This window comes from Theropithecus gelada, chromosome 3 (genome assembly GCF_003255815.1).
Source record: "Theropithecus gelada isolate Dixy chromosome 3, Tgel_1.0, whole genome shotgun sequence".
Taxonomy (NCBI): Eukaryota; Metazoa; Chordata; class Mammalia; order Primates; family Cercopithecidae; genus Theropithecus; species Theropithecus gelada.
Genome location: NC_037670.1, coordinates 56,534,908 through 56,664,635, shown reverse-complemented (window position 1 = coordinate 56,664,635; position 129,728 = coordinate 56,534,908). Strand labels below are relative to the sequence as shown.

General features: G+C 42.0%; 1 protein-coding gene, 1 non-coding gene and 2 pseudogenes across 3 annotated transcripts; 2 read left to right on the top strand and 2 right to left on the bottom strand.

The window, feature by feature from the left end:
• Positions 1 to 40,280: 40,280 nt before the first annotated feature.
• Positions 40,281 to 41,172, bottom strand: LOC112620153 (annotated as a pseudogene). Its single transcript, XR_003118480.1, has one exon. The product of XR_003118480.1 is annotated as a cell division control protein 42 homolog pseudogene (transcript).
• An 8,705-nt stretch (positions 41,173 to 49,877) lies between these two features.
• Positions 49,878 to 122,447, top strand: SEPT14 (septin 14). The gene is made up of 10 exons (XM_025378361.1): positions 49,878 to 49,979; positions 50,673 to 50,741; positions 65,753 to 65,873; positions 67,343 to 67,538; positions 68,935 to 69,121; positions 76,867 to 77,028; positions 94,299 to 94,395; positions 105,949 to 106,117; positions 107,822 to 107,954; positions 119,889 to 122,447. The coding sequence occupies exons 2-10, from the start codon at positions 50,688 to 50,690 to the stop codon at positions 120,066 to 120,068; spliced, it is 1,299 nt and encodes a 432-aa protein (XP_025234146.1). The 5' UTR covers positions 49,878 to 49,979; positions 50,673 to 50,687; the 3' UTR covers positions 120,069 to 122,447.
• Positions 94,674 to 102,398, top strand: LOC112620541 (annotated as a pseudogene).
• Positions 122,448 to 126,518: 4,071 nt separating the features above from the next.
• LOC112621868 lies at positions 126,519 to 126,625 on the bottom strand. The gene has a single exon (XR_003118804.1). It is a non-coding gene; the product is annotated as a U6 spliceosomal RNA (small nuclear RNA).
• Between the last annotated feature and the right edge of the window lie 3,103 nt (positions 126,626 to 129,728).

Sequence of the window (129,728 nt, the reverse complement as noted above, 5' to 3'; positions counted from 1 at the left end):
GATTTAATTGATCTAGGGTGGGTCTGAGCAACAGCATTTTAAATTGTAAAGTCTCCAAGTGACTCTAAGTGTATATGAGAACTAGTAGGATGAGGCGATGGAGAGGTCATGGGTGAGGGCCCATTCTTACTCTTTACCCCCACAAGGAATGAATTCACCCCAAAGCGAACACTCCAGAGATCTGCCTCTCCTCTCCCCTAAGGTGATCCTTCCAATATACAAAGGAGACGTCACTCTTCTCATTTTTCCGCATGTTTACCTTCCTTTTTGAGTCTCCGGATTCAGTCTTCCACTGGGATTACACCTCTCTGCAGTTCTTATGTTGTAAAGTTGCCAAAGCTCTGCTATCTGCTACATGACAGTCAGGAGACGCACCAGGACCAGTAGCTTCAGCAGCTGGGGCTGCTCTTGAAAGTTGATTTCCAGTACCTTATGGGGAACAGCCACTCCCTGGTACTAAAGGTGCCCCATCTCTGATGAGAGCCTCAGGAGCCAATGGATAGCCACAAGAATGATTTCTGCTTCCAGGGGTGGCCACTCTCAGAATCTTGCCTTGTTTATGCCGAGTTGAGATGTAGGGGCTCTTGAAGGTTGTTATTACCGTTTTTTCCCCTCCCTAAAGGCATCACTTCCTCATGTACAGACTTCACTATGGTATTCAAATCTGCATCCTGGCAGGGATCTTATAAGATAGAATTTTGGGTTGAAGACCTGTAATGAGATGCACCAGGGTCAGCAGAAGAAATCCAGCAGTCTCAGCCACCTAGGGGCTTACAGAGTCTGTAAAGAGACATACAAACTATTCTTCACACAGACAGAGCACAGTTAGGTGTGGCATTCTTCAATCAAAAAGCACTTTTAGAATTTCTCAGATTCACACATTACAAAAGGCAGAGATGTGTACATGTGTCAATGACAACAAATTCAGCCTCAGTCCTTTTTCCTAACCTTTTCCAGAACAGAGAACACACGCTTCCTGCCTTAAGAAACAGTGATTGTTTTCTTTAGAAAGATGGAAAATCACGTGTTTCAACAACAGAGTAAGATTGTATTATTATTTGCTAATAATCATGAAGGAATCATTCTTTTTCTGTTCACAAAGGTTGACCTGAGAAATCTATTTTAAAATGTTGAGTGATGGAAATAAAGAAAGAGGCCATTCTGAGGAGCAATTGTTTAAAACAGAAAACTGCAGTTCCAGTGAAATGGTCCTGTGAGATGAGGCAGTCATTCATGGCCCAAGCATGGCAGGAATCTAACATTTCAAAACCCCTTCATTAAGAGGCAGACCTTTCAGGAGTGATTTAAAAGCACTTTAAGAAATAGGTTCTTCATTCCCCAAGCATAAGCTTGGAAGAAGCCCCACAGTCAGGAGAAGCAGACGGGTTTTCCCCCAAGATGGGCGACTAGAGATGGCAGAGCCAGTTGTCTGTAGAAAGAACAAAAGTTACAGGTGAGAATGACTGTGGCTGAAGGGGAAGGCCGAGGGAAGAGTGCTGGAACCTGTCAGAGAACCCACGGGTAGAATCTGGGGCACAGTGGAGCCAGGCACGGCAGTTCATGCCTCTAATCCCAGTACTTTGGGAGGCCGAGGCAGGCAGATCACGTGAGGCCAGAAGTTTGAGACCAGCTAGGGCAACATGATGAGGCCCTGTCTCTACAAAAAAAAACAAAAATTAGCTGGGTGTGGTGGCTTGCACCTGTAGTCCCAGCTACTTGGGAGGCTGAGGTGGGAGGATCGCTTGAGCCTGGGAGGCAGAGGTTGCAGTGAGCCAAGATCATGCCACTGTACGGAACCCTGGGCGACAGAGTAAGACCCTGTCTTAAAAAACAAAAACAAAACTAAAACACCCTCAACAAACCAGGCATCAAAGGAACATACCTCAAAATAATAAAAGCCATATATGACAAACCCACAGCCAACATCATATTGAATGGGGAAAAGTTGAAAGCATTCCCCAAAGAACTGGAACAAGACAAGGATGCAAATTCTCACCACTCCTATTCAACATAGTAATGGAAGTCCTGGCCACAGCTATCAGGCAAGAGAAAGAAAGAAAGGACATTCACACTGGAAAAGAGTACGTTAAATTATCTCTGTTTGCTGATGACATGATCTTATACCTAGAAAACCCTAAAGATTTGATAAATGACTTCAGTAGAAGTTTCAAGATACAAATTAGTGTACAGTGGCTCATGCCGATAATCCCAGCATTTTGGGAGGCTGAGGTGGGAGGATAGCTTGAGCCTGGGAGTTCAAGACCAGCTTGGGCAACATGATGACACCCTGTCTCTGTTTAAAAAAATACATACACATATATACACACATACATATATATATTCGAAAAATAAGAAAAAAATTAATGTAAAAAAATCAGTAATATTTCAATATACTTATAACGTTCAAGCTGAGAACCAAACCAAGAAGGCAATCCCATTTACAATAGCCACACAAAATTACCTAGGAATACATTTAACCAAAGTTGTGAAAGATCTCTATAAGGAGAATTACCAAACACTGATGAAAGAAATGGTAGATGACACAAATGAAAAAACATTCTATGCTCATGGATTTGAAGAATCAATATCATTAAAATGGCCACACTGTTCAAAGCAATCTACAGATTCAACACAATTCCTATGAAATTACCAATGTCATTTTTCACAGAATTAGAAAAAACAATCCTAAAATTCATAGGGAACCAAAAAAGAACCTGAATAATCAAAGCAATCCTAAGCAAAAAGAACAAAGCTAGAGGCATCACATTATGTGACTTCAAATTATACTACAAGGCTACAGTAAACAAAGTAGCACGGTACTGGTACAAAAATAGACACACAGATCAACAGAAAAGAATAGATAATCCATAAGTAAAGCCACGTACCTACAATCAACTGGTCTTTGACAAAGTTAACAAAAATATACATGGGGAAAGGACATCCTATTCAATAAATGGTGAGGGAAAACTTGGATATCCACATGTAGAAGAATGATACTGGACCCTTATCTTTTTTTTTTTTTTTTTTTTTAAGACGGGGTCTTGCTCTGTTGACCAGGCTGGAGTGCAGTGGCGTGATCTCGGCTCACTGCAACCTCCGACTCCCTGGTTCAAACGATTTCTCCTGCCTCAGCCTCCCAAGTAACTGGGATTACAGGCACATGCCACCATGCCCAGCTAGTTTTTTTGTATTTTTTAGTGGAGACAGGGTTTCACCATGTTGGCCAGGATAGTCTCGATCTCCTGACCTCATGATCTACCCGCCTCAGCCTCCCAAAATGCTGGGATTACAGGCATGAGCCATCGCGCCAGCCAGGACCCCTATCTTTTACCGTCTACAAAAATTAACTCAAGATGTACTACATTAAGACCTAAGCATAAGACCTGAAACTATAAGAAACCTGGAAGAAAACCTAGGAAAAACTCTTCTGGACATTGGCCCAGGCAAAGAATTTATGACTAAGACCTCAAAAGCAAACGCAACAAAAGCAAAGATAAATAACTGGGACTTAAATTAAGAAGCTTCTGCATTGCAAAATAAATTTTCAACACAATAAACAACAGGAGAAAACATTTGCAAACCATGCATCTGACAAAGGACTAATATCCAGAATCTACAAGAAACTCAACAAGAAAAAAAAAAAAAACGCATCAAAAAGTGGGACATACAAGCAGCCAACAAACATATGAAACAATGCTTAACATCACTCATCAAGAGCGAAATGCAAATTCAAACCACAAGGAGATACCATCTCAAACCAGTCAGAATGGCTATGATTAAAAAGCCAAAAAACAACAGATGTTGGCCGGGCATGGTGGCTCATGCCTGTAATCCTAGCACTTTGGGAGGCCAAGGCAGGTGGATCATGAGGTCAGGAGTTCGAGACCAGCCTGACCAACATGGTGAAACCCCGTCTCTACAAAAAATACAAAAATTAGCCAGGCACGGCGGCGCATGCCTGTAATCCCAGCTATTCAGGAAGCTGAGACAGGAGAATTGCTTGAACCTGGGAGATGGAGGTTGCAGTGAGCTGAGACTGCAACACTGTACTCCAGCCTTGGCGACATAGCGAGACTCCGTTTCAAAAAAAAAAAAAAAAGGATGTTGGTGAGGATGGAGAGAAGTGGGAACATGTACACGCTGCTGGTGGGAATGTAAATTAGTATAACCTCAATGAAAAACAGCACAGAGATTTCTCAAAGAACTAAAAATAGAATTACCATTCAACCCAGCAATCCCTCTATTGGGTACCTATCCAAATATAAATAAATTATTATATTAAAAAAGACACTTGTATGTTTATGACAGCACCATTCACAACAGCAAAGTCATGGAATCAACCTCAGTGTCCATCAATGGATGATTCAATGAAGAAAATGTAATATACATACAACATGGAATACTACGCAGTCATAAAAAAGAGTGAAATCATGCCTTTTGCAGCAACATGGATGGAGCTGGAGGCCGTTATCCTAGGTGAAATAACGCAGAAACACAAAATCAAAGACTGCACATTCTCACTTGTAAGTAGGAACTAAACAACGGGTGCATGTGGACATACAGAGGGGAACAGCAGACACTGGGGACTCCAAAAGGAGGGAGGATGGGACAGGGGTTAGCATTGAAAGATTACCTACCAGGTGCAATGTTCACTACTGGAATGATGCGTACATCAGAAACCCAGACCTCATTGCTACGCAACATGTCTATGTAACAAACCTGCACGTGGAATACCATACAGCCACAAAAAATAATGAAATCATATCTTCTGCAGAAACATGAATGAACTGACTTCAGGATGAAGCCCTTTAATGAACACAGGACAAAGAAAGTATCTGCAGTTTCCAGGGCCTAATATTTAAATACATGAAAGGCAGGCACAACTGGAAGGCAGTACACCTAGATATTTAAAAATCAAAAATCTCACTTCTATATTTAATCCCCAGTCCCCAAAAAGAAGGAAACACCACAATACCAGGCTATGCAATGCATCCACAGTGCTCCTTGCTACAAAAGCTTTCAAAAAGGCCAATGAAGTTTTACACTTTTCTCAGCAAAAACGCCAACATAGGAAGCAAACAGGGAAAGAACACATTTAAAAAGGGCTGGCTAAAAAAATTCCCAGAAACAGGATCTAAAAGAGAAAAAAAGTGGAGAAGACTTCCTTGCTCCAGAAAACGTGATAACCTAAATATAGGCTTTTAATTAAGCTGATTTCTGACCACAGAGCTCTAATATAAAAAGTCTTTCCAAATCTCTTACCAGATTTCAGCTGGGACAAACCTAAAATAGGTCTCCTCTTCAGGTTGTCTGGTTCTAAAACCAGCTTTTCCCCCCTAATTGTGCATGCAAATGAATTACTTTACATTTCAAAGGATCCCGTGTTGGCTACTGCTGCTTATGACCACCCCGTGTTAGGTGGGTCCACTTTCCTAGATATTTACAAGAGGACGCCCCATAAGTGTCATACACAAACCCAGCTGGTGATGGTCACAAATGTAAAACCAAGCCCCAATCCCCAAAAATAAAACACAGCTGCAATCTTAAAAGCATGCTCTATAAAATGAGACCATAGGTGCCACACTGCCAATCCCTTACCCTAACCTCCTGTCCCGAGGCAGAGGCAGAAAAACTTTGACCCGAACTTTCTGCTGTGACAGAAGCAGAAAAAAAAAAAAAAGCAGTTCTCTGCAGATATCTTGACCTGAATCTCCTGTCCAAAGACAGAGACCGAAGCCCTCACTCTTAAGGAAAAGGGAAGATTTGAAAAACAGCCCAAATAATGTCTACAACTTCACCCAAATAGTTGGAGGTCTGAATTCAGGAGAACTTACCAAAAATACCTGGTGGGACTGCTGAGGACGGGGAGTTCATGCTGGTGCCAAGCGCCATTTTCAAAGAGAAACACCAGTGGTGGGTGAGAGTCACTCTCAATCCTGCCTCCTTACACCAGGTATGTTGACCTAAAAGGAAGAGGTTGAGGCAAAGTTAATCTAAGTGGAAAGCTTATTTGGGCCAAGCTTGAGGATTTCAACTTGGGAGCACAGATTCAAGTTGCCATGAAAATACACTCTGATTAACAGCAGTTATAAGTGGATGATTTTTTTTTTTTTTTGAGACGGAGTCTCGCTCTGTCGCCCAGGCTGGAATGCAGTGGTGCAATCTCGGCTCACTGCAACCTCTGCCTCCCAGGTTCAAGTGATTTTTCTGCCTCAGCCTCCTGAATATCAGGGACTACAGGTATGCACCACCACGCCTGGCTAATTTTTGTATTTTTAGTAGAGACGGGGTTTCATCATGTTGGCCAGGATGGTCTCGAACTCCTGACCTGGTGATCCGCCTGTCCCAGACTCCCAAAGTGCTGGGATTACAGGCATGAGCCACAGCGCCTGGCCCTAAGTGGATTTTTAAAGGAAAATAACGAGCAGTTCCTGAGTTGTTTACCAAAAATCTATATCAAAATCACATAAGGTATTGTTTGGCTATACATTGTTTTTGTATCATAAATTCCAGGAATGTGAAGATAATGGGTGAGTCTGGAACAAAATGACTCTAAACAAGTGCGCCCTGCATGGGTGCAGTGGGGCGATGTTCTGCACCCAGGGTGCAGAACAGCTCAGACTGATCCATTTTTCTTTTCAGTACAAACTGAAGAGGGCTCCAGAGATTACCTAATTGTAGTTTTCCCAAAGTGTGCTAAATTAGTATTTTATATCTGTTACATTGGTTCCAGAACCCCCATGGATACCAAAATCCATGCCTAAGGAATACCAGTGAAGCTCACTGCCTGTGCAGTGGTTCTGTCTGAGCTGTGCGTTAGACACACTTGTAGTGATTTTAAAATACACAGATGTAAATACACAAACGTCCAGGTTCCACCCAAGAGCTCTTAAGTCAGAATCTGCAGAGGTGAAATCTGCCATCTACATATTTTTTAAATGCCCCACAAGTGATTTTGATCCAAGCCAGAGTTCAGAACAACTACTGGAGCCTTTCATTTCCTTGACTTCCTCAACCTCAATGTTTTTCACCATCTTTCTACTTCAGTCACCCACTTTGGAGGTCACGCCCCTTCTGAAATCTTTCTTACCTTAGAAAGCACTAGACAGTGGGATCTAGACTGGATAGGGAAGGAAGTGAAGACAAGAGTGGCTTAAAAGGAAAGAAATTAGGCTCAGCGCAGTGCCTCACACCTGTAATCCAGCACTTTGGGAGGATGAGATGGGTGGATCATTGAGGTCAGGAGTTCAAGATCAGCCTGATCAACATGGTGAAACCCCGTCCCTACTAAAAGTATAAAAATTAGCCAGGTATGGTGGTGCATGCCTGTAATCCCAGCTACTCAGGAGCCTGAGGCACAAGAAATGCTTGAGCTGAGTGGGTGGAGATTGCAGTGAGCAGAGATCAAGCCACTGCACTCCAGCCTGGGTGACAGAGTGAGACCCTGTCTCAAAATAATAATAATTTAATGTCTCCGACATTAAAAACTCTCACTGGCCACACACCCCTTTTGCAACTACCATCCTCTCTTTTTTTCAAGGTCACAACTCTTCAAAAAATTGTCAATACTTTCTCTACTTCCTCATCGCCCATTTCTTAGTTCTCTATAATCTGGCTTTTGTTCTGCCCTTAGTACTCTGCTGAAACTGCTCTGGTTATGACCACCAAAAACCTTTATGTTGTTCATGCAATGGACCTCATTACTTCTTTCTTTCTCTCTCTCTCTCTTTCTCCCCTCCCTCCCTCCCTCCCTCCCTCTCTCTCTCTTTCTCTCTTTCTCTCTTTGAGTCTGGTTCTGTCGTCCTGCCTAGGGTGCAGTGGTGTGATCTTACCTCGCTGCAACCTCTGCCTCAACCTCTGCCTCCTGGACCCAAGCCATCCTCCCACTTCAGCCTCCCAAGTAGCTGGGACTATAGGTATACGCTACCACATCTGGCTAATTTTAGTACAGGTGAGGTTTCATCATGTTGCCCAGGCTGGTCTCAAACTCCTTAGCTCAAGTGATCCACCCACCTCGGCCTGGTGCTGGGATTACAGGTGTGAGCCACCAGGCCTGGCCTGACCTCATTACTGCTTCCAAGACAGTATCTGATACTGGTGACTGGTGACTCTTGCTTTACTTTTACCGTCTCTCTCGGGGAGCTGTGATCTAATCTCTTTTCCTTTGCCTGCCTTTTCCGTGTTGCTGCTTCTTAGGTTTTCCCAAGATCTACTCTTGTTTCTCCGTAGTTGACTTACAGGGATTTTTTTTTTTTTTTTTTTTTTTGAGACGGAGTCTCGCTCTGTCGCCCAGGCTGGAGTGCAGTGGTCGGATCTCAGCTCACTGCAAGCTCCGCCTCCCGGGTTCACGCCATTCTCCGGCCTCAGCCTCCTGAGTAGCTGGGACTACAGGCGCCCGCCACATCGCCCGGCTAGTTTTTTGTATTTTTTTTTTAGTAGAGACAGGGTTTCACCGTGTTAGCCAGGATGGTCTCGATCTCCTGACCTCGTGATCCGCCCGTCTCGGCCTCCCAAAGTGCTGGGATTACAGGCTTGAGCCACCGCGCCCGGCCTACAGGGATCTTAAAAAGACAAAAACCTGATCGTATCAGTGCCACACTTAAAATTATTCAGGGCATCCTGCCACTCTTAGGTTGGAGTAGAAAGCCAGAAAGAATCCTATGACTGACTGCTTCCTGCTCTCTGCGGTCACTCTCCTGTTTGCTCGAGGCTTCATTCACACTGACCCACTTGTAGGTGCTGAAACATGCCATGCGCCCGCCCTCCACCCCCATGACAACATCTAGTCCTTTTTCAGGTCTCAGGGAAGATTTTGACATCATAGACCAGGTGAGGTTGCTCATTTACATCTTCCTTTTCTAGGTAGCATTTTTTTTCCTCTCTCTTTTTTTTTAGACACAGTCCGGCTCTGTTGCCCAGGCTGGTGTGCAGGGGCGCAATCTCAGCTCACTGCAACCTCTGCCTCTAGGTTCAAATGATTCTCCTGCCTCAGCCTCCCAAGTAGCTGGGATTACAGGTGTGTGCCACACCTGGCTAATTTTTGTATTTTTAGCAGAGACGGGGTTTCACCATATTGGTCAGTCTGGTCTTGAACTCCTGATCTCAAGTGATTCTCCCACCTTGGCCTCCCAAAGTGCTAGGATTACAGGTGTGAGCCACCGCACCTGGCCATGGGTAGCATTTTTTTTTTTTTATCACTGTAATTATTTGTCTGATAACCCATCTTTATACCTCACCATTGTGTTATGTTAATCTCCATGATGGTAGGAACCTGGTCTATCTGGTTAACTATTCTATTAATATTTTCAGTGTCCAGTGCCTGGCACATAAAAGGCACTTAATAAATATTTGCTACATTTGTAAATGAAAGGATTCTGGTGTTTGCTTTTCTTTTTTTAATTTTTTAAAAACTTTAAATTTTAAACCCATTTTAGACTTACAGGAAAGTTGCAAAATAGTGGAGTTCCTGTATACCACTCACTCTGCTTGTCCTAATGTTAACAGTTTACAAAACCACAGTATAATGTGCAAAACCAGGAAATTAACACTGGAACTTTATTTTTTTTTGAGACAGAGTTTTGCTCTTGTTGTCCAAGCTAGAATGCAACAGCACAGTCTTGGCTCACTGTAATCTCCATCTCCCTGGTTCAAGAGATTCTCCTGCCTCAGCCTTCCAAGTAGCTGGGATTACAGGCACCCACCACCACACCCGGCTACTGGTACAACATTATTAACTGAAATTATTCACATTTCACTAATGTTCTTTCTCCACTAATGTTCTTTCTCTGATTTAGAATACACACTGCATTCAGTTTTATTTTTCCTTAGTTTCCTCCAATCTGTAATAGTTTCTTAGGCTGTCTTTCATGAGCTTCACACTTTTTAAAAAGATTGAAAAGCATTGTATGATGTTACATATATTTAACAGATAGGGCAAAAATGGAGAGATATAGGTTATATGCCTGAGCATCAAGCCTGAGAGACCACCTCCCTGTTCAGGCCCAGGCTCTGGAGTTCATTCCCATCAATGCCATTTTGATTGTGTAGTAAGATGAAAATTTGTCTATAGTTGGGGTGACAAGAGAAATTCACACTATGTATCAAATAGCAAGGTGATGAAGTAAATTATAACAGCATGACAATGCAGGAGCAAGTAACCAATAGATTAACATTACTTTGTCTATTAAATGCTTCAGTGCCCTTGTATACTTACCAATGATTTAAATGGTTTAATAAACACCTAGTTTTATTACACTTTGTACTAGAATAATCTCAAATATACAATATAATGTATTTTAGCAAAAGAGTAAAATTCTATCAATTTTCTATTCCTTTTTATATATTGACATTCTTATTTTATTCTTATTTTTTTGAGATGGAGTCTCACTCTGTCACCCAGGCTGGAATGCAGTGGTGCAACCTCAGCTCACTGCAACCTCTGCCTCCCAGGTTCGAGTGATTTTCCTGCCTCAGCCTCCTGAGCAGCTAGGATTACAGGCACGCGTCACCAAGCCTGGCTAATTTTTGTATTTTTAGTAGAGACGAGGTTTTGCCATGTTGACCAGGCTGGTCTCGAACTCCTGACCTCAGGTGATCTGCCTGCCTTGGCCTCCCAAAGTGCTGGGATTATAGGCGTGAGCCACTGTGCTCAGTCATATTGACATTCGTAATTGTCATGTCAGTTGATGCAGCAAACTACATGTCATATGTTAGTAAGTGATACAAAGGTTTGCTCTGTAGAGTTAATAAGCTGCACCATGGCTGCAGTGAAATCATAATATGTGATCTGTTTAATGAAGGTTAAATCCCTTGTGTTCACTTAACTCAGGAGCAGCCAAATGTAAGAGGTAAATTGGGCAAGGGGTGGAGGGTTGGTGGGTGCAGAGCTTCCATGCCCTCTCTGGGCATGGCAACCTCCAGACCTGTATGTGTTCATCAATCTGGAAGTTCTCCAGACTCCTTTTTTTAGTGTTTCTATGGAGGTTGCATTATATAGTCAAGATTGATTAAAATTGGTGACTTGGTGACTTTAAAATCAATGGTGACATTGGTGACTTTAAAATTTTTTAAAATTTCTAATTGACAAATAGTAATTGTATATATTTATAGAGTACAATGTGCTGCATTAATACATATTTACATTGTTGATGTGGTTTGGCTGTGTCCCCACCCAAATCTCATCTTGAATTCCCACATGTTGGGGGAAGGACCCAGTGGGAGGTAACTGAATCATGGGGGCAGGTCTTTTCCATACTGTTCTCATGATAGTGAATAAGTCTCATGAGATCTTATGGCTTTACAAGCTAGAGTTTCTCTGCATAAGCACGCTCTCTCTCTCTCTCTCTCTGCCTGCTGCCATCCATGTAAGATGTGACTTGCTCCTCCTTGCCTTCCACCATGATTGTGAATCCTGCCCAGTCACCTGGAACTGTAAATCCATTAAACCTCTTTCTTTTGTAAATTGCCCAGTCTTGGGTATGTCTTTATCAGCAGCGTGAAAACAGACTAATACACATTGTGGAATAGCCAATTATCATATCTGTCACCTCACATACTTTTCAATTATTTGTGGTGAAAACATTTAAAATCTACTCTTTTAGTAATTTTGAAATATACAACGCATTATCAGCCAGATGCAGTGGCTCAGGCCTGTAATCCCAGCACTTTGGGAGGCCGAGGTGGGCAGATCACTTGAGATCAGGAGTTTGAGACCAGCCTAGGCAACATGTTGAAACCCCATCTCGAAGAGAAAAGAAAAGAAAAGAAAGAAAAGAAAAGAAAACAAAAGAAAAAAGAAAACAATGCATTGTTATTTTATTATTTTAGTCATCATTCTGTGGAATAGATCACTAAAGCTTATCCTTCTGTCTCACTGAAACTTTGTACCCTTTGGTCAACATCTCTCTAGCCCCCTACCACACAGCCCCAGATTCTAGTAACAAGCATTCCACTCTATACAAGTTCAACATTCTTAGAGTCCATGTTTTAAGTAAGATCATGCAGTTTCTGTTTTTCTGTGCTTGGCTTATTTCACTTAATACAATGTCCCCTAGGTTCATCTATGTTGTCACGAATAATATAATTTCCCTCTTTTTGAAGGCTGAATAATATTCCATTGTGTATATATACCACATTTTTTTTTTTTTTGAGACAGAGTCTCGCTCTGTTGCCCAGGCTGGAGTGCAGTGGTTCGATCTCGGCTCACTGCAACCTCCACCTCCTGGGTTCAAGCAATTCTCCTGCCTCAGCCTCCTGAGTAGCAGGGATTACTGACACGTGCTGCCATGCCCAGTTAATTTTTGTATTTTTAGTAGGGATGGGGTTTCACCATGTTGGTCAGGCTGATCTCAAACTCCTGACCTTGTGATCCACCCACCTCAGCCTCCCAAAGTGCTTGGATTATAGGGGTAAGTCACAGCGCCTGGTGACCACATTTTTTTTTTTTTTCGGGAGGGAGTCTCGCTCTGTTGCCCAGGCTGGAGTGCAGTGGCCGGATCTCAGCTCACTGCAAGCTCCACCTCCCAGGTTCACGCCATTCTCCTGCCTCAGCCTCCCAAGTAGCTGGGACTACAGGTGCCCGTCATCTCGCCCGGCTAGTTTTTTGTATTTTTTAGTAGACAAGGGGTTTCACCAGGTTAGCCAGGATGGTCATGATCTCCTGACCTCGTGATCCGCCTGTCTCGGCCTCCCAAAGTGCTGGGATTACAGGCTTGAGCCACCGCGCCCGGCTGGTGACCACATTTTTAAAATCCATTCATCCAGTGGACATCTAGGTTGCTTCCATATCTTGACTACAGTGAATAATGTTGCAATAAACACAGGAGTACAGATATTTCTTTGGCATACCCATTTCAATTCCTTTGAATATATACTTAGGTCCTGGTGTGGTAGCTCACACCTGTAATCTCAGCACTTTGGGAGGCTGAGGTGGGTGGATCATCTGAGATCAGGAGTTCAAGACCAGCCTGGCCAACATGGTGAAGCCCTGTCCCTAATATAAATACAAAAATTGGCTGGGTGTGGTGCGGCGCATGTCTGCAATTCCAGCTGCTTGAGAGGCTGAGGCACAAGAATCACTTGAACCTGGGAGGCACAGGTTGCAGTGAGCTGAAATCGTGCCACTGCACTCCAGGCTGGCTGATGGAATGATACTCTGTCTCAAAAAAAAGAATACCCAGAAGTGGAACTGCTGGATCATATGGTAGTTTGATTATTTTTATTTTTATTTGAGATGGAGTCTCGCTCTGTCGCCCAGGCTGGAGTGCAGTGGCGCCATCCCGGCTCACTGCAACCTCCACCTCCTGGTTCAAGCAATTCTCCATCTCAGCCTCCGATTTTTTGTTTTTTGAGGAACTCCTGTAGTTTGCTGTGATGGCTGTATTAATTTATATTCCCACAAACAGTGCATAAGTGTTCCCTTTTCTCCACACTCTCATCAATACTTGTTATCTTTTGTCTTTTTGATAATAAGCCATTCTAAAAGGGGCGAGGGCTCTCTGATTGTGGTTTTAATCTGCATTTCCATCATGATCAGTGATAAGCATTTTTTCATATCTCAGATGGCCATTTGTATGTTGTCGTTTTTTAGAAATAAATGGGAAAATTTGAATTTAATTTTCTGTGAATGAGAATATCTATTCAGGACATTTGTCCGTCTTAAAATTGGGTTACTTGTTTTCTCGTTGTTGAGTTCCTTATATATTTTGGATATTAGTCCCTGATATAGTTTGGATTTGTGTCCCCCAACCAAATCTCATGTTGAATTGGAAGGCGACTGGATCACAGGGTAGATTTCCCTCTTGCTGTTCTCGTGATGAGTGAATTCTCACGAGATCTGATGGTTTAAAAGCATGTGGCACTTTGCACTCTCTCCTCCTGCTACATGAAGAAGGTCCTTGCTTCCCCTTGGCCTTCTGCCATGCTTGTAAGTTTCCTGAGGCCTCCCAGTCATGCTTACTGTACAGCCTGTGGAATCGTGAGTCAATTAAACCTCTTTTCTTCATAAATTACTCAGTCTCAGGTAGTTCTTTATTAGCAGTGTGAGAACAGACTAATACAGTCCCATATCAGATGTATCATTTGCAAACATTTTCTCCCAATCTTTGGTTTTTCTCTTCATTTATTGATTGTTTCCTTTGCTGTGTAAAGCTTTTTAGGTTGACGCAACCCTATTTGTTTACTTTTGCATTTGTGGTCATACCTGCAAGAAATCTTTGTCTAGATAAATGTCATGAAGCATTTTCCTCTCTGGTAGTTTTATAGCTTCAGGTCTTCTGTTTAAGTCCTTAATCCATTTTGAGTTGATTGTCCATTGGTGATTAACTCTATTTTTCAACCCCCCTCTTCTCCTCAGAGGTGGGGTGGGGTTTGGGGTTGGGACTTAAAGTTCAACCCTCTAATTACAAGGTAGGTTCCTTTAGCCACTAGCCTCCATCCTGAAGCTACGTAGGAACTTGGAGTCACCAGTCATCTCATTGGTTATGAATAGCAAAAGATGCTTCTATCATCCCTATCACTCAGAAAATGATGAGGGTTTTAGGAGCTCTGTGGTAGGAACTGGACATGAAGATCTACTCTGTACGATGTCAATATGTCTACAATGTTTACAATGTCAATATGTTCACAATGTCAGTATGTCTCATTAATGGTAATATGGCTCATTAATGGCAATATGTCTCATTAACGGTAATATTTACCATTATCACTTGGTCAAGGTGGTATCTACTAGGTTTCTCTATGGTAAAAGTTACTATCTTTCCTTTTGTTGCTAATAAACATCCTGGGGGAAGATACTTTAAGGCTACCTACAGGACGGACGGCTCATGCCTGTAATCCTAACACTTTGGGAGGTGGAAGTGGGAGGATGGCTTGAGCCTAGGAGTTTGAGACCAGCCTAGGCAACATAGTGAGACCTTCACCATGAAAAAAAAAAAAGAAAAAAATAGCTGGGTTTGGTGGTGAGTGTCTGTAGTCCCAGCTATTTGGGAGGCTGAGGTGAGAGGGTTGCTTGAGCCTGGAAGGTGGAGGCTACAATGAGCTGTGATCATGCCACTGCACTCCAGCAAGCCATGATCACGCCACTGCATTCCACCCTCGGTGAAAGAGTGAGACCCTGTCTCAAAAAAAAAAAAAAAAGAAAAAAGATTATGTACATATCTTGCTTCTCAAACCCATTAATTACATCATCAGTGTATCTCATCTCATCTGCAACAATTATTAATGTGGTGTTTACCTAATGGTGTTCTTCTATTTCCCTCTTACTAATTTAGTATTGGAATTTTTCCATAAGGAAGAGCTGCTGCTTATCCCCTATTCATTCGTTTATTAGATTCTTTGTTTGTATCTATAGAGACTCATGAATATTTATTATATTCTATGAATTAAAAGTCAAATACTTTTATTATTTATTTTATTGCACAAATTGTTCCAGCTTTGGCCATTACGAGACTCCTGTGTTATTTCAACCAGGCTTTCTCCTTTCTTAAGCACTTTCTCATTTCCTGGCAATGTAAGATGTTTCAGGCTCTTGCACTTTTCCTGCCCAGCCCTGGAATCAACCGTTTCTCCAAAGTGCCCTGGTTCCTTTTACTGGAGACGAGGACTTAGAAACAAAGATTTGGGTGCTAGGTGTGCTTATTGCTACTGGGGTATCATTGCTTCTAGGCCCTCTTAGCAGACATAGCTAGGAAATATATAATATATATATATGCACACACGCACATACTAACCATGTATATACACACATCGATTATGTGCATGTTTATGTATGTGTGTGTGTATATATATATACACACACATATATATATATTAAATACCATGAGTTCATACTGATATCCGATTCCAATCTAATACCACAAGGTATTATCCCTTTTTCCTTACTGGTAACTTCCTTCTTCAACAGTAAAAAATTGGTGGCTCTCATTATCTACTTATTTGTTCAATTGTGATATACATATAACATAGTTTTATAATAGAGTTGCTAACTCATACCCTTGTGAGAAACACAATTACTGACTTGATTACAGCATTTATGTGGAATTCTTTTCATCTTTAGCCTTACAGTACCCAGTTAAGATACTGTTTCCTAAAGTTATTTAAGGCTAGTTCTTTTCTTCCTCACCTCTTTCAGTGTGGTTACATCCTTCCTTTGTGATGTAGTTAGGTCCAATTTATTAGTGTTTAATAGTCTCCTCTATTTTTTATTGTATTTATTCTCAGGTGGTTTCTCTCATTGCGTTGGCTTCACTGCTCATCCTTTCTGAGCTACAGAAAAACATACAAATGTAACCACCCTCCTGGACAACCCCAGGTAGATGTCCCTCATATTTCTCAAGCCTAACATATCCAAAACTCATTCTCTCTCAAGTCTCTTGCCATTAATTTGCCATGCAGTAAGGCAGGTCAGAATGGTGACTCCACACCAAACCAATTGGGTTTGATTCCCAGCTCCATGACTTTAGCTGTATGAGTCTGGTTGGGTAAATTACTCAACCTCTCCAGCCTTCCATTTCCTCATCTATAAAACTAGGAATAATAGTATCTACCCGTGGGTTTGTTGTGAGGATTAAGGAAAAGTGAAAATGTGTAAATATTTAGAATATAACAGCACAGGCCAGGTGCAATGGCTCATGCCTGTAATCCCAGCACTTTGGCAGACCAAAGCAGGGGGATCACCTGAGGTCGGGAGTTCGAGACCAGCCTCACCAACATGGAGAAACCCCGTCTCTACTAAAAATACGAAATTAGCCAGGCATGGTGGCGCATGCCTGTAATCCCAGCTACTCAGAAGGCTGAGGCAGGAGAATCGCTTGAACCCAGTAGGTGGAGGTTACAGTGAGCCGAGGCCATGCCATTGCACTCCAGCCCGGGCAATAAGAGCGAAACTGTCTCAAAGAAAAAAAAAAAGAATATAACACCACATAATAAGCAGTAGATAGAGAGATATATCTTAATTCTAACTCTTCTATCATATTCCCCATCTCAGTGAATAGCAACACCAAGCCTGAAACCTGAATGGCATCCTGAGCTCCCTCGTTCTTCCTTAGGCTCTCTATCTAATCAATGTCACATTCTGATATACATATTCCCTTCAGTATCTCGTGAATGTTTCTGGTCTTAATCTTCATGTCTAGTACGTTGGTTCAGCCACCATCATCTCTCACTTTGATTACTGCCATTCCCATCTAACTTGTCTCCTTGACTTTAGTCTAACCTTTTCTTCATACTGCAGCCAGAGTGATCTTTCCTACACCCCTCTCTATCATGGAAATACCCTCATTTTACTTTTTGGCAAATATTAAAACACAAATTTTAGTAAATATAAAAAAAAATGAAAATCACCTATAATATCACCTAGAGATAACCAGTTACCTTATTTTTGGGATTTATCCTTTCAGGCTTTTTCCATGTATACACATACAAGGATACACATGCATATATTATTAAATGTATAATTTTCTTTTTAGAAATCTACATTTTAATTGACAATATTGTGGATCTCACTTCATGACAGAAAACAAAAGTCAAAACATTCATTTTCTTAACAGATTCATAATATATTCCTTTGCATGGAATAACCAACATTTATTTCATTATTAATAGACCTTTAGGTTGTTTTCTTGCTTCCTTGCCTGCTTTTATAGACAATAGCAAACACTGTTAGACATACAGTTTTTGAATGATTTTGCCTGATTAGTTCCTTAGGAAAAGTGTTATTGCAGGGTCAAAGAAAAGGCAAAGCACTGTCCAGGAAGCTTATATCAATTTATATACTCATCACTGATATATGAGACCATTAACCATGTCAGGCTTTGTTCTTTTGAAATTCATAAACATATTTACACTGAGACAGAAATTTTTATATTTTTAGCTTTATTTTTAAAATATATTACCCTTTCATGTCATCTGTCCATTTTTCCACTATTGTCTTTTTCTTACTGATTTACAAGAGGTCTTTAGACAGAAGATAGCATGAAGTTAGGGGATTAACTCAGCAGAACTGGATGGTCCAAACCCTGAACACTTCAAGGAAAGGTACCCTGGCCTGCCTCCTTGTGAGACAACCTCTAAAGCCCTGGAATATCCTACCAGTTAAGGGTGTCTTTGTTTGCCTGAGGCCATGGGACATGTCCAGATGTTAATGCTAACAAAGGGACCCTGTTATGTTGAGAACTGCAGGCCGTGTGGTAGCTCCTCCTCTGAAAGGGCTGGAGAATGAAGATCAGCCACAAGGGTGGTCAGCCAAGCCTATATGACTAGCATTGGGGCTCAGAAAATGATACTGCAAATTAAAGGCCTCAAAAGCACAAATTTCTCTCTGGCCTTCTCCTGCCCTCCTTTCTCTCACGCCTCATTCTCCCCCAAGACTAGGCTTAGAAACTAGAATACCCCTTCCCCAAGGCAGGTCATAGAAACAACAACCCTTGGCCAAGCGTGGTGGCTCATGCCTGTAATCCCAGCAATTTGGGAGGCCAAGGTGGGCAGATCATTTGAGGTCAGGAGTTTGAGACCAGCCTGGCCAACATGGTGAAACCCTGTCTCTACTAAAAATACAAAAATTAGCCAGGTGTGGTGGCAGGTGCCTGTAATCCAGCTACTCGGGAGGCTGAGGCACGAAAATGGCTTGAACATGGGAGGCGGAGGTTGCAGTGAGCCAAGATCATGACACTGCACTCCAGCCTTGGCAACTAGCAAAACTCAGTCTCAAAACAAACAAACAAAAAAACAAAACAAAACAACAACAAAAAAACAGGAACGCTTTTTCTCCAAAGCCAGTCATAAAACCTAAAAATATTACCCTAATTCCCTGCCTTCTGTATCATAACTGGCTATAAATAAATTATCTGACCTACCTTGTTTCATTGTAGGTCATAAGACCCTCATTCCATAGTGGTCCTACCGCACACTGGGTAGGAAGGAATACTTCCCAAAGAGAACAAGGAGAATCTGAACAGCCAGGCCTGGCTGCATTTCCCCATTCAACCTATAGCATGAGATCATACCCTTTTTGTCCAATCATATTTCTACATGGATGTCCACACCTAAACATAAACTGTATGTTTATGTTTCCCCGTACCTTTGGGTCTTCAGTCTGAAGGCTCTCATGTCACATAAAACTATGATCAAAGAGTCCGGGCACAGTGGCTCACACCTGTAATCCCAGCACTTTGGGAGGCCGAGGCGGGCAGATCACGAGGTCAGGAAATCAAGACCATCCTGGCTAACACAGTGAAATCCCGCCTCTACTAAAACTACAAAAAATTAGCCAGGCGTGGTGGCAGGCACCTGTAGCCTAAGCTACTAGGAAGGCTGAGGCAGGAGAATGGCATGAACCCAGGAGGCGGAGCTTGTAGTGAGCCGAGATCGTGGCACTGCACTCCAGCCTGGGTGACAGAGCAAGACTGCATCTCAAAAAACAAACAAACAAACAAACAAAAAAACTCTACAATCAAATAAACTTGTATGACTTGTCTCCTATTACTCTTTTTTTTTTTTTTTTTTTAAACAGTGTCACTCTTGTTGCCCGGAATGGCGTGCAATGGCGTGATCTTGGCTCACTGCAACCTCACCTTCCAGGTTCAAGTAATTCTACTGCCTCAGCCTCTGAGTAGCTGGGATTATAGGCTCCCGCCACCACACCCGGATAATTTTGTATCTTCAGGAGAGATGGGGTTTCTCTATGTTGATCAGGCTGGTCTCAGACTCCCAACCTCAGGTGATCCGCTCACCTCAGCCTCCCAAAGTGCTGGGATTACAGGCGTGAGCCACCGCGCCCAGCCTATTCTGCTTTTGTGTGTGTGTGTGTGTGTGTGTGTGGGTGTGTGTATGTCAGTGCTTTTCAGCAAACCTTCGGAGGGCAAAGGGGAAGTTATAAAACTATTATCAAATAAACTTGTTATGCTTTTCTCTTGTTAACCTGTGTTTTGTTATAGGGTTTTCTGTCATGACCCTTATGATAGGGAGAAAAGGGATCACCCCTACACCAGCCCCCAATTAAAACCCTGAACACCAAGCTAGAGTGAGCTTCCCTGGTTCTGTATGGCATGAACACAAATCTCTCACACATCGTTCCTGGGAGATTTTTTCTTTTTTTTCCTTTTTTTTTTTTTTGAGACACAGTTTTGCTCTCGTTGCCCAGGCTGGAGTGCAATGGTGTGAACTCAGCTCACCGCAACCCATGCCTCCTGGGTTCAAGCGATTCTCCTGCCTCGGCCTCCCGAGTAGCTGGGATTACAGGCATGCACCACCACGCTCGGCTAATTTTGCATTTTCAGTAGAGAAAGGGTTTCTCCATGTTGGTCAGGTTGGTCTCGAACTCCCGACCTCAGGCGATCCACCTGCCTCGGCTTCCCAAAGTGCCAGGATTACAGGCATGAGTCACTGCGCCCGGCCTGTTCCTGGGAGATTTAAAGGTTATCAGTTAAATTCCAGAGAGAGAGAGGACTATGGGAAGCCTGCACTTGGTCTCTCCTGGACCTTGGAGCTTGCTCTATGTGCTTTTTTCTGTTGCTGTTTTCTTTTTTGAGATGGAGTCTCACTCTGTTGCCCAGGCTGGAGTGCAGTAGCAGAATCTCAGCTCACTGCAAGCTCCACTTCCCAGGTTCAAGCGATTCTTGTGCCTCAGCCTCCCAAGTAGCTGGGATTACAGGCACCTGCCACCACGGCCAGCTAATTTTTGTATTTGTAGTAGAGATGGGGTTTCACAATGTTGACCACGCTAGTCTTGATCTCCTGACCTCAGCTGATCCACCCACTTCGGCCTCCCAAAGTGCTGGGATTATAGGCGTAAGCCACCACGCTCAGCATGTTGCTGACTTTTAATCTGCATCCTTTCACTCTAACACTCTACCATAAATGCAACACAGTATTTGCTGAATTCTAGGAGTTCTAGCAAATCACTGAACCAGAGGGTGGTACTGGGGACTCAAGAACACAGACAGTAACCAACGACTCCCTTGTCAAACACACATACACATATAGTCTCCATTCCACCATTTGTCTTTTATTTTTGCTGCTTTCTAAAAGGAGTTAATTTGTAAAAGGTCTGCATTGTAAAATTTGTTTTTCTTCTCTGTAGAGGTTCTAAGTGTGCGTGAGGGTTTTCTTCTTTTATTCCTTATATAAGTTAAACACATTATTTTTTAAACTCAAGTTCCACACATTTTTTATATAAACTCACAAGGGAAAAAACTTGGGAATATATGGAGTAAAATGTGAGGGCCCTTCAACACCTCTTTTTGTTTTGTTTTGTTTTTGAGACAGAGTATCGCTCTTGCTGCCCAGGCTGGAGTGCAATGGTGCGATCTCTGCTCACTGCAACCTCCACCTCCCAGGTTCAAGCGATTGTCCTGCCTCAGCCTCCCAAGTAGCTGGGATTACAGGCATAAGCCACCACATCCAGCCTCTCCTTAATATTTGATTCTCCTGTGTATCTGTGATACCAGGACAATTCTTCTTAGATCTTTATACAGAATTCCCTTAAGGGATACTTTTGTTTCTTGTAATAATGATTTGAGGCAGTTTTAATCTTACAGAAGATTAGAATTTTCAACTCATTTTGATATTGTAACTGTTATGGACTAAATTATATTCCATATAATTAATTCCATATAACATATTCCCCCAAATTAATATGTTGAAGTCCTAACCCCCAATGTGACTTTATTTGGAAATAGGGCCTTAAAGGTTGTATTTTTTTTTTGGAGACAGAGTCTCGCTCTCTTGCCCAGACTGGAGTGCAATGGCGTGATCTCAGCTAACTGCAACCTCCACCTCACGAGTTCAAGCAATTCTCCTGCCTCAGCTTCCCAAGTTGCTGGGATTACAGGCACCCAGCACCACACCTGGCTAATTTTTTTTTTTTTTGAGACGGAGTCTCGCTCTGTCGCCCAGGCTGGAGTGCAGTGGCGCGATCTTGGCTCACTGCAAGCTCCGCCTCCTGGGTTCACGCCATTCTCCTGCCTCAGCCTCCCGAGTAGTTGGGACTACAGGCACCCACCACCATGCCCGGCTGATTTTTTTTTTTTTTTTTGTAGAGACGGGGTTTCACCATGTTAGCCAGGATGGTCTCCATTTCCTGACCTTATGATCCGCCTGCCTCGGCCTCCCAAAGTGCTGCACACCCGGCTAATTTTTGTATTTTTAGTAGAGATGGGGTTTCACCATGTTGGCCAGGTTGGTCTCAAACTCCTGACCTCAGGTGATCCACCTGCCTTGGCCTCCCAAAGTGCTGGGATTACAGGCGTGAGCCACTGCGCTGGGCCTGTAATTAAAGTTAAATAAGGTCATAAAGGTGGGGTCTTAATCCAATAGCAATAGTGTCCTCATAAGAAGACGAAGAGACACCAAGAGTGCATGCATACCGTGCAAAGGCCAGCAGAAGAGGACATAGAGAAAAGCCAGCTCCTTCTGCAAGCCAAGAAGAGAGGTTCACTGGAAACCAACAGGGCACGCACTTTGATTCTGAACTTACCACCTTTAGAACTGTGAGATACGACATTTCTGTGTTGGCACTCAGTCTGCAGTATTGTATAGCAGACTGAGCAGGCTACGACAGTCACCAAAGATGCATACACTAAGGTAAAAATTAAAAGCATGCTCTTCACAGTTGACATTTCCAATCAGATGAAAATGACACCAACATATTACAAGAACTGTAACTCATATAGATTTATATAGTCCTCTTTTCTAAGGAAATTCACATACAAATCTGCACTCAAATTAAACTGCTTTTTTGGGGTGAAAAAAAGTGCAAGGGTGTAAGGCAAAGCCAGATGCAATATCAAGATCATAAAGGGCTTTGAGGGCATCACTGAGGAACTAGAACATTTTCCTGATGGCAGCAGGGAGCCGTGCGCAAGTTTTCAGCAACAGAGTGACTTTCAACCAACATTCATCAGTGAATAGCTATCTATTTAGAACCTACTAATTGCTACAACCTACTAAGTGCTACAACCTGCCTTTTAAAAATTTATTATTATTATTTTACTTTTCTGTATCTTTCAAATGCCTCACAATTTAAGTTAAAAGAAATAGATCAGGCCGGGCACGGTGGCTCAAGCCTGTAATCCCAGCACTTTGGAGGCTGAGGTGGGCGGGTCACCTGAGGTCAGGAGTTTGAGACCAGCCTGACCAATATGATAAAATTCCGTCTCTACTAAAAATACAAAAATTAGCTAGGTGTGGTGGCATGTGCCTGTAATCCCAGCTAATCGGGAAGCTGAGACAGGAGAATCATTTGAACCCAGGAGGCAGAGGTTGCGGTGAGCGGAGATCACACCATTGCACTCCAGCCTGGGCAACAGGAGCAAAACTGTCTAAAAAAAAAAATCATTACATGAAAGGACATTATTAAGCGGGATTTGCTTAAAACATTTATTTTTTGAGACAAGGTCTGGTTCTATCGCCCAGGCTGGAGTGCAGTGGCTGGCTCACTGCAACCTTCATCTCCTGGGCCAAAGATATCTTCCCACCTCAGCCTCCTGAGTAACTGGGGACTACAGGCACACACCACCAAGTCCGGTTAATGTTTCTAGTTCCTTTTGTAGCAACAGGGTCTTGACATATTTCCCAGGCTGGTCTCGAACTCATGAGCTCAAGTGATCCTCATGCCTCTGCCTCCCAAAGTGCTGCAATTACAGGCGTGAGTCACCACAAACGGCCTAAACATTTTAAATGAAAAAATGTATGTATGTATGTATATATGGATATATATTCACTGCAGAAACTGTCAGGGCAGTGAAAGAATCTAGAAACATCTGACCGAACGCCGTGGCTCACGCCTGGAATCCCAGCACTTTGAAAGGCCAAGCTGGGAGGATCACTTGCGCTCAGGAGTTCGAGACCAGCCTGGGAAACATGGTGAGACCTGGTCGCTAACTACAACAACAAAGAGTCGCGTGTGGTGGTGCACACCTGTGGTCCCAGCTACTGGGGAGGCCGAGGCAGGTGGAGCTTTTGAGTCCAGGCATTTGAGGCTGCAGTGTGCCATGATCGTGTCACTGCACTGCAGCCTGGGTGATAAAGTGAGATCCTGTCTCAAAACAAAAACATAGGCCGGGCGCGGTGGCTCAAGCCTGTAATCCCAGCACTTTGGGAGGCCGAGACGGGTGGATCATGAGGTCAGGAGATCGAGACCATCCTGGCTAACACGGTGAAACCCCGTCTCTACTAAAAAATACAGAAAAAACTAGCCGGGTGAGGTGGCGGGCGCCTGTAGTCCCAGCTACTCGGGAGGCTGAGGCAGGAGAATGGCGTGGACCCGGGAGGCGGAGCTTGCAGTGAGCTGAGATCCGGCCACTGCACTCCAGCCTGGGAGACAGAGCGAGACTCCGTCTCAAAAAAAAAACAAAAAAAAAAAACCAAAAACATAAACAGAAACACATCTGAGTATACACACGCCTGCAAAATGTAATAAAAGTGTCACGCAATTCCGTGGAAAAGTGACTCAACGGATAACGGCAAGGCAATGAGAGAAAAAGGTAAATCCCTAACTAACCCCTTACCACAAATATCATACTCAATGAAATACAGATAAAAAGGAGAAAAAGAAAATATTTTTTCAATTCTTTAAACGTATTAAAAGAAAATAAAGGCGAACGTTTGCATAATCCTGAGATGAGGAAAAACTTTCCCCCAAAATGACACCTATGGACGCTTGCCCAAAAATAAATTGCAAATTTTTTTTCAGCCTCAGAGTCATTCGCAGATAGTAGAGGACAATGTGTTTGTAATATTGGAATGGGTAAGACCGTCCTATAAAAGACCAAAAATCCGAAAGGGACACGGGGCGGGTGACAGAAACGGGGACAGCGGGGACAGCGGCCGCCCCTCCCCCGGCCGCCGCCTCCCACCTCCCGCCTCCGCCTCCTCCCGGCGCGCACTCACCTCCGCAGACAAAGGGCGCTCCGGCAGGCTCCGCCCTCTGACGCCGCCGCCGCCGCCGCCAGGATGGACCCGGGCGGGAGAAGGTGCCGAGGGCCCCACCGCCTGAGCCAATGACGCCCGGTGACTGGGCTCCTGGGGCCGGTCCAGCAGCCGGCGCGCCAGGACAGCTCTGACGACAGCCTCCCTGCAATGGCGGCGCAAGGCACTGGCCTCAGATCCCCAATACGCATGCGCCGGCGGCGCCCGGAGCCTCCTTCCCTCATCACCGCCCTCATCGCCCGGGGTCCTGACTCCCACTAGCTTCCCCGGGTCTGCTTTTCATCCGGGCTGTGCGGACCCTGCGCCCTCGAGCCTTGCCAGGACTTTCCGGTCCGAGAGGGTCGAGGGGGACGGGCCGAGGACCCGTCCCTTGGTCCCTGCCAATCAGAAGCGTTGGACTGTGCGTCTCCATGGTGACGACACAAGCCTTGCTCTCAATCGTGGAACCACTCCTCCTTCCCATCAATTTCATATTGATAAAACTCAAAATATAATGATGATATTGGCCGGGCGCGGTGGTTCACGCGTGTAATCCCAGCACTTTAGGAGGCTGAGTTTGGTGGATAACTTGAGGTTCGAGACCAGCCTGGCCAACATGGTGAAATCCCCGTCTCTAATACACATACAAATATTAGCTGGGCGTGGTGACGGGCGCCTGTAATCCCAGCTATTCGGGAGGCTGAGGCAGAAGAATCGCTTGAACCTGGGAGGGGGAGGTTGCAGTGAGCGGAGGTTACATCATTGCACTCCAGCCTGGGCAACAGAATAAGACTCCATCTCAAAAAAAAAAAAGATAATGATCTCATTATATCATTATATAGTAATGCTACTGATGCAAAGAATGGAATTTTTCTTTTTTTAGGCGTAACATTTTGCTTAATTGGAATTCAGAGTTAGTGAGTTTTGTTTTGTTTTGTTTTGTTTTGTTTTTCAGACAGGGCCCTGTTCTGTCGCCCGGGCTGGAGGGCAGTAGTGCCATCATGGCTCACTGCAGCTTGAACTCCTGGGCTCAAGCATCCTCCCGCCTCAGCCTCCCCGGTAGCGAGGACTACAGCAACCCTGAGCCACTGTGCCCCGCTAGTTTTTAAAACATTTTTGTAGAGATGGGGATCTCACTATGTTGTCCAGGCTGGTCTAGAACTCCTGGGCTCAAGGGATTCTTACTCCTCAGGCCCCCCAAGGTGCTGGGATTACAGTCGTGAGCACTGTGCTAGGCCCCAGAGTTAGTGTTCATCAGCATCAAAATTGTGTACATCTGTTTATACCAGTTATAATGAGATTTTACATATTTCATCTTTGAAAATGTTTTTAAGATAGATACATACTGCCAAATACTGATCATCCACGAACATATCATTTAACTTGAGTATATTCATTGCTTGGAAGACATTTATAGAGTTCTGTTATATTCTTCTCTTGAAATTTGCACTTTAGCATGTCATTATATGGCAGATTAATCACTTCCAATTGAAGGTTAGGTGGGAACTCCTCAACTGCACAGTTACAGGGATATCGAAATATAGAAATGTGCTTTGCATTTGCATAGAGGTCCAAAAATGCTACCAGAAGTATAGATTGAGCATGGAAAATACAGCCACTGCTAATTTTGAGTAGGGATGGTGATCTTGCTTCCTGTTTTAACTTTAGACAGCACTGAAAGTATATAAAGCAGCTTGATATTAATTGTGATTCACTGTGGTCATTGAAATGACTTTATGATAGTATAAGTTATAGGTTACTTTAGCCTTGTAATTTTAGTTTGAATTCATTAAGTAATATTATCAAGTCTGCAGCAAAAGCTAATTTCTGAAGCCGTTTGGTGTTTTACAAGTGGTTGGGGGTGGTTCTTTTCATTTAGAAAAAAATTTAATCTCAGCCCTGAGCTAAAAACAAACATCTTGATAAATCTTTACCACTGTCAAGGCATCAAACTGCTGTGTTGTACGAAAGTCAGGATATTTAGCTTCTATTTCTGACAATAATTCATGAAACTGACAATGGCTAAGTTAACGAGAGCAAATGAAGCTCTCTGTTGGCATTACTGGTTCAATAGCCTATGGCAGACCCAAATATTTTCCACAAAGTACCTGCTTAGCAAATTCCACTTGAGTTGTGCTGTGGTTTGAATGTGTTCCCCCCAAAGTTCACGTGTTGGAAATTTAATTCCCAATGCTGCAGTGTTGGGAGGTAGGGCCTTTAACAGGTGATTGGGTCCTGGGTTAAGCACTCATTAATGGATTAATGGTGTTATGGAGGGAGTTAGTTTTCTTAGGAGTGAAGTAGTTCTTATGAGAGCAGGTTGTTGTAAAAGTGAGCTTAGCTTATTCTTGCAGTCTCTTCTGCATGCATGCTCACTTTCCCTTCACATTTTTGCCAAGTTATGATACAGTATAAAAGCCCTCACCAGAAGCTGTCACCATGCTCTTGGACTTCCCAGTTTCCACAACCATGAGCCAAAATGAACTTCTTTACTGTATAAATTACTTGGTCTGTTTTCTGCAAACTGACTAAGATAAGGTTATATAAAGTTGATGTAAAAGCAATTGTAGTTTTTGGCATTAAAAGTAATGGCAAAAACCACAATTACTTTTGTACCAACCTAATAATACATTAGGGTTTTCTTAACTTCTTTAAAAATATTCTTGCCTGACCAGGTGTGGTGGCCCACACCTGTAATCCTAGCACTTTGGGAGGCTAAGGTGGGCAAATTGCTTGAGCTCAGGAGTTCAAGACCAGCCTGGCCAACATGGCAAAACCCCATCTCTACAAAAAAATACAAAAATTAGCCAGGCATGGTGGTGTGAGCCTGTAGTCCCAGCTACCTGGGGGACTGAGGCAGGACTCTAGTCTGGGTGACAAAGTGAGACTTTGCCTCAAAAAATAAATAATTAAAAAATAAAAATATTCCTCCCTGAAGTTGTTCTATTATACACGAACTATTTATAAAAGCAAATTCTTCAGTTACTTTGAAATTTGAACTGACTCCTAAATAAACGAACAAAAATTGAACAGTATTGGTGGCATATGTTGACTCATTAAGAGCCAAACAAATGTACTTTAGTTGGATCCTTGTTTTCAGTTTTAATCTTTGTAGGAAATTCAGATGTAAGAAATCCAGTCTGCCAGTCGGGCGCGGTGACTCAAACCTGTAATCCCAGCACTTTGGGAGGCCGAGATGGGTGGATCACAAGGTCAGGAGATCGAGACCATCCTGGCTAACACGGTGAAACCCCGTCTCTACTAAAAAATAGAAAAAACTAGCTGGGCGATGTGGTGGGCGCCTGTAGTCCCAGCTACTCGGGAGGCTGAGGCAGGAGAATGGCATGAACCCGGGAGGCGGAGCTTGCAGTGAGCTGAGATCCGGCCACTGCACTCCAGCCTGGGCGACAGAGCGAGACTCCATCTCAAAAAAAAAAAAAAAAAAAAAAAAGGAAATCCAGTCTGCCCTGTGTACTTGTGAGTTCTGCATCTGTGGATTCAACCAACCACAGAGCAAAAATATTTGGGAGGAAAATGGATGGTTGTATCTATACTGAACATTTACAGACTTTTTTTTTCTTTTGATTATTCCCTAAACAATGCAGTATACCAACTGGATACACGCTATATATTATATAGCTTTTACATTGTGTTAGGTATTATAATCTAGAGAAGATTTAAGGTGTATAAGAGGATGTGCATAGGTTATATGCAAATATGATGCCATTTTATATCAGGATTTTGGTATCCAAGGATGTCCTGGAAACAATCCTCCGTGGATACAGAAGGACGACTGTATTCCACTTCAAGTTTTCTAATTTTTCTGATTGTTGCTCCCTCACACAATTATCGTGATACTCTCTGGCCTGCATTCAGCTTGTGGGTGGGATCTAAAGTGAGTGGATGGTTTGGCAGATTCCTTGCAGGTTACAATTAACACTCTAGTAGTTCCGTAAGTCAAAACTTCAGGTATGGTGTCATTCAGTTGAGTCTTTTGTTTCGAGTCTTGCAAGGACCAAATTAAATGTCAGCAGGGCAGTGTTCCATGCTGGAGGCCCTGGGCATGAAACTACTTCCAGTCTTATTCGGATTGTTGACAGAATTGAGTTCCTTACCATAGTAGGACTAAAGTCTTTCCTTGCTGCCTGCCACCAATAACTGATCTTTGCTCCTTGTATTAGTTTGTTCTCATACTACTATAAACAACTACCTTAGGCTGGGCGTGGTGGCTCATCCCTGTAATCCTAGAACTTTGGGAGGCCGAGGCAGATGGATCACTTGAGGTCAAGAGTTCGAGACCAGCCTGACCAACATGGTGAAACACCATCTCTATTAAAAAGAAAAAAAAAAAGAACTACACGAGACTAGGCAATTTATGAAGAAAAGAGGCTCATGGTTCTTAATTGCACAGGCCATAGAGGAAGCAAGGCTGGGAGGCCTCAGGAAACTTACAATCATGGTAGAAGGTGAAGGGGAAGCAAGCACATCTTACATGGCAGGAGCATGTAAGATGCTTATTTTTTTATTTTTTATTTTATTTTTTTTGCTAAGCATGGTTGGGGGACAGGTGAGGCCCCCACAGCTTTTGCTGGGACACACTTTTAAACAAGCGGTCTCAGGAGAACTCTATCACAAGATGGTACTAGATACATGGTGCTAAATCATTAGAAACCACTTCTATGAGCCAATCACCTCCCACCAAACCCATCTCCAACACTTGTGGTTACAATTCCACATGAGATTTTTGCAGGGACACAGATCCAAACCATATTTCTCTAGAGGCCGCCCACATTCCTGGGACTGTTTTCCATGTGAGCCCCTCCCTCTCCAGCCATAGCCGGTCAAGTCCTTCCTGTGCTCTTAATCTCTCTTACTTCTGCCGCATCTCACTGAGCTAGCCTTGGTCTTTTTTTAAAAGCACCAGGGTGACTCCTGATTTTAAAAAATAACGAGGTGTAGACTCAGCCTTTTTTTACCTTGGTAAATTGAGTTTTTATTTTATTTTATTTTATTTTTTATTTCCATAGGATTTTGGGGAACAGGTGGTGTTTGGTTACATGAGTAAGTTCTTTAGTGAGATTTTGGTGCACCCATCACCTGAGCAGTATACACTGTACCCAATTTGTAGTCTTTTATCCCTCAACCCCTTCTACCCTTTCCCTTGAGTCCGAAAGTCCACTGTATTGTTCTTATGCCTTTGCATCCTCATAGCTTAGCTCCCATTTATGAGTGAGAATATACAATGTTTGGTTTTTCCATTCCTGAGTTACTTCACTTAGAGTAATAGTCTCCAATTCCACCCAGGTTGCTGTGAACGCCATTATTTCTTTCCTTTGTATGGCTGAATAGTATTCCATGGTATATACATACCACAATTCCTTTTTTTTTTTTTTTTGAAAAGGAGTCTTGCTCTGTCACACAGGCTGGAGTGCAGTGGTGCAATCTCTGCTGTCTGCAACCTCTGCCTTCTGGGTTCAAGACATTCTCCTGCCTCAGCCTCTCAAGTAGCTGGGAGTACAGGCACACACCACCACACCCAGCTAATTTTTGTATTTTTAGTAGAGATGGGTTTTTGCCATGTTGGCCAGGCTGGTTTCGAATTCCTGACCTCAGATGATCTGCCCGCCTCAGCCTCCCAAAGTACTGGGATTACAGGTATGAGCCACCATGCCCAGCCACCACAATTTCTTTATCCACTCATTGATTGATGGATATTTGGACTGTTTCCATAGTTTTGCAATTGCGAATCGTGCTGCTATAAACATTATACAAAAAAGATACTTGCACACACATGTTTATAGCAGCACAATTTGCAATTGCAAAACTATGGAAACAGCCCAAATATTTCCTCTGGGTAGATATCCAGTAGTGGGATTGCTGGATCAAATGGTAGTTCTGCTTTTAGTTCTTTAAGCAATCTGGGCACTGTTTTCCATAGCAGGTGTACTAGTTTACATTCCCACCAGCAGTGTAGAAGTGTTCCCTGCCCACTGCATCCATGCCAACATCTATTTTCTTTTTTTTTTATTATGACCATTGTTGCAGGAGTTAGGTGGTATCACATTGTGGTTTTGATTTGCATTTCCCTGATCATTAGTGATATTGAGCATTTTTTCACACGTTTATTGGCCATTTGCGTATCTTCTTTTGCGAACAGACTATTCATGTCGTTAGCTCATTTTTGATGGGATTGTTTGTGTTATTCTTGCTAATTTGTTTGAGTTCCTTGTAGATTCTGGATATTAGCCTTTTGATTCAGACATCTCATGCCAGGGTAGGAGCCAAAATAAATGGAGCACCTATGAAGATTATAAATGTGCCCACAGGATGGCGGTAGGGAGCGGTAAAATTGAGTTAAAACTCGCTTTGCAATCTGAACCTAGAGTCTCTTTCCTTCCTTTAAAGTTCGAGGCATGGGCTGTGCCTTGTTATTGATGTCCTCTGCAGAACTGGAAATAGTATAATCAGTCTTGGTGAGTGATTGTGAAAGTAATGAATTTTTTTCATTTTTGAGACGGAGTCTTGCTCTGTGGCCCAGGCTAGAGTGCAGTAGTGCGATTTCGGCTCACTGCAACTTCCGCCTCCCAGGTTCAAGCGATTCTCCTGTCTAAGCCTCTGGAGTAACTGGGATTACAGGCGCCTGCCACTGCGCCTGGCTGATTTTTGTATTTTTAGTAGAGACGGGGTTTCACCATCTCGGTCTCCAACTCCTGACCTCGTGATCCACCCACCTGGGCATCCCAAAGTGCTGGGATTACAGGCGTGAGCCACCGCGCCCGGCCAGAAATGATTTTTTTTAAAGTGCACTTACAAAGGTCCAGGATATAGTGTCCCAAATATTTTAAAAACAAAAACCCCAAACAAGAATGAATAACTCATTAGTAAATAGTTACAATTTGGCATCATTAACTGGCATACAGAAGCTGCGATGGTGAGAATCTTAAAAGATTGAGTTGCTGCCAGGCGTGGTGGCTCATACCCCTAATCCCAGCACTTTGGGAGGCCGAGGTGGGCGGATCACCTGAGGTCAGGAGTTCGAGACCAGCCTGGTCAACATGGTGAAACCCCGTCTCTATTAAAAATACAAAAATTAGCTGGGCGTGGTGGCGGGTGCTTGTAGTCCCAGCTACTCTGGAGGTTGAGGCAGGAGAATCGCTTGAACCCAGGAGGCGGAGGTTGCAGTGAGCCGAGACTGCGCTGCTGCAGTAACATATTGAGTTAGTTAAGACAGGAGCACAGGAAATCACAGTGTGGAAGAACAGAAGGACATTAAATAAAGTGGCAGCTAGAACATTTTGAGGAACACATTTCAAGAGAGTTCCTTTTTGAAAAGGACCAGCCAGGGACTCAGCTGTCCTTGGTGAAAGAAAGGGTCTCCTAAATGTGATCTTTGCAAAAAATGATTTTAGAAACATTTGAGAATTTCTAAGATTTCTATTCTTTTCACGTTCACACTCAGCAGTCAAGAATGTCCAGAAGTTTCCCGTCTCCATCTGTGATGATATTCCAAAAGGTCTTCCATGAAGGGTTAGAACCTCCAAAGGATGGTTAAACAAAGTAACCCTCTGAGGCTCACTTCAAACTGGAGAAGTCAAAGTATTAATAGAATCACCTGGAAGACCCTTATAATTAAACTGTGTCCCTGGGCCCAACCATGAAACTATTTTCAAAACAGTCATTTTGGCTAGGAATGGTGATTCATGCTCATAATGACAGCACTTTGGGAGGCCGAGGAGGGTGAATCGCTTGAGCCCAGGAGTTTGAGACGAGCCTGGGAAACATAGCAAGATCCCATCTCTACAAAAAATTTTAAAAATTAGCCAGGCTTGGTGGGGCATGCCTGTAGTCTCAGCTACTTGAACTTGGGAGGTTGAGGCTGCAGTGCACTGCGCTTGCACTCAGCCTGGGAGATAGAGTGAGACCCTGTCAGGAAAAAGAGAGAGAACAAGAAAAAAGGGAGGGAAGGGGAAGGAAGGAAGAAAGGAAGGCAGGAAGGAAAGCAGACAAATCCAATTTCTTAAAAAGAAACATTTAATAGGGACTTATGAACAGAAGCCATGTCTGTGTTTTGGGCAGTGGTGAGACAAGATGGTGGATCCCAGCATCATCACCCTCTTTGTATGGTATACAAAGACCCAGGGCTTTGTATACCATAGGGAAAGGGTGATTCAGAAGGGTTGGGCTGGACAATTAAAGTGTGATAGCATCAGGGTTGTTTGACCCAACAGCAGGACTTACAGCAAGCACCTGCTCTTACACAAGGAATAACAGATAAACTGGAAATCTTAGAGGTCTTTCTGGAACAGGGGATAATCAGAAACCAATATGGCGGATTGGTTTCCAAGATGGAGTTGCTTTACCCCACACTTTTCAAAATAAATTCCACCTGCTGCTTCTCACTTTTTTATGCAGCTATCAGAAAATTTTAAATTACGTGCGTGGTTCACCTTATGTTTCTACTGGACAGAGCTAGTCTAGAGTATGTCAAGTGCCTGTTTATATCTGTCCTTGCGCCCCTTTTCTGAATCAATTTTCTTCAGGCCACCTGCAAAATTGACATGATACACCTGGGCATGGTGGCTCATGCCTGTACTCCTAGCACTTTGGGAGGCCAAGGTGGGCAGATCACCTGAGGTCAGGAGTTCAAGACCAGCCTGGCCAACATGGTGACACCTCATCTCTACTAAAAATACAAAAATTACCTTGGTGTGGTGGCAGGTGCCTGTAATCCCAGCTACTCGGGAGGCTGAGGCACAAGAGTTGCTTGAACCTGGGAGGCAGATATTACAGTGAGCCGAGACTGCGCTACTGCACTCTAGCCTGGGCAACGAGAGAAAACTTCAGCTTCAAAAAAGTCACACACACACACACACACACACACACACACACACAGACATGATACTTTTTAATGAAAGACAAAGTGAATTATATTTCAACTTCCATGGGATTTTGCTCACTCAAGTAACTTGAAGTTCATTGTTCTTATTCCTTGCCAAAGAATCCACCAGGATAAACGACATGGAGGGGGAGATTCATTGTGGGACATGTTGGAAGGAGATTCTTGGCTCCCCCCGTACCTCATCTTAGGACTCATGTGGTGTGTGACCGGAAACTGCTCAGTCTCCCAGAAAAAAAATGACTGTTTTTTGTTTTTTATTTTTTTTTGAGACAGGATCTCTCTCTGTTGCCCAGGCTGAAGTGCAGTGGTGTCATCATAGCTCACTACCGCCTTGACTTCCTTGGCTCAAACAATCTTCCCTCTTCAGCCTCCTGAGTAGCTAGAGGCATGCACCATGCCTGGTTAATTTTTAAATTTTTTGTAGAGATGGAGTCTTGCTATGTTGCCCAGGCTGGTCTCAAACTCCTAGCCTTAAGTGATCCTCCTGCCTTGGGCTCTTAAAGTGCTGGGATTACAGGTATAAGCCACCATGCCCGGTGACTTTTGATGAGCTGCTGCTCATTGCTAAGGAGGAGGGTGGAGAAGGAGGGCAGAGAAGGAGGGCATCACTACCTATTGTGAGGAAAAGTTTTAGTTTTGGCAACCATGAATATCTTACTCAGCAAGACAGGCTGCCATCTGGAAATTTAGCTCCTAGACTGACTTTGTGAGTGCAGTCCAATCCAGTTGTCTGAGCTTAGTGGGACATGGCTTAGGCCAGAATTTGGGGTTTGGAGGTGAGACGGGCTAAAGTGGCCTGAGGAGCCATGCCCAGGACAGAACCTGGGTTGGAGGACATAGGATGCGAAGACAACCTTTGTGGGTTTGGAAGGCCAAGGCTGAGGAAGTACCCAGAGCCCACTCTGTACGTGTGTGTGTGAGTGTGTTGGGGCATCCGCTGTCAGCAGGGTGGGTGTGTTTGTGTGTGTCACTAGTGGTCTGTGTGTGACAAACATGTGCTCTCCGTGTGTGTGTGTGTCTGTCTGTATTTGGGGGATGGTGAGTGTGATTGTGTAGTGTATTGAGGCAACCCATGCCCACAGTGATGTGTGATTTGTCTGTTTGCATGTGCACGTGGGGTGGTGTGAGTAGCTGTATGGTAAGTGTCCTCTGTGGTGAGTGTGTGCATGCGCACATGCATATGTTTGTGTGTGTGGCAGGGTGGATGTGTGACTGATGGTGTGCATGGTCTGTGTGGAGAGGAGCATGTGAACTAAGCATGTGAGTATGTGTGTGTGGGGTGTATGGTTGTGTGGTGCATTGGGGGAATGTGCATCATCAGTGGTGTGCTGTTTGCATTTATGTGTCAATGTGTATGTGGTGTGTAAAGGGTGACCATTCTCTCGTGGGCCCCTGCCTTTCCACATCGTGCAGCATACACACACCCAGGTGCAGCTCTGTGAGCCTTGAGGGTGGTGCATCAGCATAAATCAAGTTTCATTGCAGCAGGAAGAAGAAAGACTGGGCCAGGTGTGGTGGCTCACACCTGTAATCCCAGCACTTTCGAAGGGCGAGGTGGGTGTATCACCTGAGATCAGGAGTTGAGACCAGCCTGGCCAATGTGGCGAAACCCCAACTCTACTAAAAATACAAAAGTAGGGCCTGGCAGCACGTGCCTGTAATCCCAGCTACTTGGGAGGCTGAGGCGGGAGAATCACTTGAACCTGGGAGGCGGAGAGTGCAGTGAGCCGAGATCGCGTCATTGCACTCCAGCCCAGGTGTCAGAGTAAGACCCTGTCTCCAAAAAAAGAAAAAAAAAAAAAGAAAGAAGACTAAATATGAATTAACAGGAGTTAGGAAAGTTTTCCTGGAAAGAAGGACCTCCAATCTATGCCTGTGCTCTATTTGGCTGGGATTTCAACAAGCAAAGGTGAGTGTTCTGTTTGGGAGATAGAGGGAGAGGTAAACTTATCATATAGGAGCTTGCAAATGACCAAAGAGCATAGCAGGTGATTCTGGGAGGGTGAGTGACAGGGAGCAGGGGCATCACAAGACAGCTAAGGTGTCAGGCCCAGAGCACCATATCCAAGAGCCAGGGTTTGCTTCTGTGCACAGGGAAGAGTCAGTGAGCATTCTTGGGCTTGGTAGTGATAGGTTCTGGCCTGGCCACTGCCAAATAGGTATTGAAGCTGGGGTCAGTGGCTCACACCTGTAATCCCAACCCTTTGGGAGGCTGAGGTGAGCGGATCACCTGAGGTCATGAGTTCAAGACCAGCCTGGTCAACATATAGTGAAACCCTTATCTCTACAAAAATACAAAAAATAGCCAGGCGTGGTGATGTGCACCTGTAGTCCCAGTTACTCAAGAGGCTGAGGCAGGAGAATTGCTTGAACCTGGGAGGGGGAGGTTGCAGTGAGCCGAGATCGAGCCACTGCACTCCAGCCTGGGCAACAGAGTGAGACTGTCTGAAAAACATAAAAGGTTGGACGCTAATCCCAGCACTTTTGGAGGCCGAGGCGAGTGGATCACGAGGTCAGGAGTTCGAGACCAGCCTGGCCAACATGGAGAAACCCTGTCTCTACTAAAACATACACAAAAATTAGTGTGGCAGCATGCGCCTGTAATCCAAGCTACTTGGGAGGCTGAGGCAGGAGAATCACTTGAACCCAGGAGGCAGAGGTTGCAGTGAGCTGAAACTGCACCACTGCACTTCAGCCTGGGCGACAGAGTGAGACTTAGTCTCTCAAAAACAAACCAAAAAGAAACAAAAATAAACATTTGGGGGAAAGGGTGACATTCTTCAAAATAGACCATATGTTGGGTCATAAAACACATAATACATTTTTAAAATATTGAATTATACAAAGTATCTTTTATGATCACAATGGAGTGATGCCAGATATCAATAAGCATAAGAAAACTGAAAAATTTGCAAACATATGCAATTAAAACATTAAAACAATTAAAAACAAAACACTATTTTTTTGGTAGCAGAGAACAGGGTCTTGCTCTGTCACCCAGGCTGGAGCGCAGTGGCACGATCATGGCTAACTGAAGCTTCAACCTCCTGTGCTCAAGCTATTCTCCCATCTCAGCCTCCTGAGTAGCTGGGTCTACAGGCATATATCACCACACTGAGCTAATTTTTTATTTTTTGTAGAGATGCAGTCTCACTGTGTTGCCCAGACTGGTCAAACTCCTGGGCTCAAGCAATCCTCCCACCTCAGCCTCTCAAAGTGCTGGGATTACAGGTGTGAGCCACCATGCCCAGCCTGTTATGATGTTTTTATTTGGCTTTAATATTTGGATAATACTGGCCTCACAGAATGAGTTAGGAATTGTTTTTTCCTCTTTCCCTTTTGGAAGAGCGTGAGAAGGATTGCTGTTAATTCTTTTTGAAATGTTTGGTAGAATTCACCAGTGAAGCCATTTTTTCGTGGACTTAACTTTGTTGGAAGGTTTTTAATGCCCTGTTTTACTACTGCTATTCAATATTCTACTAGAAGTTTCAACAAGAACAATTAGACAATTAAAAAAATGAAAAGTATCAAAATTGGAGAGGAAGTAGTCAAACTAGATTTATTTGCAGATGAGAATACATATCCCAAATATATAGCAAATCCAAAAGAATCCATGAAAAGGCTACTAGAGCTAATAAATGAATTCAGCAAAGTTGCAGGATGCAAGATTAACATATGCACAAAACCCATTATGTTTCCATACAATTGAAATAAATAAACAAAAAAGTTAAGAAAGTAATTCCATTTGCAATAGCATCTAAAAAGTAAAATACAGGCCGGGAGCAGTGGCTTACCCCTGTAATCCCAGCACTTTGCGAGGCCAAAGCAGGCAGATCACCTGAGGTCAGGAGTTCAAGACCAGCCTGGCCAATATAGTGAAACCCCATCTCCACTAAAAATACAAAAATTAGCCGGGGATGGTGGCGCGCGCTTGTGGTCCCAGCTACTTGAGAGGGTCAGGCAGGAGAATCGCCTGAACCTGGAGGGCAGAGGTTGCAGTGAGCTAAGATCGTGCCACTTCACTCCAGCCTGGGAGACAGAGTGAGACTCCATCTCAAAAAATAAAAATAAAAAATAAAATAAAATAAAATACATAGGATAAATTTGAGGTGAATGGCTTATACACTAAAAAGAACACAATGTGGCTAAAATAAATTAAAGAAGGGCTAAACAGAAAGACATCATGTCATGGGTAGGAAGACTCAGTATTGTTAACATGTCAAGATTACTCAAAGTGATCTGTAGATTCAACCTAATTCCAGTCAATATCCCAACAGCCTTTTATGCAGAAATAAGTAAGACAATGCTTACATCCATATGGAATAATTATAAAGGGCTCCAAATAGCTAAAAGCTTGTAAAGAATTACAAAGTCAGAGGAATCACACTTCCCAATTCCAAAGCTTGCTTTTTTTTTTCTTTTTTAAAGGGTTTTTGTTTAATACATCTGAAAACAATGTATATACAAAGAATTGAGACATGAGAAAGCATTAGTTCAACAATAATGAATCTGTAAGAATTAGGATTGGGAAGGTAGAAAAGATTACTTCAATGTTTTTAAAAATTAGAAACTGCAACCAAAATAAACTAATAAAATCCCTATTAACACTTATGGAGAGTCTTCATAAGACTCTTTCCGTCTGGGCGTGGTGGCTCACGCCTGTAATCCCAGCACTTTGGGAGGCCGATGTGGGTGGATCACCTGAGGTTAGGAGTTTGAGACCATCCTGACCAACATGGAGAAACCCCGTCTCTACTAAAAATATAAAATTAACCGGGCGTGGTGGCGCATGCCTGTAATCCCAGCTACTCGGGAGGATAAGGCAGGAGAATTGCTTGAACCCAGGAGGCAGAGGTTGCGGTGAGCTGAGAGCCATTGCACTCCAGCCTGGGCAACAAGAGCGAAACTCCATCTCAAAAAAAAGAAAAAAAAAAAAAGGCCGGGCTTGGTGGCTCACGCCTGTAATCCCAGCATTTTGGGAGGCCAAGGTGGGCAGATCACGAGGTCAGGAGATCGAGACCATCCTGGTTAACACAGTGAAACCGCTTCTCTACTAAAAATACAAAAAATTAGCCGGGTGTGGTGGCAGGCACCTGTAGTCCCAGCTACTCGGAAGGCTGAGACAGGCGAATAGCGTGAACCCAGGAGGTGGAGCTTGCAGTGAACCGAGATCTTGGCCACTGCACTCCAGCCTGTGTGATAGTGTGAGACTCCATGTCAAAAAAAAAAAAAAAAAAGTCTCCATGATTTTTATTAAACTAGAGAGCCTTATCTGGCTGCTTTAGGGTTCCTCATATGCAAAACAGAAATAAGTGGATTCCCCTGACTGGTCCCCATGTTGTTAAATGTTCTCCACATCCCCACCCTACCTCCAGCTTCTTAATGAAGCAGGCCTCCATCCTCCTAACTTGAGAGGATGTGAATCATTCCACAGATGTCTGTCTTATAGCACCACCCACCCCTCCTATTTCCTCTACATACCAGTTCTTCAGCTGCATTCAACTCATACTACTGAGTTGCAAATCTATGCCAAGCATATAAGACAATGACTGACAGGGAAAAAAATTTTTCATTACAAACTCAATTAATTTGATTCATTTGGTGTATTTCAAAGGTGCAGTACTTTTCTTCATTTACCAGTGAAAGAGGTTAGAAATTAACTTCCCCCAAAAATCAGCAAATGGCAAACAAATGTCCTTGAAAGTCACAGTCACCTACAGTGCATCCTAGAAAAGAGAAGGGGCAAGACAGGCTCCACCCACTTTCATGAGTTTCATCAAATACTGAATCTACTCGAGGGTAGAGAGAAAAGGCAACTTTCAAAAAGGAGCATGTTACTAAATGAGGCATTTCCTATACTCCTTCCTAAGAGCACCGGATGAGGAGCATGGTTTCTCAACTAGATCTAGGAAGTGGAATGTGGACTCATTCTGTCCTCCTCCCTTTAAGAGCTATCCACTGGTTAATGAATTAAAAAAACAGTACTGAAAAACAAACCCCACACACACTGCCCCCAAAGAAGAGGAGAAAAAAAACAACACTAAGATGTCCCAGATTACTCTCCAGAGTGGAACCAGGGAGCAGCTTCAACAACTGCAGTTAGTTTATTACAAAGTCATCCACAAGCATGCCTTGCTTTTTTTGTGTGTGTGTGAAATAGAGTCTTGCCCTGTCACCCAGGCTGGAGTGCAATGGTGCAACCTCAGCTCACTGCAACCTCCCCCTCCCGGGTTCAAGTGAGTCTCCTACCTCAGCCTCCCCATTAGCTGGGACTAGAGGCACGTGCCACCATGCCCAGCTAATTTTTTATATTTTTACTAGAGACAGGGTTTCACCGTGTTAGCCAGGATGGTCTCAACCTCCTGACCTCATGATCTGCCCACTTCAGCCTCCCAAAGTGCTGGGATTACAGGCGTAAGCCACTGCCCTTGGCCCATGCCTTGCTTTTAAACAACAACAGAAAAATTTTTTGAAACAAAACAAAAACTAGTACTAATCACTTTTCTGACAATACACAATAACTCAAAATTAACTAGTCCTGGGAGGGGGAAGGGCCATGCCTACGGGCCTTGTCTCACATGAGTGCATGTGGGTAGGTGCAGGGCATTTGTCATTATTCCAAAAATGAATTTTAATTTTTAGTCTTTAGTTTGATTTAAACACTGCTTTTAGTATGATGCCGACACTAGTTGTGCAGAAAGGGCTCTGGAGAGATGTTCATAGCAGCACACACCTGCGGCTCTTTTTCAATTCTGGAGGCTCCATGGCAGCCAATATTGCTTCGTCAAATACATTCTTTAGGCCTTTCTGTGTGAGTGCGGAACACTGCACATACCTTACAGCCTTCAGGTCATGGACCAGCTTTTCAGCAGTCTCTGGAGTGACAGGCTTCTGTTTGTTCTTGGAAAGTTTCTCAATAATAGAGGGGTCATCTCTGAGATTAGTTTGGGTCCCAGCAAGCAAGAAAGGAGGTTTTGGACAGTGGTGAGTTATCTCAGGAACCCACTTTTCTTTCACATTTTCAAATGAAGGTGGAGAGACCACTGAAAAACAGACTAGAAATACATCTGTCTGTGGATAACTCAGTAGTAGTAATCTGTCATAATGCTCTTGCTCTGCAGTATCAAAAAGCCCAAGAGTATATGGTTCTCCACCAATCATAACTGACTGCATAATTGTCAAAAACAGTTGGTACATATTCTGATGGAAATTTATTTGTTGTGTAGGATATCAGGAGACATGTTTTACTAACAGCACCATCGCCCACAACAACACACTTAATTGTCTGCATTGCTGAAATAGTTTTGTATCCACTTTAAATATTTCAAATCTGATGTTGACCTCAGCTTCTCCACCGGGGCATCGGCAGCACTCCCCAGTTTCAAAGCTTTCTACAAAGCTACAGTAATCAAAACTGTGTGGCAGTGGCATATCGAAGGACAATATCAAGAATATCAACAAAGTGAAAAGACAACTTACAGAATGGGTGAAAATATTTTCAAATTGTATATGTGATAAAGGTATGATATCCAAAATACATAAATAACTCCTACAACTCAACAGCAAAAAGGAGAAATAACTAAAATGGATGAAGGACTTGAATAGACATTTTTCCAAAGAAAATATACAAATGGGAAATAAGATGCAAAGTTACCACTTTATACTTACTAGGATGGCTACTGAAAAACCAAAAACAGAATGTAAGTTTTGGCAAGGTGGTGAAACTGGAACACATACATTGCTGGTGGGGGTTGTGGCTGCTCTGAAAAACAGTGTGGCCATTCCTCAAAAGGCAAACCGGCCAGGTGCAGTGGTTCAAACCTGTCATCCCAGCATTTTGGGAGGCTGAGGTGGGAGGACTGCTTGAGACCAGGAGTTTGAGACCAGCCTGGGCAATGTAGTGAGACCCTCATCTCTATAGAAAATACAAAAATTAGCCAGGCATGGTGGTGTGCACCTGTAGTCCCAGCTACTTGGGAGGCTAAGTTGGGAGGATTGCTTGAGCCTGGGAGGTTGAGGCTGCAGTGTGAGCCATGCTCATGCCATTGCACTGTAGCCTGGGTGACAGAGCGAGACCCTGTCTCAAAAAAGGAAGAAAAGGGAAGAAAAGAAACAGACTTAGGCTGGGCGCAGTGGCTCACACCTGTAATCCAGCACTTTGGGAGGCCGAGGTGGGCAGTTCACCTGAGGTCAGGAGTTCAAGACCAGCCTGGCCAACATGGTGAAACCCCATCTCTACTAAAAATACAGAATTAGCCGGGCATAGTGGCACATGCCTGTAATCCCAGCTACCTGAGAGGTTAAGGCAGGAGAATTGCTTGAACCCAGGAGGTGGAGGTTGCAGTGAGCCGAGATCATGCCACTGCACTCCAGTCTGGGCAAAAAGCGTGAAACTCCATCTCAAAAAAAGAAAAAGAAACAGATTACAAAAAGCCCTGTTGGGTTTCTGAGAAGTAATGTGTCAGGCAACTTATGCTTTATCTTTGTGTAACATTATTTTTAAAATCAACATATAATGTACACAGGAAAATGCAGGGATTTTAATGAGCTTTTACCAACATTTAAATCCAGAAAGTTTCTTCAGGCCCCTTTCAAGTCAGCCTTCTCATCTTAACGGCAAACACTGTTCAAATTCCTCTTGCCCTGGAATAGCTTTGCCTTTTCTGAAGTTTCACGTGAATGAAATAAAATAGTACAGATAATTTTGTGTCTGGCTTTTTCTACTCAGTATCTTGACTTTGAGATTCATCCACTCTGTTTCATATATAAACAAACTCCTCCATTGCTATCTAGTCTTCTTTGAATAAATACACCGCAGATTGTTTATCGCCCTCTTGTTGGACATGTTGTTTATAGTTTTAGGTTATTTTGATAAAGGTGCTATTAACATTCTTATGTAAGTGTTTTTGTAGACATATGCTTTCGTTTACGTTAAATAGATAGCTAGGAATGTAATTTCTGGGTTATATAGTAACTGCATGTTAACTAAAAGTACTAAACAGAGGCCACGTGCGGTGGCTCATGCCTGTAATTTCAGCATTATGGGAGGCCAAGGTGGGAGGATTCCTTAGCTCCGGAGTTTGAAACCAGCCTGGCCAACATGATGAGATCCCCCTGTCACTACTAAAAATATAAAAATTAGCTGGGCATGGTGGCCTGTGCCTATAATCCCAGTAAGACTTGTCTCAAACCCCTCAATGCTCCCCCAAAAAACCCAAAACTACTGAACAGTGTTTTGTTTGTTTTTTTTGAGACAGAGTCTCACTCTGTCACCCAGGCTGAAGTGCAGTGGTAGAATCTCGGCTCACTGCAATCTCCACCTACTTGGTTTAAGTGATTTTCCTGCCTGAGCCTCTTGAGTAGCTGGGATTACAGGCTTCTGCCACCATGCCTGGCTAATTTTGTAATTTTTTTTTTTTTTCAGTAGAAACAGAGTTTCACCATGTTGGACAGGCTGGTCTTGAACTCCTGACCTCAAGTGATCCACCCGCCTTGGCCTCCCAAAGTGCTGGGATTAGAGGCGTGGGCCACTGTGTCCGACCTCCAAGGACACCATTTTCAGAGCAAGCACCTGCCGGACTGCATCCTGCCCTGGGGCCCAAAAGCTCCAGCATCTCCACATTCCTGGAACCCCACTGACATCCCCCTCATGTCCTCCTGGACGGCTGCAGTGATGTAACACCAGCTGGACTCATTGGTGTGGCCAGGTCCCCAGCACTGTAGCCCACACAGTATCCTATACTTCAGACTGTTTTTGAGTTTTAAAAAAGTCTTTATATATTCTAGATTCAAATTCAGCGTTAAATGTGTGGTGTGAAAATATTTTCCCCCAGTCTGCAGCCTTTTTATCGCTTACACAGAATTTTCACAGTGCATTTTTAATTTTTTAATTTTAATTTTTAAATTTTGATGATATTTAATTTACCAGTTTTTTCTTTTATGTTTTGTCTTTGTTATCAAGTCTAAGAATTTTTCACCAGCACCAGGTCCTGAAACTTTTCTCCTTTTTTCAAAACTTTTATAGGGGCCAGGTGCAGTGGCTCACACCTGGAATCCTAGCACTCAGGGCGATCACCTGAGGTCAGGAGCTCAAGACCAGCCTGGCCAACATGGTGAAACCCCGTCTCTACTAAAAATACAAAACTTGGCTGGGCACGGTGGCTCACACCTGTAATCTCAGCACTTTAGGAGGCCAAGGCGGGTGGATCACCTGAAGTCAAGAGTTCAAGACCATCCTGGCCAACATGGTGAAACCCCATCTCTACTAAGAAAACACAACAATTAGTTGGGCGTGGTGGTGCATGTCTGGAGTCCCAGCTACTTAGGAGGCCGAGGCAGGATAATCATTTGAACCTGGGAGGCAGAGGTTGCAATGAGCCAAGATTGCACCACTGCACTCCAGCCTGGGTGACAGAGTGAGACTCCATCCAAAAAAAAATAAAATAAAATAAACAAAGTAATAAAAAATAAAAATACAAAAATTAGCTGGGTGTGGTGGCTCATGCCTGTAGTTCCAGCTATCTGGGAGGCTGAGGTGGGACAATCACTTGAATCTGGGAGGTAGAGATCATGCTACTGCACTCCAGCCTGGGTGACAGAGTGAGACCCTGTCTCAAAACAAACAAACAAACAAACAAGAAAACCACAGTGATATAGGACTTCACACCTGTAAACCAAAAAAAGAATTCTAAGTCTCCTCAACCATCTGAACAGACCCCTCCTCTTAGCCAAGGACATTCCAAGGTTAACCTGAGAAACTAGTTCAGGTCAGACATGCCTCATTACACCCTCTTCCCTTTTGGAATTTAGGAAAAACTGACCAGCATTAACATCAACACAGACTTTAAGTCTGATAAGAAACATTTACAATCTGTTCTCTCTGAAGCCTGCTACTTTCGAGGCTTCATCTGCACAGTAAAACCTTGGTCTCCAGAACCCTTTATTGTAACCTAGACATTCCTTTCTATTAATAACGACTCTTTCAACCAAATGCCAATCAGAACATTTAAAAATCTACTTAAGACCTTGAACCTCCCCTCCCCCCACCACTTCAAGTTGTCTCACCCTTCCAGATCAAACCAATGCAAATCTTTTTTTTTTCTTTTTTTTTTTTGAGACGGAGTCTTGCTCTGTCGCTCAGGCTGGAGTGCAGTGGCACCATCTCAGCTCACTGCAAGCTCCATCTCCCAGGTTCACGCCATTCTCCTGCCTCAACCTCCTGAGTAGCTGGGACCACAGGCACCCGCCACCACGCCCAGCTAATTTTTGTTTTTGTATTTTTAGTAGAGACAGGGTTTCACGGTGTTAGCCAGGATTGTCTCGTTCTCCTGACCTCGTGATCCACCCGCCTCGGCTTCCCAAAGTGCTGAGATTACAGGCATGAGCCACCACGCTTAGCCAAACCAATGTAAATCTTAAACATATTGATTGATGTATATTATGTCTCCCTAGTGTATAAAAGCAAACTGTACCCCTGACCACTTTGGGCACATGTCATCAGGACCTCCTGATGCTGTGTCACAGGAGTGTCCTTAACTTTGGCAAAATAAACTTTCTTTTTTTTTGGAGATGGAGCCTTGCTCTGTCACCCAGACTGGAGTGTAGTGGGCGTGATCTTGGCTCACAGCAACCTCCACCTCCTGGGTTCCAGCAATTCTTCTGCCTCAGCCTTCTGAGTAGCTGGGATTACAAGCACCTGCCACCATGCTCGGCTAATTTTTGTATTTTTAGTAGAGATGGGGTTTCACCATGTTAGCTAGGCTGGTCTCGAATCCTGACCTCAGGCAATCCCGGCCTAAACTTTCTAAATTGATTGAGACCTGTCTCAGATATTTTTGGTTCACATACCCATTAGGATGACTGCTATCCAAAACCACAGTAACATGTGCTGGTAAAGGCATGGAGAAGTTGGCACCTTGTGCATGACCGGTGGGAATGTAGTAACATGGTGTGACTGCTGTGTTTGTGTTTTCTTTAAAAATTAAACATAGGTGCTGGGCGCGGTGGCTCACGCCTGTAATCCGAGCACTTTGGGAGGCTGACGCAGGTGGATAACCTGAGATCAGGAGTTTGAGAACAGCCTGACCAACATGGCAAAACCCTATCTCTACTAAAAATACAAAATGTAGCCAGGCATGGTGGTGTGCGCCTGTAATCCCAGCTACTCTGGAGGCTGAGGCAGGAGAATCGCTTGAACCCGGGAGGCAGAGGTTGCAGTGAGCTGAGATCACGCCATTGCGCTCCAGCCTGGGTGACAGAGTGAGGCTTAGTCTCAAACAACAACAACAACAACATTAAACATAGAATTACCATACTCTTCAACAATTCCACCTCAGGGTGTATGCCCTAAAGAATAGAAAGCAGGGTCCAGAAAATATATTTGCAAAATTTATATTCATAGAAGCATTATTCACAATAGCCAACAGGTGGAAGCAACCCAAATGTCCACTGATAAATGAATGGATAAGCAATATATGGTATGTACGTACAATGGAACATCATTTAGCCCTAAAAAGGAAGGAAATTCTGACACGTTACAACAGAAGTGAACCTTGAAGACATTATGCTAAGTGAAATAATTCAGTCACAAAGGGACAAATGTTACAGAATCCCATTTGTATGAACTACCTAAAGTAGTCAAGTTCATAGACACAGAAAGTACAATTGTGAGTCCCAGAAATAGGGGAGAAAGTGTGGTTATTGTTTTATGGATATAAAGATTTAGTTTGGGAAGATTTGGATTTTTTGAGATCTATTGCACAGGTTGGTGAATATACTTAATAATTGTGCACTGTTGGCCGGGCGTGGTGGTTCACACCTGTAATCCCAGCACTTTGGGAGGCCGAGGTGGGCAGATCACCTGAGGTCAGGAGTTCAAGACCAGCCTGGTTAACATGGTAAAACCTTGTTTCTACTAAAAATACAAAAATTAGCCAGGTGTGGTGGCACACGCCTGTAATTCCAGCTACTTGGGAGGCTGAGACAGGAGAATCTCTTGAACCCAGGAGGCGGAGGTTGCAGTGAGCCAAGATTGTGCCACTACACTCCAGTCTGGGCAACAGAGCGAGACTGTCTAAAAAAAAAAAAAAAAAAAAAAAAAAAAAAAAAAAAAAAAAAAAAAAATCAAATGTTTGCATTGTTAATATCGCCACCAATGTTTTTAGAAAAGTTTTTAAATGTTGGGAAGCTGTCAAGATCATGATGGTTGATAGAATTTCTCCAAAAGCTCTAATTTTAGCTGTAAAGCTCATTATTACAAAATTTACAAAAATGTAAATTTTATCATTTAGAAAGTACATTTTCAGTTAGTTTTCTAATCTTTTCTTTTCATTCATTATTTTTTGTTTGTTTGTTTCTTTAGACAGGATCTCACTCTGTTGCCCTGGCTGGAGTGCAATGGCATAATCATAGCTCACTGCAGCCTCAAACTCTGGCGCTCCAGCAATCTTTCTGTCTCAGCCTCCCGAGTAGCTGGGACTACAGGCACGCACCACCATGCCTGACTAATTTTTAAATTTTTCTTCTGTAGAGACCGGGTCTCGCTATGCTGACCACGCTAGTTTCAGACTCCTGGGCTCAAGCAGTTCTCCTGCTTCAGACTCCCAAAGTGCTGGGATTGCACGATCCACCTCGCCTGGCTTAGTTATTTTACTTAATGTTACAAACCATGCTTCATTCATTTTCAAGAATCTGTCTTAGAAATCCCCAAGCTTAAATCATCAGTGTTTGTCAATTGCACTTGAAATTAATAATATTCCATGAAAAAAGGAGTTCCTATTTCTCAAAACTCAGTCACAGAACTTGTTTTCCTCAAGACAACCATCATACTTCTAAACATTATAAATGCTTTATGGGTATTCATTGGTTTTTGTTGTTGTGAATATGTGAGGTGAATAGTGCAATAACTAATAATACAATTTGGAGCCTTTTTTTTGATGAAGGTAGCAGGTTTTTTTGTTTTGTTTTGAGACGGTGTTTCGCTCTTGTTGCCCAGGCTGGAGTGCAGTGGCGTGATCTCTGCTCACTGCAACATCTGCCCCCTGGGCTCAAGCAATTCTCCTGCCTCAGCCTCCCAAATAGCTGAGATTACAGGTGCCCACCACCACACCCAGCCATTTTTTGTATTTTTAGTAGAGACGGGGTTTCACCATGTTGGCCAGGCTGGTCTTGAACTCCTGACCTCAGGTGATACACCCACCTTGGCCTCCCAAAGTGTTGGGATTACAGGTGTAAGCCACTGTGCCCAGCCGAAGGTAGCAGTAGTTTTAACCACCATTGCTTTTGAACCATCAGTGTAAATATCAACACAGTGGAAAGGCAAATTAAACCCTAGTATGGGCTAAGTGCAGTGGCCATACTACTCACACCTGTAATCCTAGCACTTTGGGAGGCCAGGCAGAAGAATTACTTGAGTTCAGGAGTATGAGATCAGCCTGGGCAACATGGCAAAACCCCATCTCTACAAAAAAAAATGCAAAAATTAGCAGGGTGTGATGGCAGATGCCTGTAATCCCAGCTATTTGGGAGGCTGAGGTGGGGAGGATCGCTTGAGCTTGGGAGGTTGAGGCTGCAGTGAGTTGTGACTGTGCCACTGGATTCCAGCCTTGGTGACAGAGTGAGGCTCTATCCAAAACAAAAACAAAAAACCCTCGTATTATTAGAAAAAAATTGAACCCATGTGTCCCCCCAAAGAGTCTCAGGAATCCTCAGTGCCCAGTGATCATACTTTGAGAACTTCTGCTCCAGACTTATGTGAAAGAAACAAACCCCTATTTGTTTAAGACACTTAATTAGGCTTTTAAATACAAGATAAGTTGCGTCTCTAGTTCTCAAATAGTTTTTGGCAGATTTGCCAAAAATTCAGTCATTATACAGAGATACGCTGTATAATGTAGTAGTAATTTACTTCAAATTAATTGAATTTGTAGTAATTTACTTCAAATTACCACAGTATTTCAAAAACAATATTTATTGTTGATTTAAATAAACATTATTTATTTATTTATTTATTTTTTGAGTCAGAGTCTTGTTCTATCACCCAGGCTGGAATGCAGTGGCGGGATCTTGATTCACTGCAACCTCTACCTTCTGGGTTCAAGCAATTCTTGTGCCTCAGCCTCCTGAGTAGCTGGGATTACAGGCCTGCACCACTATGCCCGGCTAAGTTTTGTATTTTTAGTAGAGACAGGATTTTGACATGTTGGCCAGTCTGGTCTCAAACTCTTGGCCTCAAGTGATCCTCCTGCCTTGGCCTCCCAAAGTGCTGGGATTATAGGTGTTAGCCACTGTGTCTGGCCAAACATTGTTGACTTAAATCAACAATGTTTGTTGCTGATTTCCATTAAAACCTAGAAATTACTGGCCAGGCATGGTGGCTCATGCCTGTAATCCTAGCACTTTGGGAGGCTGAGGTGGGTGGATCACGAGGTCAGGAGATCAAGACTATACTGGCTAGCACGGTGAAACCTCGTCTCTATGAAAAATACAAAAAATTAGCCAGGTGTGGTGGTAGGCACCTGTAGTCACAGCTACTAGGGAGGCTGAGGCAGGAGAATGGTGTGAATCCGGGAGGCAGAGCTTGCAGTGAGCCGAGATTGCACCACTGCACTCCAGCCTGTCGACAGAGTCAGACTCCATCTCAAAAAAAAAAAAAAAAAAAAGGCTGGAAATTACTACAATGTCCACCATTAAGTTTCTGATAAATAAATACAAAAAACCTTCATACATACTGGACTAAACTATACCACAAAACAGAACTCTATCCATATCAGAAAACATTGTTTAATTTTAGGGAAAATGATACACATTTGTATACTAAAGTGCAATAATCCTCAGGATAGAGCCAGTGAAGAGATTATGGCACAGAACCATTCTTTGATTCTGTTTGCTTCTCAAATATTTCAAATACTTGCTTTACAAATATATACTATTTCCTTTTGAAACATGCCTCACATTCTTAGTATCTTTGTGCTGTGTTCGAAAGTAGGGTAGTATGGCCTTCTCAGGCAGTTCTGCTTGGAGATGAGCACAGCACGCTCTCTTGTACTTCTCCTCCCTGTTCCCAACTGTTACAAATACAGTGAATGTTTATTTGGTCCACAACTGGGGACAGTAGAAAGGACACCAGCTTGGAATCAGTTCGAACCTGTGTCTGCTGCACAGCTGAATCCCGGGGAAAGTAAGTTACTTAATCTTTCTGAGTCTGAATTTTTTCACCTGGCATATGGCAATGAAAATACATGTATCTCAGATCTACTATGAGGACTAACAGAGGTAAATAAAGCACATAAACCCTTAGCACAATGCTGGGTGCATAATAGATGCTTCATAAATGAGAATTATCAGTATTTTAGTTCAGTGTCTAAAGGACTTGTTTAGAGTTTTTAAGGTCTGCTTTCACAATTCTCCTTCAATGGGTAAATTCAAATGCTCAAGCCTCCTCTGCTATGCTACTCTGGAAAGTTAAGTGCTTATGAATGTCTTGCTTTTTTTTAACTATTTTTTAAAGCAAAATTTTCTACTTTCCTTTCTTATGACCATAGAGTCATTTAAAGAAGAAGAGTGCTCTTATCCTCTTGATTTCCAAAGGGAATTTAACTTTAAGGTGCTTTTTATGTGCTTATGGTCAAATGTATTACTCTACATTATAAGTTGAATATTACATACTATTCATTATATACAAGCCCATCTAGCAAGACAGTCACAGTTTAAAACAGATTAATAGTGTGAACTAAAAACTAAAGCTTGTGAAAATACCTATATTATGCCCCCTAATTGATCTAAATTATGTCATAAGATTAAATTTTTAAGTAATTAAAAATTAAGTAAGTAATTTTTGTAAGTAATTAAATTTTTTTTTTTTAATTTCCAGCTCTTTTAGTGTAGCATGGCAGAAAGAACAATGCATATGCCCACACAAATATCTGCTGATGGAGATACAGTTAAGTATATCTTTCAAATATAACTCTGCATTTTGTACTTCAGTAAGATTATATAGCTTAAAAATATTGACTTGGTAAACTGATGTAGGCATAGATGATAAAGTCTTGTTTGTTATGTTTGGGCATGAATTAGCTTTTATACTAATTGGAGTTAAATATCAATGGTGATTTAGATAATTAATACATGTTTTTTGAGTCTGACGACCTTATTAGCAGTGCAAAAGACTATTTCTATTTAACACCAAAGAAATTCAAAGTAAAACTTCTGAATCTCCCAATAAGTGAGAAGAACAGTGCTGTTTTGATGGATATATTTGCAGAATGTATGTACTGACAATAAATAATTTTTAAATGAAGTTATTTTAGCAAATGGTTGGATGACTGCTTGCTGATTGCTTTACTGAGTGTGAGGTTAGAGCAAGTTTTTTTTTTCTTAGATGGAGTCTGGCTCTGTTGCTTAGGCTGGAGTGCAGTGGCGCAATCTCAGCTCACTGCAACCTCTGCCTTCTGGATTTAAGCGATTCTCCCGCTTCAGCCTCCCAAGTAGCTGGGATTACAGGCACCCACCTTCATGCCCGGCTAACTTTTGTATTTTTTTAGTAGAGACAGGGTTTCACTATGTTGGCCAGCCTGGTCTCGAACTCCTGACCTCAGGTGATCTACCCACCTCAGTCTCCCAAAGTATTGGGATTACAGGTTACAGGCCACTGCACCCGGCCTGTCATTGCTTTTCATAAATAATCATCCTCTGAGAGGAGTTTCTCAGAGACTGAACCATTGGCCTATGCTCATTCCATTTTACCTTTGGGCTGTGTTGTATATCAAATCATGGTTAATACTCCTTTGTTCACATGACACTAAAACATAAAATTTTAGAATTAGAAGAGATCCCAAAAGCCAATTAGTCAAACATTAATCTGATATAGAAAAACTAGCAACAAATCCTTTAGCAAGTATCTGTTTGGGCAGCTATAACAAAATACATTAGACTTGGTAATTTATAAACAATAGAAATGCATTGCTCACAGTTCTTAGAGGATGGGAAGTCCAAGATCAAAGGACCAGCAGGTTTGGTGTTAGGTGAGGGCTTACTCTCTGCTTCAAAAATGGCTTCTAGCTGTGTCCTCACATGGCAGGAGAAGCAAACACTGTCGCTCAAACTTCTGTTATAAATGCAGTAGTCCTATTCATGTGGGTGGAGCCGTATGACCTAATCACCTCTCCAAGGCTCCGTTTTTTTAAACATTTAAATGATATGTAATATTAATACATATTGATGGGGTATAGGCAATATTTTGTTATATGCATAGAATATATAATCATCAAATCAGGGTACTTCATGTATCTATTACGTCGAATATTTATTATTTCTATGTTTTGGGAACATTTCAAGTCCCTTCTTTTAGCTGTTTATATAATACATTGTTATAAACTGTAGTCTCCCTACTCTGCTATAGAACATTAGAACTTATTTTTTCTGCCTAACTGAATGTTTGAACCCACCAGCCAACCTCTGTTCATCCCCCCACTACTCACACACCCTTCCCAGCCTCTGGTAGCTATCATTCTACCCTACTTCTATGAGATCAACCTTTTAAGCTGACGCATATGAGTGACATATTTGTCTTTCTGTGTCTGACTTACTTCACTTAACATAACGACCTCTAGTTCCATCCATGTTAATGCAAATGACAGGATTTCCTTTTTTTATGTGGCCAAATTCTATTTTGTTTTGTTTTGTTTTTTTTTGAGATGGAGTTTCACTCTTGTTGCCCAGGCTGGAGTGCAATGGCATGATCTCAGCTCACTGCAACCTCCGCCTCCCAGGTTAAATCGATTCTCCTGCCTCGACCTCCCAAGTAGCTGGGATTACAGGCATGCAACCCCATGCCTGGATAATTTTGTAGTTTTAGTAGAGATGGGGTTTCACCCTGTTGGCCAGGTTGGTTTCAAACTCCTGACCTCAGGTGATCCACCTGCCTCAGCCTCCCAAAGTGCTGAGACTACAGGTGTGAGCCACCACACCCGGCCCCAGATAGTATTTAAATGTGTATATATACAACTTTTTAAATCCATATATCTGTTGATGGACACTTAGGCTGATTCCATATTTTTGCTGTGGTGAATACTGGTTCAATAAACAAAGGGATGCAGAGATCTCTTCTATATACTGATATTTTTTCCTTTGGGTATATACCAAGTAGTAGGATTGCTGGATCATATGGTAGTTCCATTTATATTGGAAACGAAGAATGAGAGAAGGAGAGGGAGGAAGGGAGAGAGGGATACAAGAAGTGAAGGGAGGGGTTGAAAAAAGAGTGACTAGGATCATAATAGAACTTAAGTTTCCATATCTTAGCTATTGTAAATAATGCTGCAATGAACACAGAGCATCACACATCCTGATTTAAAATTATATTACAAAGCTATAGTAATCAATATAGTATGGCACCATCATAGAAACAGAAACATAGACCAGTGAAACACAATAGAGCTCCGAGAAATAAATCCAAACATTCATGGTTAGCTAATTTTTGAAAAGGGCACCAAGACGACATACTGAGGAAAAAATCATCTCTTCACTAAATGGTTCCAGGAAAACAGAATTTCTACAGGCAAAAGAATGATATTTGGACCATTATCTTACACTATACCAAAAAACCAACTCAAAATAGATAAAAGACCTAAAAGTAGGACCTGAAATCATAAAACTCTGAGGAGAGAACATAGGGGAAAATGTCCTTGACATTGGTCTCGACAGTAATTTTTTTTTTTTTTTTTTTTTGAGATGGAGTTTTGCTCTTGTTGCCCCGGCTAGAGTGCAGTGGCACAATCTCTGCTCACTGCAACATCCGCCTCCTGGGTTCAAGCGATTCTCTTGCCTCAGCCTCCCAAGTAGCTAGGATTATAGGAGCCCACCACCACCCCCGGCTAATTCCGGGGGCTGAAAATTGGACATCTTATGTAGAACCATAGAAACTGAGATAAGTAGATTTTATGTCTGCAGCTGACATGCCTTTTCTTTTACTAGGCCTTTAGTACAGAGGTTTGTGTTTCTCTGAGTAAAGCTGGGCTTGAGATTTGTTGCTATAGTGTGATTCTTACTATCCTATGGGCTTTTTTTTTTTTTGGATGGAGTTTCACTCTTATTGCCCAGGCTAGAGTGCAGTGGCACGATCTTGGCTCACTGCAACCTCTGCCTCCTGAGTTCAAGCGATTCTCCTGCCTCAGCCTCCTGAGTAGCTGGGATTATAGGCATGCACCACCATGCTCGGCTAATTTTGTATTTTTAGTAGAGACGGGGTTTCTCCATGTTGATCAGCCTGGTCTCAAACTCTCAACCTCAGGTGATCTGCCCGCCTCGGCCTCCCAAAGTGCTGGGATTACAGGCATGAGCCACCGCGCCTGGTCTACCCTATGGGCTTTGAATGTCTCTGGTGATACCTTGTGTTGAGGGTAGGGGTTGGTTTGCCAGAGGATGTTTTTCTGATGATGATTTCACCCTCAACCTTAAGTCTTCCTTTGGTGCTATGCCTCAGAATGAGTATGTCTCTTGCAATATCTCTTGCAGAGAATATGTATCTTGATAGCAGTTAGCCTGGTGATGAAGGTACGTGAGAATACTTTTTTATTTGATTGCCAGTCTTAGGCAAGCACTCTGCCTCTGGGCCCCAGGGGTATGACCTTCTCTTTCTCTTCTTCTGACATGGTTCTGAATCCATTGTGAATTTCTGTACATCTTCTAGGGCTTCAAGCTTTTTTTGTGTTCCCTACTTTCAGAAGCAATGTGCTTTCACCGCACCCTAAGAGAGTGCTTCTTGGCTCTTCACCCATAGATGAAGGCTTTTTTATTCTGTAGAGGAGAAAGTTCTGATTGGAGCTTCTTGCCAGCATTGCTGCTGCTGCATGTCCCAGTTCTGTAACTTGAGAGAGATTTTTTTTTTTTTTTCCCAGAGTTCTATCAATCTTTTACTGAATGTCTAGTTGGGTTCAAGGAGAAAAAGTTTTCGAGGAGCTACAGATTATTTTTTGTTCTACAAAAAAGACACATGCACACTTCTTCTCTTCTCTTCTCTTCTCTTTTCTCTTTTTTGAGATAGAGTTTTTGCTCTTGTTGCCCAGGCTGGAGTGCAATGGCTCAATCTTGGCTCACTGCAGCTTCTGCCTCCTGGGTTCAAGTGATTCTCCTGCCTCAGCCTCCCAAGTATCTGGGATTACAGGCATGTGCCACTGCACCTGGCTAATTTTTATTTTTATTAGAGACAGGGTTTCACTATGTTGGTCAGGCTGCTCTCAAACTCCCAACCTCAGGTGATCCGCCTGCCTCAGTCTCTCAAAGTGCTGGGATTAACAGGTGTGAGCCACCACACCCATCCTGTTTTCTTTTTTAAAAATTTGAGACAGAGTCTTGCTCTGTCACCCAGGCGGGAGTGCAGTGGCACAATCTTGGCTTACTGCAAACTTCGCCTCCCTGGTTCAACCAATTCTCGTACCCCAGCCTCTTGAGTAGCTGAGATGACAGACATGCACCACTGCGCCCAGCTAATGTTTGTATTTTTACTAGAGACAGGGTTTCACCATGTTGGCCAAGCTGGTCTCAAACTCCTGACCTCAAGTGATCTGCCTGCCTCAGCCTCCTAAAGTGTTAGGATTAGGGGTGTGAGCCACCGCACCTGGCCTGTACTTGTTTTCATCTCAGCTCTATTCACAATTAGCTGAGACATTGAATCTACCTAGGTATCCACCAATGGCAGATTGGATTAAAAATGTGGTACATGGCTGGGCGCGGTGGCTCACACCTGTAATCTCAGCACTTTGGGAGGCCAAGACTGATGGATAGTCTGAGGTCGGGAGTTTGAGAGCAGGCTGACCAACATGGTGAAACCCTGTCTCTACTAAAAATACAAAAACTTAGCTGGGCGTGGTGGTGGGCAACTGTGATCCCAGCTACTCAGGAGGTTGAGGCAGGAGAATTGCTTGAACTTGGGAGGTAGAGATTGCAGTGAGCTGAGATCGCACCACTGCGCTCCAGCCTGGGTGACAGAGCGAGATTCCGTCTCAAAAAAAAAAAAAAAATGTGGTACATATACACCGTGGAATACTATGCAGCCATAAAAAATGAAATGTGTCCTTTGCAGCAACATGGGTGCTGCTGGAGGCCATTATCCTAAGTAAATTAATACCGAAACAGAAAACCAAATACCACATGTTCTCATTTACAAGTGGGAGTAAACATTGGGTACTCATAAACATACGAGTATGAGACTCATGCCATAGATGGCAACAATGGACACTGAGGACTACTAGAGGGTTGAGGGGGTGGTAGGGGCAGAAAATCTACCTGTTGAGTACTATGCTCAGTACCTGGGTGATGGGATCATTCACACCCTCAAACCTCAGCACATTGAATATCCCTGCATAACAAACCTGCACATGTACTCTCTGAATCTAAAAGTTGAAATTACAAATAAAAATTAAATACATACATTAAATCAAACCTTAATAAATTAAAAAATATAATTAATATACTCTTTATTCTCTACTTAGAATGACAGATTTCCAAATAAGGACAAATAAAAACCAAACCAGGAAACAAACAAACAAAAAACAGCTATAGGGCTGGGTGCAGTGGCTCACACCTGTAATCCCAGCACTTTGGGAGGCCGAGGTGGAGGATCACGAGGTGAGGAGTTCAAGACCAACCTGGCCAACATAGTGAAACCCATCTCTACTAAAAATACAAAAATTAGCCAGGCGTGGTGGCGCGGCTGTAATCCCAGTTACTCAGGAGGCTGAGTCAGGAGAATCGCTTGAACCCGGGAGGTGGATGTTTCAGTGAGCCGAGATTGCGCCACTGCACTATAGCTTGGGCAACAGAGTGAGACTCTGTCTCAAAAAAAAAAAAAAAAAAGAAAAAGAACAAAAGAAAGAAAGAAAAAAGCAGCTACAGATGATTCCTGTTTATGGCTCAAAGTTTTTACTTGTCTGCCAAGGCATGGTCTAGCAATTAGGTCCTTGCTTTAGAACTCTTCTCATGTCTGTGTCTTTCTTGCCTAGAAAAGTTAATGTTCCCATCTTGTCTTTTCCTGTGGATTTCTGTCTCTCCTTCAATTCTGGAACAATTTTTTGACCTGAAACATCAGTACTAGGATGAGTTAAAAAGAAAGTTGTGATCTTGCCTTAGTCCATTATTTTATTCCTGTAGTGTTAGTAGTGATGTCTTTTTTCTGCTCTCTACATCTCTGAGCAGAAACTAGAAATGAATATAACTGATTTTTGTATATTGACTTTATAGCTTTTAATTTCGATATATTCTCTTAGTAATTCTGGTAGATGCTCTGTAGATTCTTGTATATTTTCTACCTTTTTTCAATATAAAATAACAAACTCTTTTGAATATTTATGCTTTTTGTTTGCCTTATTGACTGGTAAGAACCTCCAGTAAAATATATAAAAATGACAAGAGCTGACATCTCTGCTTTATTTTCAGTCTTGTGAGGAAAACACTCAGATGTTTACTATGAAGTATGATGTTAGATTTAAAGTTTTTTCTAATATAGTTTTTATCGGATTGAGGAAGTTCTCTTTAATTCCTATTTTACTAATAGACTTTAAAAATCACAAATGGGTATTCAATTCATCAATATAATATTTTTCATTTATTGAGTCAGTCATATGGTGATTTTACTTTATACTATTAATATGGTGAAATATGTTTATTGATTTTTTTAATTTTTAATTTTTTTTGAGACAGGGTTTTACTCTGTTACCCAGGCTGCCGTGCAGTGGCACAATCATAGCTCACCACAAGCTCTAACTCCTGGGCTTAAGTGATCCTCCTGCCTCAGCCTCTGGAGTAGCTGGGACAACGAGCATGTACTACCACACCCAGCTATTTTTTAAATTTTTATTTTCAGTAGAGACAGGGTTTCACTATGTTCCCCAGACTGGTCTCGAATTCCTGAGCTCAAGCAATCTTCCAGCCTCAGCCTCCCGAAGTTCTGGGATTACAGGCATGAGCCACCATGCTCAGCCCTTAATTTTTAATTTTTATGGGTACATAGCAGGTCTATATATTTATGGGGCACATGAGATATTTTATTATAGGCACATAATGTGTAATAATCATATCAGGATAAATGGGGTATCCACGACCTTAAGTATTTTTCATTTCTTTGTGTTAGAAACATTTCAATTGTACCCTTCATTCTTCTAAAATGTACAATTTATCGTTGACTATAGTCACCCTGTTGTGCTATCAAATACTGGACCTTATTCATTCTATCTAACTATATCCTTGTACCCATTAACCATCCCCTCACCACCCTCACTACCCTTCTTAGCCTCTGATAACCATCCTTCCACTCTCTATCTCCATGAGTTCAATTGTTTTAATTTTTAGCTCCCACAAATAAGTGAGAACATGCGAAGTTTGTCTTTCCGTGACTTGCTTATTTCACTTAACATATTGTTAGGTTCCGGCCGGGCGCGGTGGCTCAAGCCTGTAATCCCAGCACTTTGGGAGGCCGAGACGGGCGGATCACGAGGTCAGGAGATCGAGACCATCCTGACTAACACGGTGAAACCCCATCTCTACTAAAAAATACAAAAAACTAGCCGGGCGTGGTGGCGGGCGCCTGTAGTCTCAGCTACTCGGGAGGCTGAGGCCGGAGAATGGCGTGAACCCGGGAGGCGGAGCTTGCAGTGAGCTGAGATCCGGCCACTGCACTCCAGCCTGAACGGCAGAGCGAGACTCCGTCTCAAAAAAAAAAAAAAAAAAAACAAAAAAAACAAAAAAAAACATATTGTTAGGTTCCATCCATATTGTTGGAAATGACAAGATCTCATTCTTTTTGATGGCTGAATAGTATTCCATTGTGTATATGTACCACATTTTCTTTGTCTATTTATCTGTTGATGGACATTTAGCTTGCTTCCGAATCTTCGCTATTGTGAATAGTGCTGCAACAAACATGGGAGTGTAGATATCTCCTCGGTGTACTAGTTTCTTTCTTTTGGGTATATACCTAGCAGTGGGATTGCTGGATCATACAGTAGTTCTATGTTTAGTTTTTTGAGGTACCTCCATACTGTTCTCCATACTAATTCACATTCCCATCAACAGTGTAAGAGGATTCTCTTTTTTCTACATTCTTGCCAGCATTTGTTATTGCCTGTCTTTTGGGTAAAAAACACTTTAACTCAGGTGAGATGATATATCATTTTAGGTTTGATTGGAATTTCTCTGATGGTCAATGATGTTGAGCACCTTTTTATATACCTGTTTGCCATTTGTATGTCTTCTTTTGAGACGTGTCTGTTCCAATCACTTGCCAGTTTTTAAATTGGATTATTAGATTTTTTCCTATTGAGCTATTTGAGCTTCTTACATATTCTGGTTATTAATCCCCTATCAGGTGGATAGTTTGCAAATATTTTCTCCCATTCGGTGGGTTGTCTCCTCACTTTGTTAATCACTTTCTTTGCTGTGCAGAAGCTTTTTAATTTGATATGATCCCATTTGTCCATTTTTGCTTTGGTTTCCTGTGCTTGTAGGGCATTATCCAAGAAGTATTTGTCCAGGTCAATATCCTGGAGAGTTTCCCCAATATTTTCTTTTAGTAGGTTCATAGTTTCACGACTTAGATTTATATCTTTAATCCATTTTTTTTTTTTTTTGAGACAGAGTCTCGCTCTGCCGCCCAGGCTGGAGTGCAGTGGCGTGATCTTGGCTCACTGCAAGCTCCGCCTCCCGGGTTCACGCCATTCTCCTGCCTCAGCCTCCCGATTTAGCTGGGACTACAGGCGCCTGCCATCTCGCCTGGCTAGTTTTTTTTTGTATTTTTTAGTAGAGACGGGGTTTCACCGTGTCAGCCAGAATGGTCTCGATCTCCTGACCTCGTGATCCGCCCGTCTCGGCCTCCCAAAGTGCTGGGATTACAGGCTTGAGCCACCGCGCCCGGCTCTTTAATCCATTTTTATTTGATTTTTATATATGATGAGAGATAGGATTCTGTTTTCATTATTTTACGTATGGATATCCAATTTTCCCAGAACCATTTATTGAAGAGATTCTTCTTTCCCTACTGTATGCTCTTGGCACCTTTGTCAAAAGTGAGTTCACTGTACATATTTGAATTTATTTCTGGGTTCTGTATTCTGTTCCATTTGTCTATATGTCTGTTTTCATGACAGTACCATGCTGTTTTGGTTACTGTAGTTCTGTATTATAATTTGAAGTCAAGTAATGTGATTCCTTCAGTGTACCCAGAATACTCAGCATTGCTTTGAATATTCTGTGTCCTTTGTGGGTACATGTAAATTTTAGGATTACTTTTTCTATTTCTTTCTTTTTTTTTTTTTTGAGACAGAGTCTCGCTCTGTTGCCAAGTCTGGAGTGCAGTGGCACGATCTCGGCTCACTGCAGGCTCTGTCTCCCAGGTTCACGCCATTCTCCATTCTCCTGCCTCAGCCTCCCAAGTAGCTGGGACTAAAGGCACCTGCCACCATGCCCAGCTAATTTTTTTGTATTTTTGGTAGAGACGGGGTTTCACCATGTTAGCCAGGATGATCTTGATCTCCTAACCTTGTGATCTGCCTGCCTTGGCCTCCCAAAGGCTGGGATTACAGACATGAGCCCCTGCTCCCGGCCTATTTTTTTCTATTTCTGTGGAGAATGTCATTGGTATTTTGATAGGCATTGAGTTAAATATGTAGATCGCTTTCAGTGGTACAAACATTTTAACGATATTGATTCTTTCAGTCCATAAACATGGAATATCTTTTCATTTTTTTGTATCCTCTTCAGTTTCTTGTATCAATATTTTATAGTTTATCATTTATGGATTTTTGAGTGCTGAACTAACCTTGCGTTTCTAGAATAAATGTCAATTGTTTTAATATATAATCTTTTTTATATACAAGTGAATTGATTTGGTAATGTTTTTTAAGATTAAACAAAAAAAAACTCCGTGCAGTATGATTTCTTCTAAATGAAATTCTAGAAGTAAAATTATAGCAACTGAAAACAGATGAGAGGTTGCCAGGATTGAGGGATGAGGGTTATGAATTGACTGAATAGGGTTAAGAGGGAAAGCTTTAGGGATGTCAGAAATGTTCTATATGGTGATCATGATGGTGATTACATTACTATACACATTCGTTAAAATTCATCAAATGGTGCACATAAAGTTGGTAACTTTTATTATATATAAATTATTCCTCAATAAAGCTAGCTAAGTAACATATATAGAATTTTAGTAGAAAAAAGAAAGTTGCAGAGTTTCACTTTTGTAGCCCAGGCTGGCGTGCAATGGCGCGATCTCGGCTCACTGCAACCTCTGCTTCCCAGATTCAAGCAATTCTCCTGTCTTAGCCTCCCAAGTACCTGGGGTTACAGGCCTCTGCCACCATGCCTGGCTAATTTTTTTTTGTATTTTTAGTAGAGACCAGGTTTCACCACACTGGCCAGGCTGGTCTTGAACTCCTGACCTCTGGTGATCTGCCTACCTCGGCCTCCCAAATTGCTGGGATTACAGGTGTGAGCCACTGTACCCGGCCATGTATGTGTTTTTAAAATTTAATACCTCTATATTTGTGTATATAAAAGTATTTTTTAATGTTTAGAATCATACAAATCATAAAAATAGGGAAAAGAGGAAGGAGATAGGATGTGGGGAATGGTCAAATGGAATATTATCTTTCATTTCAATATTTCAGTTGTTAAGAAAAATCTGTTTGCACACTCACTAGTTGTACAATTAAAATTAAATTTAATTATGGTAGTATAAAAGAATTTTTGCAGTTATGCACATGACAGAAATTAATGTATAATTTTCTCTTTTTGTGATATCTTTGCCAGGTGTTTTTTCTTTGTTTGTTTGTTTTTCTGAGATGGAGTCTCACTCTGTCGCCCAGGCTGGAGTGCATGGTGTAATCGCGGCTCACTGCAACCTCTGCCTCCTGGGTTCAAGGGATTCTCCTGCCTTAGCCTCCAAAGTAGTCGGGATTACAGGCACGTGCCACCATGCCTGGCTAATTTTTTATATTTAGTAGAGATGAGGTTTCACCATGTTTGTCAGGCTGGTCTCGAACTCCTGACCTCAGGTCATCCACATGCCTCGACCTCACAAAGTGCTAGGATACAGGCGTGAGCCACTGCGCCTGGCTTGTCAGGTGTTTATATTGCCATTATATCTGGTTTCATAAAATACATTGGAAAAAATTTGCCCCTCTTCTGTTTTGTAGAGAGTTTGTGTGAATTTTTCTTTTTCTTTTCTTTTTTTTTTTTTTTGAGACGAAGTCTTGCTCTGTCGCCCGGGCTGGAGTGCAGTGGCCGGATCTCAGCTCACTGCAAGCTCCGCCTCCCGGGTTTACGCCATCCTCCTGCCTCAGCCTCCCGAGTAGCTGGGACTACAGGCGCCCGCCACCTCGCCCGGCTAGTTTTTTTGTATTTTTTAGTAGAGATGGGGTTTCACCGTGTTCGCCAGGATGGTCTCGATCTCCTGACCTCGTGATCCGCCCGTCTCGGCCTCCCAAAGTGCTGGGATTACAGGCTTGAGCCACCGCGCCCGGCCGACTGCTTGTTGATAGAATTCAATAGTGAAACTAGCAGGGCCTAGTTTCTTTTTTTTTTTTTTTTTTGAGACAGAGTCTTGCTCTGTCACCCAGGCTGGAGTGCAGTGGTGCGATCTCGGCTCACTGCAAGCTCCACCTCCCGGGTTCACGCCATTCTCCTGCCTCAGCCTCCCGAGTAGCTGGATCTACAGGTGCCCACCACCACGCTTGGCTAATTTTTTTGTATTTTCAGTAGAGACGGGATTTCGCCATGTTAGCCAGGATGGTCTCTATCTCCTGACCTCGTGAGCCGCCCGCCTCGGCCTCCCAAAGTGCTGGAATTACAGGCTTGAGCCACCGCGCCCGGCCAGGGCCTGAAGATTTCTTTGTGGAAAGGTTTTTGACTATAATTTCTTCAATAGATATATGACTCCAGATTTCCTATTTCCCATTGTGTCATTTTTATAATTTGTTCTTTTCCAATGAAATGTATTTATTTTCAAGTTTGTTGGCAAAAGAGTTATTTCAAATTTATTGGCAAAATGTGTTCATAAATGTGTTTATAGTAGTCTATTATAATTTTGTTATCTGTGTGGTCTGTAGTAATGTTCTTTCATTTCTGCTGTGAGCAATTTGTGTTTTGGGTGTTTTTTTGTTTGATTTTTGTTTTTTTGAGATGGAGTCTTGCTCTGTTGCCCAGACTGGAGTACAGTGGTGTGATCTTGGCTCACCGCAACCTCTGCCTCCTGGGTTCAAGCGATTCTCCTACCTCAGCCTCCCGAATAGCTGGTATTACTGGCGCATGCCACCATGCCCAGCTAATTTTTGTATTTTTAGTAGAGGGGGGGGTTTTCTATGTTGGTCAGGCTGGTCTCGAACTCCTGACCTCAGGTGATCTCCCTGCCTTGGCCTCCCAAAGTGCTCGGATTATCAGGCATGAGCTACTGTGCCCGGCTGTTTTGGGTGTTTTTATTAGTCCAGCTAGGTGTTTATCAATCTTATCAATTCAAAACAGCAAATTTTTGCTTATTTAATTTTCTCTAAGACTTATTTCCTGTTTCTTTGCTTTCTGCTTTTATTTATTTATTTTTGAGATGTAATCTCCCTCTGTCGCCCAGGCTGGAGTGCAGTGGTCTAATTTCAGTTCACTGCAACCTCTGCCTCTCTGGCTCAAGGGATTCGCCTGCCTCAGCCTCCCGAATAGTTGGGATTACAGGCTCCCACCACCATGCCCAGCTCATTTTTGTATATTTAGTAGAGACAGGGTTTCACTCTGTTGGCCAGGCTGGTCTCGAACTCCTAACCTCAAGTGATCCACTTGCCTTGGCCTCTCAAAATGCTGGGATTTCAGGCGTGAGCCAATGCGCCTGGCCATGCTTTCTGCTTTTATCTTAATTTTATAATTTTTGTTTTTCTCCTGGGATTTTTGTCTTTTTACTCATTGTGTATGCACACTTTCCTTTATGTCTCTGCACGTTTATAGTAGCTGTTTTAAAATCTCTGTTAGTAGATTGGGCCCAGTGGCTCACACCTGTAATCCCAGCCCTTTGGAGGCTAAGGCAGGAGGATTGTTTGAGCTCAGGAGTTCAAGACCAACCTGAGCAACATGGTGTGACCCCGTCTCTACCAAAAATACAAAAATTAGCCAGGTGCAGTGGATCACACCTGTAATCCCAGCAATTTGGAAGGCCCAGGCAGGTGGATCACCTAAGGTCAGGAGTTCAAGACCAGCCTGGCCAACATGGTGAAACCCCTTCTCTACAAAAAATACAAAGATTGGCTGGTCATGGTGGCGCATGCTTATAATCCCAGCTTTTCGGGAGGCTGGAGAATTGCTTGAGACTGGGTAATGGAGGTTGCAGTGAGTCGAGATCTCAGCTTACTGCAACCTCTGCCTCCCAGGCCAGTTAGCATGTTCTTGTTTTATAAAGGTACAAAATAAACGTAGACAACATCTACTGAGCTAATTGTTGATGCTTCTACGTTAACATCTTTCCTACGGATTTATAATTCCTTTATTCTCACATATACTAAAACATTTTAAAGCTTGTTAATTTAGATAAAAAGGCATTTTGTATTCCTCATAAAATAGTGTTAAGAACTGTGAAGTATGCTGAGCTGTCATTGCAAAGTGGTATTTAATGTGTTTTTAGGTGTGGAGGGGGTTGTATAATTCCCATTTTAAAAATAAAAGTGCTTAGAAATAAAAAGTGAATTATCTTTTAACCTTTTAAAAATGATCGGTTGGTAACTTTGTGTATAATACTGATGGATTTCAAATTTTCTGGAATGGGGTTATTAGTAGTAGATTTCTTTGATATAACACGAGTCCTCAGAGGGTATATAACAAATTTGAAGTATACATCATTTGATTTTTTAAAAATTTCAAATTGATTTTGGTTTCCTCACGTATGTAGAGGATCTCCAGCTTACAATCATTCAACTTAAATTGTTGACTCTATGATAGTGCCGTTTTTCACTTTATTTAATAAATTACATGAGATATTCAATACTTTATTATAACATAAGCTTTGCGTTAATTGATTTTGCCCAATTGTAGGCTAATGTAAGTGTTCTGAGCGTTTTTAAGGCAGACAAGGCTGAGCTATAATGTTCAGCTTTGTTACGTGTATTAAATGGTGTTTTGACTTACAATATGTTCAATTTAGGAGGGGTTTCTTGGGACATAGCCTCATTATAAGTTGAGAAGCATCTGGATTAACATGTGTGGGATTTTCTCACTATATTAACATGCTGCAACAGAATGAAAGGATGTTAAAGTTTTTTTCTTTTTTCTTATGGAAGAAAGAATTTATTATGTTAGAGTAATATATTAGAGTTTCTTGTAGTATGTCCTTAATTCCCTATTTTATTTATATATTTATTTATTTGTTTGTTTATTGAGACAGAGTTTCACTCTTTTGCCCAGGCTGGAGTGCAGTGGTGCGCTCTTGCCTCACTGCAACCTCCGCCTCTCGGGTTCAAGTGATTCTCCTGCCTTAGCCTCCCGAGTAGCTGGGATTACAAGCATGTACCACCATGCCTGGCTAATTTTGTATTTTTAGTAGAGATGGGGTTTCACAATGTTGGCCAGGCTGGTCTTGAACTCCTGACCTCGTGATCTGCCTGGCTTGGCCTCCCAAAGTGCTGGAATTACAGGCATGAGCCACTGTAGCTGTCCCCCATTTCTTTTAAAATTTAGAAACAGAGCCGCTTTGAGTGTGCTGAGAGATAGATTCACTTTATTTATAAAAATAATAGCCAAATCTATGTGTTTGAACACAGACTTCTATTTTCACAAATTTACTTAATATGTATATTATATATTGCATCTGAGGTATGATAATCAAATGATAATCAATTCTAACTTCTTTGATGTACTATAATAATTTTCCTTTCAAATGACTTCATTTTCTATTCTAACACAAAACTCTAAATTTTTGTTTTATTTAAGCAAAAAGAAAATAATATTCGTTGTTTAACTACGATTGGACATTTTGGTTTTGAATGTTTGCCCAATCAGTTGGTGAACAGATCTATCCGACAAGGATTCACTTTTAATATTCTCTGTGTGGGTAAGTGTCAGACACCTCATTTGAACTATTCCTTCATTTTTCCCAGTGTTCACTTCAACTTATCTTAAGCAGTGTAACATTGATGCTATTAATTCAAATATATCTTCATGTTTACAGTGATTCTCATCTTAGCCATATTATGTAATCCTTTTATTTTTTGAGACAGGTTCTCACTCTGTTGCCCAGGCTGGAGTGCAGTGGTGTGATTGTGGCTCACTGTAGCCTCAGCTGCCTGGGCTCAAGCAATCCCCCACCTCAGCTTCCCAAAGTGCTGGGATTACAGGCATAAACACCACACTGGACCTGTAATGATTGTTAAAAATTGGAACATTCTTGTGCTTTTAAAAGCCTGATGTAGCTTAGTGTATACTTTCTTTCTCCATTATGTTAATGAGTGAGAGAACCAGGGCTAGCATGTATACTTTCAAGGCCATCCCAGTCTTTGAAGTATTTGAAACCCTTTATTTATTTTTAAAATTAATGTTATTCTTAATTGAAAAATCATAGTTATTTACATGTATGGATACAATGTGAGGTTTTGATAAATGTTTACAATGTGGAATGATTCAATCAAGTGAATTAACATATCTATTACCCGGTTTACCTATCACTTTTTTATGATGAGACATTTGAAATTAACTCCCTTGATTATTTTGAAATATACAATACATTGACTATAGTCACTCTGCTATGCAATAGATCTCAAAACTTCTTTCTCCTGTCTGTTTGAAACTGTTAGTTTGCTAAAGATGATGGCCTCTAGCTCCATCCATGTTCCTGCAAAGGACATGATCTCATTCTTTTTCATGGCTGTGTAGTATTCCACGGTGTATATGTACTATATTTTCTTTATCCAGTCTATCATTGATGGGCATTTGGGTTGATTCCATGTCTTTGCTACTGCGAATGGTGCTGCAATGAGCTCTGTTGGTGTGCTAAGGATGATGGCCTCCAGCTCCATCCATGCTCCTGCAAAGGACATGATCTCTTTCTTTTTTATGGCTGAGAATATGTGCCATGTTCTCACTTATAAGTGGCAGTGAAATGATGAGACCACATGGACACAAAAAGGGGAATAATAGACACTAGTGTCTACTTAAGGGTGGAGGTTTGGAGGAGGGAGAGGATCAGATAAAATAACGATGAGGTACCAAGCTTAGTACCAGGGTGATGAAATAATCTGTACAACAAACCCTCATGACATGAGCTTACCTATATAAGAAACCTGCACGTATACCCCCAAACCTAAAATAAAAGTTAAAAAAAAAAAAAGAAACTTTGTACCCTTTGACCAACAAGTCCACCTTTCCTTTCTCCCTGCTCCCCCAGCCTCTGGTAACCGGTATTCTACTCTCTACTTCTATGAGTTCAACTTTCTAAGATTTTAAAAAACCACTGTAGGAATTCAAAGTGTTGCTTCTTCTCAGCCCCTTTATGCCCCTATGACAATGAATCTATGTCTATTACAGGGGAAACTGGAATTGGAAAATCAACACTGATTGACACATTGTTTAATACTAACTTGAAAGATAACAAATCCTCACATTTTTACTCAAATGTTGGACTTCAAATTCAGACATATGAGCTTCAGGAAAGCAATGTTCAGTTGAAATTGACTGTTGTGGAGACAGTGGGATATGGTGATCAAATAGACAAAGAAGCCAGGTTAGTGTTTTCTTATTTAAATTAAAAAAGGTTTTCTTATTTCAAAGAATTCAACTTCCTTTGCCATAGACTAATTTGTGTAAGTAATACCCTTTCGTCCAGATTTTATTATTTTCCTAAGTAATGTTCTTTTCTTACAAGATTAATACTTTTGTATATAATTGATTTTCTTACAAGATTTTTATTGAACCAGTTATAGCAAAAAATTTTAAATACAGCTTCTATTAGTTTTAGCTTATTTCCTTATTTCTTTATTTGACTTTATTTGTACAAATTTTCTGTAGAGGTTGTACTAATTTATATTCCCACCAACAGTGTCTAAGGGTTCCCATTTCTCTGTATCCTTGCCAAATTATATTATTTATTTATTATTATTATTATTTTTTGAGACAGTTTTTCATTCCATCACCCAGGCTGGAGTGCAGTGGCACAAGCTCAGGTCACTGCAGCTTCGACCTCCCAGGCTCAAGTGGTCCTTCCACCTCAGCCTCTTGAGTAACTGGGACTACAGGCACATGCCACCATGCCTGGTTAATTTCAAAAATTGTTTGTATAGATGGGGTCTTGCTATGTTGCCCAGGCTGGTGTCAAACTCCTGGCCTCAAGTGATCCTCCTACCTTGGCCTTCCAAAGTGCTGGGATTACAGACATGAGCCATTCTACTTGGCCTGTTATTTTTTATCTTTTTTCTTTGAGACAGAGTCTTGCTCTGTAGCCCAGGCTAGAGTGCAGTGACGTAATCTCGGCTCACTGCAAGCTCAGTCTCCTGGGTCCTCACTATTCTCCTGCCTCAGCCTCCCAAGTATCTGGGACTACAGGCACCCGCCACCAGGCCTGGATAATTTTTGTATTTTTAGCAGAGATGAGGTTTCACCATGTTAGCCAGGATGGTCTTGAACTCCTAACCTCATGATCCACCTGCCTCGGCCTCCCAAAGTGCTGGGATGATAGGCGTGGGCCACCGTGCCCAGCCATTTTTTATCTTTTTAACAATAGCCATTCTGACTGAGGTAAGATGATATCTCATTGTGGTTTTACTTTGTATTTTGGTGTTAAAAAATGTCTATTCATGTCCTTTGCCCACTTTTTTAATGGGATTATTTGTTCTTCTTGTTGTTGCTGTTTAGTTGCTTGCATTCTTTTTATATTCTGGATACTAGTCCCCTGTCGGATGCCCCCAGCTTTCCTCTATGTTTACATTTTACATAATCATAGAGTAAAGCATGAACCTAATTATTGGTTTGGAATTAGTATCTTTGTATGGACATGTTATGAACTTTTTTTTTATCACTATAGCAAACTGCTTACATACATGTTAACTGTTCATTAAGTCGTCAAAAAGCAGGCTTTAGATTTTATAAGTCTGTTATGCTAAATGTATAAATTATTTTTTTAGCTACCAACCAATAGTTGACTACATAGATGCCCAATTTGAGGCCTATCTTCAAGAAGAACTGAAGATTAAACGTTCCTTGTTTGAGTACCATGATTCTCGCATCCACGTGTGTCTTTACTTCATTTCACCTACAGGACATTCCCTGAAGTCTCTTGATCTATTAACAATGAAGAACCTTGACAGTAAGGTATGTTTGGTAAATCCACCAAGCTTTCTTTTCTTTTTCTTTCTTTCTTTTTTTTTTTTTTTGTATTTGAGACAGGGTCTTGCTTTGTCACTCAGGCTAGAGTGCAGTGGTGTCATCATAGCTCACTGCAGCCTCAACCTCCTGGACTCAAGCAATCTTCCCACCTTAGCCATCCGAGTAACTGGGACTACAGGAATGTGCTACCAAGATTGGCTAATTTTTGTATTTTTTGTAGAGACGGGGTTTCACTATGTTGCTCAGGTTGAACTTGAACTTCTGGCTTAAGTGATCTACCCACCTCACCCTCCCAGAGTGTTGGGATTACAGGCGTGAGCCATTGTTCCTGGTCCCAACCTTTCACGATGTAATATTAATTTCGAGATAATAACACATCTTGAAGGCACGTGCATGCAAGTGTAGTTACCTATCTTTAGGTGATTTCATCATTATGCAAACATCATAGAGTGTACCTACACATGCCTAGATGATCTAGCCTACTACATACCTAGACGATAGTCTTTGATGGTATGGCTTACTGCTCCTAGGCTACAAACCTGGACAGCATGATACTGTACGGAATACTGTAGAATTATAACACAATGGTAAGTATCTGTGTATCTATTTTATTTCATTTTATTTTGAGACGGAGTCTTACTCTCTCCAAGGCCGGAGTGCAGTGGCATGATCTCGGCTCACTGTAACCTCCGCCTCCTGAGTTCAAGTGATTCTCCGGCCTCAGCCTCCCAAGTAGCTGGGACTACAGGCCTGATAGGCCTGTGCCGCCACACCCGGCTAATTTTTTTTTTTTGATGGAGTTTCATTCTTGTCACCCAGGCTGGAGTGCAATGGTGTGATCTGGGCTCACTGCAACCTCCACCTCCTGGGTTCAAGCGATTCTCCTGCCTCAGCCTCCCAAGTAGCTGAGATTACAGGCATGCGCCACCATGCCCGGCTAATTTTGCATTTTTAGTAGAGACGGGGTTCTCCATGTTGGTCAAGCTGGTCTCAAACTCCCGACCTCAGGTGATCCACCCACCTCAGCCTCTCAAAATGCTGGGATTACAGGCGTGAGCCACTGCGCCCAGCCTAATTTTTGTATCTTTAATAGAGACGGAGTCTTGCCATGTTGGCCAGGCTGGTCTTGAACTCCTGACCTCAAGTGATCTGCCTGCCTCAGCCTCCCAAAGTGCGAACCACCATGCCTGGCCTTGTCTGTGTATCTAAACATAAAAAAAGTACAGTATTAGACAAATAATAGACACTGGGCCCTTTATAAGGGGGAAGGGTGGGAGGAGGTTGAGATTTGAAAAATTACCTATTGGGTACAGTGCTCACTATTTGGGTGATGGGCACACTAGAGGTCAAAACCTCACTAATATTCAATATATCTAAGTAACAAACCTGCATATATATCCCCTGAATCCAGAAATTAAATAAATAGATCTATAAATAGCTGGGCACAGAGGCTCACGCCTGTAATCCCAGCACTTTGGGAGGCTGAGGTGGGCGGATCACCTGAGGTCCGGAGTTCAAGACCAGCCTGGCCAACATGACGAAACCCTGTCTCTACTAAATACAAAAAATTAGTTGGGTGTTGTAGCAGGGTCCTGTAATCCCAGCTACTCGGGAGGCTGAGGCAGCAGAATCGCTTGAACCAGGGAGGCAGAGATTGCAGTGAGCTGAGATTAAGCCACTGCACTCCAGCCTGGGTGACAGAGCAAGACTCAGTAAATAAATAAATAAATAAATACATGTATAAATAAATGAATAAATAATAAATAACAACAGCAACAACAAAAAGCAAAGGTATAGTATTATAATATTATGGGATCACCATCATATATGTGGCCCCTCATTTACTGAAATGCCATGACTGTACCTGTTATTTTATAATATATATATATCATAATTATTTTTTTCTGTTAATATTTAAAGCATTTGCATTAGAGTGTTAGGGCTGGGATAGTAAAATGCCATAGACTGGGTGGTTTAAACAATGAAAATGTATTTTCCCACAGTCTTGGAGGATAGAAGTCCAAGATCAACGTGTCAGAAGATGTGCTTTCTTCTGAAATCTCTGTCCTTGTCTGGCAGATGACCACCTTATCTCTGTGTTCTCACATGGTGTTTCTCCTGGTGTCTCCTGGGTGTACACATTTTATCTTTTTTTTTTTTTGGACGGAGTTTAGCTTTTATTGCCCAGGCTGGAGTATAGTGGCGTGATCTCAGCTCACTATAACCTCTGCCTCCTGGGTTCAAGCAGTTCTCCTATCTTAGCCTCCTGAGTAGTTGAATTACAGGTGCCCGCCACCACATCCAGTTAATTTTTTTTTTTTTTTTAAGACAGAATCTCACTCTGTCACCCAGGCTGGAGTGCAGTGGTGCCATTTCGGCTCACTGCAAGCTCCGCCTCCTGGGTTCACGCCATTGTCCTGCCTCAGCCTCCCAAGTAGCTGGGACTACAGGCGCCTGCCACCACACCTGGCTAGTTTTTTGTATTTTTAGTGGAGACAGGGTTTCACTGCGTTAGCCAGGATGGTCTTAATCTCCTGACCTCGTAAATCCGCCCGCCTAGGCCTCCCAAAGTGGTGGGATTACAGGTGTGAGCCACCGCACCTGGTCAATTTTTTGTATTTTTAGCAGAGATGGGTTTCACCATGTTGGCCAGGCTGGTCTTGAACTCCTGACCTCAGGTGATCTGCCCACCTCGGCCTCCCAAAGTGTTGGGATTACAGGCATGAGCCACTGTGCCTGGCCTCATATTTTATCTTCTTACAAGGGTGCCAGTCAGTTTGGATTGGGCCCACTGTAACAGTCTCACTTTTTTTTTTTTTTTGCCCAGGCTGGAGTGCAATGGCATGATCTTGGCTCGCTGCAACCTCCATCTCCCAGGTTCAAGTGATTCTCCTGCCTCAGTCTCCTGAGTAGCTGGGATTACAGGCGTGTACCACCACACCCAGCTAATTTTTGTATTTTTAGTAGAGACGAGGTTTCACCATGTTGGCCAGGATGGTCTCGAACTCCTAATCTCAGGTGATCTGCCCACCTCGACCTCCCAAAGTGCTGGGATTACAGGAGTAAGCCATCATGCCCAACCCATTCTCACTTTTTAATCACCTCTTTGAAGGCTTTATCTCAGTTAAGGTCACATTCTGAGGTACTGGGGGTTAGGGCTTCAACATATAAATTTTTTGGTTGCTGGGGGAGACAATTCACATTCGACAGATTTCAACCTTGACTTACCTCCCAGATCATGGCCATTTGCCTATAGAGTAGCACCCTTGGGGGTAAGTTCCAAGATCCCCAGTAGATGCCTGAAAGCATGCATGGTACAGAGCCCAATATATACTATGCTTTTTTCTATGCATACATACCTATGGTAAAGTTTTATTTATAAATGAGATGCAGTTCTCTTTTATTATTAGTTACTATTGTTAGTTTCTTAGATGCAGACTGGAGTTAACAATAGTTACTAATAATAAAGTAGAACAATTATAACAATACACTGTACTAAAAGTTATGTGAATGTTGTCTGTGTCTCTCAAAATATCCTTTTTTTTTTTTTCCCCCAGAGACAGAGTTTTGCTCTTGTTGCCCAGACTGGAGTGCAGTGGCGCGATCTCAGCTCACTGCAACCTTTGCCTCTTGGGTTCAAGTGATTCTCCTGCCTCAGCCTCCTGAGTAGCTGGGATTACAGGCGCCCGCTACCACGCCCGGCTAATTTTTTGTACTTTTAGTAGAGATGAGGTTTCACCATGTTGGCCAGGCTGGTCTCAAACTCCTGACCTCAGGTGATCCACCTGCCTCGGCCTCCCAGAGTGCTGGGATTACAAGTGTGAGCCACCGTGCCTGGCCTCAGAATATCTTATTATACTGTGCTCATTCTTCTTATGACGATGTGAGATAATACAATGCCCACACGTTGAGATAAAATGAGGTGAACAGTGAGATAATTCATATCCAGGGTGAGATGGAGTGGGTCAACATAACTTTCCGTCACAGTATTTAGAATGGCATGCAATTTAAAACGTGTACATTGTGTATTTCTAGAATCTTTCATTTAATATTTTTGGACTGCTGTTGATTATGGGAAATTGTGGAAAGTGCAACTGGGCTGGGCTCTGTGGCTCATGCCTGTAATCTCAGCACTTTGGGAGGCAAAGGCAGGAGGATCACTTGAGCTCAGGAGTTCAAGACCAGCCTGAGCAATGTAGCGAGACCCCGTCTCTACAAAAAAATACAAAAATTAGCCAGGCATGGTGGTTTGCACCTGTGGGATCACTTGAGCCCAGGAGTTCGAGGCTGCTGTGAGCCAAGATCATGTCACTGCAATTCCAGCCTGGGCAATAGAGCAAGTCCCTGTTGAAAGAAAAGAGAGAGAGAGAGAGAGAGAAGGAGAGAGAGAAAAGAAGGAAGGAAGGAAGAGGAAGGAAGGAAGGGAGACAGGGAGGGAGGGAAGGAAGAAAAGGAAGGAAGGAAAAAAGAAGAAGGAAAGGGAAAGAAAGAAGAAAGAGAAACTGTGGAAAATGGGGGATGCCTGTATTTTTAAAATAAAATGTACTATATGATACTATAACATAATCCCACTGATGTTTGACTAGTACCACCGACGGTGTGAAACAGAAAGCTTTTGTGATCCTGGTTACAGATTGTATCAGAGGATTCACAATACAAGAGCCTGCAGGCAGCTACTGCTTGTTATATAGAAACAGCTAAGAAAAGCATAATTCTTTCCAGCAAACACCTGGGACACACGAGGACTTTCTTTCAATAGGCTGCTTAAGCCCCATGGCTTCAGCAAAATCTCAAAATCGATATGAGACTCTGTTCATTTGATTAATTTTTCTAATTATTCAGCAGTTTTTTGTAGTTTAGTTTTATTATACAGAAAATCAGTCCATTGAATGTTTATGAAACCCAGAGTGTGCAATGTTGTAGATTTATTTGTACAGAAGGAATTTTAATTTTTGTATATATAAAGTTCACAGGACTCGTCAGTGGAAGCAGCTTTTGAATATTTGCTTTGTCACTTGCTAGGTGTCTGTGACCTTGGAAAAAATGTCTAGCGCTTCCTGTGATTAAAAGCATGGGGTGGACCAGGAGCCATGCCTCACGCCTGTAATTCCAACACTTTGGGAGGCCGAGGCGGACAGATCACCTGAGGTCAGGAGTTTGAGAACAGCCTGACCAACATGGTGAAGCCCCGTCTCTCCTAAAAAATACAAAATTAGCTGGGCGTGGTGACACATGCCTGTAATCCCAGCTACTTGGGAGGCTGAGGCAGGATAACTGCTTGAACCTGCAGGCAGAGGCTGCAGTGAGCCAGGATGGCGCCATTGCACTCCAACCTGGGCAACAAGAGTGAAACTCCATCTCAAAATTAAAAAAAAAAAAAAAAGCATGGACAGTGGGTTCAAGCTACCTGCTTTCACAAACCTGTCCCTATTACTTGCTCACTGTGTGGCTTTGGGAAAATTATGATGCCTCAATTTCTTTCTCTGTAATACTCATGCAACTGTTCCATAAATCTAAAATTATTTTTCATAAAAAATTTAGAAGGGCCAGACATGGTGGCTCACCCCTGTAATCTCAGCACTTTGGGAGGCTGAAGAGGCAGAATTGCCTGAGCCTGGAAGTTCAAGACCAGCTTGAACAACATAGTGAGACCCTGTCTCTACAAAAAATACAAAAAAATAGCCAGGCATGGCAGCATGTGCCTGTAGTTCTAGCTACTCAGGAGGCTGAGGTGGGAGGATCGCTTCAGCCCGGGAGGTTGAGGCTACAGTGAGCCGTGATCATGCCACCGCATTGCAGACAGGGCACCTCTCTCTCTCGCAAAAAAAAAAAAAAAAAAAAAGTTAAAAGTATATCCTCTTTTTTAAAAATAGAAGGCCAATATACATGTAACAGAAATTGTTATATTATCAGATTCTTTTCTGCACTCAGCCCTAACAAAACATGCTGTCTTCAACTTTATTTAGTTGAAGAAAGAAAAAGTTCTAAGTTGGGTTCCTTTTATCCGAGGAGTCTCAACTTTTACTATGTATTGTTCAAACTGAAAAGAGACTTTGTATTTAATCTCAGATGTCATTAAGTAGTTGAAATAAGTTAGATTTCTAGTTAAATTAAGAGCTGCTTCAAGTTTTTAATTAGTAGTACATTCAATAGTCAGGAATACACGCTTTTGTTATTGTTGTTGTTGAGACGGAGTTTCGCTCTTGTTGCCCAGGCTAGAGTGCAATGGCACGATCTTGGCTCACTGCAACCTCTGCCTACTGGGTTCAAGTGATTCTCCTGCCTCAGCCTCCCGAGTAGCTGGGATTACAGACATGAGCCACCATGCCCAGCTAATTTTGTATTTTTAGTAGAGACGGAGTTTCTCCATGTTGGTCAGTTTGGTCTTGAACTCCCGGCCCCAGGTGATCTGCCAGCCTTGGCCTCCCAAAGTGCTGGGATTACAGGCGTGAGCCACGACGCCCAGCCTGTCCATGGATTTTTAAAAAAAATGTGCTCTGAGCAATCTAAAACAAAAGCAGTCTGCCTAAAATTTATATTTATGTATTTCTACTATATTACAGATACTGATTTTATGGAGCTATAATTTAATAAGATATTTTAAAAGTGATAAAACATTTTATAATTTTGTATATTGTTATTTCCTAAAAAGTTTAGTTATTTAAGTGCAAATGCAAAAGACAGGAATGATCATATTGAAGCACTAGGAAAAAACTTTGTGGGTAAAAATTCAACCTCAAATATGCAAATATTTAACTTCCAATGTGGAAATAACATCTTTTTACAAAAGAAAAAACATATTTGTTTGCAAGGTGTTCTTATACACACACACACACACACACACACACACACACACACACGGCCTTTAGAATATGGTAACCAGGCCAGGTGTGGTGGCTCACACCTGTAATCCCAGTACTTTGGGAGGCTTAGGTGAGTGTATCACCTGAGGTCAGGAGTTCGAGACCAGCCTGGCCAACATGGTGAAACCCTGTCTCTACTAAAAATACAAAAATCGGTCAGGCGCGATGGTGGGCACCTGTAATCCTAACTACTCAGGAGGCTGAGGCAGGAGACTTGATTGAACCCAGGAGGCGGAGGTTGCAGTGAGCCTAGATTGTACCATTGCACTCCAGCCTGGGTGACAGAGCAAGACTCCATCTCAAAAAAAAAAAAAAAAAAAAAAAAAAAAAGAATATGGTAACCAAAAATATCTATATTCTTTTTAGGTGGTCTTTGAAAAACAAAAGCAAATCTATCTGCAAACACATCTAGGTGGGGCAAGAGTGTGTGAAAATGGGACATTAATTAAGATTGATTGATGGAAAAAGTGATGTAAAAAGTAGAAAGACAAAATCCCTTCCACAATTTTGATGAAAGTTCTTTCAATTTGTCTTTTATCACTCAGCTTAATAAGAAATAAAATTGAAAATAAATTAAATAATTTACATTGTCCTACTATTTACATTTTAGTAACTCCATATGTGTAGAGGTGTAAGGGATTTTTAGAAGAGAAACAAGGTTGAGACTTTTCAACCTGAATTTGGATAAAAGATGAATCTTCAAAAGTATTGATAATTTTGGAAAATAATTTTTAAGAAAGGCATGACAGCCAGTGATTATCTAGTTAGGCAATTTATTGCCAGGGATTGTGAAGCTTTACTATAAAAACTGTAGGATGAACAATGGCTCCTTGATGCTGAGATTTTGTTCGTCTTCTTTTTTAATAGGTGAACATTATACCACTGATTGCCAAAGCAGACACAATTTCTAAAAATGATTTACAGACGTTTAAGAGTAAGATAATGAGTGAATTGATTAGCAATGGCATCCAGATATATCAGCTCCCAGCAGATGAAGAAACTGCTGCTCAGGCAAACTCTTCAATTAATGTAAGTTTCAGTAACAATATCTGATAAAGAGGCTATAAATGAGTGTTTATCCAGAATCCAGTGTGAGAAGTTTGAAATTTTTTTTATTTTGAAAAGCTTCTGCTGAGAATTGATTCTTTGTAAGCAGATTTATTTAGATTTAATTCAAACACCGTGTTCCTCAAGGATACTGGCCTATAATTTTCTTCTTGGAAGTATATTTTCTTGCTTTGATATCAAGGGGATGCTGCCTCATAAAATGACTCTGAAGGTGTTACTTCTTTTTTCTACTTTTTCAAAGAATTTGAGGTTGTTTTATATTAAAATTTCTTTGAATGTTTGGTAGAATTTACTCATGAAGTAATCTGGTCCTAGGCTATATTTTGGAGTTTTGAAAAATTACTTCTTTAGTTTCTCTATTTGTTATTGGTCTCTTTAAACTCTCCATTTATTCTCCATTCAGTCTTGGTAGGTTATATGTTTCTAGTCATTTCACCATTTCTTCCAAGTTGTCAAATTGGTTGCTGTACAATAGTTCATAATAGTCCCTTATAATTCTGTTTATTTCTGTAAGAAATAAACCTTTATAATAAGTTGTAATGTCTTCTTTTTCATTTCTTATTTTATTAACATAGTCTCTCTTTTTGTTCTTAGTCTAGGTAAGGGCTTTGATTTTGATTTTTGTTTTCCCCAAATCAACTCTTAGCTTCATTGATTACTTTTTTTTTGTTGTTTTCTTTTTTGAGACAGAGTCTCACTCTGTTGCCCAGGCTGGAGTGCAGTGGCACAATCTCAACTCACTGTAACCTCCATCTCCTGGGTTCAAGTGATTCTCCTGCCTCAGCCTCCTGAGTAGCTGGATTTACAGGAGCGTGCCACCACGACTGGCTAATTTTTATGTTTTTAGTACAGGCAGGGTTTCACCATGTTGGCCAGGCTGGTCTGCAATTCCTGGCCTCAGGAGATCTGCTGAGATTACAGGTGTGAGCCACCGTGCCTGGCCGATTAAAATTTTTTTTATTCTCTATTTCATTTATTTATGCTCTAATCTTTGTTATTTCTTTCCTTCTGCTAATTTTTTTTTTTTTTTTGGAGGGGTGTAAAGTTAGGTTGTTTATTTGAAATCTTTTTTTTTTTTTTTTTTTGACACAGAGTCTCCCTCTGTCGCTCAGGCTGGAGTGCAGTGGCGCAATCTCAGTTCACTGCAACCTCCGCCTACCAGGTTCAAGTGATTCTCCTCCCTCAGCCTCCCGACTAGCTGGGCTACAGGCGTGTGCCACCACACCCGGCTAATTTTTTTGTATTTTTAGTAGAGATGGGGTTTCACCATGTTAGCCAGGCTGGTCTCAAAATCCTGACCTTGGGCAATCTGCCTGCCTCGGCCTCCCAAAGTGCTGGGATTATAGGTGTGAGCCACCACAAAGGCGAGATCTTTTTTTAAAAAAGATATAGGTGTTTACTACTATAAACTTCCTTCACTGTTTTATTTTAGATTCAGAGGGTATAAGTGCATATTTGTCGAATAGATATATTGCATAATGGTGAGGTTTGGCTTCTAGTGTACCTATCCTGAAATAGTAAACATTGTACCCAACAGATCATTTTGTTTTTGAGACATGGTCTTGCTCTGTTGCCCCGGCTAGTGTGCAGTGGCGTGATCGCATCTCACTACCAGTAGATAATTTTTGACCATCAGCCTCTTCCCAATCTCTACCTTTTGGAGTCCCACTGTCTGTTGTTTCCATCTTTATGTCCTTGTGTACTTATTGTTTAGCTCCTGCTTATGAGAACATGTGGTATTTGATTTTCTATTTCTGAGTGATTTCACTTAGAATAACAGCCCCCAGCTCCATCCATGTTACTGCACAGAGCAAGATTTCATTTTTTTTGGCTTCATAGTATTCCAGGGTGTATATATACCACATTAAAAAAAATCCAGTCCACTGTTAATGGACATTTAGGTTAATTCCATGACTTTACTATTATGAGTAGGAATATAATACACATTGAGTGAAAGTGACTTTTTAATATAATTATTTCTTTTCTTTCAGGTAGATGCCCAGTAGTATAATCACTGAGTTGAATGGTAGCACTATTTTTAGTGCTTTGAGAAATCTCTATATTGTTTTTCATAGAGGTTGTTACGGTCCCACCAACAGTGTATAAGTATTCATTATTCTCTGCATCCACACCAACATCTGTTGTGTTTGTAGTAAGAGCCATTCTATGTAAGACGATATCTTTTTTTTTTTTTTGAGACGGAGTTTTGCTCTTGTTGCCCAGGCTGGAGTGCAATGGTGGGATCTCGGCTCACCGCAACCTCCGCCTCCTAGATTCAAGCAATTCTCCTGCCTCGGCTTCCCAAGTAGCTGGGATTACAGGTATGTGCCACCAAGCCCAGCTAATTTTGTATTTTTAGTAGAGATGGGGTTTCTCCATGTAGGTCAGTCTGGTCTCAAACTCCCGACCTCAGGTGATCCACCCACCTCAGCCTCCCAAAGTGCTAGGATTACAGGTGTGACCCAGCACGCCCGGCCGTAAGATGATAATCTTATTGTGTGTGTGTGAGATTGTGTTTTTTTGAGATGGAGTCTCGCTCTGTCACTCAGGTTGGAGTTCAGTGGCGTGATCTTGGCTCACTGCAACCTCTGCCTCCTGGGTTCAAGAGATTCTCCTGCCTCAGCTTCCTGAGTAGCTGGGATTACAGGTGCCTGCCACCATGCCCAGCTAATTTTTGTATTTTTAGTAGAGATGGGGTTTAACCATATTGGTCAAGCTGGTCTCAAACTCCTTACCTGAGGTGATCCACCCACCTTGGCCTCCCAAAGTGCTGGGATTACAGGTGTAAGCCACTGCCCCCGGCCTTTATTGTGGTTTTAATTTGCATTTCTCTGATGACTGGTGATGTTGAGCAATTTTTCATATGTTTGGTGGCCACTTGTATGTCTTCTTTTGAGAAATGTCTGTTCATATCCTTTGCGGTCTTTTTAATGGGGTTGTTTATTCTTTGCTGTTGTTGAGTTGTTTGTGTTCTTTGTAGATTCTGTATATTAGTCCTTTGTCAGATGCAAAGTTTGCAAATATTTTGTTCCTATTGTGTAGGTTGTCTGTTTACTCTGTTGATTATTTCTTTTGCTGTGCTGTTTAAGTCCCATTTGTATATATTTGGTTTTGCTGCATTTGCTTTTCAGGTCTAAGTTATGAATTATTTGCCTAGGCCAATATCTAGAAGAGATTTTCCTAAATTTTCTTCTAGAATTTTTATAGCTTCTGGTTTTTCATTTAAGTCATTAATGCATCTTGAGTTAAAGTTTGTATGTGATGAGAGGTGGGAATTCAGTTTCATTCTTTTGCCAATGGGTAGTCAATTTTCCCAGCATCATTTATTGAATAGAATGCCCTTTCCTCATTGTTTATTTTTGCCAACTTTGTTGAAGATCACTTTGTTGTAGGCATGTGGTTTTATTACTGGTTCTTTATTCTCTTTTCTTTCACAATTATTTTTCTCCCTTTTTTAGCTGTATCATTCCTAGCAATGGACCCTCTATTCCATTCCATTAATCTATCTGTCTGTTTTTGTACCAATGCTATGCCGTTTTATTGAGTATAGCATCATAGTATAATTTGAAATCAAACACATGATGCCTCAGGCTTAGTTCTTTTTGCTTACAAGTACTTTGGCTATTTGGATGCTTTTTTGGTTCCATATGATATTTAGGATCGTTTTTTCTAATTCTGTGAAAAAATGATATTAGTAATTTGATAGGAATTGTGTTGAATCTGTAGATTGCTTTAGTTAGTGTGGTCTTTGTAATGATATTGATTCTTCCAATCCAAAAATTCCATAAATTTTTGGAATAGTTTCAGTAAGATTGGTACCAGCTCTTTGTTGTACTTCTGGCAAAATTTGGCTGTAAACCTATCTGTTATTGTTTTTCTTTGTTTGAAATTATTTTATTACTGAGTCAGTTTCATTACTTGTTACTGGTATATTTAGGAGATCTATTTTTTCCTTGTTTAGTCTTAGGAGGTTGTATGTTTCCAGGAATTTACCCATTTTCTTTTCTTTCTTTCTTTCTTTTTTTTTTTTTTAAAGGAATGTAAAACTATTATTGACCACAGTTCACCAGTATTTACAATAAGGTAAACAATATACAGTTGGGGCCAGGCATGGTTGCTGACACCTGTAATCCCAGCACTTTGGGAGGCCGAGGCAGGTGGATCACAAGGTCAGGAGGTCGAAACCATCCTGGCCAACATGGTGAAACCCCGTCTCTACTAAAAATACAAAAAATTAGCCAGGCATGGTAGCGGGCACCTCCAGTCCCAGCGATTCCTGAGGCTGAGGCAGAAGAATAGTGTGAACCCCGGAGAGGGAGCTTGCAGTGAGCCGGGATCGTGCCACTGCACTCCAGCCTGGGTGACAGAGCAAGACACCGTCTCAAAAACAAAACAAAACACACACACACACACACACACACACACACAAACACACACAAAAAAACAAAAAACAATATACAGTTGGGTAACATTCTGATTACCACAAAGTTGTTTTTCCTGGCTTTTGCTGAACCAGTAAAGCAAATACTGAAAAGATTGAGCCTACATGTAAGGAATGAGTAGGGTAATTAAAAAACATGTAAGTCTTTTTTTTTTTTCTTCTTCTGAGACGGAGTCTCACTCTGTAGCCCAGGCTGGAGTGCAGTGGCGCGATCTCGGCTCACTGCAAGCTCCGCCTCCCAGGTTCATGCTATTCTTCTGCCTCAGCCTCCCCAGTAGCTGGGACTACAGGCGCCGCCACCATGGGCCCGGCTAAATTTTTGTATTTTCAGTAGAGACGGGGTTTCACCGTGTTAACCAGGATGGTCACGATCTCCTGTCCTTGTGATCCACCTGCCTCGGCCTCCCAAAGTGCTGGGATTACAGACGTGAGCCACCACGCCTGGCCAAAAACGTGTACGTCTTTTAGTTTACTTTTGTAATTTAAGCTATGAAGAGGCCTTTTTTTTTTTTTTTTTGAGCTGGAGTCCTGTTCTGTCGGCCAAACTGGAGCACAGTGGCGCTATCTCGGCTCACTGTAACCTCCTCCTCCTGGGTTCAAACAGTTCTCTGGAAGAGGCCATTTTTTATTGCAGACTTGAAGAGCTATTATTCACTGCCTCCAAGCTGCTCCGGGTTGAAGGTCTGCGGCATCTTTGGCTCTCTGCGCCTCCAGCTTGAGCCACATCTGAGCAGGGAGGGACGAATTTAACCATTTTATCTAGGTTTTCTAGTTTGTATACATAGAGATATTCCTATTAGTCTCTGATGATCTTTTGTTTTCTGTGGTATCAGTTGTAATGTCACTTTTATCACTTTTGATTGTTCTTGTGCTTACTTGAATCTTCTTTTTTCTTGGTTAATCTAGCTAGCACCATATCAATTTTCTCTTTCTTTTCTTTTTTCTTCTTTTCTTTTCTTTCTTTCTTTTTCTTTTCTTTTCTTTTCTTTTTTTTTTTTTTTTGACAGAGTTTTGCTTTGTTGTCCAGGCTGGGGTGCAGTGTCATGATCTTGGCTCACTGCAACCTCTGCCTCCCAGGTTCAAGCAATTCTCAGGCCTCGGCCTCCTGAGTAGCTGAGATTACAGGCACCTGCCACCATGCACAGCATGTATTTTAGTAGAGACGGGTTTTTTTTGTATTTTAGTAGAGACAGGGTTTCACCATCTTGCCCAGGCTGGTCTCGAACTCCTGAGCTCAGGCAGTCCAACTGTCTTGGCCTCTGAAAGTGCTAGGATTACAGGCATCAGCCACCGTGCCTAGCCTAGCACTATATTAATTTTCTTATCTTTTCAAAAAACAAAACAGGTTTTTTGAACTAACACAGACAAAAAAAAAAGAAAATTTAAATAAGAGTTCAAGAAATAGGAAATTATGTAAAGCAACCCAACTTATGAGTTGTAGGCATTCCTGAGAGAGAAGAGGAAAAGGTAAAAAGATTGGAAACATATCTGAGGGAATAATCAGGAAAATTATCTTGGCCTTGCTAGAGGGGTACATATCCAGATGCAACAAGCTCAAAGAATACCTGGAAATATTTTGCAAGATGAACTTTACCAGACTATCCAAAGTCAACTTGAAGGAAAATACTCTGAAAGAAGCAAGAGAGAATTTTCAAATTACCTATAAAGGAAATCACATTAGACTAACAGCAGACTTCTCAGAAGAAAGTTTACACACCAGAAGGCACTGGGATCCTATTTTCTGTCTGCTTAGTCTAGCCTATTGTTAAAGCCTTCATCTGTAACCCAACCCTTCAGTGTGTTTTTCATTTCCAGAAATTCCATTGTTTTTATTTAAAGATATCTGTACTTCATTCACATTCTGCATTGTTCTGGTATCTTTGTGTTGATTTTACACTTTCTCTTGGATCTCATTGAGCTTCTTTATAATTCATATTTTGAATTCATTATCTTTCATTTCAGAATTTTCATTTTGGTTGGTTAGGATCCATTGCTAGAGAGCTAGTGCGTCCTTTGGTAGTGTCAAAACATTCTACCTTTTTTTTTTCTTCATGATGCCAAAGTTCTTATGATGGTTTCTTCTCATCTGGGAAAACTGTCACTTCTTATTTTTGAATTTACTTTAATTTAGATGGGGCTTTTCCCCCTTGTGGGTATAACTATAGTGTCTATTGGGTAGGGGGCTTTGGCTTTGTTTCTTTTTCTTTTTTTTTTTTTTTTTGAGATAGAGTTTCGCTCTGTTGCTCAGACTGGAGTGCAGTGGTGCGATCTCGGCTCACTGCAAGCTCTGCCTCCTGGGTTCACGCCATTCTCCTGCCTCAGCCTCCCAAGTAGCTGGGACTACAGGCACCCGCCACCACACCCGGCTAATGTTTTGTATTTTTTTTTAGTAGAGATGGGGTTTCACCGTGTTAGCCAGAATGGTCTCAATCTCCTGACCTTGTGATCCACCTGCCTCGGCCTCCCAAAGGGCTGGGGTTACAGGCGTGAGCTACCACGCCTGGCCTGGCTTTGTTTTTTCAGCCCTGTGCCCTTCTGTCAGTAGACTTTTTGTTGGTTTGTGCCTTTTAACCTCCATGCCAGTAAGTGGCACTTATGAGTAAGAGCCAGCTATGGCAGAAGCAGATAGTGTGTGTTTGATCTTTGTTTACTGTGATTTCCTCTCTGTTGTTTCAGGTGATAGGCTGGTCTATGTAATGCCTAGACTCTGAGTTGCCTGTTCAGCCCAGGGGGGAAGACAAAGCTGGGCAGAGCTGGACCAAAAAGCTTACCCACCAACATCTCAATGATTAACGTGAACAGTAGCCTTTACGGGGTGGCTGGGGTAGCTCCTGGTGAAATGCTCACAGGTCTTTGTAGGGAGGGAGGAGCTGTACCAGGTCTGCCTCCTATGTAGGTAGGAACATGATCTGTTTCCCTATCCTACCCCTGTCCCAGAGCTCATGACTGTTAGTTCAGACAGACACTGTCATCTACCTCCAGGTCATAATGCAGCCAAGAGCCATTGAAAATGCCTGTCTGGTGACTCTTCACAGGAGCAACCTCAGGGTAGGACCTCTTCCCTCAGCCCAATACAGACAGCCCTGTGGCTTGCCTGTTCTCTCATGCAGGAATGCTGCTACTTTGTGTACACAGGGGAAGCAGCTTCACCTTTCAGCACAGGAGGGTGGGTTTCAGCTGTAGTATCGGCGGGCTGGGTCAGCACAGCCTTAGTCTCCAGAGGGAGTGATCAGGTGCCAATAGTGGACTGGGCTAGCCATTTTCTTGATTCTCAGATGCCAAATGGTGTTCTGGATGGTATGCATAAGTACTGGAGGGACTGGATCAGAAACAGGCTGGCATATGTGTCCTCAGGTACCCAGGGTTCAGATGCTGGCTATGATAGAGAGGGGCAGGCTGGCCCCCACACAACTGGCAGAAAACTTAGGCAGGGGCAGGAAGAATGCTCAGGCAACTGCAGAATGCTAAAGCGACAGCAGTGCCAGGGCTGATTGCAAGTACCTGGGGCTGGGCTCTCAGAAGAGTGCCAGGCCACAGCTGAAATGATCAGATGGGAGCACTCTTCTTTATTCTTTTTTTTTTTTTCCTTTTTTTGAGACAGCGTTTTGCTCCAGTCGTCCGGGTTGGAGTGCAATGGCATGGCCTCGGTTCACTGCAACCTCTACCTCCTGGGTTCAAGCAATTCTCCTGACTCAGCCTCCTGAGTAGCTGGGATTACAGGCACCCTCCATCACATTGGCTAATTTTTGTATTTTTAGTAGAGATGGGGTTTTGCCATGTTGGCCAGGCTGGTCTTGAACTCCTGACCTCAGGTGATCTGCCTGTCTCAGCCTCCCAGAGTGCTGGGATTATAGGCGTGATCCACCGCGCCCAGCCCGTCCTTTATTCTTCAAGGACAGCTTTCTGGGGGTAAAGTATTCCTTTTGGTCTTTCTCTTCTAGTACATTGAGTCGTCCCACTGTTTCTTGACCCGCAAGATTTCTGTTGAGAAATCCATTGATAGTCTTATACAGCTTCCCTTATATGGGACAAGACGTTTTTCTCTTGCTGCTTTCAAAATTCTCTTTGTGATATAGGTCAGGGTATACAAAGATTCAGTTTTCAAAATGAATAAGTTCTGAAAATCTAATGTGTGGTAGTGTGAATATAGTTAACAATACAACATTGTATACTTGAAATTTGGTAAAAGAGTAGATCTACATGTTCTCATCCCCCAAAAAAGCGAAGAAAATAATAATTATTTGAGGGAATAAATATGATAAATAACTTAATTGTGGCAATTTTTTCACAATGTATATACATATTAAAACAAGCTGTACACCTGAAATATATACAATTTTATTTCTCAAATATGTATTTATTACTCATTCACAGAGGGATGTGAATACTTAAAGGAGAGAGAATCATTAAAAAAAAACCCTCCAAATCCCCAAATTCTGTCTTTGACATTTGACAATTTAATTATAATTTGTCTTGGTGTTTACCTATTTGGGTTTTGAATATTTGGGCTTCATGAATGTGGATGTTAATTTCTCTACCTAGATGTGAAAAGTTTTCAGACATTGTTTCTCTAAATACTATTTCTGTTTCTTTCTCTCTTTTCTTCTGTGATTTCTATAATGCATACATTGGTTTGCTTGATGATTTGCCGTATGTTCCGTAGGCTCTCTTCACTTTTTCCATTCTTTTTGTTTTTGTTCATCTAATGATAATTTCAAATAATTTGTTTTAGAGTTCACTCATTCTTTCTTCTGCTTGATTGAGTCTTGTGTTGACGCTGTCCACTAAAGTTCTCAGTGCAATTATTTTACTTTTTAGAGTCAGAATATTTGTGTGTTTTTCATTTCTTTATTGAACTTCTAATTTTGTTCATGTATTGTTTTCCTGATTTCATTTTGTCATTTATCTGTGTTTGCTTGAAGCTTATTTAGCTTTTTTTTTTAGACAATTATTTTGAATTTTTGCTGGGTGCGGTGGCTCACGCTTGTAATCCCAGCACTTTGGGAGGCCGAAGTGAGTGGATCACCTGAGGTCAGGAGTTTGAGGCTAGCCTGGGCAACATGGTGAAGCCCTGTCTTTACTAAAAATACAAAAACTAGCTGGGTGTGGTGGTGCACGCCTGTAATCCCAGCTACTTGAAGGCTGAGGCAGGAGAATCACTTGAACCTGGGAAGTGAAAGTTGCAGTGAGCTGAGATCACACCACTGTACTTCAGCCTGGGCGACAGAGCGAGACTCTGTCTGTCAAAGCACGCAAGCACAATTATTTTGATTTTTTTTCAAGTAGCACATGGATCTTCATTATTTTAGGGCCCGTTAATGGCTCTATATTAGAGATATTTTTTCTCTTTTTTTTGTGGGGTCATGTTTGATTCTTTGTAATCTTCATAGTCTTGCATTGATCTTTGCTTATTTAAAGGAGCAGTCTTGTCTTCTTGTCTTTACACACTGGTTTTATTAGGTAAAGACACTCTCATGTTAGGCTCCCAACTGGCGTAACTACCTTAGGAACCATGGTCATGTGGGATGGATCGGGTCCTGGTCTTCTGTGGGTTCTGCAGTCAGTCTGTATCTGGGTGAATCTCATGGAAGGATTTGGACAAGGAGCTTCAGTGCTTTGGGCATGTGGGGTTGGAGCCAAGTCCACAGAGAAATGTGGATGCTTATAGGTCTGCTGAGTCTGCACTTAATGTATTTGCTACTAAGGTGTGAGCCTGCCTTCTTAAAGGGGCTTTCCTTGGTCTTCAGATGTACTAGAACATCATAATCTGCTATCTGGATCCCAAAGCTCTCGCAATGGCACTTTTGTCCATAGATATTGCCAAATTAGCATTTTTTCGGGAGATAAGAACTGGGATCTCCTAGTCTCTTATCTTGCAGGTGTCACTCTCCTTTAATTCTTTAATCTTGGTTTCTCTTAGATCTGTGGACCTAAATTATAATGACTATTGGAAATAAAATATTTTTTTAGTAAATCCAACATCTGAGCAGTCTCACAGCCAGTTTCTGTTGACCTCTTTCTTTCTTTTTTAGGGGTATATTTTATTTTATACATTCTGTGTAACGTTTTGTTACAAATGGGGTATTTTAGATACTGCATTGTAACAACTTGGGATAGGAGTTCTATCTCCTCCCCTAAAGCTTGTTATTGTTATGTATTTATTTGTTCAGTAACTGGCAGAATGGTTTGAGTACAGTCTGTTTCTCCTCCTACAATGTGAAGCCTCTGATGTTGCTCCTCGTTAAGGTGCAGTTTTAGGCAGGCCCATAGCCGCACTGAATGAAGTGGTTTTGGTTGCCCTCTCTCTTTTCACATGATCATACCCAGCTGATAAGCTCCACTAATTGCCAGCTGATTGCTCAGTTGTTTGCAGCACTGCCCTGTTAAAGATACTGTTCTGTAAATGAATTCTATCAAATTGTCTCCTTTTAAGGAATGATTTCTGAAGTCAGTGTTTGACATTTGTTGCAACCCCAGGATGCCTCCTCCCAGCTTTCTTATTATTTGTTTCTGTGTTGCAAACTAGTTGGACTACAATTTAGCCTGTATTGGAATCTCCTTATAATTTTATTTCATCCCAACTTCCATCCTTCTTTTTTTTTTTTTTTTTTTTTGTTTGTGAGTTGGAGTCTTACTTTCTCGCCCAGGCTGGAGTGCAGTGGCATGATCTCGGCTCACTGCAACCTCTGCCTCCAGGGTTCAGGCAATTCTCCTGCCTCACCTTCCTGAATAGCTGGAATTGCAGGCACCCACCACCATGCCTGGCTAATTTTTGTATTTTTAGTAGAGACGGGGTCTCACCACATTGGCCAAGCTGGTCTCAAACTCCTGACCTCAAATGATCCACCCGCCTCGGCCTCCTAAAGTGCTGGGATTACAGGTGTGAGCCACATGCCCGGCCCCGTCCTTCTTTTTAAATGTAAAATACTTCTATTTGTTTTTTGAGTAGTTTTACATTTGTAGAAAAATTGAGTGGAAAGAACAGAGATCTTAAGGCCCTTCCTTGATTTTCTTCTATTATTAACATCCTGCCTGAAGTGTGGTACATTTGTTACACTTGCTGAGGCAATACTGGTAAGTTGTAAACTAAAGTTCATATCTGACAAGTCTTCACTGTTTGTGTTGAACATTGTATGGGTTTGAACAAATGTCTAGTGACCTCTATCCCATACTACAGTAACATTCACCATAGTTTCACTGCCCTAAATATCACCTGTACTTGACCTATTCATTTCTGTCTCCTCCTCTTCCCTTTATCCTTGGCAACTATTGATCTTTTTACTCTCCATAATTTTTTATTTTGGGAATATCATATAATTGGAATCATAGTTCGTGTAAAACTTTCGGATTGGCTTCATCCACTTAGAAATATGTATTTGAGTTTTCTCTGTGTCTTTTTTTGTGGCTTGATAGCTGATTTCTTGTTATCATTGAATAATATTTCATGTTTAGGTATGCCACAGATTGTTTATCCACTCACCGATTGAAGGACATCTTGGATGCTTTCAAGTTTAGCAATTATGAACAAAGTTGCTATAAACATTTGTGTGCAGGCTTTTGTACGGACGCAAGTTTTCAACTTATTTGGATAAATATTGATGAGTGCACTTCTGGATCATATGGTAAAAGTACATTTAGTTTTCAAAGAAACTGCCCAACAATCTTACAACGTGGCTATGCCATTTTGCATTCCCACAGGCAATGAGTGATAGTTCCTGCTGCTCTGTATCTTTGCCAGGATTTGGTGTTGTCAGTTTTTGGATTTTGGAAATTTAATTTTTTTTTTTGAAATGGCGTCTCATTCTTGTTACCCAGGCTGTAGTGCAGTGGCGTGATCTTGGCTCACTGCAACCTCCACCTGCCGGGTTCAAGCAATTCTCCTGCCTCAGCCTCCCAGGTATCTGGGATTACAGGTGCACACCACCATGCCTGGCTAATTTTTTTTGTATTTTTAGTAGAGATGGGATTTCACCATGTTGGCCAGGCTGGTCTTGAACTCCTGACCTCTGGTGATCCAACCACCTCAGCCTTCCAAAGTGCTGGGATTACAGATGTGAGCCACTGTGCTCGGCCTAAAAAAAATTTCTAACTTTTATTTTAGATTCAGTGGGTGGAAATTTAGTAATTGTGTAGTATCATATATTTTTCTTCTAATTTGCAATTCCTTGAGGATGTATGATGTTGATCTTCTTTTTTACATGCTAATTTCTTAACTGAATATCTTTTTTGTTGATGTGGCTATTTGGATCTTGTGCTCATTTTTAGTTGAGTTGTTCATTTTCTTGTTGTTGGGTTTTAAGAGTTCTTTGTATATTTTGAACATCAGTCCTTTATCAAGTGTGTGTTTTGCAAAGATTTTCTCTCAGTCTGTGGCTTATCTTGTTATCTATAGCAGTGTCTTTTGCTAGCAAAAGTTTTAGTTTTAATGAAGTTCAACTCATTGATTCTTTCCATTCATTGATGATGTTTTCAGTGTTATATCGATGAAGTCATTGCTAAATCCAAAGTCACTTGCATTTCCTTTTATGTTATCTGTTGTGAGGGAGTGATGACTATCTGGATTGGTGGCACAGGCATAAAAGAATTTACCTTGTTCAGGCAGAAGTTGCAGTGAGCCAGGATTGCACCACTGCACTCCAGCCTGGGTGACAGAGTGAAACTCTGTCTCAAAAAAAAAAAAAAAAAAAAAAGAATTTACCTTGTTGTAGGTAGGGAAGGTAGATTTATTAAACAAAGTAGGAAAATACATTGCTAGGGGGGCAAAAGGCAGCTTGCAAGAAAGAAGCTGACTACAAACAAAGGATTGCTCGAGATTTTATAGGCTAGTTCTTAGGCTATAGAGGCTGATGAGGGCTTTGTGTAGTGCTGATAATGCCAAGGTTGTGAAGCAGGGTTCTTCTCAGTCATCTTGCCAGCCAGAGACCTCCAGCCAGTGACACCCCCACCTAGGCCTTGCTTGGGCACGCTACCTGCCACACAGGCGGCTTCCAATACACTTGGCCCAGTCTGACTTGCACAGTGGCTGGGCCTACGGCTGGACCAGCATGCCCCAGCCTGCCTGTGTTATAGCTTCTACCTGAGATCGGGGGTTCACGAGCTCTTTTCCCACATCCAAGAAGAATGAGGATACCCTAACAATTGAAGGATGAGGAAGGCAGAGAAAAATTTTATTGAATGATGGAACAGCTTTCAGTGGAGAGGGGACCTGGGGGTGGTTTCTCTCCTCCTTTGGCTAAGCCCAGGGCTTATATGGGCTCAGAATAGGGGAGTGCTTGCTGATTGGTTTGTGAATATGCGGAAAAGTTAAAACAAAGGCATGACCCAAAGGTAGGCACAACAATGTAAAAAAAAAAAACAATTGGCCGGTCGCAGTGGCTCACGCCTGTAATCCCAGCACTTTGGGAGGCCAAGGCGGGCGGACCACGAGGTCAGGAGATCAAGACCATCCTGGCTAACACGGTGAAACCCTGTCTCTACTAAAAATGCAAAAAATTAGCCGGGCATGGCGGCTGGTGCCTATAGTCCCAGCTACTTGGGAGGCTGAGGCAGGAGAATGGTGTGAACCCGGGAGGCAGAGCTTGCAGTGAGCGAGATCGGGCCACTGCACTCCAGCCTGGGCAACTGAGCAAGACTCAGTCTCAAAAAAAAAAAAACAAAAACAAAACAACAACAATTAGGAAGTGTAGGTGTATGCAAACCAGGTGAAGGGTGGGGATCAGTCAGAGGAAAGAGCACCAAGCGGGATGACAGCTTCTTAGTCCAGTCTGTGAATTTGACTTGTAGCTTGGCTTTCAGGCTTTAAACTGTCCTTGGCTTGGAGGTGGGGTTTCCCTGGGGACTTGCCCCTATCTGCCTAGGCATTTGTCTGCCTCCTGCCGCTATCAGTGGCAGTGAGCTAACTTGCAATATTTTGTATCAGCTGAGGGTCTGCTGATAGCTAGGCACAGGAAGATTGTGAGTTATTTGTGCAGGAAGGCTGTGTGTTCTGGATTATGAAGAAAGGCAGACTTGTAGCTTATCTGCTGCTGCTTCTTCTTTTTTTTTTTTTTTTGATTTCCCCTGCTCCCACCAGCCTGACTGCCCTTCCCTAATTAGGACTCTACGTTATCTTCTAGGAATTTTATCATTTTATGCTTAAGGTCTGTTTATAGATTCTCATTTTTGCATGTGAGTATTCAGTTCCAGCACCATTTGTTGAAAAGAATTAGCTTGTCCACATTGAATTCCCATTGCTTCTTTATCAAATATCAGTTAACTATATTTGTGTAGGCATATTTCTGGGCTCTCTACTCTGTTCTATTGATCTGTTTATGTATTATTTTGCCCATGCCATGCTGTTTTGATTACTATGGCTTTGTAGTAAATCCTGAGGTTGAATAGTATGTCTTCCAACTTTGTTCTTCCTCAATATTGTGTTGGCTATTCTAGTTTTTTTGTTTTTGTTTTTTTTTTTGCCTTTTCATATAAATTTTGGAGTTAGTTTGTTATTATTCACAAAATAATTTGGTGAAATTTTGATTGGGATTGTGGTGAATCCATAAGTTAAGTTATGGAAAATTGACATCTTGACAATATTGAGTCTTTCTACCCATGTACCTGGAATGTCTCTCCATTTATTTAGATAGTCCCTGATTTTTTTCAATAGAGTTTTGTCATTTTTCTCATCTAGAACCACTATGAAAAACAGTATGGTGGTGATATGGTTTGGCTGTGTCTCCACCCAAATCTCAGCTTTAATTATATCTCCCAGAATTCCCACAAGATTTGGGAGGGACCCAGGGGAAGGTAATTGAATTATGGGGGCTGGTCTTTCTCATGCTATTCTTGTGATAGTGAATAAGTCTCACAAGATCTGATGCGTTTATCAAGGGTTTCTGCTTTTGCTTCTTCCTAATTTTCTCTTGCTGCTGCCATGTAAGAAATGCCTTTCACCTCCCACCATGCTTCTAAGGCCTCCCCAGCCATGTGGAACTGTAAGTCCATTTAAACCTCTTTTTCTTCCCAGTCTCGGGTATATCTTTATCAGTAGCATGAAAACAGACTAATAGAGGTGGTTTGTCCAAAATTGAAAATAAAATTACCATATGATCTAACAATCCTCTTTCTGGGTATATATCTCAAAGTTTTGAAAGCAGAGTCTTACTTAGATATTTGTAAAGCCATATAAATTGCATTATTATCCACAGTAGCTGAGAGATGGAAGCAACCCAAATGTCCATCAACAGAAGAATAGGTTAGGAAGTATTAACTCTGTACTCTGTATTTGATTCCATTGGTCTACATGTCTGTCTTTATGCTACTTCCAAACTATTTTGATTACTATAGCTTTGTAATATGTTCTGAATTCTAGAAGTGTGAGACCTCTAACTTTGGTCTTCCTTTTCAATATTTTTTTTGGCTATTCAGGTCCCTTGGGATTGCATATAAATTTTTGGATGGGTTTTCTCTGTTTCATGGCCTGTTTCTCCTCCAAGGCAAAATCTCTGAGGCAGGTTCTGGAATTGTGGGTGGAAACAATGGCATATTACCCCCTCCCCTGAAGTTTCAGGCACCCACTGGTAACTGAGAGCTCACTGAGGAGAAGCAGCAGTCTGAGGTTCTTTGGATTACTTCCCCACACAATGAACCACTGCCTCATGAACTAGGCAAGGATGGTCAGGGCCCCCATCTTCTCTGTTTGCTGCATCCAAGGCAGGGCCCCTATTTCACAAGTAGGTCTTGAGTGGTAAAAGGGAGCCTCCAACTCTCAAATGAACTTGCCAAGGACTTAGCCTCAAAAACAGGTAGATGGGGGTTGGATGTGGAATGCTGTATTGTCTCCGGTTTTGGAGGGCAGTAGTAAAGATGACTAAACTCTATTTGTGTAAATATTTTATGCTAGTAAATACCTGAAATATTAGCTTACATTTGAAAGATGGTAACTTTCTTTTTTTTTTTTAAGATGGAGTCTCACTCTTGTTGCTCAGGCCGAAGTGCAATGGCACAATCTCAGTTCACTGCAACCTCCACCTCTGGATTCAAGCAATTCTCCTGCCTCAGCCTCCCAAGTAGCTGGGATTACACATGTGCCTGCCACCACGCCCAGCTAATTTCTGTATTTTTAGTAGAGACAGGGTTTCACCATGTTGGCAAGGCTGGTCTCAAACTCCTGACCTCAGGTGATCTGCCCACCTTGGCCTCCCAAAATGTGAGAAAAATGATGTCTACTAAAAATCTTTTTTCTCTGTGTTTCCCATAGCAGGATACTTTGCTTTAGGCTCTGCTCAGTAGACAGTTTTCAATTGTGTGCACAGCCTGAGACTGATGCTGACAGAAACCGATTAGTGCATACTGTCAAGTCTTAAAATGAGATGCAGGGTAGATCCCTGTCTAATTAAATGTATTACAATATCTTCATCTCTGTCTTTTTTTTTTTTTTTTTTTTGAGATGGAGTCTTGCTCTGTTGCCCAGGCTGGAGTGCAGTGGTGTGATCTCAGCTCACTGCAAGCTCCACCTCCTGGGTTCACACCATTCTCCTGCCTCAGCCTCCCGAGTAGCTGGGACTATAGCGCCCACCACCACGCCTGGCTAATTTTTTGTATGTTTAGTAGAGACGGGGTTTCACTGTGTTAGCTAGAATGGTCTCGATCTTCTGACCTCGTGATCCACCTGCCTTGGCCTCCCAAAGTGCTGGGATTACAGGCGTGAGCCACTACGCCCGGCCTGTCATTTTTATAACAGGAGTGAGAGTAATAGAGTAAAACTCTATTGGTGCTAGAGAATTCAATTCATGTCATTCTTGTTCTCTAGGCGCTGTTACCCTTTGCTGTGGTGGGGAGTATGGATGAAGTGAAAGTTGGAAAAAGGATGGTCAGAGGCCGTCACTACCCTTGGGGAGTTTTGCAAGGTAAATATAAAAGAGGGCAGGCTTTGGAATGATTAAGTTAAATATATGTGTATCACTCGTAGTCTCAAAATAACATTTTAACTTGAGTTAATGTTGGTAACTCTTGTAATCTGTAAGTTAGCGGTTACTAATGAGGAACACAAACTCTGTTTTATTTAAACTAATGCTTACTTTGACCGTGATTCATTCTCATAGAAGTTTGCTGAACGCTGCTTTAAGCCAAAATCTACAGAGTCTGGGAAGAACCTCTTTGTTTATCCCAGTGCTCCCAATGCGCCATGTGCATATTATCTGTCTCTGTATCAATCATGACATTGAGAATGCTGGAAAGCACTTTAAACAGAATGGAAGCAAAAATACTAGTGTGTAGACATGTTACATAAACTCACTACTACCTAATGTAGAAACCATTTTAAACTGGTCACTAGAAAAAAGAGTGATAAACTTTTTAAAACAAGAAAGTACAATTTACCTTTGGCTAAAGATTATACCTTTGACATTTATATTGTTATTTAGCATCATACTAAGTTAGAATAGTGTAGTAAGCAGTAATTTATTGTCTTGTTCATATACTTGCGGTACTAATTATTGGGGAATGGAAGATTTCTACTTGTGCTGGTTTCCAAATGATGTTTTTTGTTTGTTTGTTTATTAAGACAGAGTTTCACTCTTGTTGCCCAGGCTGGAGTGCAGTGGCATGATCTTGGCTCACTGCAACCTCCGCCTCCTGGTTCCAGCTAGTCTCCTGCCTCTGCCTTCCAAGTAGCTGGGATTACATGCGCTCACCACCACACCCAGCTGAATTTTGTATTTTTAGTAGAGACAGGGTTTCACCATATTAGCCAGGCTGATCTCGAACTCCTGATCTCAGGTGATCCACCTGCCTTGGCCTCCCAAAGTGCCGGGATTACAGGCATGCCCAGCCCCAAATGATGTTTTTTTAAAATTGACATATTAGAAATTTTAAAATTTGTTAAACATACTTAAAACTTAATGTTTTAATATTTATTATGTTGTATTACATACTAGTATATGTTATGAAGTATATATCTATACTATATGTTGATGTGTACAATTTGGTCACAGTATTAATCACAATAAAACATATATTGTGGTCAATCTTCTGGACCTGATAAACACAGGAGACCCATACAGATTATTTTTCATTAATTAATTAATCTTAATTGACAAATAAAATTGTATGTACTTATGTACAACGTGATGTTTTGAAATACATATACATTGTGGAATGGCTAAATTGATATAATTAACATGTGTTATCTCAATTATTTTTGCGATGAAAACTTAACATCTATCTTAGTAATTTTCAAGAATATAAAATATTGTTATTAACATAGTCATTATGTTGTACAATAGATCTCTTTAACTTTTTCTTATCTAACTAAAATTTTGTATCCTTTGACCAACATCTCTCCTGCCATACCCTCTACCTAACTCAAGTAAGCACCATTCTACTCTCTGTTTCTACAAGTTTAACTTTTACTAATAGTGAGATCATTTACTATTTGTCTTTCTGTGCTTGGCATACTCACTTAGTGTAAAGTCCTCCAGTTCCATCCATGTTGCTGCAAATGATAGGATTTCCTGATTTTTAAGGCTGAATAGTATTCCATTGCACATGTATGCCACACTTATTTTCTTCATTCATCTATTCATGGACACTTAGATTGCTTCCATATCTTGGCTCTTGTGCATAATGGTAATGGTATCTCTCTGACATACCAACTTCATTTTTGGGAGGTAATATATCCAGTAGTGAGATGGCTGGATCATATGGTAGTTGTTTTATTTTTAGTTTTTTGAAGAAACTCCATACTGTTTTTCATAATGGCTATCCTAATTTACATTGCCACGAACAGTATACAAGGGTTCTCTTTTTTCCATGTCCTCACCAGCACTTGTTTGTCTTATTGATAATAGCCATTTTAGCATGGGTGAAGTAAAAGCTTATTGTGTTTTTAATTAATTAATTAATTAATTTTTTTGAGATGGAGTTTAGCTCTTGTTACCCAGGCTGGAGTGCAATAGTGTGATCTCAGCTCACTACAACCTCTGCCTCCTGGATTCAAGCAATTCTCCTTCCTCAGCCTCCCAAGTAGCTGGGATTACAGGCACACACCACCATGCCTGGGTAATTTTTTTTTTTATTTTTAGTAGAGACAGGGTTTTGACTTGTTGGTCAGGCTAGTCTCTTGCTCCTGACCTCAGGTGATCTGCCCGCTGCAGCCTCCCAAAATGCTAGGATTACAGGCATGAGCCACTGTACCAGGCCTGTGTTTTTTAATTTTTAATTTTTATGGAGACCTAGTAGGTATATGTATTTATAGGGTGCATGAGATATTTGATACTGGCATTCAATGTGCAGTAATCACATCAGGGTAAATAGAGTACCCATCAACTCAAGCATTTATCCTTTCTTTGTGTCACGAACAATCCAGTTATACTCTTTTAGTTATTCTAAAATGTACAGTAAATTATTGTTGACTGTAGTCACCCTTTCATGCTGTCAAATACTAGATCTTATTCATTCTATTTATATATTTGTACTCATCAACCATCCCCACTTCTCTCCCTCCCCAATCCTTTCCTGGTAATCAATATTCCACTCTTTACCCTCAGGGGTTCAATTGTTTTAATTTTTAGCTTCACAAATGAGTGAAAACATGTGAAGTTTGCCTTCCTGTGTCTTGCTTATTTCATTTAACACAATGTCCTCGGTTCCATCCATGTTGTTGCAAATGACAGGATCTCATTATTTTTTATGACTGAATAGTACTCCATCATGTATATGTACCACATTTACTTTATTCATTCATCTCATGATAGATACTTAGGTTGCTTCCAAATCTTGGCCATTGTGAATAGTGCTGTAAGAAACATTGGAGTGGAGCTATCTCTTTGATATACTACTTTCCTTTCTTCTGGGTATACACCTACTAGTGGGATTGCTGGATCATATGATAGTTCTATTTTTAGTTTTTTGAGGAAACTCCATACTGTTTTCCACAGATACTGTATTGATTGACTTTCCTACCAACAGTGTACAAGGATTCCTTTTTCTCCACATCCTCACCAGCATTTGTTACTGCCTGTCTTTTGAATAAAAGCTTTTTTAACTGGAGTGAGATGATATCTCATTGTAGTTTTTATTTGCCTTTCTCTGGTAATCATTGATGCTGAAAACCTTTTCATTTGCTAATTTGGCATTTAAAAAAACCCCACAATGAGCAGTTACTTCACACATGTTAAAACAGTTATTATCAATAAGACAAAAGATATATGTATGTCTTCTTTGGAGAAATGTATATTCAGATCTTTTGCCCATTTTAAATTAAATTATTAGATTTTTTTCCTATTGAGTTGTTTGAGCTTCTTAAGTATATTCTGGTTATTAATCTCTTGTTAGATAAATAGTTTGCAAATATTTTCTCATTGTGTAGGTGGTCTCTTCACTTTGTTGATGGTTTCCTTTGTTTTGCAGAAGCTTTTTAACTTGAGGTGATCCCATTTTTCTATTTTTGCTTTGATTGCCTGTGCTTGTGAGGTATTACTCACTAAATGTCTTAAAGAGTTTCCCCAATGTTTTTTGCAGTAATTTCATAGTTTGAGGTCTTAGGTTTAAGTCTTTAATCCATTTTGATTTGATTTTTTATATGTGGTGAGAGATAAAAGTCTAGTTTCTTTCTTCTGCAAATGGATATCCAGTTTTCCTAACACCATTTATTGAAGCGCTTATCCTTTCCTCAGTGTATGTGCTTGGCACCTTGGTTGAAAATGAGTTCTCTGTGGCTGTGTGGATTTATTTCTAGGTTCTGTGTTCTGTTCCATTGGTCTATGTGTCTGTTTTTACACAGATTCCATGCAGTTTCACTTATTATAGCTTTGTAGTATATTTTGAAGTCAGGTAATGTGATTCCTCCAGTGTTGTTATTTTTGCCCAGAATTGCTTTAAGTATTTTTTTTGTTTCATATACATCTTAGAATTGTTTTTTCTTTTTCTATGAAGAATGTCATTGGTGTTTTGATAGGGATTGCATTGAATCTGTAGACTTTTTTGGGTAGTATGAACATTTTAACATTATTATTGATTCTTCCAATCCATGAACATGAACTATGTTTCCATTGTTTTGTGTCCTTTTCAATTTCTTGCATCATTATTTTATAGTTTTCATTGTAGAGATTTTTCATTTCTTTGGTTATGTTTATTTCTAGGTATTTTATAGCTATCATAAATTGGATTAGTTTTTATTTCTTTTTCAGATTGTTCACTCTTGGCATATAATAATGCTAATAGAATTCTGAATTTCTTCTCTGTGTTGTCTTGAATTTCATTGAGCTCTTTTAAAACAGCTATTTTGAGTTCTCTGAAAGGTTACATATCTCTGTCCTGAGATATGTGATTGGGATTGGTCATTAGTGGCTTATTTGGTTCATTTGGTGAGGTCATGTTTTCTAGGATGGTCTTGATGCTTGTCAATGTTCATCTATGTCTGGGCATTGAAGAGTTAGGTATTTATTGTAATCTTTGCAGTCTGGGCTCAATTGTGCTCTATTCTTCTTGAGAAGGTTTTCTAAGTATTCAAAGGGAATTTACTAGGGAGTACCCTAAGCCCAGTAACACTGTGATTCTAGCAGACTCATACTGCCTCAGTGGTCTTGGATAATATCCGGGAGAATTCCCTGGATTATTAGGCAGAATCTCTCAAACTCTTTTCTCACTTTCTCCCAAACTGAAGGAGTCTCTCTATGCTAGATTACTTGGAGTTGAGGGAAGGGTGACATAGTCACTCCTGTGGCCACCACAGCTGGTACTGTGCTGGGTCACATATGAAGCCAGCAAATTACTGGTTCCTGTCCAAGGCCCATGGCAACTACTGCCTTGCTACTACTGATGTTTAAGGCCCAAGGGCTCTTTAATCAGCAGGTGGTGAGTCCTGCCAGGCTGGGTCCATCTCTTCAGTGCAGCAAGTTCCCTTCTGTCACAGAGTGGGTCTAGAAATGTCCAGGAAGTAGGGCTTGGAATTGGGGGTTTCAGGAATCAGTTTAGTGGTGTGTTTTCCTGTGGCTGAGCTGCTACTCAAGTTGTAAGACACACTTCTCTTCTAATCTTCCTTCTCTTTCCCACAAGTGGAAGGAGTCTCTCTTTGAGCTGCACTGCCTGGAGTTGGGGGAGGTGTGATACAAGCACTTCTTGGCCACCAAAACTGGTGTCTCGCTGGGTCACGCGCATTCCCATTCTACTGGCTCTGAGCAAGCTCAGTACCTGGATTTGCCTAAGGACTGCAGACCTTGTGGCCTGACTGCCTTTCAAATTTATTCAGGACCCCAGGGCACTTTAATTAACTAGTGGTAGAGGTAGCTGGAACTGAAGTTCCTATCTGTCTCTGGCATGGGAGATTCCTCTTTAGTGGGAGCTAGGTTAAATGCTCCCTTTGGCCGGGAGTGGTGGCTCACACCTGTAGTACCAGCACTTTGGGAGGCCGAGGTGAATGGATCACCTGAGGTCAGAAGTTCAAGACCAGCCTGACCAATATGGTGAAACCCTGTCTCAACTAAAAATACAAAAATTAGCTGGGCATGGTGGTGTGCAGCTGTAGTCCCAGCTACTCGGGAGACTGAGTCAGGAGAATCACTTGAATCTGGGAAGTGGAGGGTGCAGTGAGCCGAGATCGCGCCACTGCACTCCAGCCTGGTTGAAAGAGCAAGACTTCATCTCAAAAAAAAAAAAAAAAAAAAAAAAAAAGAGCTCCCTTTGTGGGCACTAGCAGAATTCTGCCCTGTGTTGTGTTCCACTGTGACAGGGCAGTCACTGAGTTCCAATGCAAAGTCCCGTAATCACTTCACTCTCCCTCCCCAAAGCACACAGATTCTCTCTCTGTTCAGTATGGTGCTGCTGGGGGATGAATGTCAGATGGTATAGGCTATGCAAGACTCTCTTTACTGCAATCTTCAGTGCCTCTTTTCTTGATATAATGTTAAAAGCAGATGCTGTGATTGCTCACCTGATTTTTCATTCTTATGAAGGTGCTTTCTTGCATGGATAATTGTTCAATTTGGTGTTTATGTAGGGGGATGATTGATGAGGGGTTCTATTCAGCTACCTTGCTCCATCCCACTCCCCATTTTAGCAATTTTGAAATATACAGTAGCTTATTATTAACTGTAGTCACCATGCAGTGCCATAGATCACTGAAGCTTATTCCTCCAGTCTAACTACAACTTTGTACCGTTTGATCAATATTTTTCATTTCCCCATCCCTCAGCCTCCCAACTTTCCTCCACTCACCACCTGTCTACTCTCTATTTCTGTGAGATTGATATTTTTAGTTACCACATATAAGTGAGACTACACAATATTTGTCCTTCTGTGCCTGGTTTATTTCTCTTAGCATAATGTCCTACAGTTTCATTCATGTTTTACACATGACAGGATTTCATTCTTTTTAAAATCGTGAGTTTAAAAAAATATTTTAAAAATCTTTAGTATTTTATCGTATACCTTGTTGGTGGACATTTAGATTAGATTGCTGCCATATCTTGGCTATTGTGAATAAGGCTGAAATATAAAATGCTTAGGAATAAATCTAACCAAGGAAGTAAAATATCTGCACACTAAGAACTGTAAAACTTGGCCAGGCGTGGTGGCTCATGCCTGTAATCCCAGCACTTTGGGAGGCTGAGGCGGGTGGATCCCTTGAGGCCAGGAGCTTGAGACCAGCCTGGCCCACGTGGCAAAACTCCATCTCTACTAAAAATACAAAAACTTAGCCATGTGTGGTGGTGGGCGCCTGTAATCCCAGCTACTCAGGAGGGTGAGGCAGCAGAATCACTTGAACCTGGTAGGCGGATGTTGCAGTCAGCCGAGATCACACCACTGCACTCCAGCCTGGGCGACAGAGAGAGACTCCGTCTCAAAAAAAAAAAAAAAAAAAAAAATGCTGGGTGCAGTGGCTCACACCTGTAATCCCAGCACATTAGGAGGCTGAGGTGGGCAGATCACCTGAAGTCAGGAGTTCAAGACCAGCCTAGACAACATGGCAAAACCCCTTCTCTACTAAAAAAATAGAAAAATTAGCCAGGCGTGGTGGTGCGTGCCTGTAATCCCAGCTACCTGGGACGCTGAGGCAGGAGAATCACTTGAAGCTGGGAGGCGGAGGTTGCAGTGAGCCGAGATCACACCACTGCACTCCAGCCTGGGCAACAGAGCAAGACTCCGTCTCAAAAAAAAAGAAAAGGAAAAAAAACAAAGAACTATAAAACTTGATTTAAAATTGGAGGAGAGTTTGCCTTCCTGCCCCATCTCCGTCACTCCCTGCAGCCTCCACCAAGCACCATGGCTCCTAGGAGGGCAGCAGTTGTGTGGCCAAGACCAACTCCTTAGGGAGGTGGAAGCTCGCCTCCTTTCTTAAAGACTTCGACCGTGAAGTGGAAATACGAATCAAGCCAATTGAGTCAGACAGGCAGAACCTCTTCAAGGAGGTGGATAAACTCTACAACATCCAGATCCTGCAGTTCCCCAAGGCACTGCGCAAAGATGAATGGCTCGACTACCTCTCCCTTGGAGGAAACGAACAGGGCTTGGAAGAGGCAGCAACAGCTGACCTGGATATCACTGAAATAAACAAACTAACCACGGAAGCTATTCAAATGCCCCTGAAATCTGCTAAAACATGAAAGGGGATACAATGATAGATGTAGTGATAGTGGAAGAGGAAGAAGAAGAAAATAAACATAAGAATCTTCAAACTGCAAGAGTCAAAAGGTGTCCTCCATCCAAGAAGAGAACTCAGTCTGTACAAGAAAAAGGCAGAAGGGAAAGGTCAAGCTGTGCTATCACTGTTACCCCAGCTTTGGGCTGATTGAATGTGTCCATAGTAAAACCAACTCGAAGCCTGATACCCAGGTTTGACTCGAGGGTCTTCATGATCCCTGGCCTGTGCACTTCTGCCACAGGAGAGTGGATTTACAACAAAAGCTGCTGAGGTGCAGTGACTCACACCTGTAATCCCAGCACTTTGGGAGGCTGAGACCGGTGAATCACCTGAGGTCAAGAGTTTCAGACCAGCCTGACCAACATGGTGAAACCCCGTCTCTACTAAAAATACAAAAATTAGCTGGGCATGGTGGTGGGTGCCAGTAATCCCAGCTACTCAGGAGGGAGGCTGAGGCAGGAGAATCGCTTGAACCCGGGAGGCGGAGGTTGCAGTGAGCCAAGATCACGCCATTGAACTCCAGCCTGGGTGACAGAGTAAGACTCCGCCTCAAAAAACAAAAAACTTCAAAAACACCAGCAACAAAACCAAAAGAAACAATAGCAGGAAGATACAACCTGGAGATTGGAAAAAATATTTTCAACTTATACATCTGATAAGCAGCTAATGTCCCAAATATATAATATTGTTGCTATTACTCTAACAAATCAATAGCAAGAAAATAAATAACACAAGGGAAAATGGGCAAAGGATCTGAACAGGCTCTTCTCAAAAGAAGAAATACAAATGGCCAAAAGAAACTTGAAAAAAAAAAAATAGCATCTCTAATCATCAGGAAAACGCGAATTAAACACGTGATAAAGTATCACCTCATGCCTGTTAGAATGACTATCATCAAAAAGACAAACCATCACCAGTGCTGGCAAGCATATGGAGAAGAGAGAATTCTTTTTTGAAAAAATTTTTATTCTAGGTTCAGGGGTATGTGTGCAAATTTGTCATGTAGGTAAATTGCATGTCATGGGGGTTTGGTGTACAGATTATTTCATCACACAGATAGTAAGCATAGTACTGGCCGGACACAGTGGCTCGAGTCTGTAATTCCAGCACTTTGGCAGGCTGAGGCGAGTGGATCACCTGAGGTCAGGAGTTCAAGACTAGCCCGACCAACATGGCGAAACCCCATCTCTACTAAAAAATAACAAAAATGTGCCGGCTTTGGTGGCGCGCTCCTGTAATCCCAGCTAGTTGAGAGGCTGAAGCAGGAAATCACTTGAACCTAGGAGGCGGAGGTTGCAGTGAGCCGAGATCGCGCCATTGCACTCCAGCCTCGGCAGCAGAGCAAGACTCCATCTCAAAAAAAAAAAAAAAAGTACTCACTTTTTTCAGCAGCGCATATACTAACAAAAAAAAAAAAGAAAGAAAGAAAGAAAGAAAAAAAGAAAAAAGAAAAAAAGTAACCATAGTAGCTTTTCTGTCCTCGCTCTCCTCCCATCCTCCACCCTCAAGGAGGCCCCAGCGTCTGTTGGTCCCTCTTTGTGTCCATGTGTTCTCAATATTTATCTCCTACTTACAAATGAGAGTGTGTGGTATTTGGTTTTCTGTTCCTGCCTTACATCACTTAGGATAATGGCTTCAGCTCCATTCATGTTTCTGCAAAGGACCCAATCTTGTTCTTTTTTTTTAAGGCTGTGCAGTATTCCATAGTGTATATGTACTTTTTTTTCTATCCAGTCTACCACTGATGGGCATTTAGATTGATTCTGTGTCTTTGTTATTGTGAATAGTGCTGCGATGAACATACGCATGCCTGGGTCTTTATGATAGAACAATATATATTCCTTTGGGTATAAACCTGGTAATGGGATTGCTGGGTCAAATGGTAGTTCTGTTTTAACTTCTTTAAGAAATTGTCAGGCCGCACGCGGTGGCTCATGCCTGTAATCCCAGCACTTTGGGAGGCTGAGGAGGGCGGATCACCTGAGGTCAGGAGTTCGAAACCATCCTGGTCAACATGGTGAAACTCCGTCTCTACTAAAAATACAAAAATTAGCTCGGCGTGGTGGTGGATGTCTGTAATCCCAGCTACTAGAGAGGCTGAGGCCAGAGAATCACTTGAACCCAGGAGGTGGAGGTTGCAGTGAGCCGAGATTGCACTGCTGCACTCCAGCCTGGGTGAGGAGCAAAACTCTGTCTCAAAAATAAAAATAAAAATAAAGAAGAAAAAGAAAAAAAGAAATTATCAAACTACTTTTCACAATGGCTGAACTAATTTATATTCCCACCAACAGTGTATATATGTTCCCAAGAGAAAAGGGAATTCTTTTTTTTTTTTTTTTTTGAGATGGAGTCTCGCTCTGTAGCCCAGGCCGGAGTGCAGTGGCCTGATCTCGGCTCACTGAGAGCTCTGCCTCCCGGGATCACGCCATTCTCGTGCCTCAGCCTCCCGAGTAGCTGGGACTACAGGCGCCCGCCACCCCGCCCAGCTAACTTTTTGCATTTTTAGTAGAGATGGGGTTTCACCATGTTAGCCAGGATGGTCTTGATCTCCTGACCTCGTGATCTGCCCACCTCGGCCTCCCAAAGTGCTGGCATTACAGGCGTGAGCCACCGTGCCCAGCTGAGAAAAGGGAATTCTTAAACATCATTGGTGGGAATTTAAGTTGGTACAGCCATTTTGGGAAACAATATGAGGGTTCCTCAAAATCTAAAAATAGTATTACCATATGATCCAGCAGTACCACTTCTGGGTATGTACCCTAGTAGAATGAAATTGATCTGTCAAAAGACATCTGCACTCACATTTTTATTTCAATCTTTCAAAATATATTAAGACTTACTTTGTGGCCTAACATATAATCTATCCTGAAGAATGTCTTGTGTTTGTTTGAGAAAAATGTGTATCACTTTGCTGTTGTCCATTAGGCCTATTTGGTCTAAACTGTAGTTTAAATCTGACATTTTCTTACTGATATTCTGTCTGGATCATCTGTCCATTGCTGAAAGTAGGGTATGTAAGTCCCTTATTATTATTGTAATACAGTCTATCTCCCCCTCAGGTCTACTAATATTTGCCTTATATATTTAAAAGCTGTGATATTGGGTGCATATATATTTACAATTGTTATTTTTTAAATGAGCTGACCTCTTCATCATGATATGATGACCTTCTTTATATCATTTTGCAGTTTTTGACTTCAAATCTGTCTTCTGTGATAGGAGTATTGCTCTCTGTGCACCCTCTTTTAGTTTCTAATTGCATGGAATATCTTTCCATGTCTTCACTGTCAGTCTGTATGTATCATTAAAACAGCTATGTGAATTTGTTGATGGGTTTTGAATATTGACTAACAGTGTCTCCTAAATATGATATACAAATGTAATTTTATAACAAAAGTATTTACAATTGTAAGGCCTTTTTGCTAGCAGAATTTACTCTGATAAAATTATTTACACTAGTGATGTTATATTACATATTCTGTTAGCACCCCAAAATACCCAGAGGTAGTTTATAACTAACATGTGTTAATAAAAACCTATAGCATATATGCATATAAAATATTATTTCACTATTTCCTGCTTATTCTTCAGGTAATAAATTTAAAGCAAATTTGCTAACCTATAAATAATCTCTGCCTATGACTGGTATGTATAGTACAACTACACTTACATGGTTATAAGAATTATAGCTATTAATCAAATTGTTCAGTTGTATGTTATTTTAAATGTGTTTTGTATTCATGTATTCATTCATGAACATTTACTGATTGTCAGGGATTGATGCTGAATGTTGTTGATTCATTTTTTTTTTTTTTACTAGTGGAAAATGAAAATCACTGTGACTTCGTGAAGCTCCGAGATATGCTTCTTTGTACCAATATGGAAAATCTAAAAGAAAAAACCCACACTCAGCACTATGAGTGTTATAGGTACCAAACACTGCAGAAAATGGGCTTTACAGATGTGGGCCCAGACAACCAGCCAGTTAGGTGAGTAAAAATATTGCTAGCACAACCAGATGAATAATGTAGGAGTCCCCTACAAACACAAGGTACAATAATTTGGGTATAAGAATAATTATACTTCTCCCATCTTGAACCATCCTAAAGAAAACATCCTGAATGTTAGGTGTTTTTATCATCTTTTGATGAAGATATAGTTAGTAGGAACAATATAATGTGAGATCTCATTTTTATGTTGAAATATGTGTATTCAGTATGTGTATATGCTGAAATGTGTATTGAAGAAAAAACCCAGTATTTTGTTGTATTTTTTGTATTTATATGAAATGTATCTATATTATATGAAAGAAAGGATAGGCCAGGCGTGGTGGTTCACGCCTGTAATCCCAGCACTTTGGGAGGCTGAGGTGGGTGGATCATCTGAGCAGGAATTTGAGAGCAGCCTGCCCAACATGGTGAAACCCCATCTCTACGAAAAATACAAAACGTATCCAGGCGTAGTGGCGCACGCCTGTATCCCAGCTACTTGGGAAGCTGAGGCAGGAGAATTGCTTGAACCCTGGAGGCAGAGGTTGCAGTGAGTCGAGATCACCTCACTGCACTCCAGCCTGGCCAACTGAGCAAGACTCCATCTAAAAAAAAAAAAAAAAAAAAAAAAGGAATAGAAAAATATGGAAAAATATTAGCAAATTTTGACAAAAGATATCAAGAAGAGTTTGATGGAGGAACCAGCTGAAAAGCAGTAGTGCAGTGTCCTGGAAGTTAAATGAGAAAAGTTTGAGAGCAGGTGTATTGCTCTAACTTGAAGAAGAACAGAGCCGGGTGTGGTGGCTCCCGCCTGTAATTCCCGCACTTTGGGAAACCGAGACAGGCGGATTACCTGACGTCAGGAGTTTAAGATCAGCCTGGCCAACATGGTAAATCCCCGTCCGTACTAAAAATACAAAAAAAATTAGCCAGGTGTGTTGCTGGGTACCCATAATCCCAGCTACTTGGGAGCCTGAGGCAGGAGAATCGCTTGAACCTGGGCAGCGGAGGTTGCAGTGAGCTGAGAGCGTGCCACTGCACTCCAGCCTGGGCAATAAAGCAAGACTCTGTCTCAAAAAAAAAAAAAAAAAAAAAAGAAGCATAAGACTTGTGCTGCAAAAGTATGGCACTGTGATGTATATAATCCAGTTATATCATTCATTGGTCTTTGTAGACACCCAAAATTTAACTATCTTAAATGAATGATAATGATATTTTGAAAGACTTTTTGTTTTGTTTTAGAGGATTTTTGAAAATCGTCTCATACATTAGAGGTTTCCCTGAATTTTGTTGTCAAAAGATGTGAAGAAGTATGATATGCTGGAAAGTGGTGGGGATAAGAATTTACTTATATAAGTGGAAAATTCTAGTATTCTTTACATATACTCTCTATATACTCTGATCTTAAGTATTGTGCCTTGGTTTTTACATCTTATGATATGGAAATTTCCATTTTGTGCTGCTAAACGTGAGAGAATGTTGGTAAATTTCCTTATATAGGATGTAACATACAATATATATTTTTTACATGTTTATACTAGCATTTTTTATTTTTATTATTATTTTTTAATGATGGAGTCTTACTCTGTCTCCCTGGCTGGAGTGCAGTGGCACGATATTGATTCACTGTAACCTCCGCCTCCTGGGTTCAAGCGATTCTCCTACCTCATTTTAATATAAGACTAAGAAAACATTTCTCTTTAGTTTTCAAGAAATCTTTGAAGCCAAAAGACAAGAGTTCTATGATCAATGTCAGAGGGAAGAAGAAGAGTTGAAACAGAGATTTATGCAGCGAGTCAAGGAGAAAGAAGCAACATTTAAAGAAGCTGAAAAAGAGGTCAGTACTGACAGTTTGATATAATTTGCATTAATTTTTAGGTGCCCTATTAATTTGGAGGTTTTAATCTCAGGAGTTTAGTTGATGTTTTTGGAGGATACTTGCTATTTTTCAAAAAGTAGCTTTTTACCATGTAGATTTGAATATGGCCTTTACGAAATTATAGTCTGTAGGGTTTTTTTTCTAGAAAAATTAGACAATTTTCTATTTAAATAACCCTTAAGATAATTTTATTAAAATTATTTATTTTGTTTATAATTTAAATTTTCATGCATAAAGTTTAATTTGTGACAAACCCAAGCTATTTACTCTAAGAAGAGTCTTATACTGTCTAATGCTATTAATACACTAGAAAATTGTCTTCACTTTTATAAATAAGCAAACGTTGACTAGTGCTGGCCTTGATTAATGAGAAAATTTTAAGTTGGTAAATTATGTAAATTATTTATTTATGTTATTCCATGCCATTTCTAATAAAATGGAAAAAAGGCTATTAATATAGTTTTAATTATTTGCCACAAATACGTTTTTGGTAAAGGCATATTTTTGAAACCATAATTTCTTTCTCTCAAGTGTAGGTGGCTTTAGTTTAAGAACATTTAGTTTAATTAGGTAAATTGGAACATGAACTTCCTTTTTCATAAGAGCAAAATGGTAATTAGGTGCTAGAGGCCAGATGTCTCACTCAAAGACAGTTGAATTGTAAGTAATAAAAATTCCGCCGGGTGTGGTGGCTCACACCTATAATCCCAGCACTTTTGGAGATGAAGGTGGGCGCATCCTGTAAGGTCAGCAGTTCGAGACCAGCCTGGCCAATGCAGTGAAACCCCGTCTCAACTAAAAATATAAAAATTAGCCAGGCATGGTGGTGCATGCCTGTAATTCCAGCTACTCGGGAGGCTGAGGCAGGAGAATCGCTTGAACCCAGTAGGCGGAGGTTGCAGTGAGCTGAGATCACGCTGCTGCACTCCAGCCTGGGCGATAGAGTGAGACTCTGTCTCAAACAAAACAAAACAAAACAAAACAAAACAAAAAAACCATTAGCTTAGGCATAAAGGAAAAAGTTTGGATGTATACAAGGGTATGTCATGGCATCCAAAGACAAGAGACATAGCTGGATCTCATGAAGACTTAAACTGAAACTAGGAAGTGACCAGAAACCAAAAGCAACCATTTAAATATTCTCTTTCTCTCCCACTTCACTGCCCTTAGTTATGAACCTTATTCCTGTACGTGTGCTTCTTTTTTCTTTCTTTCTGGAGATTAGTTTATTTTCCATATCTCAACTACGTGTTCTCTTAGGGTTGATTACATATCTTGATTATTGTCAATTAATGCTGCAATAAACATGAAAGTGTAGATATCTCTTTGACATACTGATTTTCTTTCCTTTGAGTATGTAACTATTAGTGGGGTTGCTGAACCATAAGATTATTCTATTTTCAATTGTTTAATGAATACCCATATTTTTCATAATAGTTGTACTGATTTACTTTTTTATCAGCGTTTTATAAAATTCTTGTAAACATCTTTCTATAAAATCATTCTTGTAAACACTTATCTTTCTGTTTATCTAACAGATATGAAGTGCCATCTAATTGTGGTTTAAATTGGCATTTCTCTGATGATTAATGAGATTGAGTATTTTTTCATATCCCTATTTGCCTTTTATGTCTTCCTTTAAAAAATGTTCAGGTTCAGCCAAGCGCAGTGGCTTATGCCTGTAATCCCAGCGCTTTGAGAGCTGGAGGTGGGCGGATCATTTGAGGTCAGGAGTTCAAGACCAGCCTAACCAACATGGTGAAACCCTGTCTCTATTAAAAATACAAAAATTGGCCGGGCGCGGTGGCTCAAGCTTGTAATCCCAGCACTTTGGGAGGCCGAGACGGGCGGATCACGAGGTCAGGAGATCGAGACCACCCTGGCTAACACGGTGAAACCCCGTCTCTACTAAAAAATACAAAAAACTAGCCGGGCGAGGTGGCGGGCGCCTGTAGTCCCAGCTACTCGGGAGGCTGAGGCAGGAGAATGGTGTAAACCCGGGAGGCGGAGCTTGCAGTGAGCTGAGATCCGGCCACTGCACTCCAGCCTGGGCGACAGAGCCAGACTCCGTCTCAAAAAAAAAAAAATACAAAAATTAGCCAGATGTGGTGGCATACGCCTGTAGTCCCAGCTAATCAGGAGGCTGAGGCAGGAGAATCACTTGAACCCAGGAGATGGAGGTTACAGTGAGCCCAGATCACGTCACTGCACTCTAGCCTGGGCAACAGAGTGAGACTCCATCTCAAAAAAAAAAAAAAAAAAATTCAGGTTCATTGCCCATTTTTGGAATGAGGTTGTTTTCATACTATTGAATTGTTTGAGTTATTGTATATTTGGGGCTATTGTATATTTGGGGGTTATTGTATATCTGATAACCCCTTATCAGATGTACAGTTTGCAAATATTTTCTCACATTTCATAGTTTGAGTCTTTACTCTGTCGATTGTTTTTTTTGGCTGTGCAGGAGCTTTTTAGTTTGAAATAATTTTATTTGTCCATTTTTGCCTATGTTGTCTATGCTTTGGAGTTTGTATCCCAAAAATCATTATTCAGACCCAAGTTAAGGAACTTATCCCTAATTATTTAAAGTAGTTGTACAGCTTTAGATCTTACAGCAGTTAAGTCTTTCATCCATTTTGAGTTGAGATTTGCATATGGTTTGAGATAAGATCTAATTTTGTTTTTCTGCATGTGGTCACATTTATTGATTTGTGTATTTGAATCATCCTTGCATTCTAAGAATAAATTCCACTTGGCCATCTGGTATTTAATGTGTGATCTAATTCAGTTTGGTAGTATTTTGTTGAGGATTTGCTAGTTGGCTCATCACAAATACTGGCCTGTAATTTTTTTTTTTTTTTTCCCTCATAGTGTCCTCTTCTGACTCTAGTATCAGAGTAATAATGTCTTCTTCAAATGCATTTAGAAGTGTATTCTCCTGGCCAGGCGAGGTGGCTCATGCCTGTAATCCCAGCACTTTGGGAGGCCGAGGCAGGCAGATCACCTCAGGTCAGGAGTTCAAGACCAGCCTGGACAACGTGGTGAAACCCTGTCTCTACTGAAAATATAAAAATTAGCCAGGCGTGGTGGTGTGCGCCTGTAATCCTAGCTACTCAGGAGGCTGAGGCAGGAGAATTGCTTGAACCTAGGAGGTGAAGGTTGTAGTGAGCCGAGATCACACCACTGCACTGCACTTCAGCCTTGGAGACAGAGCGAGACTCTGTCTCAAAAAAAAAAGAAGCATACTCTCCTCTTCCATTCTTTTGGGAAGACTTTTTTGTATTATTTCCATTTTATTTATCTATTTAAGACAAGATCTTGCTGTGTCACCAAGGCTGGAGTGAAGTGGCGCGACCTCAGCTCATTGCAACTTCCACCTCCCAGGCTCAAGTGATCCTCCCACCTCAGCTTCTCCAATAGCTAGGACTGCAGGTATGTAGCACCATGCCTGGCTATTTTTTTGTACTTTTAGTAGAGATGGGGTCTCACTATGTTGCCCAGGCTGGTCTCGAACTCCTGAGCTCAAGTGATCTGCCCGCATCAGCCTCCTAAACTGCTGGGATTACAGGCATGAGCCACTGCACCTGGCCTATTATTTCCATTTTAAATGTTCTGTAGCCTTCCCCAGTAAAGTCACCTAGTACTGCCTTTTCTTTGGTAGCATTTTTTGTTACTGATTAAATCTCCTTACCTATGAGTAGTCTTTTCAGATTTTCAGTTTCTTCATGATCCAATCTTTGTAGATTGTGTGAGGTTATCCAATTTCTTTTTTAGGTTATCAAATTTTATTGGCTTATAATTTTTCATAGTAGTCTCATGATCATTTGTGTTTCTTTGGTATCAGTGGTAATGTGTCACCTTTCATTTCTGATTTTATTTGTTTGAGTTTTCTCTCTTTTTTTCTTAGTTTTTCTAAGGGTTGTTCATTTATTTATCTTTTAAAAAACAGACTTAGTTCATTGATTTTTTTCTATTGTTTCTCTAGTCTATATCTTATTTATTTCTGCTGTGATCTTTACTGTTTTCTTGCTTTTACTGACTTTGCATTTGGTTTGTTTTTCTTTTTCTCTTGAGGTGTGAAATTACATTATTTGATCTATTTCTTTTTTCTTAATATAGGCATTTATTGCAATAAACTTCACTCTTAAACTGCTTTTGCTGTATCCTGTAACTGTTGATATGTTGCTTTTTATCTTCATTTGTGTCAAGATATGTATATTTTTTAATTTTTAATTTCTGTGGGTACATAGTAGGTATACATATTTATGGGGTACATTAGATATTTTGATACACGCATACAATGTGTAATAATCATATCAGGGTAAATGGGATACCTATCACTTCAAGCATTTGTCCTTTGTGTTACAAGAAATCCAATGATACTCAGTTATTTTAAAGGGTACAATTAATTATTATTGCATATGGTCACCCTGTTGTGCTATCAAGTACTGGGTCTTATTTATTCTTTCTAACTATATTTTTATACCAATAAATGTCCTCACTTCTCCCCACCCCTACCACCCTTCCCAGCCTCTGGTAATCATCATTTCATTCTCTATCTCCATGAGTTTAATTTTTTTTTTTGAGATGAAGTCTTGCTCTGTCACCTAGGCTGGTGTGCGGCTGTGGGATCTCAGCTCACTGCAACATCTGCCTCCCGGGTTCAAGTGATTCTCCTGCCTCAACTTCCCAAGTGGTTGGGATCACAGGCATGCACCACCACACACAGCTAATTTTTGTATTTTTAGTAGAGATGGAGTTTTACAATGTTGGCCAGGCTGGTATCGAACTCCTGACCTCAGGTAATCCATCTGCCTCAGCCTCCTGAAATGCTGGGATTACAGGCGTGAGCTACTGCACCCGAATGAGTTCAATTATTTTAATTTTTAGCTCCCACAAGTAAGTGAGAACATGTGAAGTTTATCGTTCTGTGCCTGGCTGATTTCTCTTAACGTAAGGTCCTCCAGTTCCATCCATGTTGTTGCAAGTGACAGGATCTCATTCTTTTTTATGGCTGAATGGTAGTCCACTGTGTATGTGTGACATTTGTTTTCATCCAGTCATCTGTTGGCGGACAGTTAGGTTGCTTCCAAATTTTGGCTATTATGAATAGTGCTTCAATAATAAAATCTTTCTGTTATTGATTTCTAATATTATACTATTGTGATAAAAAGATACATAATATGATTTCAAACTTTTAAAATTTGTTAAGAGTCATTTTGCGGCCCAATATATGATCTATGTTGGAGAATGTTCCTGTGCCCTTGAGAAGAATGTATTCTTCTACTGTTTGGTGAAATTATCTATGCCTCTTCAGTCTATTGGGTCTATAGTTACTCACATCTGCTGTTTCCCTACTTACTTTCTGTTTGGATGGATTATCTGGTGCTGAAAGTGGGATACAGTAGTCCCCTACTGTTCTTATATTTCTGTAAGTTTCTTCCTTCATTTCTGTTAATATTTGCTTTATATATTAGGTGCTCCAATGTTGTCATGTATTTGACAATTGTTACACCTCTTTATAAATTGATCTATTATTATATAGTGATCTTGTCTCTTATGACAAAATTTGACCAAAAGTCTAATTGTCTGCAATGAGTATACCTGCCCTGTCCTCTTTTGCCTATAATTTGGGTGGAATATCTTTTTCTTTTCTTTTTTTTTTTGAGACAGAGTCTCGCTCTATCACCTAGGCTGGAGTACAGTGGCGCGATCTCGGTTCATTGCAACCTCCACCTCCTGGATTCAAGAGATTCTCCTGCCTCAGCTTCCTGAATAGCTAGGATTAAACGTGCCCACCACCATGCATGGCTAATTTTTTTTTTTTTTTGTATTTGTAGTAGAGATGAGGTTTCACTGTGTTGGCCAGACTGGTCTTGAACTCCTGACTCAAGAGATTCTCCTGCCTCAGCCTCCTGAGTAGCTGAGATTAAATGTGCCCACCACCATGCATGGCTAATTTTTTTTTTTTTTTTTTTTTTTTTTTTTTTTTAGTAGAGATGAGGTTTCACTGTGTTGGCCAGACTGGTCTTGAGCTCCTGACCTCAAGTGATCCATTTGCCTTGGCCTCCCAAAGTGCTGGGATTACAGGCAGGAGCCACCACACCCAGCCATCTTTTTCTATTCGTTCACTTTTAGTCTAAGTGTGTCTTTAAGGCAAAAGTGAGTCTCTTGTAAGCCACATATTATTGAGAATTGTTTTTTTATTCATTCTGCTACTTTGTGTCTTGTGATTAGTGGGTTTAATCTATTTACTTGTAAAGTAATTTTTATAGGTAAGGACTTACTATTATCATTTTATTAATTGTTTTCTGACTGTTTTGTGGTTCCTTTGTTTCTCTCTTTCTGTCTTCCTTTGTGATTTGTTGGTGTTTTTGTAGTGGTAGGCTTTGATTTTTTTTTTTTTTTGAGATGGAGTTTGCTCTTGTTGCCCAGACTGGCGTGCAATGGTGCAATCTCGGCTCACTGCAGCCTCCACTTCCCTGGTTCAAGCAATTCTCCTGCTTCAGCCTCCCAAAGAGCTGAGATTACAGGCATGCGCCGCCACGCCCGGCTAATTTTTTTTTATTTTTTGAGATCGAGTCTTGTTCTATTGCCCAGGCTGGAGTGCAGTGGCGAAGTCTCAGCTCCCTGCAACCTCCACCTCCCCAGTTCAAAGTATTCTCCTGCCTCAGCCTCCTGAATAGCTGGGATTACAGGCACCCAACATCATTCCCGGCTACTTTTTGTATTTTTAGTAGAGACGGGATTTCACCATGTTGGCCACGCTAGTCTTCAACTTCTGACCTCAGGTGATCCACCGCCCCGGCCTCCCAAAGTGCTGGGATTACAGGCATGAGCCTCTGGTCCTGGCCTCTAATTTTTTCTTTATATTTTGTGTATCAATTACAAAAGTATGGAATTCTGGAATTGTGGCCACCATTATATAAAAACTGTGGGTGGTAATTGTTTCGGGGTGAGTTTCTGCACCAGGCCCCAACAGATCAGGCCAAACCAGTGTGAAGTCAAGTTTTTATTTTATTATTATTATTATTATTATTATTTGGTGTTAAACAGCTTTAATCTTGGTCATCGTGGCTTCTCGGCACAGTAATAAATACTGCACATGATCAACATGTTCTGGGGAAGGGGGCAAGGGCAGGGGGAATCATCTTCTTAGAAAGTACAACCCAAGTTGGAAGGGCAGGAAGGGGTGGGGAGAAAACCCTCCTGGTGCCTGTGGCAAAGTGCAGGAGCCCCCACCCCCAAACTAACCTGAGTCCAGCCCCTCTGGGGAAAAAAGGGGTGCATGAACTACCCCTATTCCACAGGTACTTTCTGTGGCCTAAGGCCCGCACCACACTCCAGCTTGCAGCCCTGGCAGGAGCTATGTTGCATTAAGTGAAAAGCTCTTAAGTTCACACACTCTAGGTTATGTACAGGGGCTCGGAGAAGGGAGACTGCCCCTGCAGCCCCCCCAGCTGCCTCCGGCACCAGGAGGGAGCTGCAGGGGTAGGGGATATATAAAAGAGGAGCAGGCTTCATTCCGTCCTAAACTGGAAAGGATGAAATGGCTTTACCCGGGAGGAGATAACCATCCTATGCTATCCCCACATACTGTCTGTGTCCTCAGAGGGTACTATGAGTCTTGGGATCTTCTCCGGGGTCCCCCACCTACCTGTGGTAGCTGTGTGAGGGACCCAGGGGTGGGGGGCAGAGCTGGGGAGTCCCCTTTCAGCCAGGCTGTCCAGGCTGTCTGGGGCAGAAGCAGTGGTGGGGCGGCCTGGGCGGAGCCAGAATCCAAGCCGGGTGAGGTGGGGTCAGGACCCCCGTGGGGCTGGGAGTCTGGGTAGAGGCAGCTATGGTGCCAGTCGGGGGCGGTCCAGGGGGGGAAGCCTCAGCCCTGGGGGCTTCTCCGTGGGAGTGGCCACTGCATGATCTTCTGGGCACCTCACGGATCTTCAACTGCAGGTGAAACGGATGCTGGTGGTGGGTGCAGGGCCGCTAGGAGCCACTGCCTGGGTCCCAGAGGCTGGTGCTGGGGCAGGTGTAGCCTGAAGCTGCTGGGGCCGCGTGGGCAGGATGTTCTGCACACAAACCTTGGAGGGGAAGATGTATGCATAGCAGGCCTGGAGGGTGGCTGTGGCCTGGGGGACGGGAAGAAGCTGTGGTCCTGGAAGAGCTGCATGACCGGGGCCCGCACTGGTCCAGCGCCCGCAGTGAGGAGGACCGCACCTTCTCAGACTCCGGCTCCCTGAGCCAGTCCTTGGTTTCTCTACCTGTACGGTTTCTCTACCCAAGGGGTGAGGGCCGTAGGGGGCCCATTCTGCTGCCCTGACCATACTCCTGGGCCTTGAACGTTCCTGGGCCCAGTGAGAAGGAGGTGGCTGCCAAGTTGAGGAGGAAGCATCCGAGTACATGGAGGAGGAGGACAGGGTGGGACCATAGCCTTTGCCAAGGATGCAGGTGGATCGGGGGACCCTGGGAGCTCAGGGTCCAGCAAGGGGTGGCAGGGGATAAAGGAGGAACAGATGACAGGTGCAAACACCTTCCCACCAAAGCCCTTGTTGCTCTCTGGGTCCTCCCCAGAGCTGTATGCACTCTCACTGTCAGTCACCTGCTCCTTGTACTTGAGATCAATGTCAGTGGTGCTGAAGCCATCGTCAGCAATGACATCATCACCCCTTCCTCCTCACGGATGACCTTGTGCTCCTCGTCACTCGCTATGTCCTCACTGGCCACATGCTGGGAATGAGAAGCTCAGGTGGGCAGCAGCGGGGCTGCCCACTGGCCACCAAGGCACCTCCCTCACCAGGGGCTGCCAAGGGGCCTGGAGCTCCATACTGGGTAGAAGGCTTTGGGCCAGAGTCCGATGCAGTGCCAGACACCACCTGCATCAGTTCCTGTAGTGCCTGATGGTCACTTCCCCGCCGTCCAGGCTGCGTACCCCACTGTGGGAGAAGGCTTGAGGCCCAGCTGAGCCAGGTTCCCTGTGTGCAGCCGTTCTGCCCCATAGAAGCTGCTCCTTGGTATCCCAGCTCAGGAATGTCTGGGATACAACTGCCAGAGGACACCCCAGGGGCAGTGGCAATGCCCGTCTCTGACATGCTCCGCTCCTGCAAGCCCTTGTACCCTCCTGCTAGCCCCTGGCTTGTGGGCTTGGCCTCCGAGCTGGACTTCGTTCGGTCCTTGTTGCAAGTGGGCCACCTTCACCTGGGAAGTCAGGTCATGGTACTTCTGCAGCTCATTGGGCCCCAGGGTGTTCCACCACTCACCCAGGATCTGGCTGATGGTCCAGTTGTCCTGGTTGGGGTGACACTGGTGGGCCCCACCAGGGCCTGGTGCCACTTGCTGAAGATCATGACTGCCACTCATGGGCCACTGGATGTGGTCCTTGTCCCATTTGTTGGGGCTGCATCCATCCTTCTCAGATGAGTCCTGTTCCTTGGGCAGGGCACTGAGGGACTGGGCCTGACACCTCTGGGTGGCAGAGGCAACTGGGTGTCAGAAGACATGACAAAGAGGAAAGCGTCATCATGATCAGTCTCTGTCTCACTGTCTAGCAGGGGCTCCCCTGAGGGGCCCAGGGCTCCTCGTCTGTGGTGGGAGGTGGGCCCTTTCCAGGTTCCACCACCCACAAAGTGTATGGCGGTCCAAGCCCTGGGCTTTCAGGGCAGGTGGCTCCAGGGGGCCACCCAGGGTCAGCACTCTCTGTCCCACCTGGTGGATGCTCATGAGTAACAGCTGCCAACTCGGCAGGTTCTTTTGTCTGGTTGGAGGCCACTGAGTGGCTGGCAGGTTGCTGGGCCTCATGTGACTGCAGGGAGGGGTCAGGAAGGGGACAGAGTACCAGGGGAACACAGCCACAGAGCGAGGTTCCACGTTCCTCTACACAAATGAGCCAAGGCCACGGGAGGCCTTGCTGGATGCAAGCATCAGGGGCCTGTGGGCTGAGTGCATGGTCTGGGCAGGGGGTTCCTGGCAGGGGCTCATACCTCCTCAGCCCCCTCCTCAGCCAAGGTGGCTTGGGCCCAGAGAAGGGGGGTGGGAGGAGAGTAGGAGGCCAGGCCTCAAGTTTTTTTGTTTTTTTTTTTTGAGATGCAGTTTGGCTCCTGTCACCCAGGCTGGAGTGCAGTGGCACAATCTCAGCAGCCGCCACCACACCTGGCTAATTTTTTGTATTTTTAGTAGTGATGGGGTTTTGCCATGTTGGCCAGGCTGGTCTTGACCTCCTGACCTCAGGTGATCCACCCACCTTGGCCTCCCAAAATGGGATTACAGGCATGAACCACTGCGTACAACTTCATTCTTTGATTTTTACTTGAAAAACTCCCTTAAGCATTTTTTTAAGGTAGACCTAGTGGTCCTGAATTCCCTCAGCTTTGTTTGTCGAGGAAACATGTTATTTCTTCTTTCTTTCTGAAGGATAGCTTTGTCAGACATAGTATTAGTTGCTGGCAGTTTTTTTCTTTCAGCACTTTGAATGTATTATTTGATTCTCTCTTGACCTGCAAAGTTTCTTCTGAGAAATCTGCTGATAGTCTAATGAAGATTCTCTTGTCTGTGTCATGCCACTTTTCTCTTGCCTCTTCAATATTTTAAAAAATCTTTGACTTTTGACTATTTGATTATATTGTGACTTTGTGAGTATCTATTTGGTTTGAACCTCTTTAGGAATCTTTAGGCTTCATGTATTTGGTTGTCTAAATCTTTCCCATGATTTAGGCAGTTTTTAGCCATTCTTTCTTTAAATAAGCTTTCTTTTCCTTTCTCTACTTTCTTTGTCAAACTCCCATAACCTGACAGCGGTTTGCCTAATCGTGTCTCATTGGCTTTCTTTTCTCTCTCTCTCTCTCTCTGTCTCTTTTTTGAGATGGAGTCTCTCTCTGCTGCCCAGGCTGGAGTGTATTGGTATAGTCTTGGCTCACTGCAACCTCTGCCTCCTGGGTTCAAGTGATTCTCCTGCCTCAGCCTCCCAAGTAGCTGGGACTACAGGTGTGTGCCACCACACCCAGCTACTTTTTGTATTTTTAGTAGAGATGGGGTTTCACTATGTTGGCCAGGCTGGTCTTGAACTCCTGACCTTGTGATCTGCCTGCCTTGGCCTACCAAAGTGCTGGGATTACAGGCTTGAGCCACCACGCCCGGTCTTCTTTTCTCTTTTTTATTATTTTATTATTTGTCCTCTGGCTGGATAATTTCAGAAGATCTATATTCAATTTTACAGATGCTCTTTCCTGTTGAAGTTTACTATTGTGTTATATTGCCCAGTCTGGTCTTGAACTCCTGGGCTCAAGCGATCCTTCTGCCTTGGCCTCCCAAAGTGCTGAGATTACAAGCATAAGCCACTGCATTCAGTCAGTCCCAGCACTTTGGGAAGCTGAGGTGGGAGGATCACTTGAGCTCAGGAGTTTGAGACCAGCCTGGGCAACATAGTGAGACCTTGTCTCTATATTAAAAAAAAGAAAGAAAGAAAGAAAGGATTTGGGAGGCCAAAGCAGGAGGATCACCTGAGGTCAGGAGCTCAAGACCAGCCTGGCCAACATGGTGAAACCCTGTCTCTACTAAAAGTACAAAAATTAGCCAGGCATGGTGGTGCGTGCCTGTAGTCCCAGCTTCTCGCGAGACTGAGGCAGGAGAATCATTGGAACCAGGAAATGGAGGTTGCAGTGAGCCAAGATTGTGCCACTGTACTCCAGCCTGGGCAACAGAGTGAGACTCCATCTCAAAAAAGGAAAAAAGAAAGAAAAGAAAAATTCCATATCTAAGTGTTTACTCCTGAGTTTTTGAGATTGTTATTAAGATCATGCTCTACTCTGATGATTTGGGTTTGTTTGATCAGAAAAAAGCATGTTCTTCTGGGTGTTCAGCCACACTGTGCTTTGGTGTCACAACTGCACATTGGTTTCACAGCTGCAGGACAAGTTCGAGCATCTTAAAATGATTCAACAGGAGGAGATAAGGAAGCTCGAGGAAGAGAAAAAACAACTGGAAGGAGAAATCATAGATTTTTATAAAATGAAAGCTGCCTCTGAAGCACTGCAGACTCAGCTGAGTACCGATACAAAGAAAGACAAACATCGTAAGAAATAATAGTTTCTCTTACTATTCTGTTTGAGAGCCCTATCATTCTACATCCCAACTTTCTGTGAGATTGTCTTTGTAGCATTTAACTCTGATTGAAATTCTTATTTTAAAAATTGGCTTGCTTATTGTATATTTTCCCCAACTAAATGTGAACTCCTAGCAGGGCGTGGTGGCTCATGCCTATAATCCCAGCACTTTAGGAGGCTGACGCGGGTGGACCACCCGAGGTCAGGAGTTCAAGACCAGCCTGACCAAAATGATGAAACCCTGTCTCTACTAAAAATACAAAAATTATCTGGGCGTGGTGACTGGTACCTGTAATCCCAGCTACTTGGGAGGCTGAGGCAGGAGAATCACTTGAACCCCGGAGGTAGAGGTTGCAGTGAGCCAAGAACTCACCATTGGACTCTAGCCTGGGTGACAAGAGCAAAACTCCGCCTCAAAAAAAAAAAAAAAAAAAAAAAGGTGTGAACTCCCAGAAGGCAGGTCCTGTGTCCATCTTTTTAGATTCTGTATCTCGGCACTTAGGACGCAGACTAACACGAAGATGATAGTCAATCAATTTTTGCCAAAATGAAAAAACAAAAGAAACATGTAACATTGTGTAAAAGGAGCTGGTTAGGTGGAGAAATTTCTTTACCATAGTCCTGCTTGTGGATCCAGTAGTGACTTACATTTTATATCCAAATAGAAGCTGGAGGCTTTGTTGGGGACTCACAGGCATAAAATATTAAGTTATACAAATCTAATTAATAGGCCTATTTTCCTTTTTAAATTCTACTAATAATTTCTTGATAGTTTTTATGATAAACGGTTGGATTTTGATGAGAACTCCCATGCTTTTGTGTCAGACTTAAAACTGATATTAGAATAAAGAATTCAAAAGCTAGAGAAAGTCAGAGTACAGTGAGAAGCCATGAGTTGCATCTGAATGATAATATTATGTCTTACAGATTTGGAGTATATGCTAAAGTTATCAAAGTTGTAGAAAATACGGCCGGGTGAGGTGGCTCACACCTGTAATCCCAGCACTTTGGGAGGTGGAGGTGGGCAGATCACTTGAGGTCAGGAGTTTAAGACCAGCCCAGCCAACATGGCGAAACCCCATTTCTACTAAAGTTAGCCAGGTGTGTTGTTGTGCATCTGTAGTCCCTGCTACTCGGAAAGCTGAGGCAGGAGAATCGCTTGTACCCGGGAGGCAGAGGTTGCAGTGAGCAGAGATTGTGCCACTGCACTCCAGCCTGAATGACAGAGCGCTATGAGTCACCACACCTGGTATGAGCCACCATGCCCAGCCCACAATGACTTGTATACATGTTGTTAAATCATCTTACAGATTTTATAATTTGGGGGAAGAAAACTTTTACTAAATGGTCTTTTAATGGAAACTCTACAAGAACCAGAATCTTTGCTTTGTTCACTTATGTATTCTTTCCTAGGCCTAGAACAATATCTGACACATAGTGGCGATTATTTGTTGAATAAATGGACCCAGCAATAGTACATTAGCTATGCTATATGCATACATTAAAGATGTAGATTATTGACTTTCAAAAGATAATTAATGTAACTTCTTACTGCTTCTGAACATGTTTGTGAGTTACATTGCTGAGGAACCTTTATCTTCTCATTCTTTCATCTTAACCCAATGTTATTAAAACTGAAATCAACAATATTATTCATATTTTAAAATAATATCCACCTTATAAAAATTATCACTGTGCTGCATTTGAGAATAGACTTTTTAGGTAATAATGGTATAATCCATAGGGTTTTTGAGGGCACAGAAGGATTCATGCTAACAGACATTTTATTTTCTATTTTCCAAGAGCTATAAAATATGATATTATATGATAGTATAAGGCATATTTTTACTGTTTTCATAATTTTTTTCTAAAAAAGTGTTTGTTTTCCATATAACTTTTAACTTTGTAAGTAAATATTTGTCTCTTTCAGCTCCAGTTTTATGTGAAATAGAATTTCCAGATTTATGTAGCATGGAAAATTTTAATAAGTCAGAGTTACTGATTTTTGCCAGTCATTTTCTCAATTATTTACTTCTTTTATCTTTAGTTGATTTTTTTTGTAGTGACAAGTTTTGTTTCTATTCTCATTTCCTTTTGTGTATATTCTATGTATATTTCATTTTTGGTTACTATGAAAATTACATATAACATCCTAGAGTTATAACATTCTAATCTGAATTTATTTCAACTTAACTTCAATCACATACCAAAATTCTACTGCTATATAGCTCTACTCTTTTTAGGTTATTGATGTAACAAATTATATCTTTATTCATTGTACACCACCTAACAGATTTATAATTACATTTTATGCATTTTTCTTTTAAATCTTATAGAAAATAAAAAGTGGAGTTACAAACCAAAATTACAATAATACTGTTTTTATGTTTGTTTGTGTATTTACCTTTACCAGAGAGCTTTATATATTCATATAGCTTGCTTATTTACTTATAGCATTAATACCTAGAGTTTATTTATTTCAACCTGAAGGACTTTTAACACTTCTTATATCGCAAATTTAGAGATAAATGGATTTTTTCAGCTTTTAAAAAAAAGCTGGAAATGTCTTAATTTCTCCCTCATTTTTGAAGGACAAGTTTTCCAGCTACAGATTTCTCAATTGACAGGTTTCTTCATTATTTTAAATATATAATCCACTGCCTACTGGCCTTCCAGGTTTTCTGCTGAGAAATCAGCTGCTAATGTTATCTGGATCCCTTGTCTGTGAGAGTTGCTCTTCTCTCTGAGCTTTCAAGATTCTCACGTTGTCTTTTTTTGTTGTTGTTTTTTGAGGCAGAGTCCTGCTTTGTCACCCAGGCTGGAGTGCAGTGGTGTGATCTCAGCTCACTGAAACCTCTGTCTCTTGGGTTCAAGTGATTCTCCTATCTCAGCCTCCCAAGTAGCTGGGGCTACAGGCATGTGCCACCATGCACAGCTAATTTCTTTGTATTTTTAGTAGAGACGGTGTTTTGCTATGTTGCCCAGGCTGGTCACAAACTCCTGGCCTCAAGCAATCTGCCCAGGACTACCATTTACTCAGCAATCTCATTACTTGGTATATACCCAAAAGAAAATAAATCATTCTACCAAAAAAGGCACATTCACTTGTATGTTTATCGCAGCGCTATTCACACCAGTAAAGACATGGAGTCAACTTAGATGCCCATCAGTGGTGGACTGGATAAAGAAAATGTGGTACATTTACACTGCAAAATACTACACAGCCATAAAAAAGAATGAGATCATGTCTTCTGCAGCAACATGGACACAGCTAGAGGCCATCATCCTAAGAAAATTAACGTAGAAACAGAAAACCAAGTGCTGCATGTTCTTACTTACAAGTGGGACATATGGACATACTTTGGGTACATATGGACATAAAGATGGGGACAGCAGACACAGGGTGCTACTAGAGGGGGTAGAGGGAAGAGAGGGGGAAGGCAAGGGCAGAAAAGCCACCTATTGGGTACTATGCTCACTATCTGGATAATGGGATCATTCATACCCTAAACCTCAGCATCACGCGATATACTCATGTAACAAACCTGCACATGGACTCTCTGAATCTAAAATAAAAGTTGAAATTATACAATTATTTTTAAAAATTACATGTATATATACTTATTGGCACTCTTAAAGACTATTGGGGCACAAAAAGACTCAATCACAGAACCGACCCGACTACAAAAATTGATTGATTCAATCACATTAATTGATTTAATCGCAAAGATGTTACGATGGAAAAGTGAAGCCATCATCAGAAATTTTGAATATCTAAAATAGCATATTTAGATATTAAATTTTAAAAATATTTTGAAATAATACAAAATAAAAACCTTTTTATTGTGTATCACAAAAAGGTGCTGTCCTCAAAAATACATGGATCATACAAATTCATCATAAAATACACTTTTTTTTTTTTTTGAGACAGAGTTTCGCTTTTGTTGCCCAGGCTAGGGTGCAGTCCTGTGATCTCAGCTCACTGCAACCTCTGCCCCCTGGGTTCAAGTGATTTTCCTGCCTCAGCTGCTCGAGTAGCTGGGATTTCAGGCACCGCCACCATGCCCAGCTAATTTTTTGTATTTTTAGTAGAGATGGGGTTTCACCATGTTGGCCAAGCTGGTTTTGAACTCCTAACCTCAGGTGATCCACCTGCCTTGGCCTCCCAAAATGCTGGGGTTACAGGTGTGAGCCACCACACCCAGCCCAAAATACACATTTGTAACACACAAGTCAAGAAATAGAACATTAACAGCACCCCAGAATACCCCATACCCCTTCCCAAACATTGTCTTCTTTTTTTTTTTTTTTTTTGAGACGGAGTCTTACTTGTCACCCAGGCTGGAGTGCAGTGGCATGACTTTGGCTCACTGCAAGCTCCGCCTCCTTGGTTCAAGCCATTCTCCTGTGTCAGCCTCCCGAGTAGCTGGGACTACAGGCGCCTGCCACCACGCCCGGCTAATTTTTTGTATTTTTAGTAGAGACGGGTTTCAGGCTGGTCTCAATCTCCTGACCTCGTGATCCACCCATCTTGGCCTCCCAAAGTTCTGGGATTACAGGCGTGAGCCACCGTGCCCGGACAACATTCCTCCTCAAGGGAACCCCCATCCTAACTTCAAACACTGTAGATCACCTTAGCTGGGTTTGTTTTTGTTTTTACCTTATATAAATGGAATTATGCAGTTTGCATGCTTTTGTGTTTGGCTTCTTTTGCTCAACATTATGCTTATGAGATTCATTTACACTGCTATATATAGCTGTGGTTTCTTTTTTTTCATTACTATGTACTGTGCCCTTCTGTGATACACTACAGTTTATTTAGTCCTTCAACTGCGAATGGACATTGGGTTGTTTCAACCTGGGCTATTACAAATAATGCTGTCATGCCCATTGTTTTTAGATGTCTCTGGCTGCACATTTATATTTAGAGAGAGAGACATCTAAAAACAAGAATAAATATATATTCTTGTTGCTCTACAATCTTGTCGACTCTTTTAATTGTAGTAATTCTGGTGGGTTTGTAGTGGTATCTCGTTATGGTTTTAATGTGCATTTTCTGATTTATTAATGAGGCTGAACACTTTTTCATGTTTACTGGTCATTTAACAATTCTCTTTTGTGAAGCATCTGTTCCAAATGTTTTCCTACGTTTCTACTGGGTTGTCTTTTCTTTATCGATTGGCTGGAGTTTATATATTATTGACGTAAGTCCTTTGAGACTTGTAGGCGCTACAAATGTATTTTCCTCTCTGTGGCTTTTTAGTCTTTCAATTATGTCTTTTTGACAGCAAAATTTCAGTGTGGTCAAATATTAATCTATTAGTCTTTTCCTTTATGATTCATGCATTTTTTTTTTTGAGATGGAGTTTCACTCTTGTTGTCCAGGCTGGAGTGCAATGGCATGATCTCGGCTCACTGCAACCTCTGTCTCCTGGGTTCGAGCGATTCTCCTGCCTCAGCCTTCTGAGTAGCTGGGATTACAGGCATGCACCTCCACACCCTGCTAATTTTGTATTTTTAGTAGAGAGGGGGTTTCACTATGTTCATCAGGCTGATCTCGAACTCCCGACCTCAGGTGATCTGCCCACCTTGGTCTCTCAAAGTGCTGGGATTACAGGTGTGAGCTACTGCGCCTGCCCTGATTCATGCTTTTGAAATACAATTTAACAGATCTTTTCCTAATTTGATGTCCTGAAGGTATATGTCTCTCTTACCTTCTAGATTAGTGCTGTCCAATAAAAACAGGAAGCCACATATACAATTTAAAATTGTCTAGTATCCACATTAAGAGAACAAAAATAATCAGATAAAACTAATTTTAGTAATGTTTAACTCAGTATAACCAAATTATTATTTCAAAATTTTAATGTTAAAATTGAGATTTTTAGGTTTTTTCCTACTAAGTGCTTAAAATTCAGTGCAAATTTTACACTTAATAGCACATCTCAAGTGCTCAATAGCCATACATGAACAGAGCAATTCTAAAAGATTTATTGTTTTTACCTTTTCACATTTAGGTCTATGGTCTATCTGCAATTGGTTTTATTATTATTATTATTATTATTGAGGCAGAGTCTCACTCTGTTGCCCACGCTGGAGTGCGGTGGTGCCATGTTGGCCAGGCTGGTCTTGGACTCCTCACCTCAGATGATCTGCTCCCCTCGGCCTCCCAAAGTGCTGGGATTACAGGCATGAGCTGCCGCACCCAGCCTAATTTTTGTACTCTTAGTAGATACAGAGTTTCACCATGTTGGCCAGGCTGGTCTCGAACTCCTGACCTAAAGTGATCCACCCACCTCAGCCTCCCAAATTGCTGGGATTACAGGCATGAGCCACCACGCCCAGCTGATTTTTTCTAATATCAAAGTAATCACCAGGGTCTTCCCTTTTCTTTTGATTCATTTATTTTCTTGGTTCTGAAATGTTTTTTAAAAATATGAAATGCTTAATGAATTTGTGTGTCATCCTTTCCCAGGTACCATGCTCATCTTCTCCACATCATGCCAATTTTAATTTATGTGCTGCTGAAGTGAGCACTGGTTCTGGATTTATTAGTTAATTTATTTTTGAGACAGGGCTTCACTGTGTCTTCCAGGCTGGAATACAGTGGCATGATCGTGGCTCACTGCAACCTCCGCTTTCCAGGGCTCAAGCAATCCTCCTGCCTGGGCCTCCCAAAGTGTTGAGATTACAGGCATGAACCACTGTGCCCAGCCTGGAATGTTTAACTGCTGACTTTGATGCCTGGTTTTGGTTGTACTAGATACTCCCATACTTTTTTCTTTAAAAATTACTGGTTTGTTCAGCTCCTTAAAAATATCTTTGGTGTTTTAGACATCAAAATATGTGAGGCCAGGTGTGGTGGCACATGCCTGTAATCCCAGCATTTGGGGAAGCCAAGGTGGAAGGATCTCTCAAGCCCAAGAGTTCAAAACCAGTCTGGGCAACATAGTGAGACCCCTGTCTCTACAAGAACTAAAAAATCAGTTGGGTGTGGTGGTGCTCGCATGTAGTCCCAGCCCTTGGAAGGCTGAGGCAGGAAGATTTTGCTTGAGCCCAAGAGGGCGAGGCTTTAGTGACCCATGATCATGCCACTGCACTCCAGCTTGGGTGACAGAGTAAGACCCTGTCTCAAAAAAAAAAAAAAAAGTAGATTAATAAACGGAGAAACATTTTCTATGCTTCAGGTAACTTTAAAAATTAGGCCTAATCTTGACTGGGCATGGTGGCTCACACCTATAATCCCAGCACTTTAGGAGGCCGAGGCGGGTGGACTGCTTGAGGTTGGGAGCTCGAGACCAGCCTGGCCAACATGGTGAAAGCCTCTCTCTACTAAAAATACAAAAATTAGCCTGGTGTGGTGGCAGGCATCTGTAATCCCAGCTACTTGGGAGGCTAAGGCATGAGAATCACTTAAACCTGAAAGGCAGAGGCTACAGTGAGCCGAGATCATGCCACTGCACTCCAGCCTGGGCAACAGAGGGAGACTTGATCTCAAAAACAAAAACAAAAAACAAACAAAAAAAAATTGGGCCAATTTTTATTTACAGTTTACTCTTTAGTTTTCATCAAAGCAGTTTTTTTGTTTTTTGTTTTTTTTTTCTTTTGAGACGGAGTCTCTCACTGTCACCTGGGTTGGAGTGCAGCGGTGTGATCTTGGCTTACTGCAACCTTCCAGGTTCGAGCGATTCTCTTGCCTCAGCCTCCCAAGTAGCTGGGATTACAGGCGCCCACTACACCCAGCTAATTTTTTGTATTTTTAGTAGAGATGGGGTGTCACTGTGTTAACAAGGCTGGTCTCAAACTCCTGACCTCATGATCCACTCAACTCGGCCTCCTAAAGTGCTAGGATTACAGGAATGAACCACTGTGCCCAGCCCATCAAAGCAGTTAACTAGCATTTAGAGTAGATGGCCAGGCATGGTGGCTCAGGCCTATAATCCCATCATCTGTTTGGGAGGCCAAGGTGGGAGGATCACTCTAGTCTAAGAGTTTGAGACCAGACTGGCTAACATAGTGAGATCCCTATCTCTACCAAAAAAAAAAAAAAAAAAACAACAACAACAAACAAACCCAAATAGCCAGGTGTGGTGGTACAAATGTGTAGTCCTAGCTACTTGGGAGGCTGAGGCAGAACTACTTGAGCCCAAGAGTTTGAGGTTGCAGTGAGCTATGATTGTGCTGCTGCACTCCAACCAGGATGACAGAGCGAGACCCTGCCTCAAAAATAAATAAATAAAATCAAATAGACAATAGAATCTTCTGAGCTTTTCACCCTGTCCACAGGGTATAGGTGTCTGCAAGAAATAGTGAATGTTACAGGTAGACATTTTTCATTGCAGCATAACTAGGATACCTTTTCTAACCATGTTTCTGTGCAGACGTAAATTCAGGCATCGTGCAGATGGCTCAGTTTGAAGGGCCTTTTTTCTTTTCTTTTTTTTTGAGGCGGAGTCTTGCTCTGTCACCCAGGCTGGAGTGCAGTGGCGTGATCTTGGCTCTCTGCCACCTCCACCTCCCAAGTTCAAGTGATTCTCGTGCCTCAGCTTCCCAAGTAGCTGGAATTACAGGTGCATGCCACCACACCCAGCTAATTTTTGTATTTTTAGTAGAGACAGGGTTTTACCATGTTGGCCAGGCTGGTCTTGAACTCCTGATCTCACATGATCTGCTAACCTTGGCCTCCCAAAGTGCTGGGATCACAGGCATGTATCACTGTGCCTGGCTGATACCCTCCTCTTAAGTCTGGATTAGACCTGCTGGCTTGCTTCTTTTGTTTTGTTATGAGACAAGGTCTTGCTTTGTCCTCGAGGCTGGAGTGCAGTTGTGTGGTAGTCCACTGCAGCCTCAACCTCCTGAGCTCAAGAGATCCTCCCGCTTCAGCCTCCCAAGTAACTGGGATCACAGGCACATGCCACAGCTTCCACTTAATTTTCTGTAGAGGCAGGGTCTCACTATGTTGCCTAAGCTGGTCTTGAACTTCTGGCCTCAAGTGATCTTCTCACTTCGGCCTCCCAAAGTGCTGGGATTCCAGGCATGAGCCACTGTGCCTGACAAGAAATAGGAAGGTTTAATTTATTGGTGTGAGCTGTCCAGTTGCTTATGCTGAGAGCTGCTGATGTAAGGGGGTTGAGAGCTAGGGTGAGAAGCCGTGATCCTTTCGAGCTTCTCTGCACCTCCACCTTCTGGAAAGGGCAGAGTCCCCAGGGTCAGACTCCCTGCTAGCTCTTGGTTGGCCCTGACTCAACACCCTTCTGACTTGTTGTCATTGTGGTTCCTGGCATGTGGCACCAAGCACTATTTTTTTTTTTTTTTGAGTCAGGGTCTCACTCTGTTGCCCAGGTTGGAGTGCAGTTGTGCAGTCTCAGCTCACTGCAACCCTGACCTCCCAGGCTCAAGTGATCCTTCTGCCTCAGCCTCCAAAGTAGCTGGGATCACAGGTGCCCGCCACCAGACCTGGCTAATTTTTGTATTATTATTATTATTTTAGATATACTGGGTATCCCTATGTTGCCCAGGCTGGTCTTGAACTCTGGGGGGTTCCTCCCACCTCAGCCTCCCAAAGTACTGAAGTTACAGATGTGAGTCATCACCACTCAGGCAGAGCTTTTTAAAAACCAAATTGAGATTTTATTTCAAA

Bases quoted from the DNA above. Each gene is read 5' to 3' on its own strand.
- SEPT14 (XM_025378361.1), top strand. From the start codon at position 50,688: ATGGCAGAAAGAACAATGCATATGCCCACACAAATATCTGCTGATGGA. The intron at 106,118-107,821 runs GTGAGTAAAAAT...ATTTCTCTTTAG, and splicing joins CCAGACAACCAGCCAGTTAG to TTTTCAAGAAATCTTTGAAG. The intron at 107,955-119,888 runs GTCAGTACTGAC...TTGGTTTCACAG, and splicing joins TTAAAGAAGCTGAAAAAGAG to CTGCAGGACAAGTTCGAGCA.